This window comes from Podarcis liolepis, assembly GCF_965112155.1.
Source record: "Podarcis liolepis genome assembly, chromosome: 2".
Lineage (NCBI taxonomy): Eukaryota > Metazoa > Chordata > Lepidosauria > Squamata > Lacertidae > Podarcis > Podarcis liolepis.
The window spans coordinates 62,911,733-63,033,628 of record NC_139555.1 but is presented as its reverse complement, the minus strand read 5'-3'; the positions used below and the strand labels follow the sequence as shown (position 1 = coordinate 63,033,628).

The 121,896-nt window shown below is 44.7% G+C and overlaps 1 protein-coding gene and 1 long non-coding RNA gene across 4 annotated transcripts; both read right to left on the bottom strand.

Annotated features, from left to right (window-relative positions):
• Positions 1-5,162: 5,162 nt before the first annotated feature.
• Positions 5,163-96,889, bottom strand: NDST1 (N-deacetylase and N-sulfotransferase 1). 3 transcript variants are annotated; one of them, XM_083488350.1, is made up of 15 exons: positions 96,523-96,889; positions 33,481-34,328; positions 28,512-28,994; positions 26,787-26,874; positions 26,305-26,459; positions 23,822-24,007; positions 23,441-23,569; positions 20,955-21,137; positions 20,255-20,351; positions 18,442-18,565; positions 16,163-16,337; positions 14,932-15,102; positions 12,536-12,645; positions 11,369-11,471; positions 5,163-9,851 (listed from the first exon to the last, which is right to left on the bottom strand). In XM_083488350.1, exons 2-15 carry the CDS (start codon positions 33,985-33,987, stop codon positions 9,732-9,734), a joined length of 2,631 nt encoding a protein of 876 aa, XP_083344476.1. In that variant the 5' UTR covers positions 33,988-34,328; positions 96,523-96,889; the 3' UTR covers positions 5,163-9,731. The 3 variants fall into 3 exon arrangements, with proteins under 3 accessions (XP_083344476.1, XP_083344477.1, XP_083344478.1); XM_083488351.1 differs by lacking the exon at positions 96,523-96,889 and adding an exon at positions 46,945-47,060; XM_083488352.1 differs by lacking the exon at positions 96,523-96,889 and adding an exon at positions 37,030-37,287.
• Positions 96,890-105,227: 8,338 nt separating this feature from the next.
• LOC310700866 lies at positions 105,228-107,631 on the bottom strand. Its single transcript, XR_014522878.1, has 3 exons — positions 106,933-107,631; positions 106,165-106,293; positions 105,228-106,032 (listed from the first exon to the last, which is right to left on the bottom strand). It is a non-coding gene; the product is annotated as an uncharacterized lncRNA (long non-coding RNA).
• Between the last annotated feature and the right edge of the window lie 14,265 nt (positions 107,632-121,896).

The following is a 121,896-nucleotide window of genomic DNA, read 5'->3' as shown; positions in this document are numbered from 1 at the left end:
CACCCCGTGAACTAAGTACGCTGATATCTTCCAACTTGTATATAGGTGAAGCTCTTTAGCAAGACGGATCCCTAAGTTTGCTGCTAGTATACAGCAGCTTTTCCCAACCTGAAGCTCTCCAGAATTTTTGGAGTAAAACTCTCAATATCCCTGACTATTGCCTATGCTGGATGAAGCTGATGGAAGGTGGAATCCAGAATGGCACCTGTTTGTGTTGACTTTCCCCCTACTTCTATCACAGTGCTTAATTCCAAAAAAGAATTGCACCGAGCAAGAACTTTCATTTCATACCCCTAATTCCAAGGGCTGTGTAGAAAGCATGCACTCTTTCTTATTTTTATAGGGTTGAGCTGTGACAAGAGAAAAATACTGAAAGTATTATTTCAAGCCAACACCTTTTCAAGCAGAGTGAGGGGACAATAGCATTCTTGCCAGGATGAGGGTGAAGAGAAGACATCCAGAGGTACTTTGTCCAAGCAAGTAAAGTGTTGTACATGGGACTCAGCTGCAATTACAACACACTAATGCTAAGTCTGGCTTCCTGGTTGAGACGGGATAAATTGAAGAACCCTGCGGTTGACACACTGATGTCAGCCAAGAGGATCGCACACCCACCCCAGACCCCAAATGCTGCTATTTAGGCCACGTGCGTCATAGTCGGAGGAGCAGCCTGCAGCAGAATAGCTCGAGAGGCCCCATGCAGATGAGCCAAGTCGTGCACTGTGGAAATAGCATAGCCCCTTTTGTCTCTGCCGGGATACAACATTCCACTGTGCTCAGGGAATGAGACCTTTGCACTGTGGTGAACTGTGTGCTTCATTTCCCTGTCTGTCCTAGCCCTTACCCACCCACTCTGCTTCCCTCTCAAAGCACAGAGACCGGCAGGGAGAAAGGATTAAAAACCACCACCAGGTCTGGGCACAGTGTGCCCTTCCAGGGGCCCAGTAACTGTCTTTACAGTGGCAGTCACTACAATCAAATGCTGACAGTATGCAAAGCCCATTGATCCCAAGGGGGAAGTCAGAAAATGCTTAGCATCCTGTTTCTGTGTACAGTGGTACCTCGGGTTACAGACGCTTCAGGTTACAGACTCCGCTAACCCAGAAATAGTATTTTGGGTTAAGAACTTTGCTTCAGGGTGAGAACAGAAATCGTGCTCCGGTGGCACAGCAGCAGCAGGAGACCCCATTAGCTAAAGTGGTGCTTCAGGTTAAGAACAGTTTCAGGTTAAGAATGGACCTCCAGAACGAATTAAGTACTTAACCCGAGGTACCACTGTATGCCCGTTCCTTATTCACCAGAACAAGTAGAAACCAAAGCCAGGCTCCAGTCAGCATGGGGAATTCCTACCAGATGTTGGGGAGCACACTGGCAACATGATTACGTTATGCTATTTAGAAATTGCTCTCTACTGGTTTCTCCTGGTTCTACTGAAAGTGGAATAGATTTTTAATTTTGGATTGAATTTTGTAGTTTAGGATATCTCCAAGACTATGGAACTCAGCAGCTTGTGATCCATGTTAAAAAAAATAGCACAAAAATCATTTTTGACTGACTGACAGAACCAATCTCTTTATGCAGTGGAGAATGCATGAGTTACCCTTTATTGCTGGGCAGTTTGCAATAATTCTTCTGTTTTGCGTCAGGGTGAATTCACCAAAATTCACCTGGAGTTGTTTTATTTGAGCCAGAGCTCATGCTTTCAAAAGGCATGAACTGGGATGTATATTGCTTAGCACTATGCCTTATGTGGGGAGGGGAAACTCTCAACTCCTATTCTACAAGGATATATTAGACCATAAGAACCAGTTGGCCCCACCCAAGCTAACAAGCATAATTTTCTAGCTAGCTATGTGACCTTTCAAGACATCTCAGGGGCTTTGTGTGTGGATGTTGGACCAAGGATCTGTTTTGTAAGTCAGTGCTCTCCTTTCCCATTAGAGAAATTATTTCGCTGCAGCTTGCTAACTATGGGCAATAATCATGATGATAAAGCCCATGTACCTGGGACCCCAAGGATTCAGCCTCTATTGCATGTGGAAATCCTTTATTTATTCCATGGGGAAGTCTTCCCAGATGGAGCTCTAACAGCATGTCGAGATTGTCATCTGCTCACCTCTGCATTATCAGCCAGCCCCTGCTCTCTCTCCTAGCTCTAGATTTTTATTCAAACCGAGAATGATAATGATCTACCCAGCGAATAGCAGAGCATGGACACCCATCTCAGCCAGTAGTACATTTTAAATTGGGCAACACATGCTAAACACTGTTGCCCATTTCCCTGCCAGCAGTGGGTTAACTTACAAGCAAAAGTAAGCTGCAATACCTCTTGTTTTTAAAAAAGAATTTGTATACTGGAGTTGTGTACAAGATGCCTTCATTGTACACTCACTGCTTTGACACAACGTTCGTGCTGAGACGTCCTGAAGAAAGGATGATCTGGTCAGTTGAGTGATATACTGGTTGAATGGGAAGATGTATCTGTCTTTTCAATTCATCCCTGCCCAAGGCTCCCGTTAGCTATTCAGGAGCATAACATCCATTCTAAAGTTTTGAAAAGGAAACAATCTCCCACATATGCTATTCTTTCTTGAAGTATGGTGACTTGATGGTACCCTGGGGTCTAGCCCTTATAGCAGCAATAACTAGGAGACCATTCATCCTTTAAGTAGTAATCACCAGCCCCAAAAGCCCACAAAGCAAGGACTTCCTTCCTCCGGGCAGGAAAGCTTCAGCGCCTGTTGTGGAATTCTTTGCTTACCGCACTGTGTGACTCCATGGGGAAATGTTATCGGTTTTGGAGGCACTCATTGCTTCTGTAAACACGAGAGACTCCTTCCCCGCCCCACCTCAGTTTCATAGGAAACCCTTAATTCTCAAGAACTAGATGCTCAATGAGCAAACACAGAGGTATTGTCCCCTGGAGGAACAGCAGCCATCGTCCAGAGGCGGCAGAGAGTTCTGCGGAGGACAAAGAAAGTAAGTTCCACTGGATACAGTATGTAAGGCACAACACTGCAATAGCAATGGACCTCCAGACCACCCTTGGGGATGTCCCTCACTGACATTGCTCCACAAGCTTGAGTGTTTTTGCCTGGGTGGTATGTGTTTTTGAACTCTGATAATGCCACTGGCTTGTCTGAAGAAGAGAGGCTCTGTGTGTGTGTGTGTGTGTGTGTGTGTGTGTGAGAGAGAGAGAGAGAGAGAGAGAGAGAGAGTGAGTGAGTGTGTTTAGAAAGTAGCCTACTGGACAAAGGTTGAAATTCACATCCATTGCTCCGCCCACCTCTGCCTCTGCCCACCACCAGCAGCATGTGGCCCTTGGAAGGTTGTCCACAAGAGGACACAGCCCTTTGGCTTACAACTTCCCCACCCCTGGCAACAGGGTGCCCTCAATTCCTTTGCATCTGTAGATGCTTCTGTGCTGGATCAGGTAACACGGATCAGGTAGCAATATCCTTCTTACTTCCACCACCTCTTGTTAGCAGAACTATGGCATGGGGGCAGTTCTGCACAATGGGAATTGCATGGTGCTTGTGTGCGTTCATGAAGGTGTCCCCACAAGATGGCAGCATCAGCTCAGAACTAAATGCAGCCGAAATGTAAAACATACAGTACAGTGGTACCTTGGTTCTTAATCCATTCCAGAAGTCCGTTCCAAAACCAAGGCGCGCTTTCCCATAGAAAGTAATGCAAGATGGATTAATCCATTCCAGACTTTTAAAAACAACCCCTAAAACAGCAATTTAACACGAATTTTACTATCTAACAAGACCATTGATCCATAAAATGAAAGCAAATGAAAATAATCTACTGCAGTCACACAGTCAATCAATCAGTAGCTGAACTGGGTTCCACAGTGTCACAAAAACGCAAAATGAATAGTAAAAACAGACAGACCTCAGCGTAACACTCAAAACGGAGCACATTCGGCTTCCGAAAAAAGTTCGCAACCCAGAACACTTACTTCTGGGTTTGCAGTGTTTGGGTTCCAAGTTGTTTGAGTACCAAGGTACCACTGTACAAGGGAGTTGCACCTGCACAACCAGTCATATGAATTGCTGGTTGAAATGCAACTGTGTGGAATGTAATAGTGAGGGAGCATGTGTGCAGTGCTGTCTCTTGTTGGGGAAACTTCCACCAGACTAATATAATCACCAGCGCGTTACAAAGGTGCAGCTGACATTGCTGCAAGTATGTAGAGAACCACTTTGCACAAACTGATGGCAACACAGCTGCACCCTTGCAGTCATATTTCAGCCAGCACCTATCATAAATCCACGGCAAGCATAACTTGTCTACAGGCTTTATTTTACCTGCCACCTGGATCCCAGTTTCAAAGCTGAGACTGCCACCTTCTGGCAGAATGCATCCATTAACAGCTCACAAAACCTCAGCTATTCTAATGATTCATTTTTAAAAATCCCACAAAAAACCTTCATAATCTATTGGAAGGTAATCCAATGATCACATGCTGAAAACCTTGATCAGTGTTCAAATTCTCAGCTGAAAACTAAAGATTAAAGGGTTGGAATGAAACTTTTAAAAAAGTGATTTTAAACATCTGATAATGATATGTTAATCAGAATTCCCATGAAAGTATGTCAGAACTGGGAAAAGTGTGTGTGTGTGTGTGTGTGTGTGTGTGTGTGTGGTATTACGCTCAACAAACCAGGTCCAATGAATGAACTAGACTGTTCCTCTAGAGCAGCTTTTTCCAAGCTAGTGCCTTCCAGAAGTTTTGGATCACAACTCCCATTATTCACAGCCAGCATGGACAATTGTTAGGGATGATGGTTCATGTAGTCCAAAATATCTGGAAGGCACCAGGTTGGGGGAAGCTGCGGTACTGCGTTGTACTATCTCTCTGATTTGCAGTATGCTGTGTAGCCTGCACATCACTGAAAAGGATTTGATGCTATTTTAGAATGCCTCTGTGGTAATACTTTCTGCAGTTTTGCAGTGCCATTAGCCAGGACTTTGCTCAAGTTCCTGTTTGTGAACACAGAAAGTTACTTGCAGAACAGAAGCTGAGAGTCCTAGTCCTTGTAAAAACCAAAAACCAAAACCAAAACATTGATTTGCTGAGCCTTTAAAAAATACAGTTATGTTCCCCATTTCCATTTCACAAAAGCAGAGAGAGAAGACACACACAAATGATCTAAAAACAGACAACCCCATTTTATTAGCAGTTAGTTCAACAGGACCTTACATTAGTGACACAGTTTTCTGAACCCAAAATGAGTTCAAGTACAGATTAAAAATAAGGGAGAAAGACTCTTAAATGTATTCCCTCCCCTTTCCTCCCTTCCCACCAAGAAAATACCCCCTTCCCATGGGAAGCCATACAGAATCTCATGCAAAACATAAAAATCTTCAGAGCGCTCGTCCTTTTATAAAGAACAAACCAAACAAACCCAGTAACAAAACAATTGTCCTCCTTAAAAACCCAGATATTGACAAGATGCCTGACATATGCTCAGCCTTCTGAATGTTGCTGACCAGTGGAAAGGCAGATTTCTCCCCACACTGTACAGGCTAAACCACACCAGCTTTGGGGAGCAGGACAAATTAATACTTTTGAACAATGATCATGTATAAAGGTTTCGTCTTTTTTTGCATTTACCGCTTTGGCCATGTGATGCCTGAACCTGACACAACGGCTACCTTCAGGAGCTAAATTCAAAATGCATTTGTAAAAAAAAAAAAAAGAAAGAAAACTTCTGCATCATTTTGCTGCTTTTTGTGTGCACAGTGCTCACAAAATTCACAATGGGGACAAACTTTTGGGCTGCAGCTACCATTGCCTCTGCAGATTACCTGTTAAAGCAATTTCCTGAAGATCTAGCGAGGGCCACCATACGAATCCTTCATACAGATAAATGAGGCCATGCTTTTCATGTTACTTAGCATCTAAACCTGTGGCTTGACCTTTCTGGACATTAGAGAGATGGGCAGGGGTCAAGAACCGGACAGGAGATTTCACAGCCTCTTGGGTTTCAGCTGTAAAGAATATTCCCCCTATAAAGGGAAGGGTACTATTTTGCAGAAACTTTTACACTAAAACAGGTTTGTTTGTTTTTGCCTTTAACAGCATCAAAGATGCAGCAAGGTCAATACACTATGTGGAAACTATGAGAGAGAGAAAGGCCCAGGATGCTATCTTGTCATAAAGCAAATCTCCCAGAGGAGGGGTGAGCAAAAGGTAGATCAGGATGCAAGGGCAGATCTCTGGGCAACTTGCAGTGAGGGTTTCCGACTTCTAACAAAGTAATAGTAACAACTTTTATGTCTCTGTCTCTCTCTCTGTGTGTGTGTGTTTACTGAAAAGGCTGAGAGATCAGATATGGTAATGGAAAAACTCCTGGGCTGAGCATGCACTCACCCCTTTTAACCAATTCTAAAAGCCCCACTGATCCACTTTGCAAATATTCAGTGCATGTTGTGGAAAAACCAACCAAGTAGTCATACCTTGGTTTTAAACAGCTTAGTTCATGAGCAACTTGGAACTTGAATGCCGCAAACCCGGAAGTAGGTGTTCCGGTTTGTGAGCTTTGCCTTGGAAGCTGAACATCCGGCGTGGCTTCTGGTTGGCTGCAGGACACTCCTGGAACCAATCGGAAGCCGCACCTTGGTTTCCGAACGTTTTGCAAGTCGAAGGGACTCCCGGAACGCATTCTGTTTGAAAACCAAGGTACGACTGTAGACCCCAGCAACTGCCCACCCCTGTCCACTGCCACATTTTTGCAGCCAAGCCTTCCTTGCTTCTGCTGCTTTATAGATTTGTCCTTTTTCAATCTGAGTAGCAATTAAATTTGTACAGGATAGCAGTTTCTGGCCCTGTGCCTTAGGCTGCAAACACTGGGAAAGGCTACGACAGCATTCTGTGTGTCTTGTCACTTTCATTCACTCTGACATCTGCCCAAAATTAACTCACCAGGGCCTTGAATTGCAGCAGCAGCAGCAGGAGCAGTTGTCCCACATGCAGATTACTTTACTCGTTCGGTTGTTAAAAAGTACCGTTCCCGTGACCGACCTACTTCCCCAGTTCAACTGCACTCCTAAGCTTATTTATGGCTTCTTACCTGTAGTGCTCACAAAGCACACCACCACTAGATTTAATTGAGCAGGAAAGATGGCCCGGAGCTTCAGGTTTTAAGACTGCTACCAGTAGTGGGCAAAGGGGGGGGGGCGATGCTTATAAAGGTTACTTGTCCAAATACTAACTCCTGTTGCCAGATCTATTGCTAACATGAAGGCTCCCCTTTAAAAAGACAAAGTGCCCAATAGCTAGAAATCCACAGATTAAGGGGAGGGGGTTTTTTTTTGGTCAAATTCCAGGTTTCAAAACCCTTCACCATAGGACACATGCAGGTGACACAGGGCTAGACTAGACAGGACTATAGCATATGCTATTTGAATGCAGGTCTGCTCCTACCATGCAAGAAATAGTTGAGGAAGAGGGGCGTGTGCATTTTAAAAGAGCAGAGCGCCCTTTCCCAGCCACGGTTCACTACCTTTCAGTCCCTCTCACTGAAAGCACCTTTCTCCCAGGTAAGCACACTTTTGATATTGGGGCTCAGCCGAGGAGACAAAAACCTGCAGCAGGCGGGGTTCTGCACTCCTTGTTCATGTGTCCCTTTTGCAAGAACTCTCTTATCCTCTCCCTTTTCTCTATGTGATCAGTATTTAGAACGCAGAGGTGTCTTGCTTTGGCTCCATCGCTCGTGGCATAACCTGGCAGAGGTCGCAACCTTCACGTGGCACAGCCCATATTGCTACAAACAGAAAGTGCTCTCTTGCTTATATCCTAGCACATGGCTTCACGGAAGAAGGAGCTTCCTTGAACAGGGAGGTGGGGGAAAGAAACAGGCAGATCCAAGAGGGCCACTTCTGAAAGTATGAAGCCTTCGTACTGACTACTCTGCTCTTCCTATTTGAAAGGGGGGTAGGTGTTCCTGGGAAGGAAGGGTGTCTCTTCAATGTCAGTGTAGTTTGGGTCCATTGTCAAAAGTTCCGTAGTGTAGAAGGCCACATGAGAAACGATTTAATCAGGAAGAAGAAGAGGCATCATCTCAACATGAGTAACCCTCCACTGTCACCATCTCCAATTCCATTTTTTCTTCTCGAGCAGTTGCATATTCCTTACTGGTTACAGTTGTTTAAATAAAGACACTGAATAAAAAGGTAGAGCTGAAAGGCATCTGCTGTTTCTCGACTCATCCGCTAGATGGGGCTCAGGCACAGTGTCAGGGGGAAGAATAGGCCCTGTGTGACTGGGAGTCACTAGGTGGGCCGTGTGCAGGATGGAGAAGCACCTGGCTGGGGAAACCAGTGAAAGGGAAGCTGAGGGAAATGATGGCGCAGCAACCTTCCCTACCCCAGTACCCTCCAAACTCCTGTTGGGACTCCCATCTGAGCTGGGGCAGCAATAGAAAACATGGACATCAGACTGTTCAGCCAAAGCCATGGCCTTTCTCTGCAGCGACAAACGGGACAAAATAATAATAATAAAGAACCTGATCTGGAATGCAAACTCCGGCATCCATAGTTCTGGCTGGGAAAGGAAAGTTACTAAAATACTGTTTTATCTTAGTGCTCAAGTGGTTCAAAGTTCTTAAGTAACCTTTTTTGGCAGCTGCCAGTCCAAGGCTGTCGTGTACGCCCCAGGACTCCTTTTCATGATCTGGGGGGGGGGGCATGTGCGCGAAGAGCAGCTAGGATACTGAATGGCGTCAGTCTTTTAACCACAGGAACCACCACTCACACAAAAACTTTGTGGCTGCAGGCAGGGGTGCAGGATGGGGGCGTGTTAAGATAACCCTCTGGAGTGATTTCGCTTGGTCAGATGTGTGCGTCTTCCCCATCCTTATCCCCCTCCCATCCCCTGTGCACACCCTTCTCAAAAATCCCCATATAAGAAGACCAGAGAGAGGGGAGTGGGAAATCCATCTTGTATAACCTAAGTATTGCCAGCACCGTAGTCTTTTTCAAAGTCACCATGTATATATATAAAAAAACCACCTCTTTCAGCTAAGAACTCTACTGAGTATCACCATCCCAGTCCGGTCTGGGCTTTATCCCAAATTGCATAAAGTAGGTCCATGCTTGCAGCAGGGGCACTCCCCAATCCAGCTCCAAGGTAGTACTGCCCTCGCGGTCCCTTCTCCAAACTTCCATGGGGGCAGGAGCTGCTACTAAGCAAAGCCCCCTGCCTGCCTGCCTGCCTGCCAGCCAGTCCTTCCTTTCTTCCTTCTCCATCATCTGTTGAGAAGGAGCTGGCTTGCTGTAATACTATTTCAGGTGATGGGACTCAGATGCAGAGAAAGAGCAGGTGCTTGAGCAGATCCTCTTCGCCAGGAAGTGGCATTACAGACTACAGGGGGCAACCTCAACACTAGCGGTAAAGCACAGCACTCCTGGGGAAGATGGAAGAGGTCGCTGTGGAGCTGGCTTTGGCCAAGGTGTGTAGCGAAGTCATTCAACTCAGATGGTTGGTCTCAGGTTGGTCTTCTTCCAAGCTACAGCATTTAACTGAATGGGCCTGCTATTTCCCCCCGCTGCCCCATTTCCCCCAGATGATCTTGAATGAATATTGCTCAAAATGCTTCTTTCCTGGTTGTGTATATCATCCCACACCATTATCACATCCTTTTGGCTCGGCATACAGGTTCCGAGATCCTCCGCACGGACTCATTCTACTATTGCTCAATACAGGAGATAAGAAGTGGCTATCTTGTGTTCTGGAGTTCCTCCCTCAGCCACGTCGGCAGAGTCTGGCCCATTTTGTACAGTAGCTTGGATAGCTCTATGTTGTGGTCCCTGTAATAGTCCCTCAGGAACGCTCTCGACTGCAAGAGGAGGAAAGCAAAGAATAATGACTAAGGTGCCACTGTGTAAAAACTGTGTTAATATGCAACGGACGTGCTCCATCAGAGGGGACAGCTGAGAAGCAGCCTGCTCAAGTGGCTCCCATCAAATATATAAACCCCTTGAAAGAGGGGTGCAGTTTCCGGGCTTGACTGGGCCACACAACAGATGCTGCCTCTCTACTGCCAGCATATGGCAGTGCCTTCTTCACCCAAGGATTCAGGGAGGCTGAACTGAAACTCCAAGCAAAACGATGCCAATGGATTGGGGGTGCTAGGAACTGCAGTTCAACCCAGGAGGGAGGATTTGCCAGGAGGAAGACAGGATCAATGCACTGCAAGAATCTTCTGAGGCTTTCAAAGCAGTGGTGGGGAAGAAGGGAGAAACCACGGGTAAGTTCATCCCCATTCAAGGCAAATACCACTGATGGAGTTGCCACCTAAGGAAAGCTTCTGGGACCAGGCAGGGCTGGCAGATGGGGGATATTTAAGGTGGCAGCAAGGTGGGTGGTTCACTCAGGGAGAGCCATACTTTCCCACTCCTATTCTGTGGGGCTGTCTGCCTTTCTAAACACCCCCCACCCCGTCACTCATCCAGGCACAAATCACACAGAGACCAGCTTAAACAAAATGGTGGCCCCGTGTGTCTGCAGACCATGCCCTGGGACACAGGTGTACCACACAGAGGTCAGCCTAGGTTTAGCATCAAGTGTTCACAGAACAGGTGCCATTAATCTTTACAACTCCCTGTAAGATGGTTTATATGTTTACATTTTAACAGTTAGACCTTTAACAATAAGTTGTGTAAAGGGCACCCTGAAACAACAGTTAAAACCCATGGAGCAAACTGCACTGCTGACAGATAAGAGGACACAGAAGGGTGGCAGCAGCGTATTTCCAGACCTGAAAGTGTGACTGGGAAATCCATGGGCAAATCCGTCTCTCTTTATCCAGCGATGATCAGGTGAGAAGCACCAACGCAACTGGCCCTGCCCACATTTCCCATATTTAGATGCTCACTATGTCTCAAGACAAATTTTAAAAAATGTAGTAGAAACACCAACAATTGGGAAACACTTGCCTGCGAGTGCTCCAATTGGAGAACAGCCTTACCCAAAGGTGTCATGGGCTTTGAAGACACTCAAACTCAGAACGCAAGGGAGAAATGTGCTAAGAGGAAGGCACGCTTGGCACATCCACACTGTGATCAACTCCCACCCGGAAACCAATGTCCCCACTGTGGAAGGAGTGTGGATCCAGAATTGGCCTCCACAGTCACTTACGGAATCATTGTTAAAACCGTGTTTATGGAAGACAATCTTACTCGGCTACGAGTGATTGCCAAAGAAGAAGAAGAAGGATAGTGGCATATAAGTTTTCACACCGCTAGTGGCAAGTGTGGGTGGGGCCTGCATGCTGTGTAGAACTCTGAAGATCAGCAGTTGCACCATCAAGATGCCCACAGGTCCAGAAACCTTGAGAGGATTTCAAATACTTACATCTAAATCCATCTCCGGATATTTCCTTCCTTTGCTTTTCCCCAAGCACTTGGTTTTCCCTCCTTCCAGTAGTTGGCACCAGAATCCTTTTTTAGGATCAAACCTGCAAAGGCAAACCACAAAGACTGAACGACGTTACCCAAACTTCCCTCAGCTTCTTGCACTGCAGGCTGAATTTATATAGCCATTTTTACAAGTGCACCAAACTAGTTATCACTTATTTTAACATATGGAAACAATATCTTCCAAGTCCAATATAAGCCCCATTTTGCAAGGCAATGATTATGTGAAATTATCCCATTATCACTTTTGACATAGTAGTATTTCTGACTTGAGAAAACCTCCAAGGAGGCCTCAATAGCCAGGGGACAACACAGAGAGGTTTCTGTACTTTAATAGACAAAGCAAATATTAATGATACAGTATCAATGTTTTTTTTGGTTTTTTAAAAGCATTGGTGCAGGAGTTGTAGTTCTGCTTAAATTGTCTCTCTTCCTTAATTTAGATAATTTCTGAAAACTGAAAAACACACTAGCAGCAGTTGGTTATTTTTTAAAAGCATTTGCTGCCACTTGCGCTTACAAGTTTTGCTTATTTTTCTTTTCATATCAGCTATTATTTCAAATGACAATGCTATATATATATTGGGCAATGCAAAATACTGCTGAGCTAGGACCCTTCTCGAAATCCCTTCATCCAATGTGGTTTTCAAGCTACAACTACACACATTTGTGTATTAAGTGCTGGGTCTCAGATTAAGGAAAGAGAAATAAATTAGCACAAAGCTCTGCCACAGAGCGCCAGAAAAATCTGAGCAGCACAGGAAAATGCTGCATCTTCTGAATGTACTGCAATGAAGATTCAGGCAGAATACAAACCTTATTGTTACTGAAACAAGCGCAGAATTAATTTATTTCTCTCCTATCTGTAGCCACTGCAGGCCCCTGTATTCCTTAGAAAGGCAGGCTTGCAATGTTCCAGAGTCCTCTACCTCTGTAAAAGGGAATGTGGTCAACAACCCAGTTCTCCTAAAGTGGCCTCTCGAATCAATTCCTCAATAGCCAGGATCTATACAACAAAGTCTGTGCAAAGAAATCAATCCCAACAGGTAGAAAAGAATATTAAGGACCCAGACTGGCTCAAGGGGAAGAAATGCGAAGGACTCACGCTAGAGTTTTGTGGTAGTCTATGATGTTTGTCACTCCGAGAAATTTCTGGACTGTTTCCATCACTTTGGCTGGTTCTGTGCGTAGCAGCTTGCCATCCAGAACAAGAATCTGAAAGGAAAACGAGCCCTGTAAATTCAGCTCCTTGAGTTCAACTCTGTTTCAAAGCACAATCAAATCCACTCCAAAGTACAGAGCCTCAGAGCAACCAGAAGAGGTTTGTCCCCCAAGCACTGGTAAGGGAAGCAAAGCGGAAGACTGGAGTGACCTAGCTTCTCTCTTCGTTGGAGACTGATGGAAGCTGTGCATGGGTAACATGCAAATACATGTTGTTGATTACTATTTCTGTTCTACTCCTTTCCAAGGGCACAGGGCAGGTAACCCAGCCAGAAGGGTGGGGTATAAATAAAGTAGTAGTAGTAGTAGTAGTAGTAGTAGTAGTAGTAGTAGTAGTAATCATAAGTAGGCACACATATTTTGCACATCTGCACACAGAAATATTAAAGACTCGCACATTTTTGCTCAACCCTGGCTGCTGAATGCCAAAAGGGAAATAATTTAACAGGGAAATTATAAATGCAATATAAATATAATAGTAGTATAAAATATGCCAGTGTTCCTAGCAGTCCCAGGTTGATTTGAAGACCTAGGCCTCACATTCCATAGAGCGAGAGCCAGTTACTGCAATATACCAGGCAGCAACAATATGTCAATAGTGATGTGATTGGTGGTTTCCAGCACCAAACATCAGGGAGCTTGACAGGAGAAGTGTTAGGTGGTTAACACCCTAATGCACTCAAAACAGGAAGAGTAGATATCCTGCCTTTGGGCCTATGGCCCATTCCTAAATATATTTACACAAAAGCAAACCCATCTGGCCTAAACCCAACACTGATTTCAAAAGCCTTAAGCCTGCTTCTAAATCTGCATTGCCTTGGAGTTTGGCGAGGCTTACTTTCAGTGTAAATGAGCATAAGATTGCTATGAAGAGGGTGAGCACAGAATCACCACTTTTTCTCCCAGCACATGAAGTCTGCACAAGAACCTCTGCCTACGGAAAAGAGCTTTCAAATGCAGACCACAGCACAGGCTTTTCTGTGGCTCATTTGCATGGCTTTTTCTTTGACATGAAATCTTTAATGACTACAACATTGCCTGGAGGGGGCCTGGAGGACCTTCCTCACAGTCAAGAGCAGCATACTCATAACTATAAGCATATGCTTATGCGCACATATATAAGTTGCCAACAAGATGCAAACTTAAACTAGTCAGTATACAAAATCCCAAGTCTGCCGTTTCTTCTTCTTAAGTGCTTGGCATACCAAGCCAAAGAGGTCTTCTCATTTTATCATCTGCAGAAGGATTTTTGGACGAGCTCTCAACACATTCCTGTTAAATGGATTTCTTTTTATTGTCCAAGGAAATGCATGGAGGGGATTTGAGGGCAGGCAACTAGAATTTCCTACACACCCTCTGACATTTTTAATGGAGTAAGTATAATGGGCCAGATCAGCACAGGAAGTGCTTCTGCATAACTTCCATCTTTTGCTCTTTTACGATCAGCAGAGCAACCTGGGTGGGGGCCATGGGATAACTCTTTCCTTCCCCCATTATCAGCTGACCTCAGAGGGAGGAAGGACTGGTGCAGGATGGAGCCACATATCTGAGTTCAACTGGCTCCTCATTACAGTTTTTTAACCAGGACAGCATGGAAGTCAGCCTATGCTACAGAGCCTGCCGGTCAGACTTGGCTGAGTGTCTCCACAGACTTGGCTGAGTGTCAGGCCTAATGAGCACAGCAGCTACTTCCTGATGGTCTTGCTCCAGTCCCTGCCTCTCCACAACCATGGAGTTCCCTCTTCTCCAGGGCTTTTCCCAAGCATTCAGAGACTGTGTCTGCATGCAGCCTGTCACTGCTCCACCCGTTTCAGCCCTCTTTTGGTTCTGGGAGAGGGGAGCTTGTCATAGCAGAAGGGGGAGAGGGGAGACACCAGTCTGATTTATCTCTGCCTCTTGGCTTCCCTCCTCCCACTCGCCTGCTTCAGCTTCTGCCCAATTGACTTCTTCTCTTGACTTCTCTCTGCCACAGGCTGTCCTAGCTCACTGAACCCTGTTACCCCTACACCTCCTCTTCCCAGTCTTCTCCCCCTCTGCCCACTCATTGTTCTCCCACCACCTCTCCCTGGGCTCTGAGCTTTCTTCCCTTGGTGGTTCACCAGCTGGTTTCTCCCACCAGTCCCTTGCATCCAAACACTCCACGACAGTCTATGCAGAAGTGGTTTCTGAAACACTCCAGTTTCATACATTCTTGTCATGAAAGCCAAGGAGAATCCCTATGTGTTACAGCAACCACAGTCACTATATTTTGATAATATAGAGATTTAGAGTCTTTCCTACCTGGTTAGCATGGAAATTATTCAACCACCGTTCAATGTGGGTAGCATACCAGCCTGGTACTAGGCAACGATTCTGCAACGTCCGGAGCTTCTGAGAGGCCTCAAGCCCAGCTGTGATCACCTCGTGAAAGGTATACTTCAGGGCAACTGGGTCATCATGTGCTCGCTGATGCTTTTGTTTTGTTTTTTAAGCAGACAGCATTTTAGTTTTACCAAAAGAAAAAAAAAGAAGAAAAAGCCACAGAGGCTCTAGTCAGAACACCTCATTTCAAATAAGAAATCCTTTAACAGCCCTGTCACACTCCAGTGCCAATGCAAGCAGAGGAATAAGCAGCGTTAGGGTAAGAGAAGATATCATACTCTCCATAAGGGGGCTTCTTGCAAGGGGAATCTTTAAGACACAAGAGCGTATCTCTGACCCAATATTGCCTGTAGGGTGCAGTACATGAAGAAGACAAGGAAAACTGAGTACTGTAACTTCTTAATTTGTCTCTGAAATGAGATGCACTAATCTTCACGATGTTGATGGACACAATAAAGTTTTGGGGTTATTGGGAGGAGCACCTGTGAAGTCTAAAGTCCCTTCCAGGTGATCTGTTTATTGAACATTTATCTTGATTTGTTTGTGGGGAGATAAGACAATGTTGCACCAAGCAAGTGTTATCCAGTGCGTCTCCCAAACACTTTCCAAAAATGTCAAAGGGATGGGGAGCGGGATCGTTGTACTACAGCTAGAAATCAACTTTATTTGTTCAACCTGGATTTTCTGGTATGTGATGGAATCGAACCCCAAAATAGCAAAAGTCCAGCACTCTACCTAATATATGAGTTACTCCCAAAAAATAAATTTCAGTGAGGACTGAAAAAGTCTACAAACAGATATAAATTAAAATAACTCTAATAATTCACCTGAACTTCCCATACAAATCTGCCATTGGTAATTTTATGAAGTTGTTTTAAAATGCTGTTTTGGATGTGGCAACCAGATACACACACTTTTAAGAGTGCATCATATGCAGGACAACTTGTGTGCACAAGTTTCATTAAAAAAACAAACCCCTAATGTCAACAATCTAAATCAATGCAAAACACTGTTCTGTCCTGAACAGGATACGGCAGATATTTTTCCTGCCAGTTAGAAATTTATGTACAACTTAACTCCAGCCCAACTATTCAATACCGTAGCCAAACTCAAAAATATAGGACAGAGGGGATGGGAAAGAGCAGCTTACCTGGTACCAAGAGTAGGCCCGATCTGCTGGATTAATGAGGATGGTGATTATTTTAGCCTTCGAAAGCAGTGCAGCTGCCCGCCTGGGTGCTACCTCTGAGTCAAAGTAATTGGCACTCTTCTCAAAGTAGAAGTCAGAAGTGGTGTTGGAAGGGATGGGGAAAAACTCCATATACCTTTAAAAAAAATGTCAGTGGCAGAAAGGGAGTGATAGATGGCATTTGATAAAGGCAGGACAGAAATGGTTTCAGCCAACTGTTCTAAAGGTAAAAGATAAAGGACCCCTGAACGCTTAAGTCCAGTCAAACGCAACTATGGGGTTGTAGCACTCATCTCGCTTTTAGACTGAGGGGGCTGGTGTTTGTCCACAGACAGCTTTCTGGGTCATGTGGCCAGCATGACTAAACTGCTTCTGGCACAATGGGACACCATGACAAGTGTTGTTTACCTTCCTACTTCCATGGTACCTATTGATCTATTTGCATTTGTTTTCGAACTGCTAGGTTGGCAGGAGTTGGGACAGAGCAACAGGAGCTCACCCCGTCATAGGAATTTGAAGCGCCAACCTTCTGATTTGCAAGCCTGACATTGCTAACTGTTCTACAAGGTCCTTTAAAAAAAAATAGAGGAAGTACTAGGACATACCAAAAGTTTCCCTGTTTTCAGAGATATTCCAGACCAAGACCAAATCTATCAAGCCAAACTAATGCACATGTGGAATATCATCCATTTTAAAACATCTGGCTCATTACTGTTTATGTGAACAATTATTGTACAATTAGAGATGTGCTCTTCTAGATCAAAGGATTATCAGACTGAGATTTAATACATTTATAGAGAAGGCTAACACTCATTCAACTGCAGTTTTAACTACCACAGATTGCCAGGACAGGGTGGGGGTTCTCAATTGTTGACTACCGTGCCGGTCATGCAACAGACAGCAAAGAAGAGGGGTTGCGAGGTGTGTGCAAAACACATTAGACACAGTGTACTTTTCTTTTGTGGTTTCTCACAGCATAACCCAGCCGAATAAAACATGCTTACAGAGCAGAAATCACTGATGCTTGCTCTGAGTGTGGAGAGTGCATCAAACATGCACACCCAGTTCTGCATTTCATGCTTACTTGGATGATCTGCAAACAAAGCAGTGTAGCTTAGCGTATTCTTGCTGCCACAAAACAATAATAATTTAAAAAACTGCCTACTTCTTCCACACATGCTAGGCATCTGTCCTTTCAGAGCCCCCGTCAGCTGAGCAGACTGCCAACATGAGCCTAGGAAGCTTCCCTACACTGAGTAAGACCACTGGGACTTTGTTTTTGGGTGGGCAAACAGGTGGTCAGCACCCCAGCAATCCCGCTTAGGAAGCTGCCTTATACCTCGCCAGCCTACAGTAGAAAGTACTGTTTATGTATGCAGCGACAGCGGCAAGAATGTTATTTGCCCAGGGATGGAAAGAAGAAGGTGCCCCATCGAAAGAAGAATGGATAATGAAGATGATGGACTATGCGGAGATGGCAAGGCTGACCAGGAAGATCAGGCACCAAGAGGATAACAAATTTAATAGAGAACGGCATAACTTTATAGAATATATTAAAGAACACTGTAAAAATCTAAAAACGTTAGCAGGATCGACATAGCACTTGTAATTTAACATGACAAAGGGTAAAAATGAAGTATAATAATTTGGATAAATGCAATTAGATGCAGTTAAAAAAGGAAGATAACTTTTGGAAGTCATGGAAGGGATGGGGGGGAAGTCCAGGGGTTCAGTGAACCCCATAAAGGTACTGATATGGATTAGTGTGCGTGTATATATAAAAAATTATTTTTTTCTTTTTGAAAATTTGAAAATAAAAATTACACACACACACACACACCCTGTCATCCTATTGGCTCATTTAGCTCAGTATCGTCTACACCAGCCTTTCTCAACCTTGAGTTCCTTGATGTTGTTGGACTACAAGTCCCATCATTCCTAGCCAGCATGGCCAGTGATCATGGGCGTTGTAGTTCATGAATGTCAGGGGACCCAAGGTTGAGAAAGACTGGTCTACACAGACTGGTAGCAGCAGCTCGCCAGTTTGGAGCAGGACTCCTTCCCAGCCCTACCTGGATACTGAACCATGGATTGAACCTCAAATCGCCTGCATGAAAGGAGATGCTCCGCCATGGACTCTCCCCAAAAGGCTTCCGCTTCCATACTGCTGATGTTGCAAGCCACCCTTGTAAGCCCAAAATGCAGCTCGCCACCCTCCCAGCACTGGGGCCGAAACCTACCAGTCAATGCCTTTGTGGTAATTATGCCCATTGAAGAACTGGATCTCCTCAAAGGTCTCCGAGCTCGGATAATTACTGCTCAGGTCAGGATGCATCCCCAGAAACAGGTAGAGAGCTGTGGTACCTTTTCACAGAAGGGGAAAGAAAACAGAGCTGAAAACTTGTTTCCCCACCAAGCATCTGCCAGATGTTTGCTCTCCAGCTTGTGTGACCTTCTTGGATCTCCAAGCACCGGCAGGTTTAATATATTTATTCCCCAGGACGGGTGCTGCAAGTTCACCAGGTGCTCCTAAATCCTTTCCGTCTCCTATCTCTCAATACACAAATGTTGTTTCTCACACCAAAGAATAGCTAAAGACGAGACAATGGCAGGCTTGCATGCATCGCTAAGCCATGGTTAATGCAAAACAAGTTTTATTTTAAAGAAAACAAAATTCCACTGCTAATGGGTGCAATTTGTTTGTTGTTCATAAATCACGGTTAAGCCACTGGGGGTGGGTTCACGTGATCAAATGAACCATGACTTAATAAACCACAGCTTAGCGCTGCATTTGAACCAGTTCAATATGATGTTAGAAACATAGGAAGCCTCTCAGCTCCAGTGGCATAGCGTGGGGGTGTAGGGGGGGCTGGCCGCACCGGGCGCAACATCGGGGGGGGGCACTCGCACTCGCAACTCTCTGCCCCCTGCTAAAATCCATGGGTTAGGGGGCGCAAATTAGTTGCCTTGCCCCGGGTGCTGACAACCCACGCTACGCCACTGCTTAGCTCTATTGGAAGACACCGAGGATCAAACCTGGGATCGTCTGTATGTAAAATGGATGCTCTGCCACAAAGCTACAGCCATCCCCTGTCAAGGTATAGTCCTGAGCTAACTTCAGGGCATGCAATGCACTTTTACACCCAAGGAGCCCTTCAAAAATCCTGTGTTGGAAAATCCTACCTATTACTGCATACCGAGGGGTTTCACCTCAGCTATGAGTGGTTGAAAAGGCACTGGGGGAAAGTACTGGCGTGCAGGAAGGGGAATCTTACATTAGTCTCAGATCGCAGCAAAACAAAAATGCGGCATCTGCACAAAGTTTGTGAAGAAAAGCAAACAAATGATGAGAGCGTCGTATGATGGGCTGGCCTATATGCTGTGAAGTTAAAATAAGCTGGAGCTGCAACAAAATGCTGCCCTGTGGATTGCTCTCTACTCAGGAGTCCAGCCACTCCACTCCAATCCCCCTCTCCCACTTTTTTGCCTTACCAGAAACATGCCATGGCCTCCTTGCATGCTATATACAGTGTTTCTTAAACACTTACCATTGGTCCTACTAACTAGGGATGATGGAAACAACAGCTGAGAAACACTGCTGTAAGACTTCAGCAAACTTTGGGATTCCTCCAAGCCGTGTGTGTGTGTGTGCGCGCGCGCGCGCGCCATGTTAGTGGCAGGTGTGTTCAAATCACACAGTGTAGATCAACGTGCTACAGCAGCAGGAGGGACTTCTTCAATCCCCAAACTACGTTACGTCTTGGGGAACCTTCCACTGGCAGCTTACCAGTGGACAGTTAGGATGCTCACCTTTCTCCAGTGAGCAAGGTTCCTGACAGGCAAAAGTCAGGGGTTCTCCCCCCCACACAGACACACCCTTCAGTCCAACAGCCAGGCGAGCAAGAGGCATAATAATGACAGTTCAAGGACACACCAGGGGAAAGAGCTCAGGGAGGGTGTGGAGCAGAGCTGGCAAAAAAAGAACAGCCTGAGCGAGAGTACCAAGGGCAAAATAGAGAGGCTGAGGTTCACCGTCCCTGGGTTAGAGCTCACCTGTCTTCTGAGGACCAATTATTAGCAGCTTGGGGAACCGGTCACAGGTCTTCTCTTTGGACCAAATGTCCTTGTGGCGTTTGTCCTCACAGGGATCCTGAAACATGGGAACGTGTTGGGATCAAACAAGTGGGAAATTGAGGCCTACAATCCGTTCTTACTGGAGAAGGTCCCTCAAAAGCCAGCAATGAGTTGTGTCCATTGCAGCCAGCAGGGAAAGGATGCACTGTCTTCTCAGCAAGCATGCTAGGCCTGCTTCATACCTGGCACTCCAAGGTCACGTCTAAGTATTGTGGATTCGCATCTTACAAGCGGAAGAAAACTTTCACACAGCGCTCTGCTCACCTCTAAAGGCAGCATAATGATGGGTAAATCAAACCATGAGAAACAGATCATATCACACTTGTAGTTTTCAGATCTAGGACCAGATTGGTGTGATGTGCACTGTTTCGAGAGAGAGAGAGAGAAGAATGCAGCAACAAATAGGCACGTCGTACGAATATTGCTGCACATGCACAACTACTATCTATTCCAAAGATGTTTCGTGTTCATAATTGTTGGACCGGCTGTTGATTCAGATAGAGAGTCTCTACGGAGCTTTGGTTTCAAAAGAAACAAGCCAATCAAACAGAAAGAACACTGAGTGTGTTTACTTGAATGCCTTTAGCTAGGAAGGCCTGGAAAGGCAGCTGACCCATACCTGCCATAGAGGGTCTTTCTCCTCTGAGAATATCTGGAAATACTTCTGTGCCAGCTGCACAGGTGGCAGTGTCTGCAACTTCAAGTTAGTCCAGGAGTTGAGGAAGCGGACCAGGTGTCTAAAGGTGTATAAACCCAGGCGGTCGTTTCCATAATTGGAGAGGTGAGTCATGAAGATACTGATCTTTGGGGCGGGGGGAGGTGGGGGGGGGAGAAAGGATAGCACAGGAGACAAGGAAATTAATTGGCGTGGTTAGTCAAAACGATATTGTGCCACCTTGGCTTTCAACCCATGGTTTGTTTTGGAGAGAAACAATGTGGCTGGCATGAGCAGCCAGACCATGGTGTTCACCAGAAGCAGCAAAAGGGGGTGGGGAGAGAGATTGAACATAAGGATACAGGAAGAACCCTACTGGATCAGGCCAAAGGCCCTTCTAGTCCTTCATCCTGTTTTCACAGTGGCCAACCAGATGTCTATGGGAAGCCCAAAAGCAAGACCTGTGCTCTCCCCACCTGTGATTCTCAGCAATCAGAAGCCCTCGCCATTTCAGCAATGTGCACCAGCGCACTGGCACTGCTTGTTCACAATAAACCATAATGTTTTAGGGCTCATACACAACTTCCACTGCTGCTGCATTTAGAAAGCGCAGGTCCAAGCAGTTTTCTGCCTTACCCACACTTTCTAGGCACATATCCAAGCGGCTTTCCCCTTGCCCCGCTTCTTTCCAAGGGAAAGCCTGCTCTTTAGGGATAGATCGTAACAAATGGCAATCCTGGGGAAACCTGAATTGCTGTTGGCTCTGATTGAGTGCTAAAGAGCGGGTTTCCCCAGGAGGACAAGAGGAAGTGTGGAAAGTCCTTAGTGTGACATGCAAAGCAGGCCGTATTGTGCCACAAAGAAAGAGGAATAGTGAAAAATTGTGCACCATTTGCACATGCATAAATTTGAGGACTTGCTTAGCAGGACACTCTGAATTAATTGTTTGGCAACTTAAGTGTCTTCTTTCCTAGTCACTGGTCAATCAACCAGAAATAAACTTATATCCGACCCACAGATCAACAGAAACAAATTCATCCGCCAAATTTATTCATGGCCCAGAAAACTCAGCAAATGACCCAGCCTAACCCACAGACCTTCCCCAACAAACGTCCTATCTCATGACAAGACAGAAATTAACAACAAGATAACTAAGCAAACGCAAAGGGAGCAAGGGTCAGTGGGAACAGAAGCAGCCCTAGAAATCTGGAGAGAAAACCAGATTTGAGGCATTTCCCCTCTCTGAACAGATAGCCTGGAAGAGATAGCAGCTTTAGTAGACTTCCAGACTACTTCAAAATGTTGGATCACATGCATTTTCTAGGATCATAAGAGGCAAAAAGACATTCATTTCAAACTGCAGGCAAACTCCTAAAGCTATGCAATTTCCTCACTTCAAATCCGATGGCCCTGGATTCCTGCATCAAGACCTTCTCAAGCAATTTTATACAGCAGAGAAATTGTGTGTCTCACATAACTATAGAAATCTCCCATGCAATCTTCTAAAATCTGGGACACCATGCTTATGCACAAGCCTACTTAGCAAGTGAAGCAAGCAACGGATCTCAGCTTTTAAAGAGATGCTATGGGGCCCAGGATGTGGTTTCCATTTACCAAACAATGCTCCAAACAAATACAAATGCATTTCTCTGTCACTATGATTTTGGCTACATAGCTTAAAAATCCAAACTCTCTCAGAAGCTTCTTCTTCTTCTTTTAAATTTTATTTATCATTTTGAAATTTAAAAATTTGCACAATGACATTTTACCAAAATACAAACCATACATAATAATAATAATTTAATACTGCATCATCAACTTCCCTTCCCCCACTTCCATAGTTCGTTTATTAACCCTTTACCACTGCATATTCCAATGATTCCGTACTCTCTCTTTTTCAGTTTTATTTCAGTAAACTTCATACTGCTGAATTTATTCTAGCCCTGCTAATGCTTTTTTTGGGGGGGGGGAGTGTAATATTTTTTATTTGATTTTGCAAGTATAAAATTACAACAATACCAAATGCATATCCATATTTAGAGATTACTCCGAATCTCTAGACTTCCCACCTTCCCTTCCATGGGTCCTATTGTCAACCTTTTCAAAGCCTGCTAACATTGTAATCTGTTTACAGTGATTTTTCTAATATTCTGCAAATCTTTTCCTTAAAAGTTCTTTCATCCTGGTCAGCAGCTTCTTCTCAGGCTGCTTTACCACCACCCAAACTCACCCAGAAAGCACCAAGGTCTGTCACTCGGGGAGTTACCTTTTCCCCTTTTTCTCAGTGATCTTGTTGCCTTCCTTCTATTTGGTGCTTGTGGTTTTAAACTTTATTTCAAAATACCGAAGAAGAAGAAGAAGAAGAAGAAGAAGAAGAAGAAGAAGAAGAAGAAGAAGAGGTTCTACACACTGCAATTAGACCTTCTATTGTTCATCAAAGCAGCACTTACAGGGTTAAGTAGCACGGTCAGAAAAAGCTCGCCTCCGTTGATGATCTTATCCAGTTCATTGGACCCACCAGGGTATTCATTATAGAATATGGTATGTGTGAACAAGCCGCATGTTTGCCGTGGGAGAACCTGGAAAGAAGCAGAAAGAAAACATATAGCAAGTTTTTGAAAAGGAGAAAGAGAATCAGCCCGTTCCAGTGCTCCTTATAAATTCTGAGCAGATGGTGCAAGAGGTCCTCACTGTCCCTTTAGGAAACAAATACACAGGTTGCCTGCACTTAAGTTAGTGGAGCCCCTTAAACAATATGGAGAGTTTGAGCTTATTCACGTACTGGAGAGAGGGTGAAGCAAGAAAGATAAGCAAAGGCCCTTCCTACTTACCATGATTCCATTGTGGATGAAGCCTCGTCTGAAGCGGGCTGGTTTGAGGTGAGGGTACTCTTCCGTGCTGGTGACTCGGATCCCCCACACTTGTTTCCAGGCCTCATACAATTGCACATGGACTGGGTACACCCCTGAATGATGAGGTGCCACTGCATAGCCCATATCAGTGGGGATGCCGTGCTCCTAAGAGGAGAGAGAGAGAGAGAGAGAGGTCATAACTGTATTAGCAGGAGTAATCAGTGGACTTTCAATGAAAGGCTCCCACCGCAAGTGAATGGAATCCAGCCTTTAAGGGCTTTTTTAAAAGAAGATCTTATTACCTCCCCTCCCCACTGCAGTCTATATCATCCCAAAGTGGCAGAGATGTCAGCATCCTATTTCGGGGGACTGGGAAAGACGGTTCAAGGTGTAAATTCTGTGAGATACAGGAGAGAGTAGCGAATGGGTCCGACAACTGTTAACACCAAGTCCCCACTCAACTTATCACACAGATGATATGGCCAACATGCGTAGCCTTATAGCAAGTTTTGCCAGCAAGGCTTTTACATGCTCCAGTGACCCTAGCACAAGGCTGGGTCCTCTCCAGCAGATGCAAGAAGGATAACTGGAGAACAAAACCTGGAACATTACATTTCAGCCCTGTTTTACAGGCAACAGGCATTCCGTGTTAAGTCTGAGCAACTCTCCCATGGGGACACAGAGAAGCCTATAGTGGCACATTTTATGAAGTCACAGCTTACACAACACTAGAGAACACAGACTGCCACCCAAGAGTTATCCAGCACAGCTTCCGTGTTTCATTGTTTTAAGAAAGATCTTCTGCGAGATTTTATGGCTATGTTTAAGTTTCTCCCCTTTTCCCAGGTTCTTTTCATTTGTTCATGTAATCGCAAAGGAGCAACCTGCAAATTCTTTTTCTGTGTGTATGATGCGCCAAAGGGCATCTTTGGCAAAACTCCTTAAAAAAAAGGATTAATGATTTAATCTTTTAGTTCTCTTCTCCCTTGAGTGGGCTTGTTCAAGCCGACTCTCTGTTGTGCTGAAAGAGTAACAAAGAGAAGTGAGCTGTGCATCCCACAAATGGCACTATCAAGAACTGGTTGCTTGGCAGCACCCATCTTTTGAAAAGGTCAGATAAAGAACTGTACTGAAAGGTGTTGGACGCTATCTGACACCTGGAACCAAGAGGGTGAATGAATAAATAAAAACCTATTTGCAACAGGATGAAGAACCGGCTTGTAACAAAACTGTGGGGTTGGGTGTAATGAAGGAATTTTCAAGAATTCCTCAGATAAAAGAAGTTAGCACATCAACTGAAAAGTTGGGTAGAAAGGAAACAAACAAATTTTATGCCGTTCTTGAAAACTGGTAAAAGGTACCCCTGACTATTAGGTCCAGTCGTGGACGACTCTGGGGTTGTGGCGCTCATCTTGCTTTACTGGCCGAGGGAGCCGACGTACAGCTTCAGGGTCATGTGGCCAGCATGACTAAGCAGCTTCTGGCAAACTAGAGCAGCACACGAAAATGCCGTTTACCTTCCCGCCGGAGTGGTACCTATTTATCTACTTGCACTTTGACATGCTTTCAAACTGCTAGGTTGGCAGGAGCAGGGACCGAGCAACAGGAGCTCACCCCGTCACGGGGATTTGAACCGCCGACCTTCTGATCGGCAAGCCCTAGGCTCTGTGGTTTAACCCACAGCGCCACCCGCGTCCCTGGAGCAAAGCAGGATTACCAGGGTCACTATTTGTCCCTGTGCCAGAGAATGGTATGTGCTCAAGGTTAGAGAGGCTGAGATTCCACACTCAGCATAACCATCGGTTTGCTCTCCTGGACATTTCCGTTTTGAATAGCTATTTGATAACAAAATATGAAGGTGGATTTTAGCTTTAAGAAAAGAGGCTCATGGGCACTAGTTGTGAAAGACTAGCATCACAGAAGGAGTACATTTCTGTAGGAAGGGATCACAGGAACCAAGATCCCCCTTCCAGAAAGAGATAGGAAATGGTGGGATTACAGATCAGTGGTTGAACATAAGAAGACAACAAGAGAGGAGAGGAGGAAAGCAGGCCATGCTTTCTTCCTGGAGGTCCAATTCATTATCATGCTATGAAGGGTGCAATACCTCAGACCGACAATACAGTAGGAGAAGCTGGTTCTATAAGACCCCTGGGGAGACTTGAATGTTGGGATGTTTTTACACACACCACACTCCTTGCATAAATAGTAGACAGGAGCCCAAAAAATGGTTGTTCTGTTTTCTGCAGCAGCCGACGAGACATTTTAAGAATGCTGTGCTGATGGAACGCATTATGGCAATGTCCTAGCAGTGCTAGGTTTTCATTTTGCAATTGCAAACTCATCATTCTGAACAATAAACAAATGATCGACTGGTGCCTTCCTTCCGTCTTTTGAGGAACAACCCGCTTTTTGTTTTGCCCCAGCCTTCTGCTTCTGTCCCCAGAAAGCGTCTTACTTACAACTGCAAATTTCTTGTTCATGGTCATTTGGTCAGCCAGCACAGATTGGTTATGGAAGAGGTGAGGCTGCATGTGACTCCACATGTGGGGGAACCACCAAAACTCCTTCACGTACGAGAGCAGCAGGTCATCTCCTTCGTCTTCCGCGTCCGTACCTGACAGACCCAAACCACTAGTGTCACGACTAAAAACTGAAGACATGCAATGGAATGCCATTCCTCCCACAAGCTCAAACCAACCATGTGCTTTTTCCAGTAGAACACGAAAACATCATTAACCACCCTGCACACAACACACAGACTGATCAAGCCTTGGACCTCCAGGGGCAAAAATAAGAAAGAGAAGGGAAGGGAAGCTTTCCTGGTGAATCTGATCCACAAAGCTATCATCACCTACCAGGCAGATCCTCTAGCCTAGCCCTCAACACAAAAGACCTGAGAGCCCAGATAAGGTAATGCACACACTCCAAAAATCCTTCTTACCTGTGTGGAAGAATTTCCCTGAGTAACCCAGATTGAAGGTGAAGTTGGGGATATGGGTGCGCAGTTCATTCTGGGTGTCAAAGAGAGCCTACAGAGTGGGATGAAAAGCAACATTTAAAACCATAGCCTATTCGCTTTAGAAAGCTGGGGGAATAGAAGTTCCAGCTTCCGGAGACGCGAGGAAGAGAAAGAGAAGGAGCTGCAGCATGGTGTCTTCTCACATGGCATAGGCCTTTTTTTTTTTTTTTTTTTTACATTATCCCAGCAGTGGTGGGGGAGGGAGCACAGTGAATAAGCTTCCACCCCACCAGTATAAATGCAAGGAGGCATTAGTACCAGTTCAAAACATCGGTTTTCCTCACATGCCCTTATATATACACATTTCAGTCATTAACATGCAAGCTGCAATATCACTCTTACCAGGAAGGTGCAGCTTACATTTTCCGCAGCCTCCTAGACCTCAAAGGTCACCATCTGCTAATAACCCAGTTTTGGGACTCCCACAACACCTTTGCCACCATAAGCAAGCACTTGATAGTTCACGTGAGCAAATAGTATAGTGGCTAGATTAGCCTTTGTTAGAGAAATACTAGTTATTTAGAAGTGGAGGTGTCTGGAGTAGAAGTGGGGGCAAGTAAACGTTCAGATGTTCCTCATCAGGAACAAATAAATCCTGCTTAATTACTCTTCTGGGACTTTGTTTGGAGAGCTACACTCTCTATTTTTGTTAAGAAAGCAGAGAAAAGGCAAAGGTTTAACAATAATTCTATGGGAAACAAAGCTGAGACAGACATGTGCTTAAGAGACCTAGTGATAAATCTGTTACACATTGTGCTTTTTGCTTTTTTTTTTTAAAAAAGGAAAGTGTTCAAGCCTTAAACCATCATTTCCCTAAGCCAAACAAAATAAATCGTGGTTGTTAACATCAGTCTAACTTTCTTCTTGCTCTTCTCAAAGGAATCAGTTAATGATCCCTCTCCCTAAGATATAGAAATATTAGGAAGAGTGGTCATTAACTGATTCCTACACACACACACATACACACACACATTGTTCTCACCTATTTCTGGTAATATACCGTTATGTAGTAAAAAGTTCATTTTATCCCTAGACAACAAAAGTTTGTTCCAAGTTCTGAGCTTTCTTAGTTTGTTCTTGTTTCTTTGATCTTACTAAAAATAGTTTTTGTAGCACCTTAAAGACAAACTTTCACAGCCTACAATTCTCTTTATCAGATGTTGAAAAACAAGCAATGTTGGGCTAAGTTAAGATTTTTAATTTTAGTGCTTCCCAATTTAATCGCAAGGAAATCCATCTCTACATTTTTGCACTTGTGTAACTATTCATAGCAATCTTGATTTAAAGGGCTTTCAACTGAAGCAATAATATGTTGGCTGTGAACAACAGGTTTTTTTAAAAAGAAATGGTTTCTGAGTCTACATTAAAATTCCATGAGGCTGGGACACCTGATTACGCTTCTTGCATTTCAAATGTCACCATCCCAGTCTCACACATTCTGGGAATGACAGAAGCACAAACACCACACTAGATCCAGTGTTGTAGAGATAGCAGAACAGCGGAACAGCAGTAAGGATTCAGGGATCCAGGGCACAGCTCCTAGCACCATGTAGCTTTCAGCCCAAAGAAATGGATCCACCGGACAGCTAGCCCCACATCTCCCCCAAATCCCAACCTCAAGAGCAAAACCTGGCTGTGTGTCATTACCTTTACATCATCCACTTTCATCCGTGTGCCTTCTTTGCCAACAAAAATATCATCAATGTCCACCAAGACGTAGCGGTCCAGTGGGAGGGAAAGCCTCTTGCCAGTGAGGAAAGAAACAGCGTCGACAAAGACCAGTTTGTGCAGCCAAAAGTTGAGGTTGTTGCCAAAGAGGACTCTCTGGATGCCATCGTGGAGGCCCAGATCCTGAACCACAGTGGTATGGAGTGCTGCATCAATGCTCATGTGTGGGATGGATTCTGCCGACTTGGTTTTGGCCAGGAGGATGGGTTCGTAGGTGGAATGGTTTGACTGGAAGACTGTCCAGTCCTCGCCTGGAAGGAGTCCCTTCTCCACTTCACTGGGCCGTGTGATGTACAGGAGTGGTGATTTGGGGTTGATGCTGCAGTCCTTCAGCGCAAGGTTGGAGTGGAGAAAAAGGGGGAAGCCTTTCAGCTGAGCACTCAGCAAGCTGTTCTCATTGGCCTGTAGGGAGATCACATGAACTGAATTTATACCCCATTTGTGTTGCGTGTATAAGGATGACATCATTTGCGAGGCTTTATGATTTTCCATATAGGAGGAAGGAACAGAGAATTTGAGGGGTTACCTCTTTGGTGTGAAGTATTTATTTGCAAGTTGTGTCACATGAGAAAAATTTCTTGTAGCTGCCAACAATAAGGAAAAGAACAGAGGGGAAGCAGAGTATGAAAGCGGGTGAAGAACTAGAGCCCTATTTGTCTCAGATTTATTTATTAACAATGCTTAAGAGGCAATATAATGGCACAATGTGATTGGTGTACAGGTTAACTGAATTCCTGAAGGCACACATGGTACTGAGTGTGTCACTTCAGGCTTGCAAGAGCAGGGGAGCAGTCTATGGAATTGAAGCGTTTCCTTGCTACTATAAACTACTAAACATGGGTGTTCTGTTGGCTCCAAGAGCTGCTCTGGTGGTTAAGAACATAAGTTAAGGCAGGTGCACTATCCAGTTCAGCATCCCCATCCTCACAGTGGCCAATCAGAAGATGCTTTTGGGGAGCCTGCAAACAGGACCCAAGTGCAACAGCACTCTGTCCTCCTGTAGCTTCCAGCAACTGGTATTCAGAAACATACTGCCTCCAAGAGCGGAGGTAGAACATAGGCTACATGTGGCCACTAACCCTGATAGCTTATTCTTCATGAATTTGTCTAATCTTCATTTAAGGCCATTCATTTTTGAAATTTTTGAAATCTCCACTCATACCAAAAAAGATGTAAGAGGAGGAAAGTGAGGGGGACGGGCCTAAGCCAGAGAGGGTTGGAAGGTGGTATACACAACTGCTAGAAAACTTTGCTTAAATGTGATGGGCGTCCATGGTTCACAAGGGAAGCCCTACAGGATTACAGTGGAACCTCGGTTTTCGAGCATCTTGGAAGCCAAACATTTCAGAAACGCCGAAAACCCAGAAGTAATTGCTTCAGTTTTCGAACACGCCTCAGAAATCAAACAGCTTCTGAGGCACGTTTCTCAATTTTCTCAATGGGATTTGCCGACCGCCCATTGAGCCTCGGTTGTCGAAAGTTTCAGAAGTCGAACAGTCTTCCGGAAGGGATTATGTTCGACAACAGAGGTTCCACTGTATTAGATTGGAGGGAGGGAACTGACTAGGATGAAGAGGCTGCTGCTTGGGGAAGGGCACGGAGGTGAAGAGATCAGATACAGCCTATATACAAACCAAGCCAAGCTGAATTCTGTGGCTTAGAGAGCCTCTCTGGACCAGAGTGCCTCTCTGAAACAGCTGCAAAGAAATGGTTAGGTCAGCAGCCTTTGCAGTTGGGCTCTTATATTTTGGTTGTAGTCTTATATTTAGGCTATATGTTTTGGTACTGTGATGGGCTCTTCCCATCATATATTCTGGACCCTTCTGCTTCTCTCATTTATGTCAACAGAAAGGAAAGCCACTGTTTTATTATTGCAATGTGCATGTTGTGTGGTCTGTGTTCTTTCCACCAGTAAAGTTCACTGAAATACACACAGAATATACTTTGTGCGATGAACTAAGGATTTTTCAAGGACAGGCTTTATCCAACTGTATGTCTGGAAAGGAATCAACATGCAGTGTAGCCATACTACTTAGCACCCAATCAAATTATATTTCAAAGATATAACTATGTAAGTGGACAGAAAGCCAGAGGGTTAGGAAGCAAGGGAGGGAGGGAGACTGATTCTTCTTTGCCACTCTGAAAATTTAAACCAATTTAATATAGTGGGTTCAAGCCAAGGAAGCAAGAGAAATCAGAATAGAAGAGAAAACAGACTGCTGTGCAAAAAATGTCTGTCAAAAGCAGCAGGACAGCTCTTGGTCTCAGGATAAAGCCTCATTTACACGCTTCATTTCTGCCCTGGATTCTTAACCTTCTTGGCTTACCCATTCAAGCATGAGAAAATGCAATAGACCTGTGGCAAATGCCATACGGGTTGCATTAGCCTGCATCCCCTCCTACTTGACTTCTTGGAAACCAAATTCAAGAATCACTACGGGAAGCAGGGACACAGGGTAGGGTGGCCTTGTCAAGTCATAATGCTAGGCAGGGACGCCCGGATGGCCCCCAAATCCCTGTTACAATCTGTTCTCTTCACACATTAACCAGTTCCCAAGAGGACCATTACTGTTATCTTTTTTACTGTCACCAGCAGAACTAAAGGCGCTGCAGCCTCATCTCAAAAGGCGCAGATTTGTAAATCCGCTCTTGGCATCAGTTAAAATACACAGCCCTTTTACTTATCAGGCTCGACGCTGGCAAGACATCAAGCCATTCAATAGCGAGTAGTGTCTGTGAGAAGGTGTCCAAGAAAGGCTGACATTTTGCAAGCTGAAGCTCTTCCAGAGCACTACTGTTCACGCATGAGCCAGCATCTGGCAGATACGGATGCCTTCAGAAAGCACCTGTGCCATTGTAATATGGGTAATATTGCTTAAGGGTCTAGGCAATCTATCGCATCAGCGATAGCCAACAGTAATGAATTTCAGAGAAGCATGCTGTCAAGCCAAGCCCTCAAAGCTGCATTCACTCTCAGCACTGTTGTACCACTAACTGCAGAAGGAATGAGATGGAAGAATGTTCCCTCAGGAAGACCTGTGTACGTACCATACATTTTAAGAACTTTCCCCACCAAAGAATCTTGGGACCTATAGTTTGGTAAGGGTGCTGGGAAATGCAGCTCTGTGAGAAGTAAACTACAGTTCCCAATATTCTTGGGGGAGAGTACTTTAAATGTACAGTGTGTACACAGTATTGGGTCCAAGGAAAAACGGGGAGGAAACTGAAGTTTCTCTTCTTCTTTTTTTTAAAGAGTAAAGCAGACTTCTGTCCTGAGAAGTACACAACTAAGGATCTACTTTACAGCCCTCTCCACCAGCTAAGGACTGTCTCATTGTTAAAATTATTTTTATTTAGGACTGGTTCAGCAGCACACACAGGTCCTACTTACCAAACGCAATGTCTTCCCCGAAAATCATTCGTTTGGCAAGCATTCACATAACGAGTCCACGATTTACGTGGATTCCCAAGGGAACATTTCTAATCTGGGATTTTTCCAATCTTTCTCCCCACTTATGGTTTCCTATTGAAATGGCTGCCACCAACCAGCAAAGCACAAACAAGCAAGGAAGGAAGGAAGTGGGCAAACTCCAGCTGTTTGGGTATCTGAATCTGTGGTGTATATAGAAAGGTATGGGCATAATTACATACAAATATAATTATGCATTCCTCCCACCACATACATGGAAGAACCTAATACAGCAATCTGAAAACTAAGTGCGGGAGTGTTCGCAGTTACACGTGTTTGATTATAACATTATGATGCAAGCTTCTGGCCTTCCCCCTTAGGTCTTGGACCTGAGTCCAAGGTTTATGTCACTCTTTGAAGCTCTTCATCCATCCTCTTTAAAACAGACTGCAACAAAAGAAGGTGGCATTGGAGCAGCAAAATCTGAGGGCATAACTAGTGCAATATTTGGCGGGCGGGGAGAGATGCTAGGCCACCCTTGTGACTCTTGTGTTGATTTTCTATTTGTAGGGAGCTTAACAAAGACGATCCTAACCTTGCTGTAGGACTAGGCCATGTGTTCATGCAGAGAGATTGATCTGTGCTCCATAGTTGGACTAACCTTGTCCCCATGAAATGAGCTGGTCAGTGGTGTTGGTCTGGGGGAGAGGTTTTGATGCTTTTATTGCTGTAAACTGCTTTGAGTTTTTTTATGATATAGCAGCATACACATATTTTTTTAAAAAATAAGTAAGATTCCTATGAAAATTAGCATCAAAAAAATTCAGCTCATGTAATTGCAACTACAGTGCAACTACTCATTCTACATGTCTATTTTATACAGACAACCCACCATTTGCACACATCAGTGAAATTGTGTCAATATGAAACACCATTGAAAAAGCCTGCAAACACCCTATTCCATCCCACCCTGCCCCAGTCCACCCCTTTTCAAAACATTTTCAGGTCACTTCTGGGTTTGGCGCAGCGTGTGTGCACGTGATTGTACACATATTGAACACGTGTAAATGGAGGGGTTGCCTATAGTTCATTTTCATCTTTTAATTTTCATCTGTTGCTATAATTGTTCCCTGTTTTATATACATTATAAAACGAAACAATAATAAAACACTTTACCCCCCCCCCCCCCGCAAAAAACGTGTTTTTAAGCTTGCGTCGGAAAATGTGATTTAATTCAGTATGTTTATTTTACTTGTATTAAATAAACACAGCTACATTCTTTGAAACTGCCCAGGTCTGCCTAATACTCTACTTGCCATTGGCATCCATTCAAGGACCGTATATGAAACTGGTTTTTCCCCCACAGAAAAATAAAGCACTTGAAAAATTTCCTGCAAGAAATTCGCACCCCATCACCGGAGGTGGCCTGATTCTTCCCCACCTGCTCCCACAAAAGCTTGCCCAAACCAAAGCCAATACCTTGAAGAAGCCAATGATTCCTACACCGTACTCAACACAGTACTTGTCCAAGAGCTCGCGGTTCCAGGCGTCCAGGTTCACATACTTCAGGATGTTCTCGTAGATGATCAGTGCAAAGCGCCCTCGGTCCTTGTCCGTCAATGTGGGCATGTCCCCCTTCCCTGGAGCAATCTCCGTCAGGTATTTGAAGCGACTGGACTCCAAGATGGCCACTATCTCCTGGCCCAACTGGGAGTAGAGACTTTCCACAAACACAAGGACCAAAGGGTCTGTGCGAGAAGAATCCACCACTTTGATGGGCTTCAGCGGAAGCAGGCGAGAAGGGGCGACCTTCGGTTCATCACAGTCCGGGCTTGGGATGTCCCCCGAGGGCTCCAGTCCCCTCTTCCACCCATATAAATAATAGGCCGAGACAAAAACGCTGAGTAGGCAGAAGGCAAACAGCAAGAACAGCACCACCTGAGGAGACACCTGCCGGAAGCTCCTCCGAATCCTTACCAAAGTCATCCTTGCTTTGATAGAGTGTGTTCAGGTTCCTTCCCCACCCCACCCCACCCAGCCCCCCTCCCTCCCTCCAGATCTTGATGCAGGAAAGGACAATTTCCCTAAGAGGCAGCGTGTGTGTGTGCGCAATCGCCCCTGTGGAAGTCCGTTATCCCTCCTGGTCTTTTTTCATGTCACCATGGCAAATCCATTCAGAGTTCCTTTCTGAGGCAGAAAAACCAAGAGCTTCGCATCATCACTGACGCATCATCAGGACGGAAATTGGGCAGTCTTGGGGTTCCGGAACATCTCTCAACAGGTGGAGACGCATGGCGAATCCTTGGGCGTGTACCAGAAGCGTTGTTCTGCGTTTAAAAGAAAAAGGGCAAACAAGGTATTAGCAAATTCCCTCTGGGAAGAACATAGTCTCACAACCTGGAAGATCCCACAAACTCAAGCCGCCTCCCAAACACAGCATATTCCCACAGAGAAACCTTTCTTTATGGACCCCTCGGTGGTCCATGCCTTTGCTGAAAGAAGTTGCCACAGCTGAAGTTGGCCTGGACCGATAAAAGGGTAAGGAAATAAACTTTGCACGCGTTCAGGCGCTATGCCACTTATCCAAGGGAGTGCACTTGTTTTTATCTCCAGGCATGACAAGAGTTGGATTGTGTCAAATTGATTCTTGTGAGCAGCAGCGTTCTCCCTGCCTGCACCCCTATATGAATCCTACCTCCCTTTTAACTAAAACTATTTTTATGGGAGGGGGGTGTCTCTAGGCTTCTAGGGATTTTCTATCTCACAGAAGCTTTTTGGAAGAAAAAGCTAAGGAAATTCAAGATAGGTGTTTTGCATGTGTGGTGTTTAAATGCAAATGTAGCTTGCTGGGTCCTCCCGGGGCCTTTAGTCTGCATAAGGCAGATAGTGCATTACAGGCCAGCTTCAGCCCTCAAGCTCAGCTTTCATTATTAGGCTAAATATGTAGGTCTACAGCCCCTCCTCCCACAAGCTCATTCTTGGTGTACCAGTCAAAGGGCCAGCTGCCATACAATCCAGAGGCCTAAACACCCAGTGGGCACAGGGAGAGCCCGCAGTTTGCTTTCCCAGCGTAGTTGTTCACCCCCACATAGCTTTGAGGAAGCCGCCACGCACTCTGCACCTGCTTCAGCTTAGTGTCAATCACTTGCCAACACACCACAAGAAGCCTTTAATACTTAATAGTTCAACAGTGCAGAGAACCGTAAGAATACTGCTGTTTCTTTGTACACTTAAGAAAAGCCAGAGCGGGGGCCCGTTGCCCAGCTTTAACCCACAAAACCCCCCCAAAAAAGTGAAACAATTCTGATTTCGCTCACAGAGTTTGGAACAGCCATTCCAAGGCCAGCACCCAGGGAAAGACCACAGATTCAAGACACGTTTCACCTGCAACTCCTAAACACCTACAAGATGCCCTGCTGTTAAGAAACAGCCTCAACAATCCACACAGAGGCAAAACTTCCCATTTGATTCTTTTCCAGACTTACTTTTTCCCCTAAAAAGAGCAAACCTGGCCACCTGTTTCTATATAACCAATTTGCAGTACAAGGCAAGGAAGTTTTGTATCTTATAGGATATATGGTAATGGTTTGGGGTGGGGTGGGGTTTTTTTAAGGCCAGTGACATATTTAGCACTCAGGACACATCTGAAGCTGACACTTGCATTGGGAGAAGGAAATATCCCACATTGGCAGCAGTGGGGATTTCTTCCCAACACAATTGCCAGCATCGGAGGAGGGACTTTCCACAGCGAAAAAATGATTAAAATCTCCCTCCGCGCTTGTTTCAGTCTGGACAACCTCAGTTTAGAGTAGCTGTTACAATTTGCGTTGTTAAATTATCCTTGTGGTCCCTTCCAATTCTACGAAAACCTCCAGTTAAATGGAAAGGCACATTCAACGGGTCACATTTCATTTGGCCCCCAGGGTTCTACAACACGATTATGCTACTCCCCTTAAAAGTCATCTGTGCATAAGCACCTGAAACTTTCAAAGATGCACATCCACAGTCAATGTTCAGGTGCAAGTCAGAGCCAAGCATCTGGCAAAGCTTCCAATACCTGATCCAGGCATGTTTAGACTTGCGCCGACAATTCAATACCATTTTTCTTCAGCTTCCCTACTTACAAAAGGGTTAGTAGAAACAAACAAAACAAAACAAAAAAGTGACGAGGACTCCTTATTCTTTCAGCTAAAGTTCACAAGTGAGACGGCCGATAAGTCATGGGGATACACACTCCTCCAAATCCTAGGACCCTTTTTGTTGTGTTGTGCAACAGATCTCCCTACACACACACACACACACACACACACACACACACACACACACACACACACTCAGCCTCTACAGTATCATTATATGTTAACAACTCCTTTGCAGAACAGCAATACTCATGGTCCACCAATATGGTTGCCACCAACTACCAGAAACGTTCAGTTCCATCAACCAGAAGAAAAAAGTTCCTGCACACCCTCCTGAAGCAGAAACCTTCTTTTTAAAGTTTTCAGGAGCACAAGGAAGCAGAGTGGCTCTTTGGAAAATGGTGCCCAGCACATTGGGATGCACCCCATCAATGCCGCAGGTATGAGAGAAAGGGTTTTTACACATACCGCTCCTCATCACCACTGCCCCCTGAGCACAGCAGGTTCAAAAAGGGGTGCAACTGCCTGTCCCTGTACAGCAAAGACAGCTCTACCAGACACCATGGCTGGCTACCAAAACCCAAACATGTGGCCTCCTGAAGCCACCTTTCAAGGGCATCAAGTGTTCAAGTGCATCCCGGAAAAACAACTCTAACATGCAACACAAGCAGTGCTCAAGCCAACTGGCTGCGGGTGTTTGACACAACAGCAAAGAGGAAACTCTTGTCTAAACATCATGAGGGCAAGCCTTCCACTCCACCGAGGGAAAGAGCATGGTGAGCTGTAAACAGCCACGCAGCGCAGGAAGAGAGCAAGGGCCATCTGTCTGTTCCGAAGACAAAACAGCCTGAAACGCAGTGACCTTTGGATGAGTGATTCAGATACTGACCTTTGGTATTCCACTCAAGTTCTCCTATCGTTTGAAACCCAGCCTCCTAGTTTTCTATGCAACAGGCTTAACGGCGAGGCACATGTACAATAAGCAGTCCAGTAAGTATCCCACAAATGTTTAACATCTGCAAAATCTGGAAACACAGAGCCTGCACGTCCTGGTTTAGTTGCTGTGTTTAGTTACACTGATCTCTTGTTACTTGCCAGCCTCTCCTCCCAATTGTTCTTCTGCTCTCCTCCTTTTAAGCCCAGCTCTGCTGTGTTCGAAGAGTTGCCCAGGGACAGCTGGAAGGTCACCACCGGCAGCACCCTCTGGACTGAAGTGGAGTAGCAGCCAATGGCCTGCTGCCTTGGACTTTCGCACCTTAGCAGGTGGAGCAAAGCTATTAATAGACTCCAGCATGAATCAACCAGCAATCCAGGGGAGGCTTTTCTAAAGGCCACCACAGAGAACCTCCCAGCTCTCGGGTGCCCTACTGAATCGTAGCTTGGAGGCTTCTGGCCAGGGCTGTTTCCAATTTTGTCTGCCCCCTTTCAAAACTTTAACACATTTGTGCATCATGCAAGGGGACAGTTGCCGCCTTATTGCAGTGGAAGAAGCAAGCAGCCAACCCCTAAAGTGGATGTGGTGTGAGACGCTGCGAGCAGAAGGATGGAGATGACTTTAAAAGGGGGGGAAAGTATCAAGTAAAATCAACAACAGTGCGATTAAAAAGGAAGCTGGTTGAAAAGTAGTTTGGATTAATGCCAGGCTTAATCAAGTCATTTCCCCTCCTGCCTGAAGCGAGGAGATAATGGAACTGGGGACAGGTTTAATTCCAAGAGTAGGAAAGATTTGCCCACCAGGCCTCTGAAGTGTCACAAAAAAAGGCCTGAAGCCAGACCTCCTAGACTATCGATTTCTTACCTTCACTCCTTTTCTGTTCCTTAGAAATGCCTGATCTGTCTCAAGTGGGTGTAAAACATCAAACATCAAAGGTTTTTTATGTTTATGCAAGGCAAAGAGAGAGAAATAGAACCATCCCAATATTTGGAAAGATCACAATTATCACCGTAGAAACCACAGAAAAAAGCCAGGGCAAAGCAGCTATGCCAATATGACACAGGTAACCCCATACTGTATAGCTAGATCGCTAGCTCAGCCATGACTGAGATCCTGGACAGAATCCATCTGATATAGAAAAAATAGGGATGGTTGGCTTTTGCTGCCCAACTCCCCAAGGGACTGAGTCCCTGAAGTCCATGATCAGTCAGAGATGAATGGATGGAGGCAGGAGGCAGTGAAAGCAAGGCAGATCTTTATTTTTTCTGTTGCAACAGAGTTCCCTCCCTTCCTAGCAAGGAGGCAAGAGAGACCCAGGAACAAGAAGAAACATCTCTTTTAAGGGATTGCATTTTGGTGTGGGGAAGGAAGAAATCGCATCACACATAAGGTGGGGTTTCTGTGTCTCAGGCAGGCCAAGGTGTGATATTCCTGAGGATTTAGGAAGTTTTACATAGCTCCAGACACACAGTTTACACAAATTACAGCATTTGACACAGCTCTTTGCATTATGCTAACTATCCTGCCATAGAAAGTAAGCAGAATCATGCTCTTCTAGTAAAATGCCATGATATCACAGAATCAATGATTCATTAAATTTATTATTACATTTATATGCCACTTTTTCTACAAATAGCTCATTCAAAACCCACTGATGTAGTGCCATATGAAAGGATTTAATTTCAATAATGTTTGAATCCTCAGAATTCAGACTAACATTTCCAACAATCCTTCTAAGCACTGAGGGTGACATCAGAGCAGCTAAGCCCATCCATGGCAGTCAGAAAGGCCATGACTTCTCTGCCAACACTCTCTCTGTGGCATCACATCAAACCACTGGAATAAAGAGGCACTGGCAACGCCCTACTGCAAATGGTGGCAGTAGGAGTAACAGTGATGATGATGGTTGTTGTTGTTGTTGTTGTTGTTGTTATTTCCTAGCATGAAGCATAGCATTTGCCTATTGTCCAAAGGAATTTCCTGACTATAATACCATCCCGGAACCACCATAATTACTAGAATCTCTAACTATACGTCATCCATTTACAGTACTAGGATTTCTAGCTATATTTTATAATACTACCCATAATGCTGAACTAAAGCAGCACATATTCCTTACTGATCGTTCATAAATCAAACCACCTTGGTTTTTAATGTCTGCACAGCACTTAGTAAGCATAAGGTGCTTTACAAGCAATTATTAGCAATAATGTATTATCTGTATGATACTATCTGGGCAACTTTAAAAGGACCCTCAGCTACAGACCAAATCTGCCTGGCACAACTACATTAGTCAACTGGATGTAGACAAGACATCACAGATGAACATTTATATCACATAAACAGATACATCACACAATAAAGTAGGTTATTAAATGAGAAGTTTTCCCTTGATAAACTAGCACTTATAGGTGAGGGAGCTTTATTCAAAGTAGTCCCACTGAAATTAATGGCATGACCAACTTAGGTCTGTTAATTTCCGTGAGTCTGCTCTGAGTGAAAGTTGCCATAGCTGAATTCCAGACACCGTGTATGTATGTATGTATTGAATGCAAAGACTTTTTTTCTGAGCTCATGAAATGGCAAAAAGAGTAAGTGAGCCCACAACTTGAAACTTGGTTACGTTCTTACAGCCAAACAAAACCAATGTACTACTGCTTGAAATTCTGTGGGCAACAAGCTGGAAGAGACTGTGGAAACTGAACCAAATTTGTTTGTATTTGAAGGTTGCTTTTGGATGTTTATTTTCTTCCCCCACTCCGCCTGCCCTACAAATCAACGGATCTAGGGGCGAAACTACACATAATGTGTAGCGTGTAGATTCCTTTCCCTTTTATTTTTATTAATTGCATGCACACAGGAGGCAATCCTTAACTTGGAAATGCGGCATATGTTGTGTGGGTGTGGGAAGACTTCTCTCTTCCCTCCACAGCACAATCGGAACTAACATCTCTTGCCCTTCCCCACAGCTAGAACACTTAGGAAGTAACTTCTCACTGCCGCAACAGGAAAGATTCCCCCCCACACACATACACACACACACACCAAACATTATAGTAGCATGAGGGGTGGGTGCTCATGTTCAGTTTCAGTTCTGACAATGCTGGGGAGAAGAGATAAATTTCCCCTCTCTGCATGTGGCCTTCCCAGTAAGGATACCCTGTTTGTACCTGTAATTCATCAAAGTAAAAAAAGGAGAGATTGCTGCACATAATTTGTTCAGTGCAACGCGTCGTTTGGCCCTCAAAAGGGCAAAACTACCACGGAAATGAATGAAATTCCACAATATGTCACAGATTATGCTCCCCCGCCACACAACATTCCTACGATTTTTATTATTATTTAGTATTATGATGGTGATTATTAGGCCGCTTTTCTGGGGCAAAAGCGCCCATCAAAAAGGATAAAGGAAAAGTAATACGTATTTTAAAATAAATACTTAACACTACCACTCAACGCATCACGTACAGAAGGGTTTTTAAAAGCAGAACTGAAAAGCACACAATTCAGCCGGACCACCGCCCAGCTAAGAAACATCACACCCGGAAGGCCATTTGGGGAAAGAAGGGAAAACATTCTTCAGGGGCTTCCGCAAATGCCTCCAGTGTAGAAATGGCCCCAACTGCGTTGCTTTGGGGCCACCATAGGAAACGACAATAGAGAAGAGTATAGGCAGTCCAAAGAAAAGCATAGGCCCAAACCATTTGGGATTTTAAAGATCTAGAAATGCATGGTGTGAATGGATCATCCTAGGTTTTGTAATTAAGACACAATATAGCTAGGCAAGAAGGTGACTTTTTGCACAGTGAAGCAGTGTTGCGAATTCTCTGAAACTCACCCCCACTGCCCCACAAAGAAACCCAGTACTGCAAGCATGCTATTTAATGTACCGTATTTTTCGCACCATAGGGCGCACCGGACCATAGGGCGCACCCAGTTTTTAGGGGGGGGGAATCAAGGAAAAAAATATTACCCCCCCCAGCCCCAAAGAGCAGCGTACAGGCTGCACACAACCTCTCCCTGCCAGAGGGGTTGCGCGCAGCTATGGAAGAAGGCAAGGCAGCGAGCGGGATGGATCCCACTCACTGTTTTGGCTTCCCCTTTAGCCCCGTGTAGCCTCTCCTTGGCGGAGGGGTTGCGCGCAGCTATGGATCAAGCCAAGGCAGCGAGCGGGATGGATTCTGCTCGCTGTTTTGGCTTCCCCTTTAGCCCCGCGCAGCCTCTACCTCCTGGGAGAGGCTGCGTGAGGCTAAAGAATCCATAGCCCCGTGCAGTCTCTCCTTGCCCGAGGGGTTGCGCGCAGCTATGGAAGAAGGCAAGGCAGCGAGCGGGATGGATCCCGCTCGCTGTTTTGGCTTCCCCTTTAGCCTCGTGCAGCCTCTCCTTGCCGGGAGACGCTGCGCAGGGCTAAAGAAGCCATAGCCCCGTGCAGCCTCTCCCTCCCTGCATTCGCTCTATAGGACGCACACACATTTCCCCTCAATTTTTGGAGAGGAAAAACTGCGTCCAATAGAGCGGAAAATACGGTATATTTGGGGGACGGAGGCAGGGAGTATATGTTCAATTCAAATGAAAGTTCAAAAAAGAATATGATTGTTGTGTAAGAAATATAGAATGAAAAAACTGAACAATTATTTTGCAAAGGGTTAATTAAGCGTTGGTTTCAACTGCAGCCTGTCTCTGTAAGACACACCTTCGCAGGCAAGGCTCCAATCTCCAGAGGAGTGCGTTTTTTTGTATTAAAAATCAGCAAGAGAAATCATTTCAAAGTTTCCTAAGAAAGATGTTTTTCCGGCAGATTCTCCCCCAGAACAGCACTTTGTTCTCCTAAACCCAGCTCAGCACCTTCGTTTGTCAATCAGAAGTTTTCCCCAAAGGCAGTTGCTTTTGAGTGACAGGAGCACTGCCACGTTTCAACAAGTTCCTCTGCTGGAACTGCAAGAATAAATAGCCCTTTTAATCTCCCAAAGTGCTTACTAGACATTAACCATTAAGCTCCCTTTCCCCTCCCCACAAAGAGAGCACACCCCCAGCATTTCTTCCTCCGCAGGAAAAATTAGCATTTCTAATATAAAAGGCGGGTGTGAGGTGGGGGGGGGAGAGATAAAACTAATCAAGAATCCCACCTTGGAACCACCAGATGGTTTTTTTTTACTCTGTTTCTACCATTTACAATAATTAACATCCCGCCAACATGCCGCCTGCTGCCTTCACTAGTCATCTTTCCTGCATGGAAGGAAAGTCACAAGCTCTCGTTAGTGACATCAGAGTTCCCATGGCTACACACAGAGAACTGACAACCAACAGATTTAATGTCAATGCATGGAGAGGCAGGATAGGCAATAGTTACTGACAGGAAAAGATTAGGCATTCATCTTTAATCACCAACAAGAAAGGGGCTTGGGTGACGGTGCATACGCACACACAACCAGCAAATCAACTTTTGCTCTAATAAGGTGCTCTCATCATATTGTGCTGGTTTTGTTCATAGTAATAATAACAGTGAGCGATGCTGCTGTTCCTGCTACTTATGCAGCAAGGTTAATAGGGTCCACCCTAGTAAAAAAGTTCTGTGCAATTCAGAGCTGATGTTTGGGACCTCCATGTGCTGATTCCCCAATCCAAACCCAGTTCCAAACAGCTCCCAGTTGCCAATCCAGAGGGGAAAGGGATGCAAGGATGAAGTAGTAGCAACAGGACTTCGAAGAATATATGGAAATAATGCATTTCCTTCACTTCATATAATTTGTACTTACTTCCCCAGAGTCAGGGGAAGGGAAATAAAGAGGTTGCTAACAAGATCTAAACAATTATAAAGACAAGGAAATAAAGCTATTAGGACAGTGTTTCCTAAACTTTTCATAAGCAATGGGCATTTTTTAATCACTAAGTAGGGGAAGGCTTCATAGCTAGACCGTGAAAGAGCAAGAATTGCCTAGCATGAATTGCTGATCTAGGCATGGAAGCACAAACTAGGAAACATAACAAAACCTGTGTTCAATACCTGGCTCTATGGGTTTTACAGAATTTTCTACTCAGGCTGTGTTCGCATTTCATGGTAAATCACTTGCTGTGAACGTGTACTACTTCACTCCTTCCCTTGTAGAAGCAGGAACAGCAAACCACAATCCCACGCTTCGTTTTACGTCCCAACAAGAAATCATGGTTTGTTTTGCTCCACACAAGTGTGAAGCAAACGTTTGTCCTTGGCTTAGCAATTTTGGAGCAAAACAAACAAATACCCCCAGTTTAGACATGGCGCTGGGCCAGGGGTTGTGATTTGTTGCTTACATTCACACTACTAGAGTAGAACAAAGAGGGAACAATCTGCATCTTCATGGTAAATCATTAACTCTGGTTTTCTGTGAGGTGCAAACTGAGCCATGGAGTTTGGTTTGGTGCAGAATACATCCAACCATCACAAAAGCCCAATCACCTTCTAGTTTCCAAATCTTTAATAATTATTTTATGGAACCATGCATATAATCCCCTAAACAAGGCAGCAGAATTCTGCCCTATCAGCACAAGTATGCGTAAGTACCCTAATCACAGCAATGCAGAATTATAGTTGCTCCTCCAATCCCATGTTCACAGGCACTGGAACATTATGACTGCTTTATTCCCAAGTTCAGAGCAGTGATGAAATGAAGTATCAGACAGTGAAGCATTCAAATGGAACAGATGAATATTAAGGGGAAACTGCTAGAGGTGGCAGAGTTAGATCTGAGGTCCATTAACTTAGTAACAGCTACAGGAATTCCCCTTCCTCCTTTCACCACCACCACCCCCCCACCCCACCCGCTCTCAACAAACAGCAAAAGGAAGAAAGAAAAAGAAAACGTGGAGAAGAAATATTCCAGTGTACAGGATTGGCTCTGGCACAAAAAGAAAACGGGATGAGGGGGGAATCACTTACACCTTTAGATGCTTGCTGAAGTAGCAGCTCAAATTTACCTTTTGGCCGTCTCGTGTCACTGCCCAACACACACACTCTAGTTCAGCATACTGTACAGAATGGAATTTAGCTCAGCATGACAAACAGAAACCCGTGGTTTTCCTTCTGCCGAGGCACCACTATTGCTCGATGCCCCTTTTCCTTGAGACCAAGGCAATTCCATCCCATGGAGTCCTGTAGAACAAATTCTACTGCATGCAAACTGTACGAGAAGCAATGGACTAGAACACACACACACTCAGCGTGAGCGACCACAGCACCTTTCGTTATCTGCTTACACTCCACATTCCAAAGCATGGCTTGGGCACTGACAGCCATCTCGTAATCGTTTTCAAGGAGTCTGAAAGGTTGGAGGCAATGCACGGAAACTAAATGGCAGCAGGCCATGCCACAGGGGAAGAAGATATGACCAACCGCACCAGACAAGGTTGGCAAAATCCAGAGGACTTAAGTAGTGAACAAGATCACTAGTCAGACACCAGAACAATATGGCAGTTCTATTCCAAGGATGAAATAATTTTTTAAAAAAGAAATCAGACTATGTACAAAGAGACAGAAAGAGTGTGTTAATACACTACAAGTCCATCCCACCATTCCTTGGGACCGGGCCTTAACTCAGGGGCAGAAAGCCTCTTTAATACCATAACCATGTAGGGAGACTAATCTAGGATTGTATGCCTCTGGTAAACAGAAGCTTTCTGTCTCAAATCCAGCCATGTGTTAAATAGTCAATTTTATTGCCTTTATCTTCCATGCTCTGTCTTCCTTTACCTAACTTCCGCTTCCAATCTACCAGATTACACTCTCTGTTTATGTGGAGGATAATCCTGTCCCTTTCCAAAGATCTGCTTAACAACACACAGAAACAGGCCAAATTCTCTTTGGTTGTGCTCCTCCTAACTGTGAGATGCTTCAGCTGAACATTAGCAGATGGGAGTAGAGTCCTTCAGAATGCACATGGGAAGGGAGTGTATTTCGGAAATACAATGTTTTTCAGATTTTTAATTCTGCAAAGGTTTTTCTTTTAAAATGAACAAGCAGCCTTCTACACGCTTTCTAAGGTTGAACACTTTGGGGAAAGAACTGTACCGTGATTCCCAAGAGAAACATACCAAGCTAGAAACAGTACCTCTGAAGTGAAATCATCCCTTCAATGATTTTTGCTATTCCTTGCATCTGTTTCAGTTTTGGTTTCAAGCTTCTTGCAAAAAGAGCCCCAGACTATCAAAGAAAAGCAAGCCCACCACCTTCCCATAAGCCTCCTTCTCTGCTCTGTAGAACTGTTAAGCCACAGGACACCTATTCACCACTATAGCATTCTGGATCTGTCTACTGCATTCCTAAAAGGAATTAAGTTGCTTTGGGACACAGATATGGGTACAATTACACCAGAAAGTAAGTGGAAGAAACTATGGAACTCTTATGTCACACCAATCTGTATCTCCCTTTATATGGGAACTGTTCATCAAAAAATCTCCCACAGGTGGCATCGTAAACCAGTTCAGCTTTCACATATAACTTCACAGATGACATCATGTGGTTGGAGAGGCTGTAGGGTGCAAGGTACATTCTTCCATTTCTTGTGGGAGTGCCTGCCTGAACAAGAATTTTGGTTAGAGGTGTATCATGAACTTTCTGAAATATATAAGACTCCTATTCCACAGCTCCCCCTTTTAAATGTTTGGGAGGACCAAACTCTGCAATGGCATTCAAAAGGACTCATTACTTGGCTATTGGAACCACTCAGAGTATCTATTGCGCAAACTGGAAGACATTGGATTACAAATTTCCTTGTGGTGTTAGAGCATGTTTATTTACAATGAAAGTAGCGACACAATTCAGATTCTTTATCACTTACAATTTCACTCCTAAAGTCACAAAGAAAGAAAGGTAAAGGATCCCTGGACGGTGAAATCCAGCCCTAAGTGACTATGGATTGCAGCGCTCATCTTGCTTTCAGGCTAAGGGAGCCAGCATTTGTCCACAGATAGCTTTCCAGGTCATGTGGCCAGCAGGACTAAACCACTTCTGGGGCAACGGGACACCATGACGAGTGCCAGAGCACACGGAAATGCCATTTACCTTCCCGCCACTGCAGTACCTGTTTATCTACTTGCACTGGCATGCTTTTGAACTGCTAGGTTGGCAGAAGCTGGGACAGAGCAACAGGAGCTCACCCCATCGTGCGGATTCGAACTGCCAACCTTCTGATCGGCAAGCCCAAGATGCTCAGTGGTTTAGACCACAGCACCACCCGCTCCCTATAAAGTCATAAAGTCACAAACAAGGCTATAAACAAGGCTATCATAAGCAGCAATATCAGAAAGCATAATACTGGGCAACCCTAATTTAAAGCACTAATCTTAAAACAATGTATGTTTCCATTTCAAAATCCCTATGGAGCCATTCCTTTATTAAGTCAATAAAAACAAGAATCCAGGTTTGCATTCTGTACAAGAAGCGCCACCCAAAAGAAGCAAGGTTTCACAAACAACTGGCAGGCCAGCTTCAATCATAACACAGATTTGATGCATATTTGTGGCCTGCGACAGAAATACCCATTAAGGCTATTTGCCTTCCATCTCTAGCCTGCCTTTCATTATCCAACAGATGAGTCCAAATGTTCTTTTGATATCCACTCCCCCCCTTCTGCCCCCATCCCTTTATCCTCTGCCAAGCTCAAGCTTGGTGTGGAACCTGTCATAGGTTTACAAAATCCACCTACATTACAACATGAGAGTGCAGGAAATCTCTCATCTTTGTAGCTTCAAAGACAGCGGATATAACTCCTTCAAGCATTCAGTCAAGTGTGTTTTGCCTCCGAAACACTAAAGCAAAATGCTGGTGGGAAGAGGGGGAGACTTTATCCTCCTCCCCCCCCCCCCGTGCTTGGCATGCAGACGAAAGAGGCTCACCTTCTAACAATGTCCCAGCTCAGTCCCCTGAAGGCAGGCTCTCCTCTGTACTTAATTCAGCCTCTTCTAATCTGAGATCCCTGACAAACAGCATTACAATCAACCCAGCTTTCTAGGCAAACTCTCCACAACATCCACACCACACACACACACACACACACCCCAGTTCCAGCTTGCTAGGCATCATGAAGCATTTGTTCCAAACTCAGTTCCTCTCCCCTCCCCTCACAAATCTAGGCCACCAGCTTTTCAGAGGGGAACGAAAGCAGCACATCCTTGAAAGTTTTGGGGCAAAGGGAGGGACTAACGTGCCATATTAAGGTCAGGAAGACTGAGCACGGCCAATGGGCAGCCTTCCCTTTGCAACTGACACAGCAAAAAGGGTCCATCATCTTTTAAAGTTTAAGCCAAATGAATGCATGCATATGCCCTCAGCATTAATATACATGAGACTGCTTGTTCTTTCCAGCTCCTTAATTAAAAGAAATAAAAATAAAAGCGGTTTACATTTTCAAGAGTGATTATAAACACGGCTTGTTTTAAAATGAAACGTAAAGAACGTAACACAATGTCAACCAGTCTATTAAAACTTAATGCTGAGAGCATCTATCAAATAGACTGAACCAAAAGTCAGGCTTTTCATGTTAAAGAGAGGCAGCACCAGGAATATAATGCTTAACTTCAGAAGCCAGATAAGTGGTCCAATACATAATTTATTCTATTTAGTACTGTGGGTTTCTTACCAGACCCAGGAACCAGCAAGTCACCACAATTGCTAGAATTACGGCAATGATGTCCTTTATAAAGAATCATCCACAGAAGTCAAATGGAAGGCTAGGTACACCTGTTTTATGCTCTCCTGCTACCCCAGCAATGTGTTCAGTTCTCAAATTCCAAATATTTTGGATTCCAAATATTTATGATTCTTACCAAACAGACAGCATGGACATTTCCTGGGAGCGGAGGAGAGCATTTTTTTGTCAAATTGCTACCAGACTTTGCTTGTAGAAAATTGTTGACACTTGCAGCACATCACTAAGCATATCAATTAATCATATCAGCTCAGAAGCCTCATTTTGTTAAATAGGGCTTATTTCCAAATATATGGATAAGACTGTGGCCTTATAAACAACTGCCTCTGCATAGCATGCTTGCATATGAACAGAAAAATTCATTTCCTGACTAAACAGATATTTATCTCCAGTGCAAAAGGCTGCAGGACCAAAGGTTTTTGATTGCTCCTTTATTTATCTGCAAAGCATTGGGAAGTAATCAGCTGAAACTAACGGACCTATCTTAGTCATGGTCATTAATTTCAGTGGGTCTACTCTGAGTACAGCTTAACATAATACCACCCGATATGTCTAAATTGCTATAGCAAATATTTAAGTACACAGGAAACATATGAATTTCAACATGGGAAATTTCAGTCAAAGGATTTCAGTCAATCCATCCTAACAATTCTCTTAACTTGCTGCCCTCCCAAAGTTTTGGACTACAACTCCCATGAGTCCGAGCCAGGACAGCCACACTGCATCTGAAGGGAAATGTAGTCCAGAACAGTGAGAGGACACTGGGTTAGGGAAGGCTGCTCTACACTTCCTTTTGTGCACCAGTTTTAGTAACTGGAGATAACAGATATGCAATATCTCAAAATGACTACAAGTGGCTGAAAATAAGCAAGACTCCACCAAATAATTCAACCACATGGATTCGGAAATTCCTCTCCACAGCCACACTAATTTTTTTACACAAAGAAAAAACTGTAGGAAAAAACATGTTAATGAAGAGTATCTCATAGCACCCCTGAAGCCCCTCTTGAGGGGAAGTGGCTAATTGTACATATTCTGGAATTTCTCATACAAGCACACTCTTGTTTGTTCATTTCCCTGGTCAATTTGACACCCATTCTCCCAGCATTAGGCTACCTTTCAGTACAGGTTATATTTAGCTATCCTATCTAAAATCTATTGTACTTTCTGTCATCCAGAACCTCTGCCTTTTCAACCACTTATCGCAGGTTATTTGTTTACAATGATGTTAAACAGCACAGGCCTCAGTCCCAATTCTTATTTTAAAAAGTAAAGGTAAAGGGACCCCTGATCCAGTCGTGACCGACTCTGGGGTTGCGGCGCTCATCTCGCTTTATTGGCCGAGGGAGCTGGCGTACAGCCAGCATGACTAAGCTGCTTCTGGCGAACCAGAGCAGCGCACGGAAACGCCGTTAACCTTCCCGCCGGAGCGGTACCTATTTATCTACTTGCACTTTGACGTGCTTTCGAACTGCTAGGTGTGCGGGAGCAGGGACCGAGCAACGGGAGCTCACCCCATTGCGGGGATACGAACCGCCAACCTTCTGATCAGCAAGTTCTAGGCTCAGTGGTTTAACCCACAGTGCCACCCGTGTCCCTATTTTAAAAAGTATGCATGTTCTATTGAAAGACTTTCTCAGCCTCACATCTAGTTTGGCCTGCTGTCGGTAGCAACTCCAGGGTCTGAAGCCTGTGCCTTTTTTCTAAATAAAAAAAGAAAAAGGCGAATAGGTGTTATACTAGCTATTTTCCATCTGAGGTCTGGTGAGAGATGACATACCCCACTTTATGAAACTATACTGTTTGTTTGAGATGCCCCACAGACACCCTTCCCCACAACAAATAAAAATAAAAATCCCAGCAAGGTTACACAGGAGAACAAGCTACAAAATGGGGCCCATGTGAACATCAGGTGGTGCACATTGTGCCCTGTCTCTATGGTCACCCACAAATAGCTACTTGGCCCCAATGGCAGAATTGGATGCTGTGCTCAGAAAGATTCAGGCCAGCAGAACATGTGCTTTTTGCTTATTTAGCAGTGGTGCTTACCTGCTTGAAATCTTGCAAGGGAGGAGAAGATAGAACACGTTTTTCGGCTACCGCTAAATAACACTGTCAAATTCAGCCTTTGGCTTCCTCTATCAGCTTGTTTGCCTGCCAAGGTAGTTTCGCCCTGCAACGCCACAGTGCTACTTCATTCCCTCCCTCCCTCCCCGTCACACATTGTAAGATCCATCATTCCCCCACACACAATAAGAGAGAGGTTGCACTAAAAATAGCTTGATAACACCACTGTCTACAACAGCCAAATAACCCCCTTGCCCCAGTCCATTAGTCACCGTTTGTCAAGGGAAGCCACCAGAAGCAGCACCATTTTTACCTAGCGCAGTTTACTCCACTTCAGCTAAATCCCAAAGGCAGCCATCAAGCAGGTAGCCTGGACTTCTTCTGCACATTCAGGTAGCTTATCCAAACAGCTGTGCCAGAAGAGGATGCTCAACAGTTAATTGGGCACCTGGGATTGGTTTCTCACACATAACATGACTGAAGGGGGTCCACTGCAGAGATGAGAAAAGGTGACATATTGCTTGTTTCCCCAACGCAGAGCTTCCAATAAGACTACTGTTAAGCTAACTTCAGATTCTCAAAAGTATGCTGTCGTTTGAAAAAAGAGAACAAATAAAAAAAAGAGGTGCATAACCCTTCCCCTCCCCACCTTCCGTTTATGCTTCTCCTTTCCACAAATCCATTGCGTTTTATACCCGGGTTACTTCCCTGAAGAAGAATTTAACAAGCAAAGCAAAAGTTTTGAGGGGAAAGGTCAATGAATCTCACTTGGCAATTGCGGTAGCAACATCCAAAAAGCTTGCTGTTTATATATAGCAGTGCACAGAGAGCTTCAGCATTCTTTATTTGGTAGAAATTGCAATGTTAGGGCCTCTGTCTGGCGGCCTCTTGAAAAATGTGCACATGTTGCTCCCCCAGACCCTGACAAGCTAGGTGCACACTGCCACAGTGCGTAACAATTTGGCTTTCAGCAATGGCTGACGAAATTCAAAATCCACAGTAGGGCAATACCTTTATTACGATAAGGTAAAGCATCATGGCATTGAGCAAGCCACTAAGGTTTTTAAGAACTCTTTTAGGCTGGACATTAAGCAAGCAACAGAAAGTAGGGTGGGGAGATGTTGAAGCCCATAACATCTGCAGTTTATAACAGTTTTAGGAAGGAGTGAAAGAGGTATTAAGCTAGGCTAGAATAGATTCTTCTTTTTTTGAGTGGATGAACATAACTACCCACCATTTCTGGCAGATGAATCTTGCGCAGCAGAAGCATATGGCACCCAAATATTATTGCTAGCCATAGACTCAATTCTATTATACAAAATTTAATAAATAAATGATACTATGTCCTTTTAAATATGCTTGTGGGAGGGGGTTATTGGTTTGCTTTCATTATTGGTTTTATTATGACTTTTGCGTTCTCATTTTGTATTTTTATGTTGTGAACCACCCTGTGATCTTCAGACGAAGGGCAGTTTACAAATTTAATAAATAAAAATAAAATAAATATTAATTCCAGCAGGTGTACTTTTGAGTTTGACTTAATGTCTCTTCCCACAGAGTGATATCCAGCTATCAAAGAAACCAAGCGTGCTCCATGGAGCTCTGGGGGGAAGATGGCCGCCGAACTAGCTGCAGAGTTCTGGAGGTTATCTGAGGCAAGTTCTAAATCTGCTTTTTAAACAGGCTCGACACCGAGCCAACCTTTGAAACTCCCTTTATAATATATTTTAACTCCTCCAGAGTTTTTAAGTAGTTTAATAGTCCTTTTAGCTTGTTGCTTCTAAAGAAAGAGCTCCTTTGTTACCTCGTTACCTTGTTATCTTGATGCCCAGAGGGTTTTGCTCCCCGCGATGCCGCGCCCCTCAAGTCTGACCGACAATAAGGAAACGGGCGACAGCTGATTTATTGCCAACTCCGTGTTATGCTCTGAACTATAAGCTATCAAATTACAAATCACAAACAGCTATCCCAAATCTTGCCTCATTTTGGACCTTAGCCCATAGCTGGGTGGACAAAGATTCACAAATGGTACTTACTAGAAAGAAACGTAGGGACCTGGGGATAGTGACAAGTCCACTGTTCCAGGAGTGTTATGAGAAGCAGAGTAAAATCACGCAATACTTTTTACACACAAGGGACAACGAAAATGGAAATGGAAATGGAAATGAGCAAAAGATGGCTGAGATGGCTGAGTTGAAGCAGGATGAGGCTCTTCTTCCTCCCTCTGCTGCTCAAGATCACTCAACCTTCTCTAGAGGAATACAGGACACAGAGAATAACAACCAAAATAGAAATACAATGAGCCTGGCCCATGAAATAGTCTTGGCTGAGATATTATCTTCAGAGTTACAGGAAGAAACCCGAAACCCCCAGAAACCCCAGACTTCATCTATGGGCTCCCAGACGGAAAACAATGACTGCTATCCTCAAGACTGGCTGCTCTCTATAAATCCGGATCTGGCAGCTATGAAAAAATACTTAACAATAACAAATGGGCTGCTCCTGACATTAGTGGAAAATTATCCCCTCCAAGTTAAAGGCTCAGAACCTCATGGTGTTGATCCACAAACCACCCCTCAAGAGCCAGAATATACAAAGCAACCAGCAACCAGCAAGTGCACACAAGGATCAGCAGCGGAAAATCATTTACACCAAGGAAAGGACATAGGGCGGTATGTATCTGTCCCTAAAACTGAATTTCCTATTGAAGTAAATCAAAAGAAGCGAGGCATTAGTAAGAGATCCCATAAGAAGAAAGCTGAAACTATAAAGAAAAGTAAGAACATAAAAACTGCAAGGAAATCTGTTACAAACCGACGTGCATGCAAAGTATGCTGGAAAAGACTATATAAGCTGATTCCAACAAAATCAAAAACAAACTCTAACAAACCTGCTACACATGGCAGCAGAGAGAACAACAGTGTGGATCCAGGAAAAAAGATCCAGCTGAAGTCTTTGAAAGAAACATCATTGCTGCCTAATAAAACAAGTGAGGAAACGGAATCACTACCCGGGTGCTCTATGCTGAAACCCCAAGGATCCATAAATATTAAAGAAGACTCACCCCATACTATTGATTATGGCAGATTTCAAGATGAGCCAGTAGCAAGGAAAGACTTGCCCCAGGATAAAGGATGGAAACTGATGTTGGCAGATAGGAAGTTAGCTTTTCTTAACTACCCGAAGCCAAAGGGCTTCCTTACACAGGAAGAACGCTTGGTGCATTTTGTGAATATTTTAGATGATATGCTGCCAGGGAAAATAAAATTAAATGACATTACCTCAGTAGATTTCATATTCTACAATGGATATTCTCTGCGAGTGATTGCCTCCTTCAAAGATCAAAACTTGGCTAAATATATATATAGATCAAGACATCTGCTGTCAAAGAAAAGGATAACGGTAACAAGATTTTTCGAAAACAGCACATGTTTGAAATTGTTCCCGGATGAGTTTACGACAGCTGAGATAAGATTTACTTGTAAACCAAAGGAGGAGAGAGGACACTCAAAAGACAAACTGGAACATACTGAGCAAGGGCCCTTGAAACTAAGACAGGAGATGAGATTGCCTAATGAGGGGATGGATAACTTCTATCCAGAAGAAAAGGCATTAATAAACCAGTTTGGATTGTTGCCTTTCTTTGCCCAATCTGAGATCTTGAGAAGATTGGAGACCCTTAGAAATAAGTTAACAGAGATGAATGCCCAGGAAAAAGTAAGAGAGAAAGAACCGGCAACGGACCAATTGAAGAAAGAGAACCTCTCTGAAAAAGCCAAGACAGACCTCATGAAAGATTACTTTTATAATACCTCTACAATTGCGGAGATAAACCTGTTAACAACAGATCTAACACAGTGCGTAAGGGACAGCAACAATCTACCATCTAAGAAGGAAACCATCCCTATGGCAACCACGAAAGACTACCCTTATATTACCTCTGCAGCTGCAGAGATAAACCTGACAACAACAGATCTAACACAGTGCGTAAGGGACAGCAACAACCTACCACCTAAGAAGGAAACCATCCCTATGACAACCACAACGCGCTCTTGGACCAGCATGAGATACCTGGATGAGGATGAACTTGGTATCAGTCAAATAGAACACCTCAAGGTAGATTCGCCAAAAAAAGGAGTACTGATCACTAATGTTAGCACGCTGCACCCTTCAACTGATTCCATTGAGTACCTGGGCGATAATACATCTATGGACATTGCCAAAATGAATGAAATCCAACCAACAGATAAAAAGATAGGCCCAAAAAATCTTTCAAAGGCAAATTGACTAAGATCAATTTTTGGCAAGACAACGTGCAACCTTGCCTTGCTAACTTGGAATATTGCAGGTTGGCAAAAGAGGGTTTCTGACCAATCCTTCGCTAAATATATCCAGAGATATGACATTGCGTTCCTCCAGGAGACCTGGAGCACAAGTGAAGTGGAGTTAAATGGCTTTTCTGCGTTCTCCCTCCCAGGTCTTTTAAGTACTAGAGGGGGGCGAGTTAAAGGTGGGTTAGTTACTTTAATCTCAACAAGGCTAAGGGCCACATTTAAAAAACTAGACCCACTAGACCATCTGGCCACAGCTGTGCAAGTACAGTGGAGAACCCACAGCTGGCTGCTGATTAATGTATACCTACCTCCACAAAGAGAGAAAAGATTGATAAGAAATACTTGGGCTCAGTTAGAACAGTATCTTGACAAACTACTAAATCAATTTCCTGATGCCTCTGTAGTGATGGCAGGCGACCTAAATGCCAGAACTGGACAATCTGATGAGGCTTTGTGTGCCCATTTCCACGAAACAGTCCCCATTATAGAGGAAACCCACCCAATACCAGCTAGAATCTCAAAGGATAAAGGCTGCAATTATGCCGGCTTATGCCTACTACACTTGGTCAATAAGTTGGACCTGGTTATATTAAATGGCCGTACAGAGGGGGAGAAGGTCGGAGAATTCACATTTATATCTAACAATGGCGCCTCCACAATTGATTATATAATCGTGTCGTATGATCTTCAAAACAAAGTTCTGGAATGCAAAGTGGAGGAGCGCTTAGACAGTGATCATCTGCCATTAAGTGCACTCGTAGCTGCGGGAAAGGATTTATCCTGCGCTGAAAAAATCGAGCATTCGAGCCCTACAGCTTTGGAGCTCAGATATTCGCGCATTAGATGGACAGATGAACTGCATAAGGAAATTTCAAGTAGGCTATGCTCAAAGGAATTCCTCATTAAGAGAGAAAACCTTATAACTTCCTCAAGCCATGAATTAAAGATAAATTTATTTCAGGAGTTAATTTTACTCCTTCAAGATCCCCTGAAGGAAAAAAGGAACAGGCCAAGTAGGCAACCCTCAGTATATAAAAACTCCAAACCCTGGTTTGATCAAGAATGTCAGGATATGAAGCTAAATTTACTGAAAAAATACAAGAATTATAGATCTGCCAATTTACCCCAACTCCCCACGGGTTGGTTTGAAGATAAACGGAATTATAAAATTTTGATCAAAAACAAAAAACTCCTGGCACAGAAAAGAGAATGGAAATGCCTAATAGATGCATCCAGAGAGAGAGATTCGGCCACCTTCTGGAGACTGGTAGCAAATGGAGTGCGACCTACTTCCTCAGAAGTGGAGTATACTATACCTGCAGGGACTTGGGAGGCATTTTTCCAATCTTCATATTCAGCTCTGCCTTTGACACAGCCACTAATACAGTGTGCGGCAGGTGATGAGTGGCCTCCGGTGTCGGTCGCGGAGATTAGGAGGCTTATTCAGGCACTCAAACTCAGAAAAGCCCCGGGAGCAGATAACATCTCTCCTGAACTTCTCAAAGCCAATATTGACTGGTGGGCCCCAGTCCTTGCCACCCTTTTCACCAGCATAGATCAAACAGCAATAATACCAGAGGACTGGGGATTGGCAATCATCGTTCCCATATTCAAGAAAGGCTGTAAACTTGATCCAGCCAATTACAGACCAATCAGTCTCTTAAGCATCATCAGCAAACTTTATGCAACTCACTTACGTGAAAAGCTTGCGGACTGGCTGGAACAGGAGCACATCCTAAAGGAAGCCCAGGCTGGTTTTAGGGCACATAGATCAACTCTAGACCAAGGATTGGTATTGCAACATCTAGTGGAGAAATACACCTCAAAGAAAGGAGGCTCTCTCTATGTAGCCTTTATAGATTTCAAATCAGCCTTCGACTCGATACCCCGGCACAGACTTTGGGAAAAACTAAATGTCACAAACATCGATAGACGTCTTTTGCTTCTTATCCGTAGACTACATGAAAATACTCGGATCCGTGTTAGATGCGACCGTTATGGGAACCTATCAAAGGAAATCCAAAGTTCCCATGGTGTCAAGCAAGGCTGTGTTCTTGCCCCTATTCTTTTTAACTTCTATATAAACTCCCTAGTCGGAAAGATGGAGGAAGCAAGTACTCATTCCCCAAATCTAAATAATACACCAATCCCGGTCCTTTTGTACGCGGATGATGCGGCACTTATTTCCTTCTCTTGTGTGGGCCTAAGAAAACTTTTACGAGCTCTTACAGAGTATTGCAAAGCTGAACACCTAATAATAAATTACACTAAATCAAAAATTATGGTGTTCTCCAAGAGAAAATTCCGACATAAATGGAAAATTAATAACCAACCTATTGAGCAAGTAACATCTTTTAGATATCTTGGAATAATTTTTGATGAGAAGGGATCTTGGTGCCATCAGATTAAGAATTCCATTGTAAATGCGCAAAGATCTTCCAGAGCTACCATAAGATTCTTTTACAGAAAAGGAGGTCAATATGTTCCTGCTGCCTCCCAGGTCTTTGTTGCAAAAATACTTCCACAATTGACGTATGGCACCCAGATATTTAATTGTCAAAAACTCAAGTCCCTGGAATCTGTACAAACTAAATTTTATCGTTCCCTACTAGGGTTACCTACCTGTGTCTCTAACACTGCCATTAGGCTGGAGGTTGGCCAACTCCCTATTAATGCCAGGATATGGATCCTGAAGATTCACTTCTGGCTAAAACTCGTATTTTTCCCAGTGGGAGTGGCTCCATTGACTCTACTAGACCCGTTCCAGTCTAAATGGAGATTGTCGCTTTATGAAAAATTGAGGGGCCTGGGGCTTTCCTCACAAGAACTCATAGCCTCAGGCTTTGAGAAGGCTAAAATGATGGTGAGCCAGCGAATTGGAGATGTAGAGCTTCAGGACCATATGAGCAAGATAGATAAATATCCAGCTATCCAAGACTATGGAAAAGGGTTTAATCTAACCCCATATTTGCTGGACCTACAAATCGCAAAATATAGGCGGGCGTTTACCCTTACCAGATTTGATGTATTGCCATCTGCCTTACTAAAGGGCAGATACGAGGGCACACCCTATGCTGAACGAGTTTGCCCATGTGGTCTGAAGGAGGTGGAAACGGCTTCACATGTGCTGTTACACTGCGACCTTTACGGGGATATCAGGTTACTGTTTATCTCCCCTATCGTTCAGAAATTTCCAGGTCGATCTGAATCTCAGCGGCTGAAAATCCTACTAGGAGACAAAAACCCAGAAGTAACACTGAAAGTGGCCAAGTTTTCTGCGGCCGCGATCAAGCGGAGGGCATTAGCTGTAAAAAAGTAAAAGATCTGACCCCTGGATAAGCCCCCCCCCCTTTTTTTAAGCCCATACATATACTGTAGTGCATATATGAGTATGTATATGTGTGTGGGTGTGTGTGTATATGTGTACTGTTTTTATGTAAAATTTACAACTTTTAATCGACACCATCATTCCCTTGTAAATTATTGCTGCCTTTTATGTTTTTTTCTTCTCTTCTGGTCTATGACCGTAATAAATTTATTCATTCATTCATAATTCCAGCAGGTGTACTTTTGAGTTTGACTTAATGTCTCTTCCCACAGAGTGATATCCAGCTATCAAAGAAACCAAGCGTGCTGTGGTACCTTGAGACCATTTATTTTCATTTATTTTAAGTGAACCAGTTTTTTTTAAAATAACATAATGAATATAAATTTGGAAAAGAACATAGCATACAGAACCACCTTCCTAAAAACGGCAAAGCAGCTTCTCTGATACAAAAGGAAAAATCTGCTTGTGTAAAAGTCTGCAAAAATTTCACCAACAACCAAGGTTGTGTGTATTTTAGGTTTCTGCACAAATGTATTTTGGGGTTCCAACTACAGGATTCTGGAACTTGGCAGGCTCTATAATGTTCTCTGATTAATGTCAAGCAGGTCAGAGGAGTTGAACAAGAATTACATGCAACAGGTCTTCTCTCCTTTAGCTACTTTCTCACTCTGGCTACTTGCCTTGCCTCCCGCTTGGGCGTAACTTGCTAAACTAGGCCTGAGCGATGCCCTTAAAGACACAGTCACATTTATCCTTACAGCCTCGGCCTTGTTTTTAACACCAGAATTCTACAATGAATGCCAAATGCCTGGAAGCGTCAGAAGCTAGAAAGGGTGGCTTCAGCACCCTGCATACTTCCAAGCATTTTTCCAGAACAAGTACAATAAACATAGACAAAATAAGGAAACGTGCACCAGCTTCCCTAATTTAAACAGGGTGCAGAATTTATTGTTTTTCTCCTCCGCAGACATATCCCTGGCAAAAACATTCAAAAACATCTTTCGCAAGGCTGCCTCTTGTGCCAAATAGCCATTTAGTCAAGTATCCAGTTTCCTACAGTGGCCAGCCAGGTGTGCCAGGGAGGCAGTAAACCTTCTCCTGCTGTTATTCCTCCACAATTGGTATTCAGAGGCATATTATCCTGAACAGGAAGGTCCCATAAAGGTTCCATCATGACCAGTGAGCCATTCATACTCATCCTCCTGGACAATCTCCTTTTAAAGCCAGTGTGATCTGCCTTTTCTGAAACTACTGTTTTTGAGGGTGTGTCTTCTTTGTTGAATGAGAGGTATAGCAATGCCAAGAATAAATAAAATATATTATAAATTACTTAATGCATTTGCCATCTCTCCATCCTTTGGGTTGGCCGACTCTGTCTCTCTCTCAGCAGCTCCAAGGCAAGTGTGAACATGCCTCAACTCTTCCCAATCTAAAATTAGCAATCAACAACTGACAGGGAGAGCAGCAGCACACATGAACTTTCATGAAGCAGAAAAGGCTTTTGACATTGTGGCGGAGGAACCAACCTAATGCTACTCCTCTTGTTCGTCTCATAACCTTGGAGACCCAGGCGCCCTACATGGAGAAGAGGAGAGAAGCAATGGTTTGCTTTCAAAGTTCCTCCTTTTAATTTCCACTGTGCACAGATCTCCTAGTCCAGTGGTGGCCAAACTCGGCCCTCAGCTGTTTTGGGACTACATTTCTCATCATCCCTGATCACTAGTCCTGTTAGTTAGGGATGATGGGAGCTGTAGTCCCAAAACAGCTGAAGGGCTGAGATTGGCCACCACTGTCCTAGTCACACTGGCCCTTTCAACATGCACACTTACCTTGGAGGCAGGAGACTGTGATACAAGGGAACTGCATCCAAATTAAGCAAGCCTTCTGTGTTTTGAGTATGACTCACCCTGTGCTGCTCACTGGAAGGACAGATCGTGAAGCTGAGGCTCCAATACTTTAGCCACCTCATGGGAAGAGAAGACTCCCTGGAAAAGCCCCTGATGTTGGGAAAGATTGAGGGCACAAGAAGAAGGGGACAACAGAGGACGAGATGGTTGGACAGTGTTCTCGAAGCTACAAACATGAGTTTGACCAAACTGCGGGAGGCAGTGGAAGACAGGAGTGCCTGGCATGCTCTGGTCACAAAGAGTCGGACACAACTAAACGACTAAACAACAACACCGCCCTGTGCTTCCTGAGTGTTCTATTCACAGAGCTAAAGAACTGTCAAGCCAGTTGCTATGCATTCATATATATAAAAAATACACATTAAATTCTGATGACCCAAGAAGATGCTGGGCAAAGGTGCCACTGATGTACATGTGTCAATATATGTACTGAACCAATCACTGCATTCTGCAGAAGTCTAGTAGATACTATCTTATCAGGAAGACTGTTTCACACAATGATGGAATCAGCCTTTATGGTGACTGCACCTACCCTTTGGAACTCCCTCCTAGTGGTGCAACAATAAAACTCCTAGAACATTTGCAAAGTTAAGCAGGGTTGGGTATGGTTTAAAACTGCATGGGCCATCATGTGTGATTGAGTGTTGAGATTCCTGGATGGCAGTGGGTTGGATTAGATGTAGGGTTCCTTCCAACTCTACAATTCTATGATTCTTTTCTGGATTGTTTTATTTAATGTTTTAATTTGTTTTAAACTGCTTTGAGATTTTCCCCCCCTTAAAAATATAAAGCAGTATAGAATTGAAAGTGGGAGGGGGACAAGCCTTAAAGGTGGAGAGCTTTCTCCTACCAGCTACCTGCATTGGATTTGAACTTTAAAAATATATGTGCAATTTAAAAATGATGTTGATGCAATTTTTAATATATTTTATTGTATTGTGAAGTCACTTCACACTGCTTCACCAGGAAGCAATGTATAAATAATATACCTCTCCATCTTTTATTTCTCTTCTGATGCCACAATTACCAACCTGCAAGCACATATTTTCCTTACGAAAGCTTATTGTGGGGAGTATAGTGTTGAGCACTCCACTGAAACATACTTCAAAATGTCTGTATTCCCTTCCACACTGAATAATACCTCCTAACTCTGAAACTAACTTGCTGCATCATTTTAAAAATGGAACAGTGGGTGGGATAAGGAAAATCTGGGAGATGAAATAGCATACAATTCTTTAAACGGGGGGGGGGGGGCTATTCCATTGCCAAGGATTTCAAAGATTTTCCATGATGCTTCTCAGGCAAAAATAAAAGAGTACACTGATAAGGTATAGAAGAGAGAGGAAGTCAACAACTCAGAGCCTCAGGAGATAACACCATGTAGAAAAAGGATGCATGTTCCCCAACAAGCTACAGAGGATTGACAACATGATTGAAAAATGTAGCAAGCATCCTTAGGGCTGAAGAGGGGATCTATTCAATGATGCCATGGGCTCAAACCCAAGAAAGCATGAACTGAAACTATAGAAAGAAACAAAATGTGCAGAGTTTCTACTTAGTAAGGAGGAGACAGCAAATGGTGTGTGAAACTGGCCTAGGAAAAAAGGGAGTTAAATCAGCAACTTGGAAACACATTGTAAGAAATTGAAAAACACGAGCATTTTAAGAAGAAAAACCATTACAAAGTGCAGATGCTATACAGATGTGTGGAGGGAATATAGGATCCACTCCTGGCCCCAGATGTTCAAGACCTCTTTTTGCCCTCATAAAAAAAAATGTTGCTCCTTAAGTGTGGTGTGCATTTCTAATGTACTTTTGAAGTGTTGCACAAATGCTACAGGATTATTATCCAAGAATAATCCAGGAGCCTGAAGATATTATGCATATCAACTGGGTAAGGATAATATATTTCGAATCCCCGTGACGGGGTGAGCTCCCATTGCTCGGTCCCAGCTCCTGCCAACCTAGCAGTTCGAAAGCATGCCAAAAAGTGCAAACAGATAAATAGGTACTGCTCCGACGGAAAGGTAAACGGCGTTTCCGTGCACTGCTCTGGTTTCGGTGTTCCGTTGCACCAGAAGCGACTTAATCATGCTGGCCACATGACCCGGAAAAACTGTCTGCGGACAAACACCAGCTCCCTCAGCCTGTAAAGCGGCGCCACAACCCCAGAGTCATCTGCAGCTGGACTTAACTGTCAGGGGTCCTGTACCTTTACCTTTAAGGATAATACAATCAGAGCACTTCCATCTAAGAGGTAAAGGCAGATAGGGAGATCTAGTTACTAACACCCTTGATTGGTAGACCTCACAAAGATCAGATAAGGTGAGCAGAAGTAGAAAGCCCTTTAGGGTGAAAGCCAACTCCAATCAAAATGCATAAAAGGGCTCTGAGTCAGTATTTAACAAGTTTTGTCATTTCTAATTAAGCAGAAAGGTGTGTGATCAATGTCTCCCTTAACCCCAGTGCGTTATTGCTTGCATTCACACTGGATCAGTCAAGATGTCCGTCCACACACAGCAAGCCTGATGACGGTTGCTGGAATTCCATTCCTGAGCTCTTACCTGAAAGCAAGCTCCGCTGAAATCAGTATGACATGGAAAATAAATTTTAGGAGCAGAGCATCTGAGCCTCAGGAAGTCAGCTGCCCCCTTTGCTGAAAAACTAATTGCTACCCAGCTCCTAAATGTTCCCAAATGGAACAAAAGAGAAGCATTTGTTGTGCCACACGCTCAGCTTCTAACTGGCTGTTCTCCGCAGGATGGCAGGGTGTTTTCCTGCTTGTTGTTGACATCTGCATAGATCCCTTTAAACACACCATACTGGGGATTTACCTCTCGTTTTGAAAATGCAGAAGTTGAGAATTGCATTCCAGGCAGGCCACTGGGGAGTGAAAGCAAATCCAGGGCGGGGGTGGGGGGGTGGGATGGGAAGGAGTTTGAATAGCTGGTGTTACACCTCTGAGAACGAAGCCCCCTTGGCCCGAGAATGTTACAGTTTCTGCAAATTCTGAATGAGCACTTCACAATGCCCGGACTGACACTGATCCAGGCAAGACAATAACATCCTCCCAGACAGAATGAGAGATAGAGACCCCGCAACCCATCCCTGTTCTGCGCTCTCTCTGCTGATCGTTAACAGCTAGGCCACAAGCCTGTAAGTTGTTCTTAATAAATAATTCAGGTGTTCCTCCTCCTTCCCCGGCTGCTGGCTGCATTTCACATCCTGGGCTGCAGCTGAATCCAGCAGTCAGGCATCAATAGAAAGCGAAATTACACAGCCTCAAGACAACCAGGGAAGCCAATAAAGAAGAAAGTTTTTTGGGGTGTTTTTTTCCAGATCTGGATAACAAAAACCTGGGGATTTGGGGGCACTGTGAAGATAAAACTCCACGTGAGGCTTCAGAATTTATCCTTCCTCCTAAGCTAGGCCACATAGATCATTTGCCATCGTTATGTTAAATCAGCTTGGGTGCCTCAAACCCATCAGCCTCCAAGATTCTCCAGCTATTCCCCTTTCTCGCAGAGGCATAAAAGGGACAGGTGTGGTACTGGCAGATTTTCACAGGTAGTGCGATTTCCTTTTACAGAACAGAGCTGCAGGTGGCAGGAAAAGGCAGGGGAGATATCTTTTGGATATGCAAAAGATCAAGGTGCCTTCCTAGAATTAGGCCACTGAAGAGACATAACAAGAAGGCACACTAATAGGATCCCTATAGCCAAGGTGCGTTCAGCCTTTGTGGAGAGCGCAGTAGCTGCTGGATGAGACACAAGCAGCACCTCTCTCTCTTCAAGGCAAGGAAGGTTTGTTTGCCTTCATTAATAAAACACATTTCTTTGATCAATGTATACTGCCCAACAGAGGCATATCCTCTGTATGAACAGCGGGAGAGGAAAGAGATGGCGCTTTCTTCTTACAGAAATCACCTCTTTAGGTAGCTGCATATAGCTAATGTTCTGTTACTCTGCTCTCATATTTTCTATCGTTCAGTTGGGCTTTGAATGAGAGACTCGTGTTTCAGAGACATGAATTTAAGAGCTTATGGGCATTCTCGCCAGCCACTTTCAGGTAAACATTTAATCTTAGGAACTGATCTGCAAGGTCAAGGGAAAAAGCTATTCAATTAAAGCTCTGGCCCACCGACCACTAAAACTCACCATCGTCACATTTTGATACATAAAAGCAGTAGCCTATGGCAGGTAAAGTCAGCTGTTGCCGTAAAACATTCATTCATGCTGATGCTTGCAAATACTATATGAGGTGGCCAATATTTGCAAAGCCTTGTTAATTGCATGTGTAATCCTACCATTTCTAAATACAGCAGCTAGGGTCACCAGGCTTGTCATTTCTGAAAATACTTGGCAGGCAAACAGAACCATCTTTTCCAGCACCCTAACTCTTCCCACAGCAATAAGAAGGCTTCCGGCAGTCTGTCAGAGGAGTTTTATAAAAGGCAGATAAGGAACATCTTAGCAATAGATTACACAGCCCGCTTAAGTGCTTAGCAAACAGTAGTTACAGGGTTCAGGGGATAAAACAAACAACATCCAGCCAGGAAAGGGCAGGGGAGAAATGCTTGTGTTTTAACAAAGACATCCAAGTGACTTTCCGGTTCCCTGTCTCTGTCTCTCTCTCTCTCTTCTTTTCCCTCTACCCTCAATCTCATTGGTCTAATGAAGATGTAGGAAGGGCAAACAGCAACACTAAAATGGAACACACTGTACTGAAGCCAAAAATACAAGACAGTACTGTATGTTCATAAACAACAATGGAGTCAATTCGAACGCTGGCCTTGGTTTTCAAATATTTTAACTAGTAAACATGATTACTCCCATTCAGAAAGCACTAACTACACCAACTTAGTCTTGATAGATTCTTGCAAATCTTTCCGTACACAAGAAACATAGGTAGTTTCTGAATCTATCAGTTTAGAAAAACACGGGTTTTCCTAACTGCTTAATGGGAAGCCGAGGAATTCCTTACAAGACAGCCTATTTAAGGATTAACATTTGGAAAGCACATTTAGAAGATTGCAAGGCAGCCAGACAAGCACAGAGCAAGCGCTTAAATATTAAGGCAAATCTCGCTACAGGTTGGCAATTTACCCCACCCCACCCCATTTATATCCTGGGCAAATATGTAAATCCAGCAAAGGTTGCTAACCAGGATTCAGGCACAGAATAAGGACTTAAGTAAAGCCCTTCCAACTCAGACCAATGGCCCACCTAGGCCAGTAAACCAGTTTGAGTTTTTCTGCAATAAGGTGGTATATAAATTTTACTAAGTAAATAAACAATCCTGTTCTCACAGATGGCCATGGGAAGCATGCAATCAGGACCTGAGCGCAACAGCACTCCTGTTCCCCCAACAACTGGTATTTTAAGGCATACTGCCTCCAGCGGTGGCAACAATTCTGCAGAACTGTCTGCAATGCATCATCACTAAAGGAACTTGGGGAAAGAGCCTTTTAGAGGAGCTGAAAGTATGATCTGCTCATCCCACATATATACAGTTTAAATCTCTTCCAACTACAAACTCTTCAGGTGGTCTTATGCAAGGCACTCATCCTGAATTCAGCATCAATAAATAGAGGTAGCACTGGCCCCAGACAAGGTGCTTGTTATCTAAACCACTGAGCCTCTTGGGCTTGCTGATCAGAAGGTTGGCAGTTTGAATCCCTGCAACAGGGTGAGCTCCCATTGCTCCGTCCCAGCTCCTGCCAACCTAGCAGTTCGAAAGCACACCAGTGCAAGTAGATAAAAAGGTACCGCTGCGGCAGAAAGGTAAATGGTGTTTCTGTGAGCTCTGGTTTCCGTCATGGTGTTCTGTTGCGCCAGAAGCAGTTTAGTCATGCTGGCCACATGAACCGGAAAGCTGTCTGTGGACAAACGCCAGCTCCCTCGGCCTGAAGCAAGATGAGCACCGCAACCCCATAGTCGCCTTTGACTGGACTTAACTGTCCAGGGGGTCCTTTACCTTGTACCTTAATGTGTGTGAAATGCTTCAGACTAAAAACCCATACAGAAATGTTAAATACCATGACTTCTAATTCCAAGCCAATTGTAAGAAACATCTTTGCCAACAAGTTATCTACAGGCTATATACCACGCCCCTTTACATTTGTGAATTCCAGGCAAAAAAAACATGATGTGAATTTCTGCATAATCTTGTTGAGTGTGTATTCCAGATTTTTTAGTGTCACCAGTGGGTGATTTCAAGCTGGATACATCTTGAGTACTTTAAATCTGCAATTGACCTTTGCCTCTACACATTCTAATGCCAAATCTCATTTATTAAATATCGTACCCAGGAAGTATTTATTACTACTGTAATAAGATTACACATGTGACTTGATAGTGCTGTTGCATCAAATCTTATCAAAATGCCACAGTCTGCACAACTGTAGAAAAGCATTTTGCAGCAGATGGTCGTTTTGGCTTGCCTCGTGCTCTGCATTTTTAGCTTAATTATTTCCATAACAGATATAGCCCCCAACCTTCCAAACAACTTTGTTGTTTTAATGGAGGAGACAAAAAGAAAAATAATAATAAAATCTCCCTCAGAAAAGGGCATGGTCTCACACATTATCATTCCGCTCCTTTCAGTAAATAGTGATGAAAGATTATTCCAGCAATTTTGAAAATGTTCTCAAATAAAAAAAACCAAAGAGTAAATCTTTTGATTTTCACTCCTTAATTCACATGATGCATTTGACTAAAACTTATTCTTTAAAATATATCACAGTAATTCCCTTTTTTTACCTGTATCCTGAAATCACCAGGAATTTTAGTTATGCAATTCTAATATGTTATCCCACAATGAAGTACAACTATTAGAAATTTACCACATCCTTTCCAATGAATGACTTCCTACATTATTCCTCCCTCCCACAAATGCCCACTAAAATTATAATTTTTTTCTTTAAGGGGAAAAAAGCCAAATGCTTCAAATAAAATGAGCATGCAAAGCAGCACATTATGTGATACAAATCTGACCATTCTACTCTTGTTAGAGAATTTGAGATCTATAGCATTCACAGTCACTCCCAACCACAGCCAAAGCCAAAAAAAATAATGAGCAACTGTGGCATGGTACTTATTATTCGCTTTCCTGCTTCCTCCCTCATTTTCTGAAATCCACGTGAAAGAAGCAGAATGGAGGACAAGATGTCGTGCAGCAAAGTCAAGCTCAATTTTAGGTATGCAGAGAAGACCCTCTCCAAAGTTTTTAGAATAAAGGAGGACAACAATTACTTTAGAATAATTAACATTCTGATTCTTCAGACTCCTCTCAGCTGCTGCTGGGGAAAATCCCACCCTTCACCTGTCTGTGGCCCTGAGACAAATTCTTTGTGCTAGGTGTACATGTTAGACCTTGCCTCCTTCCTAGTCACCTGGCAATCCATATGACAACAACACAGGCCTGCAAAATAGAAAGCCCACACACACACACTCCCTCCCCATTTGAATGCAGCTGCAACACACACACATACAGTGAGTTCCAAAGAGCTGTTGTTGTAGCCCTTTGTAGGAACATCTATGGTTCACACAAGCTCATCCAAAAGGGGAGATGGAATGCCTTTGCAGCACTGCATCTCCATTGCTTCTTTTCTGGATTTAGAGGTGCATGGTGATAGTGGCCCAGTTTTTCTGGGTGGGGGGGGCATCTAGGCAAACTGCATAATCTGCCTGAGTCAAAGACTCCTCCACTGGTATGAATTGCTGGTAGAGTGAAAGCCTTGTGTGCTGCTGCTACTACACATGTAGGTGTAGAGATAAAGAAAGCAGAGCAAAAGGAAAAGTGATGAGATAAGAGATGAGGAAGAAAAAAGATGCCTGTAAAGGTACAAAATATAAATAATAATAATAATAATTAATAATAATAATTAATAATAATAATAATAATAATAATAATTATTTTATGATTTCTAGCCCGCCCAACTGGCTGGGTTTCCCCAGCCACTCTGGGCGGCTTCCAACAAAAGATTAAAAATGACAGTAAGAGCTGTTCGACAGTGGAATTTGCTGCCAAGGAGTGTGGTGGAGTCTCCTTTTTTGGAGGTCTTTAAGCAGAGGCTTGACAACCATATGTCAGGAGTGCTCTGATGGTGTTTCCTGCTTGGCAGGGGGTTGGACTCGATGGCCCTTGTGGTCTCTTCCAACTCTATGATTCTATGATTCTATGAAAAATATTAAATCATTAAAACACCAGTCATTAAAAACTTCCCTAAACAGGGCTGCCTTCAGATGTCTTCTAAATGTCATATAGCTGTTTATTTCTTTGACATCTAATAGGAGGGCATTCCACAGGGCGGGTGCCACTACCGAGAAGGCCCTCTGCCTGGTTCCCTGTAACTTCGCTTCTTGCAGTGAGGGAACCGCCAGAAGGCCCTCAGAGCTGGACCTCGGTGTCCGGGCAGAACAATGGGGGTGGAGATGCTCCTTCAGGTATACTGGGCCGAGGCCGTTTAGGGCTTTAAAATATAAAACTATGAAGGCCAACAGGCAGTATTCTGTATTCACCACACAAGAGAATCTGCTTCAGAGGGCTGGGGGACACCCCTGAACAGATTTTTGGAACATACAGGGGTCTACAAGGAGATAAGAAGCAGAAGTCTTGTGTGTTTGGAACTGTGCCTACACAATGTTGGTTGCCACTCAAATCGTCTGGAGTCAGAATAAGTCACAGATACAATCAGTTATAGTTCCTTGTATCAATTACTCAGTGAGCTTGGCAAATTACTGATAAATGTTTATCATTGTGGATAAAGGGGTCTTAGACATCATCTTCTTTAAAATGTAAGCAGGAATTGAAATCATTTCTGTATCTCATGCTAAATACAATTCAGGAAGCTTCACGCTTCACATTGCCCAGTAACTTGAACAGGAACTCTCTCCTTCCCAAAAAAGTTGTCCATTTGAAATGCATCCTGATTTTGTGTATGTCTCATTTTTACTATATATGTTTATTTATTCTCTCCATCAGAAGCATCAGTTGTGTCAGATTTTGTCTCTTTTCTTCTTCTTGAACAATTTCTCAGCCAAATCAGAGGCACACCTCTCTGCCTGTGAGTGATCTAAGCTTGTTGTGGATTTCATGCAAGCCCTTTAAATGGTCACTTCCCACCGCAATCTACATATAAAGAGCAATCAGGAAAGGCTAGGGAGCCCTAGCTTGCAAGGAAAATTACTCTTTGAACACATGCTTGTGTCAGTCACAACTAATTCAACACTCATATATTTGGTGTTAGGTCTCTATACTCAAGAAAAGTGAGACTCAATACATACCATTACTATAACATTTATCTATGAAGAATGACTGAAAGCTGTTAGACCATTAATTCAAATGCAATTACTATTTGGCTTCTTAATAAACTTGGATTTTAGTCTCATTTTATAACTGCTTGCCCACATTTTTGCAAAGTAGACACAGCTTGCATTTTTAAGACAGCTTGGACTTCCTTTATGAGTGGAAGCAGACATAATGGGGAAACAAATGCAGTCTCAGAAAGGGGAAAACCCATCAGTAATACACAGATAATAAAGCTGGGTCCCCTTGCTGCGGTGCTTCATTTATCAAAATTTTCCAAATCAGCTCAACAACCTTGAGTGGTGGAACATTATGAGCAATACAAGCAGCATTAAGGTTATTACAACAATGCAGAATACCGCTCACAGTACTTGACTTGCAGACACCATGACAAGAGGCACAGTGCACAGGGGATTCACTAACTGTTTTTCTGTACTTCATTTTCCCTGACAGTTTCTCATTAAAAGGGATTGTGTTGCGTGTCTGTATGTGTGCGTGCACAAGAGAGTCATATTGGAAGTCTCAGTTAATCATGTCAAAGAATAAACAGAGTATTCTCTCCTACATCATTCTGAACAATTTCATAGATTAGAATAATATCAGATCGACATTGGAGCAGGCTTAGCTTTAGCCAGCAATTTATCACTATCCATTAAGCAATGGGACATCATTAATTCTTTTGTAAGAGGATGTGGGGAGGCTAATTTGACCCAAAACTAAGTGCTTGCAAAACAAGCTTTTGAAAACTGGAAAGGAAAACCATTCAGAATATATATAAATGAATTACAATGCAAATTTTCACTTCCACATCATGTTAGTGTTTGAATCCCTGCAAGGGAAAAGAAAGTAGCTTTCCTCTGTCCCTACTAATGTGTCCCATTGGATCTGCTGCTATTATTACCAGGGTGTTTTAAAAAAAATGTTTTTTTCCATTTCTAAATAGCTATTTATTCAATTGAATTTTTTTTAAAGAAAACAATTATTTAATTGTAAATTTAATTGTAATTGTAAATTTTTAAGAAAAAAATTATTTAATTGTAAATATTAAGGTTTTTTCCCCTTAATAATAAGTTAAATATTAAGTAATGTAAATATAAGTATGCCAGCCCAACCTTGCATTTAAGAAGTAGCCTGGCAGATCACTGGCGACCAGGAATTCTGTGCAGGTGAGTGAGCAGGCCAGTGCCTGGTAGAGAAGGAAGAGAACGCTCCATTGTTCCTCTGCACCCAGCATAGAATTACAACTCTTAGTCCCTCCTTTGCCAAAACCCCAAACCTCTGGAATAGATTTTGTGTGCGCACACATGGGGAATGCATAGAAAACGATTGCACATTCTAAGTCTCTGAGCCCCCTACAAGGCAGCTGCTTGGTTTGCATGACGTGTGAAGCACAACTATGGCTCAGCGTGAACCAGCAAGCATGCTAGTTTGTGGGAGTGGTTTTTTAAAATAATTTTTGTTTCGTTTTACCTATTTTTTGATTTTATCCTGTATTTTTATTTTGTGAACCACCCTGAAATCTTTGGTTTAAGGGTGATATGCTGCTGCTGTGAAAATTGTGCCTGCTGCACTATTCCCTTGAACTTTTTGCTGCCGTGCTAAGCAGTGACTTGGCTTAGTGTTATATGTGAACCATGACTTGCTTCTCTCTGAACAAACCACAAGCTGTTCTTGGCCTACTATGCTTGATGTTTTTGGAGTGAAATAAACCATAACTTGGGTCCTGGTAGTATGGCAGCAGCAGAAACAGGAGGGGAGCCAAGTGGCCATGGTTTTCTAAATGAGCATCAGCACACTTGTTCACACTGAGCCCCTAGTTTGGCTAAGTTAATGTGCAAACGAAGCCACTGTATGGACTAGAACTGTGTCCAGGTAACATCACAAATCCTCCACCTTCATTACAGGAAGAGAAATTGGGGGATCATTTCTCCAACAGTTTCTCAGGGGTGGGGCTCACCATTAGAAGTAGCACAGTTTCTCTCTGTTTTCCTAAGGCTCCCCACCCACGGCCATCTCTCCAAGCGTTAACCATAAAAACCATCCTGACTCATAGTGTGTCAAAGGAAGGTATGGGCTGGCATCCTGAACTGGACCACTCCTATTCGGAAATAAGAATAACTGCAGCATTCTGTTGCAGGTCCAACTTGTCACCTGCATGCTAACCATTTACTTCCAAGTCTGTTACGCATGGCAGTTGTTGTCCCTTGTCCAGGGTCTTTTCTGAGCATGACTCACTGTTTCCCCATGGCAGGTTCGAGCCAACCTTTGCCTTTCTTTGGCTGCATGCACCATCACCAGCTTGACACAAACCAGTAACTGGATGTGAGCAGAGGGAAGAGATCGGTCAACTGGCACTGCTCTTTCACAGGCCCCCAAGCCTGTAGCCTGAGATGTGCTCTTCCCCTCTGTAACTACTTCCCCTCTATCCCTTTGGGGGGAAAGGCAACTAAGTGATCCCTATCTGAAGATAAGTCACAGGTTCCCTGTGAATACATATGACATTTCCCTTCCATCTCACAGTGATGCTCAGAAGATGAAGACCGATACAGAGAATATAAAAGAAGAAAGCTTCATCTGTAAAGCTTCTTAATGGCTAAAGATTGCTGCTTGGGGCTACCGCAAGCACAGAACGGATTTGGCAAGCAAAATGTACACATCTTCAGGCTAAAGTCCTATGCATGCATACTTGAGTATGCCCCTTTGAACTCTATGGGACTTGCTTCCAAGTAAATAGTCACACAATCAGGCTGTCATTCTCCCTTTTAAAGTTTAGAGCAGGGTAAAATACACACAATGGCTGACGTCCAATGGACCATGAAGAAGGCTTTTGCATATGCAATGAGGCTTCAGAGATCCTTTTCCAACTAAAGGCCCCTCTGCTGCCAGAGAAGCCATTTCCAAAACTCTGGGGATTCTCCAGAGCAGCCTTTAAACACAACGCAAAAAGCTGTAAGTGGAAAGGTGGAGGGGGGTGGGGGAGAATCAGAGACAACCTACTATATACACAGAAGTGCTTGCTTGCGTCCACCCACAACTCTCTGAGTCTGTGCCTGGTGTGCTGCATCTGGAAAAATAAATCTTGCATCCATATTTGACAAGAAATCCTATTTAAACCATGTTGAGTAAGTGGGGAAATTTGGCATAGGATATGGATAAATACATTTCCCCATTTTCCAACATAGCTTATCACAGCATCAGAAAACATTGATGGCAAGAACCCATACTTATTTCAGTAGTTTCAAAACTGTCATTACTACAAGGGGGTGGCAGTGCTAGGAGATCTGGAGCAGGGCCAGTGGGCACAGCTCATGTATTTGGGGCGATGCCCTAATAGAACTAATGACTCCTTTAAAAAAGTACCTGCTGTGACATGCGCCGTTAAAAAATAAGCTATTTTTCTTCTTTTTCAAAACTATTCTATTTCTTCATGTGCTTGTGTAGATAATTGATCAATTAACTTAAAATAATACTGAGATTTATTCAATTGGGCAGCAAACCTTACATGATTAGCCCTAAAACAAACTATAGTTTTATTATTACTTATTGGAAAACAGATTCTGTCCTTTCACACAAAGGAGAACTAATACACTGATTGCAGCAAGAGCCGAGATTTTTCATTATTGGACAAATAGAAAAGCAGCAGGTACGCAACGATTACCAAAACATATAGAGAAGGCTAACAAATTGTTTCAAGGATCATTTGAGGCATCATAAAGACAAGAACTCTTAGCAGCGTTATCATTTCCTCATTTGGGAAGTGCAGGGGTGACTGTCAGTGGCCCTTACTGAGCAGAACAGCACGACTTAAGCACAAGAGGAAGGTCTCAACAAGCATGGGGGAACCCTAAGGTTTGCAAACATGAAAGAAAGAAAGAAAGAAAGAAAGAAAGAAAGAAAGAAAGAAAGAAAGAAAGAAAGAAAGAACAGTCCAGTTAGGACTGAGCATGTTCAGCAGCCACAGAAGATTGAGTATCCTGGAAAGGAAAACCGGAGGACGGAAGGGAATCAGCTGAAATGACTGCTGAAGAGGAGGGTGCCTCTGGGACAGCAGGGAAGGCTTCAAAACACGACTGGCGGGTGGTCAGGGGAGGGTAGCTGTAAAAGAAGGCAAGGAGTGCAATGAGGAGAAGCACGGAAGAGGAGTTAATTCTTTTTCTCTTCAAGCATTTTTCTTCAGCTCCCTTTCTTCCCCCTCAAAGAGAGGTTATCAAGAGACAATGGAGGAAGACACGCAGAGATACACTGTCTGGACAGCTCACTGTCTTTAAGCGTTCCCGGAGACCAAAGTGACAGCTGACCAAAGAAAAAAATTGAGCAATCCAAGGTTTTAATATACTAAGAAGTAGCCACCAATTTGTGTGGCCCATTCCCCCTACCAAGCGGTAATAAAAATGGGGAAGTTCTAACAGCATTCTTATTTAGTGTGAACCTTTTAAAAAAAATGCCTCTGCTAAAACAAATTCTGAAGCAAATACAGTTCATTTTCCTCATATTGCAGCAGCTGTGGCTGGGAAAGTGATTTACAACTCTGCAGCATTGTATAGAGGAATTTGGCCCCTATTGCTGCTGTGGGGAGAGGAAGGAGAGACTGAGTAGCTTGCAACAACCCTGCAGTTATCTATTGCTTTTATGCAAACACAGCCTGGGCTGAGAAAGTAGTATACAGTGGTACCTCGGGTTAAGTACCTAATTCGTTCCGGAGGTCTGTTCTTAACCTGAAAGTGTTCTTAACCTGAAGCACCACTTTAGCTAATGGGGCCTCCCGCTGCTGCTGCGCCGCCGGAGCACAATTTCTGTTCTCATCCTGAAGCAAAGTTCTTAACCCTAGGTAATATTTATGGTTTAGCAGAGTCTGTAACCTGAAGCGTCTGTAACCTGAAGCGTATAAAACCCGAGGTACCACTGTACAGCAAACCTTCACTGCAGTTCGCTGTTGCAACCCTATTACAGGTTGAGGTGTGTGTTCTAAGTATCTTACAGCAGCCCTGCACAATACTTTGTTGCTTTTACTGTATTGCAGATCAGAGGTTGAGATGAGGCTCGTTTAGATCGCCAGTCAAAAATCCCCCATTATGTATCAGGCTGCAGCAAGGGGCAATCTATTTCAATTGCCCTCTCAGACCAAAAGCCAGCACTACGTTGCATACAGGCCCCAGTAACAGATGCATGCTAGAAATTCTTGCTGGGCCCCACTTATTTTTTTTCTATTACATAACAGAATATGTCTCGTGTAACATTATGCAATATGCTTTAGAAAACTGAACTGGTTGCCCTTTTTGTCTGTACGTTGGTGCTGGCTTTAATGTTAATTAGCCACAGGCTGCATTTATTCTGGGAAAGATGGAGTGGAGGGTTCAGTGCTACACCATGTAAATGTGGCACCTGAATGTTCATCAATTTATATGCCAGTTTACATTCTGTGGAATATTTCCCCAGATTTAAATGGAAAAAACCACTAACCATTAAAAACAATAAATACCACTTTGGTTGGCTCCCTCTGCTAATTACAAACCCCAAGGAAATTAAAAACAAAGTAATAATTAGAAAACTGTTTTAAGATAAATTTATACCCTCCATATGGAGCTTAAAATATAAAATCGTTCCACCTCCTTTCTTTATATATTTAAAAAAGCCAGGCAGTACAAATCTCAATATTCCTTATTAGCTTAATTTTCCTCTTTCATGGCTTTTCCAAGCAGGCTTTATCAGCAGGGAGGGAGCTAGAAAAATTGAATGGGTACAACTCCATATAAGGCTATGCTAATGCAGAGGGCATGATATATTTTTTTGGGGGGGAGAGATATCACAGTCCCCCACACACAAAATATATGCAACCACATTTATATTCTGACACAAATGAAATTCCTTTATTTGTTGTTGTTGTTCTTTTAAGAAAAGCAGACACTACAGAACTGCAATATGCTTCACACCAACAGACATAGCTGCCCACCCCACCCCCCTGCCGGAGAATTAAAATAATTTTTGACGAAAAGGCAGTGTCTGGCTGGCTGTGGCCCTTTTTTGCTTACTGATGAAAAAACTAGATAAGGGAGCATATTGGTCATCAAATATATAAATGCCTTTAAAAAGGAAATAACTGCCACCAACAGAAGCAAACCAGGTACAAATCAAAATTCACTGCTTCAAAATTATAAATCAGTGCAGAGTTCACATGATTTTAAAATTCAGAGTCTTACATTTGTTTGTCAGCAGAGAAAAGAGGGTGAAAAGGCTGAGGTTTATATTGTGTTACTGCTCTGCCCCAAGACCTGAGGTTTTAAAGAACAATTACCAACATGGAGGGAACTCCACACAGGATATAAACCTTGGAAAGGTTTGGGCGAGAGGCTGCATAAAGAAAACCGTGAGGAGGGTTCAATTAGAACATTCACTACAAGATTTGATCTGGTTTGATGGATATAGGGCATGTGAATATACACAATAAAGGCCAGAGGTTGCAGCACTGGGTTGTTAAAAGCAGGGCACCCAAAACACAGGGCAAGCCGGTCTGCAAAGCTCCAAGCAGCTGTAGCTGCCAGAGAGCACAGTGGAAAGAAATGATCATTCCACACACACCTGTGGTGGTAGGGGAATGAATTGGGTTATTAGGGTGCAGGAAATCTCTGGTGCCTTTCTTGGCTCACCTGCCTTCCCCAAAGGGAAAGGGAAGCCTCTGCCGCCCACAGCAAGTAACCCCCTCCGAATCCAGTCAACCAGCAGTCATGCGCTAGATGCATCACTGCTATTGATTCATCCCCTGCAGACCCCGCCATGACCGTCTGTGGCTTTTTACAGCAGAACAATAGGATACAGAAGAACTCCTATGTCCTTGTCTCACAAGTCCTCCCCGCATTGGTGTTGTGGACAACTCACAGACACTTTCCAGCTACTATGAACTACCATTCGGAAAACGTAATAGGAAACAGCCAAGAGAAGGCTGGAAAAGGGGGTCTGGGGTGGAGTGGGATGGGATGGGGGAAGCCTTATTGCCTCCAGAGCTTTCCAGCCCTTCCCCCCCCCCCTTTCCTTCACATGACTGCCTCTCATTGGCACAAGCCTCATTAACCTCTGAAGAACAGCCACTTAACTCCTTTGGGACCAGAGTTCACATGAAGAGATCTTGACAGGCAAGACACATTTCCCTCACAGCCTGCTCTCCATCTTGAGTTTGCAGATATGCAAAGAGAAGCGGGGGGGCCTTGGATCTTACGTCCCTCTTGTCTCAGAGTAAGAACCTCTTAAACAGCAATCTTTATTTCACAAACCAGCCTACAGAGATGGGAAAGTGCCATTATCTATTCATAGGGGTGCCATGTTGGGATAGTTTTGCTAACATTAAGATTTAAAGTGCAAAAAAGATGGCAGGTTTGAGCTAAGTGTCAATTATAGGAGCACTTCATGGTATCGATTAAAACTAGCTTACAGTTCAACTTACAGTAAACCTATTTCTGCCAAAAGGGAAAACAATAACTCCTCAGCTATGATCTATGTACAATGTTTTAGTGAAAGAATGTAGGCTTCTGGTCCTCACCACTGCAAGCTAGCTACATTTGAAATAAGAGAACTGCAAAATTACTACAGTGGTACCTTGGATTAAGTACTTAATTCGTTCTGGAGGTCTGTTCTTAACCTGAAACTTTTCTTAACCTGAAACACCACTTTAGCTAATGGGGCCTAATGCTGCCGCTGCACCACTGCTGCATGATTTTTGTTCTCATCCTGAAGCAAAGTTCTTAACCCGAAGTAATATTTCTGGGTTAGCGGAGTCTGTAACCTGAAGCGTATGTAACCTGAGGTACCACTGTACTTTTATATTAGCAACATTAGCAGTGTGGTAGCCCACCTTTGTACAGTTTATGCCAGCATTGTAAGAGAATGCATAATAGTTACTAACCTATGAGCCACAAAAGTGCATTTACTTGGGAGTAAGTTCTGTTTTCTCAGTGGAGCTGACCTTCCCTTCCCATTCTTGGCAATCTCCTCCAGTCCACAAAAACCTCCCTGTCCCACAGCTAAGCAGGCAGGTAACTGTTGATCAGGTCAATTTTAATTGTATGAAGTATGGATAGGGCAGCTATCCAGATGTTGTTGGGATTCCCAACGCTCATCCGCCCTAGCCGCTATAGCCAATGGTCAGGGATTATGGGAGCTGCAGTGAAGCAGCATCTGGAAAGCCAGATGTTCCCCCATTCTTGCTATGAAGAAACACGTGTACATCTTCTAATCTAGACAGATCGTAAGGATGCCCACAGGTGAGCATGTGCAATTTGAGAAGAGTGGGTCAGGTTAGGAGGTATGTTTAAGGCAGCATGCAGTCAGTTATATCCCTTGAACAATGAAAGCTGACAAAGTGGAACACAACCTTTCAAGAAAATATCTTAGCATTCCAGGAACATTGCTACGTACAGAATTTACAACCAAAAGTAAAACACCCCAAGAAGAAGAAGAATTTGGATTTGATATCCCGCTTTATCACTCCCCTTCAGAAGTCTCAAAGCGGCTAACAATCTCCTTTCCCTTCCTCCCCACAACAAACACTCTGTGAGGTGAGTGGGGCTGAGAGACTTCAAAGAAGTGTGACTGGCCCAAGGTCACCCAGCAGCTGCATGTGGAGGAGTGGAGACGCGAACCCAGTTCCCCAGATTGCGAGTCTATCACTCTTAACCACTACACCACACAGACTAGAACAAACTGGAGAGCTCCCTTCTCACTCTGCAACCGGCAGATCAAATGGAGATCCATGTGTGCATGAAAACTTACAGACTATGGTGCTCTGTCAACGTCAGAAGCGGGGTCTTACCTTTTCCTCCGCCTCTGTGTGTTTTGGAAAAGGCAAGCTTGCACCGAATGCTTTGTTGCCTGGCTGTTCGGTTGTAACAACCACAACAAAAGTGTGTGCAGGAAAATGTTGGTTTATCTCTCTCTTTAAAAAAAGAAAAAGAAACCTGGTCAACCTTGCAGAAAAAAGAAGCCTTGCTGGCAACAGAAACAGATTTATGCCACAAAAAGAGCATGAACAATAGATACAGCAGGCACTGACCCAGAAGGCAATGTTAGCGATCCTAAGTGACTAGTGCAAAGCAGATTCTATCTATATCATAGAAAACAGTGAAAAATTTTAGTGCCTTGATAATCAGAGTTCTTCTGCATCTATATATTACCCTAACTGCTTCCAGACTCCAGTTAGCGTGAGGTGAACAACTGTCAGCCACGTTACACATATTAGAGGATAGGGGCCCCAAAGTATAAGCTAATCTAATGGGATGTTCAGTATGTTTTGACCCACAGAAACCTATCTGTGGTGTTTAAGTCTGTATAAAGCCACATTTCCTAAAAGTTCAAGCATGTTGTAGAAGTCCAGTCTAGTCCTAAATTCTGATGGCAAGCCTCAACTACAAGTTATCAATATGTTATTGCTAAGAAAGAGGAGAATAGTCACTATTTTTTAGAAGGGTTAGGCACCAGCCTTCTGAAACACCCTCTCCTCTTTCAGAACAGGAGGCAACAACCTCGATGAACTTCAAACAATCAAAGACTCATCTGTTTCACAAAACTTTCCCTGACTCGTACAATGTTTTTGTAAAGTGTTGTTGCCTTTCAAGGATTTCATTGCATTACACAGTCTGGTTGCATGTAAGTCTCTAAGCAGTTTACAAAATAATAATATAAGCAAAGAATGGAACTATTTTGGCATTAAACAATATATATGAAATATATAAATAAATCATTTTTTAAAAGTCTCTTAACTATTGTCCTGATTAGGACAGTGCTCAAAAACGGATTTAAACTTTCTGGAAAGGCAACTATTCTGTTAATACGTAATCCATACAGTTTAATTAATATCATTCCTTTTGAAAAACGCCAACTAGTTCTTCTAACCCATCTTGAATTTTTTCATTGATTTTTTTAAAAACAGGTTCTTAAGCAGGCAAATGTGCAAACAATGCCAAAATTGCCATGAGAAGGGAGCTTCAAAACCAGACTAATGAGAAGCACGAAGTGCACACACCACATTTTGCACAGTGAAGACTGAGAGACAAATCAGATGTTTTCCTTTCTTCCAAGCATAAAGCTTTTTTTCTCAAAACTGAATTTCTCCACTGTTTCTTTTTAATGGACTATACATATATATTGGTTAGAAAAAATGAACTTCTCTGTACACAAGAGTGTATGTTTTCAATCATGCCTAATATCTGTAGAACACTATCTTGCCATTTTGTTGATTTTTGAAAATGTCCTACATATATTTAATTGGCACTCATTTGCTTTTCCTCTGTCTCTATCTGAACCCATTCCAGCGACATACTAAAACCAACAGAGTCAGAAAAAACTAATCTTAAGGATAATCCTACCTATTTATTTCAGCCATATTTTAAAAGACGGCACATGCTTAACTTTCACAAAACCTCTGAGTAAACCAGTCATGGTGATTTTTAACCTGTGGTGTGACATCGTCTAACCTTCACATTTGGGGTATGTCTGTCCTTGCAAGTAGGCTAAAGGAAATGCTTGTATTTGGCAACAGATTTCAAGAAGAGATTCAGCTTTGGTACATTTTCTGACATTATGGCATGGTGAGACTGTGAGCAGTGATACCAAGCTGAAATCTGGGGTGTCAAGAAGTACCTCATTGGCCTGGACTTGGCTCATACATACAGTGAATGCTATATAAAGCTGACAACCTACTCATGTTGCCCCCATAACTGCACCCAACTGGGAAGTTTATAGTTTGAAGGAAGCTGTTAGCTTTTTGATGTCTATCCAAGATAGATACTATTTCAGTGCCAGCCACATATTTGGGAGGGGGGAGGAAAAGACACCAAGTAAGTCGATCAGTAGGCCTGGGGAAACCTTGCTCTGTGCTGACATTCGTACCTGGTGCACATTACTGGTAAACAACACATAAGTGCTTCAATTGGGGGGGGGGGGAGATCAATGGCTGATATTGCAAGAAACACATTAAGAACCTAACTTGCATGAGCTATAAGAACATGAATTTCAACACTGAGCTATAGGATACAGCTTTGCAACTGCTCGTTATCCAAATCACAATTGTATCCAATTTTGGGTAGCGGTTTGAGCCAAGAAATCAGCGCGAGAAGTTGAAGGACAAATAAACAAGGTTGTAGGCAGGAAACTGAGCTGAGCCAGGAACAGGACATCAGAGATGTTTAAAAGGACAATCTAGACGGATTTGGAGGACTGTGCCAGCACAAATAGCTGCTCGGAGATATGGAAGGAAGCCCAGCAATTTGCTGCAAGGATGTGGAATAAGACAGTAGGCAATTGACTGTCACCTGGCAAGAACCAATCGGGAGTGGTGAAAATACTGAGATAAGCAGAGAAGAGCAAGGCAAATGTAAAAGATACAAACTAGAAATCAGTCCACAGCTTGTAGGTTACAGGCATGCCAACCAGGTACTCAATACATTCACTTAATCAATTCCTGTTACAATTTAATATAGCTTCTGCTGGAAATATAATGCAGTCAGCCAACTAGGTTGGAGGTAAAATGCAATGTTTCTCAAACTGTGGGCCAGGCACTATCAGTAGGCCTCAGCTCACTCTCAGGTGAGCCTCCTTGTTACAGCCCTCCTGAACCTCCTTTATAACCTTTTTGGTACCACACATAGTTGTGAGGGGAGAAATATAAACGAAGAAACAGATGTGACTGATGGAGTGACTGGCCAAGTGAAAGGAAAGGAAGAGAACGAAGAGGGAGAAGGGAGGTAAACAGGGCAGATGGACTAAGGAGATGCACTGCTGTGCCTTCTCTCTCTCTCTCTCTCTCTCACACACACACACACACCACACACAAACACCAGCCCTCCTTCTTTCCTACGCAATCTGCTGCCAAGTCAGGAAGCCTCCTCCCTCCTCTGAGGGGAAAAGGACCTGAGCGGATGTTGATGGAAATGAGAAAGGGAGACAAAACATTCTTATTGTAAATGACAATAAAACGAGAGAGAGTAACAGGACAAGGGAGGGAAGCTGTCAAAGAAGGAGAAGATGTATGCCTGTCTCCACCTGCTGCCATTGCAGTGCCACCGCTTGCAACTGGTCGGCCTCAGCCATTTTCAGGCCTTTCAAATGGTCTCTGGGAGTAGAAAGTTGAAAACACCTGACACAGCTCAACTGGTTACATGGACAGCTCCCTAGTATGTCAGTGCAGAGATACTGGATTAAAGACAAAACACATTTACATCATGGGCTGCCAACGCACTGCCCTTCCAGAGGTTATTGGGCTCCAACAGCCCTGGGTCTAACATTTTATCAATGGCCAGTAGGCAGAAGAGTCCAGAATGCACCCTCACTCTTTAGATCAGGGCTTCTCAAACCTGGGTCTCCAACAGTTGTGGACTACAACTCCCATCATCCCTAGCTAGCAGGACTAGTGGTCAGGGATGATGGGAATTGTAGTCCAAAAACAGCTGGAGACCTAAGTTTGGGAAACCCTGGTTTAGAGGCAGCATATCTCCAGTCACCAATTACTGGAGAGAACCTACAAGGAGCAGCTGTTAACATGATGTCCTGCTCGTTGGCTTCTTGAAGCATCTGGCTATGGGCAAAACAGCATACTGGACTAGCACCTTGGTCTGATCTAGTCAGATAATTATAAAGCTCATAAGAGTGTTTTCTCAGGATCACTTGTCACAGATTAGTTATGCCTTAACTAAGAACTAGTTATGCCCTAAGAACAAACTCTTGCTTAAAATTCTCAAAGCATGTCAGATATTCCAGTGTATACACACACATACAGATATACGCCACACAAAACCAATCAGCCCATTCCCATACTTAAGCATTCGTCTTCAAATGGTGAATTATGAACCTCAACTGGATTGCATATAAGCACAGTCAGCACCATTATCTTTCTTGTTTTGCTGAAATTTAAGAGATCAAGAGAAAGGTGGACATATACAGTAAAAAAAAAAAGTTACAAACAGTCCTAAACTGCAATATAGGATTAAATATGGATCCTGGGCTCGATAGCATTGACAACCATTGCACTAGAGCAGTGTTTCCCAACCGGTGTTCCGCGGCACACTAGTGTGCCGTGAGATGTTGCCTGGTGTGCCGCGAGATGTTGCCTGGAGGGAGGCGGGCGAGGGCGTTTGCTTCCCGGAGGACTTGTGGGAAGCCGCCCCTTCCCTGGGCGACGCGCCGCCTCGCGACTCCGGAGTCAGTCCCGAGGGCTCTCGGAGGGACTCGCGAGCGACGGCGCGGCGGCTCCGGGGCGCGCTCAGCTGGGCCGCCGCGCGCCCCCGCGCAGCCCCTGCTGCAGCTGCCCGGCGTGGAGCGCGACGCGGAGCCGGCCAGGCTTGGAGGCGCCCAGGTAGGGCCGAGCCGGGCGGGGGCGGGGAGGTCTCGGTCTGCTGCGGGCGCAGGAGGGCGAGCGGGAGAGGGGGAGCCGTCGGGTCTCCTGGAAGGAAGCGAGGCGGCGGCTGAGGGGGATGCAGCCCCGTCCCCAGCAACAGGCGCTCCTCGAAGTGAGGCCACAAGTCGGGGCTCGGACAGGGCCTGGAAGCAGCGGCTCCGGCTCTTGGGAGCGGAGAAGGGGACTTCGAAAGCGGCCTGGAGGAGAAAAGCCCCGATGCAGCGAGAGCGGGGAGCGTGCTGCCTTGTCCAGGCCTCCTCGCTTTGTGCCGTCCGCTGCTGGGAGCAGGACACGGGGGCTCCTCGTTCGCATGCTTTCCCGGGTGATCGGTTAGGGTTAGGGTTAGGGTCCCTCAGTCCCTCGCTTTGCTGCCTCCTCCCCCCCCACACCCCCAAAGCTTGGAGGTTCCCCGGCAAGGGGGAGGGAAAAAAATTGAAAGTTACACTTTCGTGCGTCCCTCCCGGCGTGACGCTGCGCGCTGACATCACAGGGCTGTAATGGTGGTGTGCCTCGAGATTTTTTTCATCAAACAAGTGTGCCTTTGCCCAAAAAAGGTTGGGAAACACTGCACTAGAGATTGGAAGTAAACAAACAGACTGGGGGAAAGCCTTCTTACCAAACAAGAAACAAAAGGAGGAGCTGCTTATATTTTTATATAAATTAGCATGTTGTAGAATTACCAGGCCAATAGATCTGGGAATTCATCACTGTTCTTTTTGCAATTCAAATGATGAAAAGGTTTGCATGGATTTAAGCTACCCTTGCTTCTGAAGTCAATAGTGCTGGATTGGCTTATATCCAAAAGCACCAGTTCAACTGGTTTTCAGTTAAGCAGCGCTTCAAATATTCCAATCTTTGCTTGCCTGGAACCAGGAGTGAATCTGCACTCCTCTTTGTGTCTCCATTCTTCTAAATTATGTAATCTTGACCAATGAAAGAAAAAGTACAGAACTAGGTGAACTAAGAGTCTGACCAACTCTGATAGCAGGTAGAGTTCCAACAAGCATCCCAGATTGCAATCACTTTTGTTTTTATTTATAAGTTGTTCTGAAAGAAAAGAAAATATTTAAAAAATGCCATTAGAAGGCCGGGTTTTGAATACTACAATTAATTGTCCCAGAGAAATTACAGAAAGCAAATATTTTATTGGACTAACTTCATTAAAACACTCATTACATGAATAACAATGCTGCAAATGCATTCTAGTATTGGGCAAAGAATATAAGGTGGTTACCAAAATGCCAGAGAATGCCAGCATCCCCATGTTTCTAGGGTAGTTCTAACAATTATGCAGTAATTCAGTACACTGAATTAGTTTCTTCTGTGGAATAAAAGGACACAAACTTCCTTCAGTTTAATTCCCCTCTTGTACAGCCTTTGCAATGTTCATTCAGAAGCCACAAGCTTATTGTAGCTGCTGAATACTCCCTCTTTTTTGGAAAAAAAAGAATTGAGTCATCTGGAAAACAATGGCTTGTTTTCCAAGCTGCTGAATACACAAGTATGGTATTGTTGATTTCCTTGTTTATTACACAGCCTCTGTAAAGTCAGTGCAGATCATGGAAAAAATTGTTTGAAGCCATTACATTCCAGATAGTCATGGACACTAGGCGTGTTTTGGGCACTCAAACATTTACTTTTTATGGTACATGAAAATTTACCAGTACTGTCTAAATTTTGAGAGGCAAGAAGAAAATAATTACTGTCAAGATGAAAATAATTACTGCCAAGTATTTCTGGCATAGAGGGTAACATCTACAGTGCTGATCCAAATTCATTACAGAAACACTGAATTCAGACACAATGTCAAATCATGGTTTGTCGTCTCAAATTCACATGCCCCCCACCTCCTTTGAGGAGAGGTTTTTTAAAGCTTTGGTAAAGGTTTAGAACTGCTGTTTCTCATTTCATCCAAATATAGGTATACGCCAAGTGTGGTTTGTTGAAACTATGGTTTAGGGTCCTTGATTTTATAGCCTGCCTATAAGCTATGGTTTGTACAAACCAGTTTCTTGTATTTGGGTGAAATTGGTTTCAAATTTGTTCATTAAGTCTGTTCCAAATCCAAGCAGAGGATGCAAATATTTGTCCCTTTGCATAGGGAGGTGGAACCATACATGGGTCACTGTAGTAGCACATCTCATAACAAGCTCTGGTTTCTCGTAAAACCTGAATCTGAGCCATGGAAAACACTATGATCCAAGGTACATAAACTGGTTCTTCTCTCAACCTGGCTTATTGGCATTTTTTTTTTTAAAAAAAAAAAGTCAACCTTGAGTACAGACCTCAGACTGAACACATTTTGTGAAAGGGGGAAGCATAACACAAAGATGTTCCCAGCACTCAGCTTTCCTAAATACCAGACCAGTTCCCTCAACACCAGCACTATCTTCTGTTCACATTTTTATAATCCGCTGCACTTTCAATCTATAACCCATAATATTTCTGCCACATAACCTAGATTCCTGAGAATCTCCAATGTTATGTTTGGTTTCGTTGGTGGGAGAGGGAGGAAAAAATAAAAAAAGAATATTTCTACTTTTGAAAGAAAGTTAAAAAAAAAAGTTGCAAGCAGTCTCTAGCAAAGGCTCCGAGCCATAGGTGTCTTTAATACATGGTTATTTCTCCCTCACGTCTTTTATCACCCGCCTTTCCTACCTACGATGTCCTTGAGCATTTGGCTGCCTGCCTTCTTACCTCGTTACTATCCCCACACCTGGATAAACTATGCAATGTTCCACAGAAATGCAAGTATTTCAGCTATAAAACTGCTCAAAGTATATAAATAACCGCTCTACTTCTTTACATCCAAGTCAGGTGAGAGACTGTCAAAGTACTGAACTGGTGTCTGGAATTAGTGACAGGCTGGATGAAATCAATAAACTGAAACTCAATCCTGACAAGACAAAGGTGTTGTGGGTAAATGGACTGTCTTCTCAGAGAACTGGTGCTCAGGCTGTTTTAGATTGAGTTGCATTTCTCTCCTAAAGGATCGTGTTTTGCAACCTCAAGGGGTTCCTAGAGGCAGCTCTGCCACTGGTTGTTCAAATTAAACAATCTATGGCCTTTTAAACTGTTGGGAGGGGTTGTTTTTGTTTGTTGCTATGCTATGTGTCTTTGTGTTTTTATATTATAAACTGCTCTGAGATCCTAGGATGGAGGACAGTATGGAAATTTAATAAATAATCATAATAAATAAACTGTGTGGTACATAGCACCTTTCATTAGCAGAGGCTATAGCACCAGCTGCAGCCGATCTTCGACAGAGACAGCCTGGCCATTATAAATCATGTTTAGGTAACATCTGTGACCAGCTACTGTAATGTGCTTTACATGGAGCTATCTTTGAAGACTACTGAAAACTGAAGTAAGTTCAAAATAAGAGCACTAGACTACTATCTGGCACCAGACATGGAAACCTTAACACACTGGTGCTTAAAAGAATTGCAGTGGATTCTGGTCCATTTCTGCACATGCTTTTGAAGCCCTACATAATTCTGAGACTGGGATATCTGGAGGAATGCTTGCTTCCGCATCAACCAGCCTGTGTGCCAAGCCATCAGAAAAGGCCCTCCCTTCAGATGCCCTCACTAATTGAGGTTAGGTGGGTAGCAACCGACCAGAGGGCCATTTTTGGAGTGGTTATAGAATTCCTGAGGAAGTTCACCAGGTGCCCATTCTGTTTGATGTGATGCAATTGCTTTTTTGTCCTCCTCTGTGCCTTAATCCAATTCAACTGCTTTGTCACTGCTATTTGTTTAGCTGTATTGTACGTATTTACCGTTGTCTGCATTTTCATTGTGAGCCGAAGGATAATGCACAAATAGAATAAAGTACAATAAAGTAACTGAGAAAAGAACTGGGCTGGACTAGCACAGTGTGTTACAAGCCCTTCCCACTGCTGCCCTTAAAAGCACAAAGCGACTCTCTCCTCACTTCTCCCTTCACATCTGCTCTCTCATTCTCACCAATGTTTCAACTGACTGTATGATGCAGACCCCTTTTTGCATTCATTTTCCAGCTGATCTATAGGCAGCCTTGACAAAATAGGCAAAAGCAGGCATTTTTCAGCCATCCCCCATCTCTGCCCAAGAGAGAATGTGTCTGATGTTTAATAGCCTCTGCACAAACTTACCCTCTATGATCCAACCAAAGGAACCCATGACCAAATCGCTGTATCATATTATTGCCTGAGGCATCCCTTCCCCACCCAACCCCATTGCATGCATCACAGCACCCGCCCAGCATTCGGCTCCCAGTGGAAATCAGATTCCAATGGCAAGAAGCCTTACCCTGCCTGGCAGCACTGATTCTAGCACTGCTGCATTCAAAGTATCACAGGATAAGGCAAATGATTGTTGTGCATTGCCGTTTGACACATTGGGTCTTTTTGGTTTCAGCTGGGTCACACTTCGAAGTTTCTCTTTACGGTTGTAATCCTAAATGCGCTCCTCCCTATAGAGCAATGACATTAATGAAAACAAAGGTTCCTCCATTACAAAACTTGTTTCTAAAGTGCTTTTAATTTCCCAATGCAAATTATTGCCTAGGAGGTATTCACAACAGCTGGGGGACTATTCCCCGCCCCCCCCGCCCCCAATTTACAGACCATGGAGGAAGTTAAGACCTTAAGATCTTCAAGACCACTGGACCACACTGCCACTCACTTTACACATTTCTAGAGAAAACTGTTGGAGAAAAGCAGACCAGCAGGCTTAAGGGAGAGCGCAAGGCAACTGCCTAGCAATGAAAATATAATAAAGCATATCATTTGTCTTTCTAAAGAATAATGATTCTAAACCGATTACTGGACCCTGCGAAGCTTAGCTTTCATTTTAAAAACAGTAACATTTTTCTACTCCTCAAGGCTGTGAAGTAAAGCTTGAAAATGTGCAGGCAGTGGCAGTGAATCAATCACAACCCAAAAGGGATCTTTATGGGTCTTCCAGTGTCCAGAGGCAATGTTCATGAATCTGCCATCCAAACTTCTCCTTTCCAACCTACACCCTCTAAGTTTCAAATCAGAACTCATCGTAAACACATGCAAATGTATGCATTCTTTTTCCTTTAGATGAACTGTGATGCTATGCTTTCCAATTTTAGACATTTAAAATATATTATTCACACCCAAGCAAGAAAGTCTGACTACACAATGGCCCCTGAAATATATTTGGGGAATTAGGCAAGGATGGCTTTTGTTGTTGTTGTTGTTTAGTCGTTTAGTCGTGTCCGACTCTTCGTGACCCCATGGACCAGAGCACGCCAGGCACTTCTGTCCTCCACTGCCTCCCGCAGTTTGATCAAGCTCATGCTAGTAGCTTCAAGAACACCATCCAACCATCTCATTCTCTGTCGTCCCCTTCTCCTTGTGCCCTCCATCTTTCCCAACATCAGGGTCTTTTCCAGGGAGTCTTCTCTTCTCATGAGGTGGCCAAAGTATTGGAGCCTCAGCTTCACGATCTGTCCTTCCAGTGAGCACTCAGGGCTGATTTCCTTCAGAATGGAGAGGTTTGATCTTCTTGCAGTCCATGGGACTCTCAAGAGTCTCCTCCAGCACCATAATTCAAAAGCATCAATTCTTCGGCGATCAGCCTTCTTTATGGTCCAGCTCTCACTTCTATACATCACTACTGGGAAAACCATGGCTTTTACTATACGGACCTTTGTTGGCAAGGTGATGTCTCTGCTTTTTAAGATGTTGTCTAGGTTTGCCATCGCCTTTCTCCCAAGGAGCAGGCGTCTTTTAATTTCGTGACTGCTGTCACCATCTGCACTGATCATGGAGCCCAAGAAAGTAAAATCTCTCACTGCCTCCATTTCTTCCCCATCTATTTGCCAGGAGGTGATGGGCCCAGTGGCCATGATCTTCGTTTTTTTGATGTTGAGCTTCAGACCATATTTTGCGCTCTCCTCTTTCACCCTCATTAAAAGGTTCTTTAATTCCTCTTCACTTTCTGCCATCAAGGTTGTGTCATCTGCATATCTGAGGTTGTTGATATTTCTTCCGGCAATCTTAATTCCGGCTTGGGATTCATCCAGCCCAGCCTTTCGCATGATGAATTCTGCATATAAGTTAAATAAGCAGGGAGACAATATACAGCCTTGCCGTACTCCTTTCCCAATTTGGAACCAGGATGGCTTTTAGTCTACCTCAATACCCACCCAATGAAGCAATACTTATCACTAGTTACTAAGACAGGAAAAATAACCACAGAATTCTCCTTTCTGAAAGAATAAAATTACCCCTCTCTACATACATTATATATATATATATATATATATATATATATATATATATATATATATATATAAAATCTATGTATGTGTGTGTGTGTGTGCGCGCGCGCGCGCGCACAACACCAAACACATACATTTGTTGTTGGCTAAAGACCACAGCTAATGTTGTAATTCAGAAGCTGGGACAGGCCTTCCAGCTGGGATTATAAAGCGCTTTGTTTAAGGCTCAAGCCACAGCAACACAAAGACTTGCAGCTTCAGAAGGTGTGGAATGTTAAGCCAACTCACTCATTCAATTTGATGCTTTTCTCTAATCTTTTATTTTTAATTAATGCTGTTTCTCTCTCCTAGGTAATGACATTTGAAGAGCATCTTATCCATAGCTCTTTTCATCCAGGTACTGCTGCCTGGAGCAGCATGCCTCTGGTTTCTTGAAAGGTAGCCTATTTGTTTTATGGCAGTTATCCGAAAGCTCTGATCAGCCATGGAGGGTAGGGACCTAGCTTTACTGATGCAGCAATCTCCAGTGTTAAATACGTTTCATATTTATGCCTGCATGTATTATATTAATGCTAGCGCTTTCCTTCCTATAAATCCTCAGAGAGCACCTTTTGAAGGAGGAAGAGTTGAAAGGCACAAGGGGATTAGGGCTTTATGAAGCCAGCAGATATCTCTAAGGAAGGAGAGATCTTTTCATCCTGCTAAACTGTGCAGGCAGGAAGGCCAGGGGAAGAGTGCAACTACAGGGCTTCAATCCATTTTGAGGCTTTGTGTCTCCTGGTACAAGCCAGACCACCATCAGCAGACTACAGGTCACACAATACAGCTTTCCTGCCACCCTTGCTCCCTACATTCTACAAACAACATCTCTTTCTAGCAGAAATGAACTTGTAGTTGCCATCAACCTCCATCTCCAGCCAAGAATCTCTGGGATACCCAGAGTAATTCAAGAGCAGCAGCAGGAGGTTACTTGGCACAGCTCTTGCTCCCAGGCTCAAATGCCAGCACAGAGAGAAGGCAACAGATGCCCTCTTTTGAAGAAACTCCTAGTTGTGCTTATGCTGTTTGAAAAGAGGGCTGGAACACAGAACAGCTGCTTCTAACTTCTGACCACCTCCAATCAACCAAAGCAAGTTGTTTCAAAAATTAGCAGAATGCAGATGGTAATCAACGGAAACACATTCTAAATGTTATACAGAACTGGTACAACATAATTAAAATCTTATGAGAGGTATTTTGTTAAAAAAGGAAACAGCCTCTACACGTCTAGTTCTCAGATTCTTCATAGTGTCCATCCCAACAGATTTTTGGCAGGACCCAACAGATTTTTGGCAGTGTTAGGTATTTTAATTCTGGCCATCTACTCATTTTTTAGTATCTTAGGGACTGTATCTCAGGTTTTTGAAAATGCATAGGAGCAACAGTATTTCTTTACCTGAAATTCCCATTATAGATATATTTCCTTAAATTCTGCTCACCAGTGTCACCCATGCCCCCAACCCCATGTGACCACTTCCACTTTGAATCAAGGGGGCTGCTACAACTATAACCTTACCAGGTTGGACATTTTGGACCAACATATCCACTTTGTTTTATTTATTTGTAACATTTATATCCTACTTTTCGTCCAAGCAGCTCATGGTAGCATCTGGTACTCAACCAGGCTAACATTTTGCACATCAGTCACAAAAATGCTTGGCCGTCTTAGTGACTCTCTAGCATTAGTATATCAGGAGCTCAAGTACTTGGAAAAACATTTTCCAGTAGCTGACATGTCACAGTGAACTCAGGTACAACTAGCATCCTGTTCAAAATCCCATAATAATAATAATAATAATAATTTATTATTTATACCCCGCCCATCTGGCTGGGCCTCCCCAGCCACTCTGGGCGGCTTCCATAAAAACCAAAAATACAATAAAATATCACACGTTAAAAACTTCCCTAAACAGGGCTGCCTTAAGATGTCTCCTGAATGTCAGGTAGTTGTTTATCGCCTTGACATCTGCTGGAAGGGTGTTCCACAGGGCAGGCGCCACTACCGAGAAGGCCCTCTGCCTGGTTCCCTGTAGCTTTGCTTCTCGCAATGAGGGAACCGCCAGAAGGCCCTCGGCGCTGGACCTCAGCGTCCGGGCAGAATGATGGGGGTGGAGACGCTCCTTCAGGTATACTGGACCGAGGCCGTTTAGGGCTTTAAAGGTCAGCACCAACACTTTGAATTGTGCTCGGAAACGTACTGGGAGCCAATGCAGGTCTTTCAAGACCGGTGTTATATGGTCTCGGCGGCCGCTCCCAGTCACCAGTCTAGCTGCCGCATTCTGGATTAGTTGTAGTTTCCGAGTCACCTTCAAAGGTAGCCCCACGTAGAGTGCATTGCAGTAGTCCAAGCGGGAGATAACCAGAGCATGCACCACTCTGGCGAGACAGTCCGCAGGCAGATAGGGTCTCAGCCTACGTACCAGATGGAGCTGGTAAACAGCTGCCCTGGACACAGATTTGACCTGTGCCTCCATGGACAGCTGTGAGTCCAAAATGACTCCCAGGCTGCGCACCTGGTCCTTCAGGGGCACAGTTACCCCATTCAGGACCAGGGAATCCTCCACACCTGCCCGCCTTCTGTCCCCCAAGAACAGTACTTCTGTCTTGTCAGGATTCAACCTCAATCTGTTAGCCGCCATCCATCCTCCAACCGCCTCCAGACACTCACACAGGACCTTCACCGCCTTCACTGGTTCTGATTTAAAAGAGAGGTAGAGCTGGGTATCATCCGCATACTGATGAACACCCAGCCCAAACCTCCTGATGATCTCTCCCAGCGGCCGCATGTAGATGTTGAAAAGCATGGGGGAGAGGACAGAACCCTGAGGCACCCCACAAGTGAGAGCCCAGGGGTCTGAACACTCATCCCCCACCACCACTTTCTGAACACGGCCCAGGAGGAAGGAGCGGAACCACTGTATAACAGTGCCCCCAGCTCCCAGCCCCTCAAGACGGTCCAGAAGGATGCTATGGTCGATGGTATCGAACGCCGCTGAGAGATCCAGCAGAACTAGGAAACAGCTCTCACCTTTGTCCCTAGCCCGCCGGAGATCATCAACCAGTGCGACCAAGGCAGTTTCAGTCCCATGATGAGGCCTGAATCCCGACTGGAAGGGATCCAAATGGTCCGCTTCTTCCAGGCGTGCCTGGAGTTGTTCGGCAACCGCTCGCTCAATCACCTTGCCCAGGAATGGAAGATTTGAGACTGGGCGATAGTTGGCCATCGTGGCCGCATCTAAAGATGGTTTTTTAAGAAGCGGTTTAATAACCGCCTCTTTCAGCGGGTGTGGGAAGGCTCCCTCACGGAGGGAAGCATTCACCACCCCACGAAGCCCATCGCCCAGCCCTTCCCGGCTTGCTTTTATTAGCCAGGATGGGCAAGGATCCAGGAGACAGGTGGTTGGTTTCACTCGTCCAAGCAGCCTGTCCACATCCTCGGAGGTAACAGATTGGAATTGATCCCACTCAACTTGACCAGACAGAACTCTTGCACTCTCCCGCCCCGGCCCTGCTCCCACGGTGGAGTCTACTTCTTCCCGAATCTGAGCGATTTTATCTGCAAAAAACTTTGCAAAATCATTGCAGGAGAACATGTGGCCCGTACTGGGCCCCGATGTTGCAGGTGGTTCCGCTAAATTGTGAACCACCTGAAAAAGTCTCCTGCTGCTGTTTTCTGCAGATGCAATAGAGGCGGTGAAGAAATTCTTCTTCGCCGTCGCTATCGCCACTTGGTAGGCTCGACGTTGAGCTCTAACCTGTGTCCGGTCAGATTCGGAATGAGTTCTCCGCCACCGGCGCTCTAGCCGTCTCAACGATTGTTTCATTGCCCTCAGATCCGTGGAAAACCACGGGGCTGTCCGGGCTCCATGCAATCGGAGAGGGCGCTTCGGAGCCAAACAGTCAATAGCCCTGGTTAACTCCACATTCCAGCGGGCCACCAGGGAATCAGCTGAAAGGCCATCAACATGGGATAAAGCATCCCCTACCACTCTCTGGAAACCATTTGGATCCATTAAGTGGCGGGGGCGGACCATCCGAATTGGTCCCACCTCCCTGCAGAGGGGATGGGTCGCAGAGAAGTCCAGTTGCACCAGGAAGTGATCTGACCATGGCACTTCTTTCGTTTCGCTTTTACTTAGTGTCAGATCACCAACATCCATAGAGGTAAACACCAGGTCCAAGGCATGTCCACGGCTATGGGTTGGGCCAGACTTATTCAGGGACAGCCCCATGGAGGCCATGCTTTCCACGAAGTCCCGAGCGGCCCCTTGTAAGGTCGTGTCGGCATGGATGTTAAAATCCCCTAGGACGACCAAGCTAGGTGTCTCCAGGAGAACATCCGCCACGACCTGAAGCAGCTCGGGCAGGGAATCCTTGGCGCAGCGGGGAGGTCGGTACACCAAAAGGAATCCTGTACTGCCCCTATTGCCCAACTTCCAGAACATGCACTCAGAAAACTGGGTCTTCCCAATAGGACGCCTGGTGCAAACTAATGACTTCCTAAAAATCACTGCAACCCCCCCTCCCCGCCCACATGACCTGGGTTGCTGTGCGTAAGAGAAACCTGGTGGACAAGCAGCGGCAAGAACAGGCCCATCTGCTTCATCCAACCAAGTCTCTGTTACACAAGCCAGGTCAAATCCTCCATCCATGATCAAGTCATGGATGGCAGTGGTCTTCTGAATCATTGACCTGGCATTGCACAGCAGCACCTTCAGGCCATGTGGGTATCCCTTGCTGATTCCAGTATCCGTCCGGACAGGACCAGACCTGGAGGCAGGGATAGTCCTCAGACAACGACTAAACCTGCCTCCTCTGTAATGACATGGTCTGGTCTTAGCGTAACTCCTCCTCCTACCCGTGATCACTGAGATCGGTTGTCCCAGTGCATCCCCCCCTGTGGAACATGCCCCAGCCATTTTGTGGGCTGGGGCCCACTCCCCGGCAGCCCTGACCCCTCCCCCTAAAAACAAAATAACACCTTAAACAAACAAACAAAACCAGTACAACAATACAAACAAAAAAATATAAAAATTACAAAAACATCAAAATAAAAAAATAATAATTCCCCAAACAAAACCAAACATCAGTCCCACCCCCCACATACAAAAAATCCAGAAAAAAAAAAATTTTTTTAAACATTTTAAAAACACTCTGTGCCTCTCCGGCAGTAACAACTGTCCTAGTGAGGCCTGTCAGGCCCCGCCCTGGGCCAGGTGGTAAGTGGCAGGGAGGAGCAGGGCCCTCAGGCACTCACTCAGGGAGTCTTCCTGGGCAGCAGGCCGCAAGCAGCACACAGTCCTTATGAGGCCAAAGGCCCCGCCCCAAGCCAGATGGTAAGTGGCGAGAGCAGGGCCCTCAAGCACTCACTCAGGGAGTCTTCCTGGGCAGCAGGCCGCAAGCAGCAGGCAGTCCTTATGAGGCCCCAGGCCCCGCCCCAAGCCAGATGGTAAGTGGCAAGAGCAGGGCCCTCAAGCACTCACTCAGGGAGTCTTCCTGGGCAGCAGGCCGCAAGCAGCAGGCAGTCCTTATGAGGCCCCAGGCCCCGCCCCAAGCCAGATGGTAAGTGGCAAGAGCAGGGCCCTCAAGCACTCACTCAGGGAGTCTTCCTGGGCAGCAGGCCGCAAGCAGCAGGCAGTCCTTATGAGGCCCCAGGCCCCGCCCCAAGCCAGATGGTAAGTGGCAAGAGCAGGGCCCTCAAGCACTCACTCAGGGAGTCTTCCTGGGCAGCAGGCCGCAAGCAGCACACAGTCCTTATGAGGCCCCAGGCCCCGCCCCAAGCCAGATGGTAAGTGGCGAGAGCAGGGCCCTCAAGCACTCACTCAGGGAGTCTTCCTGGGCAGCAGGCCGCAAGCAGCACACAGTCCTTATGAGGCCAAAGGCCCCGCCCCAAGCCAGATGGTAAGTGGCGAGAGCAGGGCCCTCAAGCACTCACTCAGGGAGTCTTCCTGGGCAGCAGGCCGCAAGCAGCAGGCAGTCCTTATGAGGCCCCAGGCCCCGCCCCAAGCCAGATGGTAAGTGGCAAGAGCAGGGCCCTCAAGCACTCACTCAGGGAGTCTTCCTGGGCAGCAGGCCGCAAGCAGCAGGCAGTCCTTATGAGGCCCCAGGCCCCGCCCCAAGCCAGATGGTAAGTGGCAAGAGCAGGGCCCTCAAGCACTCACTCAGGGAGTCTTCCTGGGCAGCAGGCCGCAAGCAGCAGGCAGTCCTTATGAGGCCCCAGGCCCCGCCCCAAGCCAGATGGTAAGTGGCGAGAGCAGGGCCCTCAAGCACTCACTCAGGGAGTCTTCCTGGGCAGCAGGCCGCAAGCAGCACACAGTCCTTATGAGGCCAAAGGCCCCGCCCCAAGCCAGATGGTAAGTGGCGAGAGCAGGGCCCTCAAGCACTCACTCAGGGAGTCTTCCTGGGCAGCAGGCCGCAAGCAGCAGGCAGTCCTTATGAGGCCCCAGGCCCCGCCCCAAGCCAGATGGTGAGTGGCAAGAGCAGGGCCCTCAAGCACTCACTCAGGGAGTCTTCCTGGGCAGCAGGCCGCAAGCAGCACACAGTCCTTATGAGGCCCCAGGCCCCGCCCCAAGCCAGATGGTAAGTGGCGAGAGCAGGGCCCTCAAGCACTCACTCAGGGAGTCTTCCTGGGCAGCAGGCCGCAAGCAGCACACAGTCCCAACTACTTAATGTGTTACTAATTATCAATGACAGCAACATATAAGTCAAACAGACAGCTCCAATTTTTGTCACAAACAGTAGCTTTAAAAAAAAAAAAGCAGGGCAGATTTACTGTATTGGTTATTAATCACTGTGCCCTCATAATAAGTGTTCTTCCTTTTGATACTCCGTATTAAAGCCATCCTTGATCTAAGAGGCATGAGATTCAATAGAAAATTCCTGGCCACCTTCCATCACCTGTATGGATGTCTACTTTGCCCTCTCTCCCCTAATCTTCAATACTGGGGTGCAGAATATCTTGGCATAAAGAAAGTGCAGCTTGAGGCATGAGCTTACCAGTGAAGAACAAAGCAACACTCATGAACGCAAGACAGCATTAGGAAGGCATACCCCTTTGATATTCTGTATAAATCATTCCAGGTTAAGCTGCCATCCAAGGGATGCTGAGAGGATCAGTTAATGAGTGTGAAAGCACTTTGAAGATGAAAAGCAATCCAAGCGCCAAGTATTATTTCAAATTGATATTTATGTATGCTGCGTTTTCGTATTTTAAGATGTGCCTTGGCAAGCTAAGGGCTCTCTTTATCAGGAACTGTCTCCAGAGCAATCGGAGGAGATAGATTAGGAAGGCACAAACAAAATTTATATATGGAATTTCCTGGAGGGAGAGGGAATTTCACTGGGAATAAAAGCAGCAGCGACTTCTGAAACAAGAGAGAGGGAAACCCAGGTCCAAAACAACACAGATACATATTTCTATTTTATTTTAAAAAATGATAAGGGAAAATAAAAGCAAGTTCTCCACCCACCAAGGGCCACCAGAGGCTGCACTGTTTTCCAGGACCAGTCCCGCCTGCTCCTCACACCCCCCCTTCACCACCACATGGGTCTCCACAACATACTGCAAAGGACAAAAGTTTTGTCAGTTCTCAGGAATATATATATTTTCCGGGGTGGGGGGAAGAGAAACTAGAGAAAAAGAAATCTCCAGCAACAGTAGACAGAAGACAGATGCAACTTCCAAGGCGCCCCTCCCGTTCTTTCACACATGGGACCAACACGCTTCCCTCCCCAGCCTAGAACTGCAGCTTTGGGGGGGAGGGGTCAAAGAGACCGACTGCCGGGGGGGGGCGGATGGAGAAAAGAGAGAATCATCCCAAACCACGGTTGAGGGAGGCGGAGAGGCGGCTTTCGCTTCTGCAGGCCTTTCTCCCTCCTTCCCCGCCAACTAACCCCGCTCCCTCCTTTGTCCACTGCACCCCCCCACTCCGCCCCGCCGCCTCCCTGCCGCTCTCCCTCGGCCCTTCCCCACGGCGAAGGAGGCTCGCCTTCCTCCACCCGCGAAGGCGGAGGAGCAGCAGCCCGCGTCGGACCCTCGCCTGGCGCCCGAGCTCCAGCCGGGCCTTGCACGCGCTCCCGGCGCCCCCGCAGCCCATTCATTAGCCTGCGAGAGAGCGGCGGCGGCCGCCCGCTCGCCCCTTCCTCCCTCCTCCTCGCCGCCTCGTACCTGTTGTCCGCAAGCCCCCGGGCAGCACCTGAGGAGCCAGGAGGAGGAGGCGGCGGCGGCTGGGAAGGCAGGCTCCCTCGCTCCCTCCGCGGGTTCCCGGGCGCCGCTTGCTAGGCAGCTCTCAGCCAAGGCTGCCGTCCTCCTTCGCAGCGTCTGCAGCAGCCCACAGTGGCGGCGGCGGCGGAGGGAGAGGGGGCTGGTGCGCGGTGCATTAGCAGCGTCTCCTCCTCAAAGGCCACAGCAGGCTCTGCGGGGAGCACCGAAGAAGAGGAGCTGTTGCTGCTGCTGAGGCTGCCGCGGTTAACCCTTCCCAGCCCGGCCCCGCTGCTGGCAGAAGGACCGAGCGACCTCCTGCCAGCTCTCCCATCAGATTTGGCCCGCCCCCTTCCTCCGTATCTCCACCCACCAAGAAGGTTCCTCCGGCGGCGGCGGCGTGTGTGCCGTGCCTCTGGTTTGTTTGCCGAGGCGTCGTCGGGGCTGCAAGTTGGGAATCCTGGCTTTCCTTGCAATCGCCCGCCGGCTCTGCTCCAGAGTAGAACCGGAGAGGATCGCGGCGGGTCTGGGTTGGAATGCAGCGGCGGCGCGCTCCGGAAATCAAGGCTGCCTTTCGTCGCCAATGCTGAACTTGTACCGCCGAAGTCGGGTTTACTTTTGAGACAGCGCGCCCCGTTGATCGTGGCCGTGTGCAACAGCATCTCGGAGCATGCTTAGCATCTCGGCCTTAATCATGCGCGGGAACCGGGTTCCCTCCCCCCCACACGCGCGCCTTAGCCCGAGATGCACGGGGATCAATTACTTTCCACTAGGATTCGCGCTGGCACCCCTTTCTGCTGTAGACTTCAATGGTGTTCACATGAGGCGCCTAGGCCCTAGGGAAGTGCATTGGGCTCCGCAACTCACGGGTGGAGCGGGATAGGTTTTGCTGATTCGTAGCCGGGAAAGTGCTCGTCCAGGGTGGAGGGAGGTACAGCAAAGAGGCACCTGCGTTTGTGTAGATCAGCAGGTCTTTGCCTAGTCCAAAAGAGACAAGCAGCGTTCCTAAGCAGTTTGCAGGCTTTGAGGCCCTCAGTATGGCAGCCCACCTTAATTAATTTTGCTTTGTTTGGTGGAACAGTAAGATTTTGAGGTGGGAGCGGAGTGTCATTTGTGCACCTGCAGTAACCCATTTCACATACGGGGAACACCGAGGCCAAAGACAACTGATGACTCCATCGCAGAAAATTCTAAACCCAAGCAGAGCAGAGAACTCAGTTCAGTAACATGACCCCAGCTGAGCTGCATGACTCTCTGAAAATCAGATATATGCACTGTGTGGTCAAAGAACTCGGCGTGTGGAAGACAACACAAACACTTTTTCTCTGTGTGTCACCCACACGTATATACAGAGAGATGAATATGTCACAGATCTAGGTTCATTTCAGCCTCGCTTTCTCTCATAGACACACACTTCTTCCAGAGCCTGGTCTGGATCCAAGCTACTCCTTTGTTAACACCTGCTGGTTGTGGCTGAGCAGCTGCTGTAACTTCCTTTCAGCCTGGTATCATTCAGACAAGAAGCAGATTAATAAGTAACTAAATGAGAGTTGGGGGAAGCAAAACAGGAAGGAAACAATCTCCCATGCCTCACTGGTGATGTGGACATCAAAAAGCTGCAAGGACCAGCCAAGAGTTGGTTGGTAATCCTGTTTCAAAGGCCATCAAAAAGAATAGGTTTGCACATAGCTGGCTCCTAAAATGGTTTGCAATAAATTTTCTTTAAAAAGGTTTGCAGCTGGGAATACTGTCCCTACCTTGAACATGTCTTACTGTGAAGTACGCCAGATAATTTAGATGCAACTTAATTTCAAGGTAAATGTACATAGGGATGTAACCCTGCAGCTTGATCTAAGCACAGTGATTCAAAATATCTGTCACACTTTTACCCTGCTGTTCTCAAGACAGAGGTGATCACGGTGGTTTATAGGGAACCCATATAGCTTACAAGACAAGAGGTGCTTAGGCTTCATAGACACCATACATTTAAAGCATACACCCAAAGAATCCTGGGAACTGTAGTTTCCCATCACAGAGCTACAATTCCCAGCAAGCATCCTAAACAAACTACAATTCCCAGGACTCTTTGACAGGGTGGGATTTAAATGTATGTTGCCTCAGCAGCTGAATTGCATTGTTTTGGACCTAGTGAGTTCAGTGCTTTTATCCACAATTCCAAGGTACTGCTGCACTTGGAATTTGGGGATTATTATTTTTTTAGATTACTGAACCTTAGAAAGGGTACTGTAGATCTGAAAAGGATGCAGGAAAAGGGGGCAACTCCCCTATGAAGAAAATGTATAATATTTGTGGATATTTGGTTTAGAATAGCTACGATGTAGAGAAAGTGACCAATGAGAGAGGTGTTTTTTTTCTTGTTCCATAATACTAGAACCAGAGCTCCACTCCAAATATTTCTGTGGTCCCCCCCCCCTGGCCTTTACATCACTTTGAGAGGCCAAAAGTAGGTAGAGACAGAATTCCAGACTTTCACATATCTAGGGAGGTCAGCAGTGTACCCACTGCCAGAGCCAACAGCAGATGGAGCCAACTTATTCTAGGTTTCCCCCGTCACCACTGTGATGAGGGCAGTGTTCTGTGAGTGCAAAACAGACGGGACAGTGCCCTGTTTGCCCTAAATCAGGCATGGCCAATCTTGGCCCTCCAGCTGTTTTGGGACTACAGTTTGCATCATCCCTGACCATTGGTCCTGTTAGCTAGGGATGATGGGAGTTGTAGTCCCAAAACAGCTGGAGGGCCGAGTTTAACCATGCCTACCCTAAATGGATCCATCTCCACTGGAGAAATAAGCAGTTGTTCACATATCACATAATTAAACTATGACATTCATTAATATCACTTGGTGATAAAAGTGTACCTTTCCACCAAAAATTGGGCACTGACGACAGCAAAAAGGTGGAAAATATTCAGTGGTGGCATGGTGGAAGAATCCCATTTGTAGTTTCTTCTTCTGCCGTCTATATTTTAATCCAGGCAGTTTAGGACTCTTTGTTGTGTGAGCCTGGTTAGAAAGTGGGAGATCAAATTGGATGTCAGTTAACTGAGTTTCAGAGCTGCCGTTTGTCACAATATTAGGGTTTTTTTTAAGTGTTTAATAAGGACGCCTCCCAAAGATTACTTTCTGGCGTGGTGATTTCTTCTGTGAATAGTTCAAAACTGTGAGTCACCACCTCCCAAACGAATCTGCATTTCAAAAGTTTCCAAGATGGGATGAGTGATTTGTCATTTCAAAATCTGCCAGTAAATCAGCTCCACAGTGTAAAAATGCACATGCGAACCAGACAGTGAGTGGTGATGTCAGACATCAGTTGAAAAAACATTTGTTTGTTGATAGGTCCTTTGTTACCAACTTGATGAAATGGCTCCTGGCCTCCTCAGAGCATTACACTGCATTTGGCACTTTAGAAAGTAACAGAACAGAGAGGTCCCTGCCTCAAATAGGTTACAATCTAAATTTCTATACAGCGAGACCGGGAGAGAGAATACCCAAGAAGACACAAATCTAATTACTGTATAATGGAGAGTCTTGTGGCAATCTGAATACTAACAAATGTACTCTGGCATAGGTTTTAATGGACTACAGTTCACTTCATCAGCTACATTAAGTTTTATCTTGAGATGTAAACATTGAGGTCAAAAGGAAATGAAATGCAGAAAAGTATAGACAGTTAAAATTATATTACTAACAGTGGTCATTCACACACACACACACACACAAAATCCAGAAGTGTAGATAACATAGACATTGTGGCATCGGTTAGCCAATTAACACATGTGATCGAAACTAGTTGTCATTCCACTAATTCACTCTGCAAGTGTCTGGCGACACAATCACACAACTTAATAAGTCATCCACAACTTCAGCCGTTCATTCCCCTGTTCTTTCAATGTGATTTATGGCATTATCTGCCAACAATGGCCCCTCTGCATTCTGCATAGGGCAAACAGATCTACACAAAAGAATGGACACAAATCTGATACCAGAAATGGCCATATCCAAAAATATGTACACTTCGTAAATGCATACATTTATTCATTACAGTTATTTTATCCTACCTTTCAGGATATAAATCCCATCAAGTCAGCTTACAAGTAACATGCAATTGCATATTACTTTTAGAGGGAGACCATAATGTGAAACTACTAAATTACTTCAAGAAGTTAAATACTATGGCTTGTGGTTTGAATCAGGATAAGGGATTTTTGTCACACTGCATGTGCCAATTGGCTTACCAATATCAGGTGGCCAGTGTTATCAACAGCTTTTCTGTGTGTGAATGGCCACCATTAACAATGTAATTATCACTATCTAGATTTCATTTCCTTCTTACCTTACCATTTACAGCTCTTTTCCATGTACAGATATACTGCAGCCCAGGAACTCTTATGCCACAACACATTGGTTAGTCTTTGCAATGCCACAAGACACTGCTGCTTTTGCTGCAGCAAGCTGACATGGCTCCTCCCTTGGCAAATGTGAACATACAGGGCATATGCAGGTTTATGTGGAAGTCAGCACTGCGTTCAGAAGAGTTTAGTTCCAGATAAATCTCTATAGGATTGCAGCCCTATTTTCACTTGGCGATGAAGGTGAAGCAAAAAGCTTAAGGGAAAATTCTGATGGGAGATTTGCTGTGCCACTTTAGAAGCACAGAGTGTATCTCCTTGTTGTATATGGTGCCATTACAATTCAAGACATTCCCCTCTTAGGAAGAGAATGTTTTATTGATTCGCAGTAGCATGGTGATGTTCTGGACTTCCTGGGGAAATCAGGACAATTGCCAAGCCTGCTCCCAGTTCTGCACAAGGAGACACAGCAGGATACTGTCCACATGCAACCCTACTGAGTGGCATAGAGTGAGGTGGAAAGAAAAGGAAAGCAGCAGTATCCACTGAGAGTCAGTGTTCCTTTCTGCCCCGCAGGGGAAATAAGTGTTTAAAAAAAGAGTGCTAAGGACAAAGAGCTCCTGAGTACATACAAAGTCCATTGTTCTTTCTAATTAATGGTGTTGAACTCGATGGAACAGTACAGAGTTCATGTATTTGCATTCGCAGAACAACATTTCCATAGCACACACTTGCACTGCACTACAAATGCAGCCACCTCACCACTTGATACCTTAATCACGTGTACTTTTTAAATAAAGGGTTGCTATATGAAAGCACCCACATACTAATTAATAGCAAAAACAGCCCCGATGGATCTTTGCCAGGCTTTGTGCTTTTCAGTTCTGGCCAACAGCCCAGAGGTTAAAATTCAGACTAGACTGACTGGATGTGTTTTCTTCGTGCTTCTTTCTTGTGTCCCTTGTGTTCAGAGATGTGCTCAGTAGCTGTCTGTGGGCAGTACTAAGAGAAGCTGGGCCATGCGGATTACCTGGGTATGGAAGAAAAAACCGAATATCTCTGGAAATACACCCTGACCTTTTCAGGGGAGATTTCTTCTATGCCAGCAATCCCACACACCGTCCCCACACTTCTGAAACCCAGGTTTTGTTTTGTTTTGACTCAATGTGGGTGACACTGGCCCTGGGTGGCTTATCCTAAGTTATGTGATAATCTCTCAGCGAAAGGATTCCCCGGCACTGTGATTAGCCGGGAGAAGAATGCGTTTGATGCTCTGTCCGGTGATCTATATTTCCATAAAGTCCTTTCTCCCCCTGCACCATTCCAGCAGCAAAACTTGGTGGAATGCCCCGAAGGGCCGGATGAGGCTGCCTGCTTTTGGGGTAATTGGTATGTCTAGCTGATGTCTTCTTCTAAGGCTGCTCCCTTTCTTTGGCAATTGGTGCGCTTCCTGTGTCCTCATGCATGTCAGATTCTTGAAGCCAATTAACTCTGAGGTTTCCCCCACCACCTAACCAGGGATTGAGAAGAAGCTGCTGGCTCATCAAATAATTTCCACTTTTCACGCTCCAGTTGAGAGATGAGGGGCAGATCAGCTCCAACGGCCAGCTGCATGTTGGACTTTGCCTAGCTACAATCCCTGCTCTAGCCTGCAAAGAATTCCATTCCCTTGGCCTGGAGGAGAGTTTGGAGGTGGGGAGAGAAAGAGAGAGGCCCAGATTTGTCCTAGTTCATCATTTTCTCCCTGCCCCTTTATTCCTGCCTAGAGGCTTCTGAGGATTGTTAAGTCATGTACAGGCAAACTCAGAACAATAGCAATGGTACCTGAAATCATTGTCAGCACACAGTAGCAGTCATGTGGATGCATAAATTCTAAACACCGAGGGCAGATGACACCTACGATGCAATCAGTGGCAAAGAATACATTGCTTCCACACACCCCCATGGAACAACCTCTGTTTCCAGCTCATGTTCAAACAGATTGGTTTCAAAACAAAACAAAACCACTGCAGTAACTGAAAGTTTTACTTTTTAGTTGGTTCCTATGAACAAACATAAACATTTTCTTCTGATCAGATTGCCCTGGGCATATGCTCAGACTTGCAGGTAGCCTATGGAGATTAAAGGCTCTTCCAGATGACCAGTTAATTGCACATTCATTGCATTTCCACACACAGGTACACAATTCTCATGGTGCTTCTAAAATGTCACTGTTCATTGACCTTTCCAATTGGTTTGCATTGAGGTTATATGATGTCACACAGTGTTGCCAATACTCCAAACTTTCCAGTGCGTCTCCCCTTGTCCATATTTGTGGTGAAATGTCTCCTGCAGTTTTCCATTTTGTTTTCCATCAACGAATTGTTTGATATTGTGGAACTGTACCAAAACAGTGCCCAGCAGCAAAGAACAAAAGAAACAGCAATCCAAGGGTGTGAAAACGAAGTACAATAGGCATTACTCTTAAGAGTCCGACATGAACATGTTGTGAGCAAGCAGGTTTTACAGTTCTTTCAGGAGAATGATAAAAACAGGATCTTCCAGTCATCCACAATAAAAAGAGTTATTTAATATATCGTTTTAAATAAACAGCTTTCACATCTCTAAACCTGTGTGTACTATTTTGTGAACACGTTGCTTAAATAAACTTCAGCTGCAATCCTATGCACACTTACTTGGAAGTAAGCCCTGCTAACATATTGGGACTCACTGAAGAGTAAACATTCATTAAATTGCACCCTAAAAGAATTATTATTATAATGCTAATAAATTTAAAAGCAGGTAAATTGAAAAGTTGACAAATAAGTGCCTATGAAGATAAATAGCAAAAGAAAATTTACTTTGGATATAAATCCAACAGGGAAAAGCAAAATAAAAACACACCATAAAAACAAATGGGAACAAAAGTAACAGAAAAACAAACTAGTATCCTGCGTCACAGGACAGGAAGCTGATCTGGGATGGGGATCCTGTGGCCAGCCCTCCAGATGTTACTGGACTACAACTCCCATCAAACCTGTCCACTGACCGTGCTCGCTGGGGCAGATGGGAGCAAGAGTCCAATGTAGAAGGTACATCTTCAAACTTATACCAGCCTTATATCCATTTCATTGTCCCCAAAGAATCCGAGGAACTCTGATCGGGTGACTGCTCTGAGGATATAGGAGATCCCTAAGCAGAGGTAGAATTCCTCAGGGAGGGAGGGAGAGAATGACTATCAAAACTTTATGAGCACACTTATGTGAAAAAAATCCCCTCTGGATTCATTCCAAGTAAAAATGTATATTTATGGCACAAATATGCCCAGGCACAGCCAGTCTGAGCCACGCAGCAAGAGTGTCTGGAGCAGCAAATTCTGTAAAGCAGGTGTGGGAAAACCTTTGGTCCTCCAGATGTTGATGAACTACAATTCCCATTACCCCTGATTATTGGCCACATTTTCCTCTCCCCCGTTAATGCACTTTTCTTTCCTGTTGTCTTCTGTCCCTTGAGTCTCTGCAGTTTCCCATCCCTTCTTTCCTGTGGTAGGTTCATCTGAGATCACATATTTCCTCTAAGCTATTTTCTGATAATGTTACTGTACAGTAAGTACATGTGGAAAAGCATAGCCCTCAAAAGGCAAAGGCAAAATGTGAAAACTTTCCACCAGAGGCTTAGGCATATTGCCTATTGTGCATGAGTTAAAGTCCATGCACTGATCAAGAATTCACTGTATGTCTAACATACAGTACAATGCTATGCATGTCTACCCAGAAGTAAGTCTCTTGGTGTTTAATGGTGTTTGCTCCCAGGTATGTGGGTACAGGATTGCAGCCTAGACTTTGGTTTAGGGTTGGTGGAAACAGGGTTCTTGTACCTTTACCACCTATGTGGCAGGCAGAAGTTCAACTGGTTAAACCTTTCATAATATAGAAATATAATTATTAGAAAAGCTTCATCTGTTCACATTCTGTCTGTCAGACATTTTATTATGTCATAGTAAGGGATTTATTTTTCCTGTGGCCTCTTCTACACTTGTGAAGGACGACACAAATATGCACATGACAAAAAGCCATTTGCAAATTGTATGTAAATATGTGTCCTCTTTTGCAAGTGTCCTCTTCTGCAATCTCCATGGGCCCAGAAAATCCTGTTGGCACCCCTGAGCGCTGACACCACGTTTGTGAGGATCCTGGACACCCTCTTTCAGTGCCCTGCCTGACTTACTGGGGCACCATGGATGGTGAGCTGCATTCATTACAGAGCTGAATGGTGGCTTCAGTGAGCAAGCCGCATTTCTCTGGCCCCCTGTGTAGCAACAAATGGGGAAAATAATAAAAAAGATTGGTTGACTCCATGCTGAGTGGCACTGGGCAGAGAGGTGCACAGGACAGCTGCACCAAGCAAGCAAGTGAACTATCTTTCTGTTCCCTTCCTGGAGCTCTCAATACTTCATTGTCAAGACAATCAAAATACGGCCCACCTCCTTGGTCCGTTCAGCCACCCAGCGATGACCAGGGATTTTAATGAGACTTGGAAATTCCACCGGCAGAGTTTTCCACATGTGGTTGTAAACACTGCACCTGTTTATTTTCCATGCTATGATATACAAGAAAGGGGCCACACAAGAAAGGTGTCAGTTCTACTTTTCAATTCAGCTTCGTAACGAAGGATGTTTATTGCTCACATTGTGCCTTCAGAGCTTCATGTTCTTTCTTGATCTTTGAGATGAAAAGGCCAGCCCTTCGTCATCTGTTTGTGTGCCACTGAAAGGCTTCCAGAGTCTGTGCTGGCAGAAGAATTCCCAGCGCTTTCGCATTCCCAATGGCACTCAGCGCAAGACACACACAAAAGGGCTCCAGGGACTGCGGGAAGCCCTTGTCATCCCATTTGAGAAACATCAGTCAGGATACACATTCTCCCTTTCCAGCGTTGTCCCAGCTCCACCCTCCGCCCCCCTAAGTCTGTGTTTCATTAGCTAACATTTTGTGGTTGTCTCACTACACACTCAAGTGGGAATATCCAACGCTGGAGAGAAAAAGCGTTGCTGTGATATTTGGTGTACCACATCTGATAGGGATGAAGCAGTAGACTGTCTGATCTCTGGAATGTGGCCTCTGGCACCGTTCTCTGGAATAATTCCCCATTAACAAATGGGAAAAGGAACCATTTAAATCAAAACATCCATCCCCCAACAAAAGAGAGAGGGAGAGATACCAGAGGAAAGTGAAAACACAAAACTGGTTACAAATTTATACTCACCAGGCAGAAATTCCTATTATTTGGAACTTAAGGCAGTTTTAGTACCCTTGCATGTTTTCTGAGAGTCCATATTGTTCCAAAATATATTCGCGTTCCTGTGTCCATTACACCCCCGGATACGTACATTGTCTACAAAAAACACGGCAATTTTGTCAAGAACAAAGGTCGTTTGCAAGGTCAGCTACAATAGTTCCAAGAAATATGCATTTTAGAATACTTGAACCCTTGTGAGAGATTTTTGGAGTGGGACTTGCACAGAAATTATCGTGCCAAGAAAGGGGGAGAAAATATGACTAATAACTAGTCTCAGAGCTAAAGTTCACAATGTCCAGTGGCGAAAATGTTCCCACTGATTAATTATTCTTGTGGGGAAAGGAATTTGCTAAGTATTCGGCCTGGCATTTGCAAACACCCATCCGCCCACACAGTAACAACATGACTGTTAAAGGGGTTCTGATTAAGCACATTTGTCCATTTGCATCTTTCACTTAAGGGCTTGCCGGCTTGGCCAGCATCTGCCAAGCTAGGTGAAGAGATAAACAGATCAATCTCAAAACAAATTATGCAACTTCATGAACTTATCTTGGTGGGAACTGGTAGACCACACAAGTAGAATGGATCAACAGTGAACCAAATAATTGCTTGATTATTTTTGTTTAAGGCATGCTAACAACTTAAAGCAGATTTATAGCCACATCACTGCAAAGAAGGACTAAAGAGAGCAGAAGTATTTTGGCCGAATATTCTAGAATTATCCAATGCAATTACCAAAGAATGCAGCAGCAATCCTATATGCAGTACGGATGAGCAGTACGTAATGGGAGGCTGTAGCCACAGAACAGTTGAAGGGAGATAGCTAAGGAGATAAAGTTGAAATATTCTCCACTGTCACTAGTTGAAAAGTAGATGTGGCTTTGGAGTTTATGGCTTACTTCCTGGCGAGAGATCCTGAGAAAATAAATTATCCTTCCTAACTAGCGCCAGGGCCTTTAATGCCAAGCATTAATGTTTCTGCCAATTGTTAATTGCCTTGACAAGTTCTCTGGAAGTGGTCTGAGAATGCCCCTCTCTGCTGTTGATAACATGGCAGTACTGCCGGTGCACGCATAGCCTCGCTTTTTTTCTGATCTGGGAGAAGAAGCGGAGAGACATTATTCTTCCTGTCAAGATACAAGGAGAAAACAGTATCTAAAAGATAATTCTGGATTCCTTCCTGTCGCACTGGGAGCTTCAGACTGATCAGCGGACTCAGCACTGGGGTGGCTTGACTGGGCTTCCAGAGGGGGCGCCGTTCACTGGTTGAAGCTTCTGAAACTGCTGTGGTGGGAGCTCTGAAGAGCAAGAGGAAGAGGGGGAGAAGCAGCCTTTGGCTGTCTCGCCATTCTCTGCCTGGCCTGCCCTGCAGTTTACCTGGCCAGCTAGGCCTGGCCCAATAGCAGCACACTCTAGCCATCCTTGAGCGCCCACATAACAGATTGCCCCCCCAAAAGAAAATGCATCACATACCCAAGCAGAGGGCAAAAGGAGGGCACAGATTTGTATACAAATTGCCTAAGCTCATTTATACGTAGAGAGGCAAATGTAGAAGTAATTACTATAATTTAAATAGAAACACAGTCCATCTCAGCACAGTGGGGAAGGGTGTGGCCAGGTGACCTGTTGTCCAGGTGCTGATGGGCAATTTCAAGGTCTCTCCTCAAATATTCTTCAAACAAAGGACAAGGCCTAAGGCGTCCTGATATTCCTCTATTCATAGCTAGCAGCTTCTGCCATGGAGGCATCATTGCTCTTTGGGCCCACAGGGTGCCTCAAGGTTTTGCTCTGGAAATATTGGGAGCCACCTTAAAGGGAGATGGGAAAGGTTTCTCTCAATATTTTATTCTGTTGCTCTCAAATATTATCTACACATAATAAATTCCTGCACTCTGCTAGGAGGGTCAAAACAGCCCAAAATTGCAGTTGCTTGCAAAAGCCTAAACCAGCTACTTGAAACTGCTGATGCTAGCTACAGGTCAGAAGGTCGCTTCCTGCCCAGCCAGAAACTGCTGTTAACCGAAAAACCACTAGCAAGATGTTTCCTGCCTTACTTCTGCTTTTAAGTAATGCAAGAATAAGAAGAGATACGAAGGGAAAGCTTAGCTAGCAAAAGAAGACACGTGTACAAGGAGGTGGGAGTGCTTGGCTTAGCAGAAAGACAAGAATGGTTAGCAAGCAATAAAATTGTGTTTAGCAAGCAATATTTGCTAGCCGATTGGGGAAGTCTGTGGGTATAAGAAAGTCTGCTGGAATGTCTTGCTTTACAGCCAGTATATTTTTAGGAACTATCCAGTTGGCTGTCTCTGAGTACAGACCTTGACTCTGTGCTCAGATCTCAATAAACTCTTTTTCTCCAAAGAAGATTTTGCTTTCCTGGTACTTTTGTTCCCTCCGAGGTCCAAAGGGATGGCGTGGCTAATGGATCCCTAGGTAAATAAGGCTTCATCTCTCTGGGGGCTCGTCCGGGATAAGCCCCCTTCCCAAATACGGACCAGAGGGCCAGGCTCAACCAAGGTGAACAGCTCCGATCGGCGTTCGCATTTCCAGTGCACACCCTGCCAGTTTGTAGGGGGAGATTGCCACACCGTCCTGGAGCAGAGACATCTGGTTGAGGGAGAACAAGAGGACAGAACGGCGCCGAGGGGACAGGTCCGCAGCGGAGAAAGGTAAGCCCGAAGGAAAGGGCTAGGGGCCCGAGGGAAAGGGCTAGGGGCCCAAGGGAAAGGGCCAGAGGCCTGATCAGCCTCACCTGGTAGTTGGCAGTAGCGTGCCCGTGCAGTAAGAATGCCACCAGGAAAGGAATTGGTAAAGGTTTGGGAAAGGGAATGGGGAAGAGGGAATTGAGTGTTTTGTTGGCATGTTGTGTGTCAGATACTCTAGTGGATGAATTGTTGAATGAGGGCCAAGGCTTAGTGTCCCCTTGGCCGAGCGACTGTAGGGTTGTGCATTTTCTGACAAAATGTAGCATGTGGAGTGTGAGAGAATTTTGAAACCCTGTTAGGAGCAGAGTATCTGAATGCTTTTTAAAAAACTGGAAAACAGCCACGAAGAGTGATGATTCAAATTGAAAAACAGAGACTCAAAACTTTATGTGAGGTGGACTTGCCAACCCAGGGAACTGCGTGGCTTTGATTTGCAATTAATCAACCCCCTGTGGCGAATCAACCCCCTGTGGCAAAATATATTAAATGTCCACCCAGACCAGATCCCCTATATCTCTACATGGAAGACCAATGTAAAAAAAAAAAAAAGAATCTACCATGGCTAAAGTCTTGCTGTGACAGCAACACACAGAACAGGATTTGTACAGTGAAGCCTCTGGTGTTAGAAGACCCAGAAGATGAGGAGGGGGAGTGATTAAGCCACCACCTTACACTCCACCAACAGCCCCTCCAACCCCCCCCCAGGCCAAAATCAAGAAGCACAGGGAGGTGCTGGTGTAGGGGGAGGAGGACCTGCGAAGGAGGATAGTGAGACGGAAGAAGAGGAAGAGTTTAGGAAGACACTAGATGATATGAATCAAGGAAAGAAAATGTGGACAGGAAGACAGAAAAAGAGACTAAAGGAGTTTGTAAAGCCATTTGAGGGAAAAAGTTGGATGTAAGCCCCTTGTTAGTTGAGGCAGCAGAATGCTGCACCCCTGAAAAGAGGAAGAGATGGCAACGTAAGTGGGGACAGGCGGCGAAGAGAGTTATGTCTCACAGACAGTATGAGAAAACCAGGAAGGATCAGGCAGCTGGAGAAATGCCCCTTCAGAGGGTTTATGATCCACCAGCCCCTGTCCCAGCTGGACAAGCGAAGGCACCACAGACAGCATATACCCTTTTCAAGTGCAGATGTTTGTAATTGGAGAAATCAGAACCCCTCTTTTGAGGAGAACCCAGCGAAGATTGTAAAATTGTTTGAAGGGATTTTTTTAAACCTATAATCCCACTTATGATGATGAACAATATCCCCTGGACTCACTATTAACTACAGAAGCATTGCTTGGCCCCTGCATGAGTCAACTAGGGGAATAGAGAAGGATCCTTTTATATGGGGCAGGGAACAGCAGCAGGCTTTTCAGGATCTCAAAGTGACATTACAACAAGCCCCAGTGCTTGGCATCCAAACCCCAAGAAGCCTTTTACCCTGTTCACAGATGAAGACCAGGGGGGTAGCCAAGGGAGCCTCATGCCAGAAACTGGAAAATTGGCAGCAACCCGTCGAATACTTGTCAGAGAAGCTAACCCCAACAGAACAGAGGTTGCCCCCCCCCCCGTATGAGAGTGATTGTGGCAGTGGCCACCCTACTCACAAAGGCAGATAAATTCACGTTTGGACAGGACACCAGCTGTGTAACTCCAAGAGGAAGTGCCAGATGCTGTTATTACATTCACGCCTGAAGTTTCAGGTTGCCACAGCCCTTAACCTAGCTACCTTATTACAGGTAGGAGAAGGTGAACAAGGGAGCTGCCCACTCAGTCTTACCTGTGCCTGTAACAAAACCCACAAACCAAGTGGTTAATATAATTGGAGCCACAGGTAAATCACAAAAGGCCCCGTTTTTAGGTGGCCAAGTAATCCAGCACAATTTTTTTGTATATACCAGAGTGTCCCATTCCTTATTGGGCCGAGACTTGTTAACAAAATTACAAGCCCAGATTTCCTTCCAACCAATGGGGGAAGTAAGGCTTCAACCTCTCACTCAAGACGGAATTGGTGGTCTGGTGGTGATGGAGGATATACTGCTGCTACAAACTCCTCCCTACTCCTATCACACAAGGACAAACAGAAAGCGGAGTGATGGCCACACGAGGTGATTAAGCAGCTGTACAATACCTAGGAAAGCAACTCCAGAAAGAGGAATGACTGGAGGATGAGCATGAGCCTCTAGTCTTCCATTCGCCAACACCCCGTTGTTTGTTTGCATTTATCTCACATTTTCCCTCCAAGGAGGTCAAAGCAGTATACCTCTGAGGTAGCTGAAGCTGAGGGAGAATTACTGGCCCAATGTCACTCAGTGAACTGCACCATGGGCAGGAGGAGATTTGAACCTGGGTCTCTCCAATATAACTCCAAGACACTAACCACTACACCACACTGGCCCCTTGGGTTTTGTGAACTCATCCATGGAAGCCAAAACACAGAGGGAGAGGGGTGGGTGGCGGTGCTCCTTCTCTTCCTTAACTCACCACGAATCCTTCCCTTTGGCGGGGAGAAAGGGGAAGAAAACAGGAGGCAGGGGTCTCCCAACAGTGCCTTACATGGGAGAGTTGTGCTTTCTAGGTGCTCATCTGGCAGCCTGGGCTATTTTGCTTTGATAAAGCGAAATAAAAATGTGCTGTTTCCTCGCCTCTCACATCTGTTTCCAAAAACGCTTTAGATTGGCCATATCCTCTCGGATGCTAATTTCGTTTATAGTCTGCCCGGCCCAGCCTTCCATGCACATATGGTTCCTTTTTTTCCTGTATCACTTCTGGGACGAAATTCTATCCCACTCCATTCACCTTTCCTGCACAGGCTGGCTGAGATGGGCCACCCACGTCGAGGATCCAGGAATATTCTCACACACATGAAGCAGCATCCAAACTCCCGCCAACCCCCTGGTGGCGCTTATCGCCAGCTGGAAGATTGTGAACGTGCTTGCAATTAATCAAGTTCATGTGGGAAGGAAATGTACTGGGTTTGGGGGCGGGGGGTTATCCCATCGCTCACAGGGGTGTTAAGGGGTTGAAGTGAGTAGGCTAACACCAAGCAGTTTGTGAATCCCTTCTGGGGCAAGATAAGGGATAACGAAGTCTGGCACATTCAGGTCTTGAGGGTTTTTTTGTATGGCCTTATTGGCCACCTCATGAGAAGAGAAGACTCCTTGGAAAAGACCCTGATGTTGGGAAAGATTGAGGGCACAAGGAGAAGGGGAAGACAGAGGACGAGATGGTTGGACAGTGTTTTCGAAGCTACCAACATGAGTCTGACCAAACTGCGGGGGGCAGTGGAAGACAGGAATGCCTGGTGTGCTCAAAGGGGTCACGAAGAGTGAGACACCAACAATTGGGAAATAGTTACAAACCTCCCTTTATCAACAGTGATGTGGGACGTTGGCATAAGGAGGCTGGGCCTACTTGACTTAGGTAAATGTTGAGCCTTATGCAGCGACCAGGTGTAAGTTGTTGCAGGCCCTGGAACCAGATATGGAAACTTGCCTCAGAAAAGGCATCGGCAAACTTGGCCCTCCAGATGTTTTGGGACTACAACTCCCATCATCCCTAGCTAACAGGACCAGTAGTCAGGGATTATGGGAATTGTAGTCTCAAAACATCTGGAGGACCGAGTTTGCCTATGCCTGCCCTAGAAAAAGAATAAGGTTCTTCTTTTTTACAAATTTACTAAGAAAATGTAGTTATGTGCCCATTAGATTCTAGCTAATGGGCCTGAGACCCTGGAGAGCTGCTGCCAGTCAGTGTATACAATACTGAACTATGGAGATCAGGCAGGCACCTTCACTTCTGGGGCCTGCTAAAAATATTCCTGTTTAGACAATTCTTCCCAGACGCTTAGAAAGCTGATGCTGAGTTTTAATTGGTTTTAGTCTATTGCTTTCACTTTCTGTATGCTTTAAAATATCATTGAAAACTCTTCTTGTGATAATCTGACTGTTCTGTTTTGTAGTGTTTTGAGGGTTTTTCCCCCTACAATCAAGCGGCGTAATGAATAAATGAAAAATAAAAACATAATGGGCCTGTGGTCTGACTTGGTATAAAACAGCTTCCTATGGTCTTCAAAAGGGGAGGGCTGGGGGGCTGAGGAATCCTGCAACGGACACAGAAACTAGATGGTCAGAGAAAAGCCTTGCACACAGAGGAGCAGAAACAGAAAGTGAATACGGTTCTCCCTTGCAAAATTAATTTCAGAGACGGCAGATAGTAAGAGCTACTGCCAGGAGAAGGGAACACTTGCTTGAATGGGAGAAGAGAAGTGCGGACAAATAGCAAAGCTGTGTCATTTTCTGAGCCTTGACTAGGTGTTTTCAGGCACCTTTTCTCCCGGCATCCATAATGATGAGGGGCCTATTCAGGGTCGTCTTAAGCATATCCCCTTTCCCCAGTTGTCCACCTTTTTAAAGGGAGGATGGCGCTGCCAGCGGGGCTGGAGGAGGCGGCTCCTCCGGCGGGGAAGAGGCTGAGGCTGGACGAGGCGCCTCCCGCCTCAGCTGGACGCTTCGTGCCGCAGTGGCCAGGTCAGACAGAGGCTCTGGGCGCGGCGCTGCTTCGGCGCGGCATGGCGGAGGCGGGTGAGGGCAGCGACCTGATGCCAGGAGGCGCTGCGTTCAGCCTCCGCCTCTTCCCTGGTGCCCTCCAGAACTTGGCGCCCCGGCGCCCCGTGCCACTAGCCTCTATGGGTAAGACGCCCCTGGGCCTATTTATTCTTTAAGGAAAAGCAGTGCTATTATTCTCTTTACATTCCAGCGCTGGAATGAGAGCCAGCGTGGTGTAGTGGTTGGTCAGAGTTTTGGACTAGGACCAGTCACGGCCTCTCGGCCTAACCTACCTCACAGGGTTGTTGTGGGGATTAAATGAGGAAGAGGAGAACCATGTTTGCCACCTTGAGATATACATGCAATAAATGAATAATAAGATTCCTTCGGAACAGGATCATAACCACTCAGATTTTTATAGCTGTAGCACGTTTGCACACTGAAGGATTGTCTACAAACCAGACACTGAAAGCACATTTTACACACCCACCCAAAGAATCCCGGGGACTGTAGTTTAGCCTCACAGAGCAATAATTCCCAGGATCTTTAACAAACTATAGTTCCCATGATTATTTGTGGAGAATGTGCTTTAAAAGTATGGTGTGTGTGTGTGTGTGTGTGTGTGTGTGTGTGTGTGTGTGTGTGTGGCCAAGGGCTCATAGCTGTTATTGAGTTGGTGCCTGTAATTATATACAGTACCTTCCCACTACTAGTACCACAAGGAAATGAAAGAGGACAGGAAAGGAACAGGAAAACCAACAGTGGATCCTCTAATAAATGCCCGGCTAATATACCGTAATTATTTAGGTTCCTTTGAAATGTGGAGGCACAGATAGAAATCTGTGGAGAGCTCCACACAGAATTGGCTCTGCCACACCAAAGGCCAGCTTGCTGATTAGCAGGACTAGCCACATATATTTTTCTGTCTGAAGTGAAGGGCACAATGGCCTCTCCCCACTCCATGAGCAAAAGCCTACAGCAATAGCGAGATAGGGACAAGTTGGCTACCGTATTGTGTCAGCCCTAAAATGTGTCAATATTTATTTTTAATCTCTCACTTCCATAGCACCTTTTGGTTAATTCATTGCTTTAGTGGTCCTTTATTATCCTTATCACAGCCATCAGACGTTCCGCTGTTATTCTCATGTTGCTAGTGGAGAAATGAAATTGAATGGGAGAAACTTGCCTAAGGCCTTCTCATTAGTTTGCAGAGTTGATCCGGGGTTTGAAACCAGTGTCCTAGGTCAAGCTCCAGTCTAACACCTTACCAGACCAGTCTCTAGAAAGGTTTTTTAACACAGGATGTGAAGCTCACTGTACAAGCCACATTCTTCCCTTTGCCCTACACACTTTCCTTTTTGTATCTGAGTCCTGTGCTGGCAGTGCGAGTGGCCGTGTGCTCCTCTCCAACTGGACTGAACAATACTGTAAAACCATTTTACTTTCATTTTATTCCAGGGATTTTTAAATAATCCTTGGGTAGACTGTTCACAGCTGAGCAACAGAGCACACTTTGGGGGGGGGGGAGCCCCATATTAAATTCCCAGCATTTCCAGTTAAAAAGTCTTAAACTTCCTCTGAGACTTTAAAATATCCCATGAGCTTATATGACAGAGCTTTTTTCTTTAATTCATCTCAATGGACATTTACCAGCAAGGCAAGAGGTACACTTAGGGATAAACCTAGCTCACACTAATGGCTATATTCTAATAGCTGGGATGTGAAACATGAACTACAGTTCAAAACAAACCCATTACAAGAATACTAAATGGAACACAATTACTGTATATAGCTGAGAGAACTACCCACATCCCTTACTGAATCCATGAGATATATAAGGTCACATTTGCTAACAAATTCCAGATCTGTAGCTTCTCATTGCAATTGCTCCCTTGTTGTTGTTTGCTTCATAGGAACTTTATCTCAAGCACCCTCTAGCGGGAGAAAAGAGAACAGCACCATCCACCTTTTAGTTTCAGGTATTTATTTAATCTCATAACCTGACAAAAGCCAATATGGTCACAGCCATCTTCATTGATGCCTTCGGGGGAACTGGAGTTCCTTATAAGAACAAAACAAATATGATTTTTTCCCCCTCCCAAACTCTTAAATTGTCAAGTAGCTCCATAAAGTTCTGAGCTCCCTCAGATCCCAGCAAAGTCAGCCTTTGTTAGGGCCTTCAAGTGTTGCCTTTCTGTCCACCTCCAAAACCATTGGATCAATTCAAATTCCAGAACTTTCTCAAACACTGAATCTGACTACGTCCACTCTTCCTTTAACCAAGGACATCTCAGGCCAGGAAATAGTCCTTAAGCTCTGAGGCTCACATTTAACAAATGGAAACTCTGTTGAGTAAGATGCAAAGAAATTTCCCTCAGGTCACCTGCTTAAGGAAGAAATAAAATGGCAGTCCCAGTTCTGTCATTCTCTCCGCAAAGTCTATGCCATTCACAGCAGTAGCCTTATGTCCCTACAGAGAGTGATGTGGATTAAAATTGCCACCAATTAGATCTTTTAAGAGAAAATGTTTCAGGGAATTATTACGTACATTAAAATCCTCACATACAGTTTCATTATTCTTTAAGACCCCTTTATACTCCACTGTAGATAAATTTTCACAAGAAGGCCATTGCTGTGTTATGGAGTCGTCTCGCAGGGACTTCATTTGATATTAATTGCATTACATTCCTATTCGGTCTTTAATAGAAATGTCTTCTAACACAAAGAGACATGCACCACTGGGAAAGGTTAGAAGCAAATACTATTGCTTAGACGACTTTTAAGTGTGAAAAGACCAGCATGTGGGTTGTTGGGTTTTTTTGTTTTTGTTTTGTTAGCACATTATTTAAATGTGCAGCTCTTTCAGCACCCAGCTGACATCAACCACTACGAAGCTGCCAGCTTTGAGGCATGCAGTGAAGCTCTCCCATGCCGGACAGGCCAGGCCCAATTCCACCTCCAGCATGTCAGTTTTGTCCTGTGGCTCCATTGTTGGTTGGCCCAATGCTCCAAGTGGTTGATCCAGTGCTGTTCCACTTATTTTGAAGCGCACCTAAAACTATCCCGCTTCTTTGAAACAGACTTTAAATCCATCTAGAGGATTCCACAAATATCGCAAAACGTCACCTGATCAAGAACCTGTATCAAACCAAGGGCCCTTCCAGCTGAGCATCCTGTTTCTCACAGTAGGAAGCCACATGCTGATACAAATCCCACATGCAAGGCATGGGCAAAATAGCCTTCTCCTGCCGCTGTTGTTCCCCTGCATGCTGCCTGTGATCCAGGAGGTAACACCTCTGACATGCTGAGCACTCTGATCTTCATGCGGTTCAACTATGTGTTTTGGTTCCCCACGCCCATTAACCAACACAGCTTCCTCTCCTTTTTGTGGACCCCCTAGGTTCTGTTTGTGTACCCCTAGGACACGGGTGGCACTGTGGGTTAAACCACAGAGCCTCGGGCTTGCAAATCAGAAGGTCGGCGGTTCAAATCCCCGCGACAGGGTGAGCTCCCGTTGCTCGGTCCCAGCTCCTGCCAACCTAGCAGTTTGAAAGCATGTCAAAGTGCAAGTAGATAAATAGGTATCGCTCCTGAGGGAAGGTAAACAGCGTTTCCGTGCGCTGCTCTGGTTCGCCAGAAGCGGCTTAGTCATGCTGGCCACATGACCCGGAAGCTGTACGCCAGCTCCCTCGGCCAATAAAGTGAGATGAGTGCCACAACCCCAGAGTCGGTCACGACTGGACCTAATAGTCAGGGGTCCCTTTACCTTTTTACCTAGGTTCTGTGAGCAGGCAACAGTGGCGTAGCGTGGGTTGTCAGCACCCAGGGCAAGGCAAGTGATTTGCGCCCCCTAACCCGTGGATTTGCACCCCCTAACCCGTGGATTTGCGCCCCCTAACCCTAACCCCCAGATGTTGCGCCCGGTGCGGCTGGCCCCCCCCCTGCACCCCCCACGCTACGCCACTGGCAGGCAACTAAGTATGCAAAACTACCAGGGAGCAAGTCTGAGTGAATACAGCTACAATTATTATAAAGCAAGAGTGGCTGACGTTTTTGGGCCTGATCTGTAATCAACCCTCTGGGGGTTGCATGCCAGAGAACATGTGCAGGACCCATTTCCTATATTAATCCCTGCAGATCAGCTAAGGAGGATTCTCACCCCCTCTCCACTCATACGACATTGATCTGATGACAGCCCCAACAGGGCACAGGGCTCCACCCATGCCAGAGCTTTGTGTATACTTTAATTTACTTTCCTTTTTTTTTTGCTGCTGCCACCCAAATCAGTAGAGTCTTCAGGAGCTAGAGCAAAATTAGGGTACTTTTTGGGTAGTGGTAGTGATATGAGCCACGCCTACTGTTGGATAAACATGAATAGGACAGGCTGCAAAGAGGCCAGTTACAACACTCCCAATATCAGAACCAGCCCTGAAACTCCCACCACAATCCCAAAGTGTGAAAGGTGAGGTATCTGCAGCAATCCTTTGCAACAGAAGAGCAGGATCTGGAATTAAGCTTACACAAAGAAGAAATTACTTAAATTAAATTATTTAAATAATGAATCCAATTCATCTAGGAACGAATGTGTGGCTACTTACTCTGACTTTACAAGAAGATTCAGCCCTTCATGTATGCTATGTGCTTTTGTTCCCATCAGTGTTTTTTGTTTGTTTTAATTCCCTGACTCTGGGTTTCTTCTCAGCCCCCCCCCCCCCCGATCCCCAAATGAAATGACAGTCAGGCTGCTGAAAGTAGAGCTACTTCATCATCATCAGAGAAGTAGGGAATGGACGAGTGCCCATTCATGATTACCAATCAATGATTTCTTACAGCAACATGGCCTCCCGCTCCCCTGTGTAAATCCTTCCAGGACCATCAAGCTGTGACAACCTTAATGTGAAGGAAACGTCAGGCTCCAGAGTGATATTTGAAAGGTCCCTTTGAAATATTTGGCAAATCTCTCTCTCTCTCAATCGATGCAAACGGATGGAGATTCGTTCCAGATGAATGAGAGGTGGCAGAGCCCATCCTGTTGCAAAAATCATCCGGCAAGCCTCCTAGAAAGATAAATGAGATGTAAAATGTTGCCTGAGTTCCTTTACAGGAAAAGGGTAATAAAGAGATTGGAACTCGTTGCAGATTTCTGCTGCAGCACATTTACTTCTTGGCCAGGAGTCCTGCTTGTTCTGCTTCTTCCACTTGAGGGATTTCAAAACACCTTCAGATTCCATGAGCTGCCTCATCTATGACGGATATGATTTTGAGGGGCGGTAGTGATGGATGGATTGCCTTGCTTGCCATCACGGTGCTACTGAAGTGCTTAATAAATCTTTCATTGACTTCAGTGGAATCATGATTCCAGGCCTATACTTTCAGCCGGGTATATTTAGGCTGCCGGCTGGGGATGTTTTATGCACATGAGTGGTGGCAGGCTGGGGGTGGGGCAAAGGCAACATAACTAAATGCGTGTTGTACAAAGCGCAAGGGTGGAGAGCCTGTGGCCATCCAGATTTTGTTGCACCACAACTTCCATCATCCCTGACCACTGACCATGCTTGCAGTCCAACAACATAAGGAGAGATTCACGTTCCCCATCCATGTTGAAGCCTGTACAATGGGGACAGAATTGTAATTCAATGTAATTGAAGCTTTTTAGAAGCCAGCTTCTTTGAGAATATTAGTTTAGTAAGATCAAAAGAAAGTACATGTGTGCAAGTGTGCACGCACGTAGAACAAAAAATGATCTGCATTTATGTACACACACACACAAACACCACTTTTGCAATCCTGTTGTATGTCCCAAGTGGGAGGTTTAGGGAGTGGTTGGCTCCCTCCTTGTCTGTGTTTAAGAAATTATTTAAAATATACTTATTTTATCATGTGTTTCTCTCTTGATGATGTTCCACTTGATTCTCTTCTTTTTTCCAATTTTAGGCTAATTGTTATATAACTGTGGGTTGTGTTTTTTTAACTGCAACTTTTGAAGATTCCTTTTAGCCGCCCCCAGCAAGTGGGACATTTTCTTTCTCCAATTTTGTTCCCTTTTGTTGAGCCTGCAGGCAGGACCTGTGTAATATTACGTATGCCCAGCGCCCAGACTAGCAGTCCTCAGTTCCCCACCCCACCACCAGCAGACCACTTGGATAATTGCTGGGGGTCTCAGAGGAAATCCCCCCACACACAGATCAAAGCACATACGTAACTCATATTTTAATAACCACAGCCTTGTGTTTCATTCAGGCACAGTCAGCACTTTCCGCCTGACAATGATGGAAACAAGCCACGTGAGCTCATAACCAGTAATGCTGTGAGCAGGCTTGCAAGCAGAGGAGGTGGGGTTAACCATAAACCTGTTTAAAATTCTGCTTAGTTATTAATTATTTTTCATCAGCAACTACAAATTAGCATTACCATCATGTATTTTGTACAGAAGCAAACACTGCTTCATTGACACAGCTAACTCTATCCTATGAATCCTATACAGTAGTTCCTCGGGTTACATACGCTTCAGGTTACATATGCTTCAGGTTAGACTCCGCTAACCCAGAAATAGTACCTCGGGTTAAGAACTTTGCTTCGGGATGAGAACAGAAATTGTGCTCCGGCAGCACGGCAGCAGCAGGAGGCCCCATTAGCTAAAGTGGTGCTTCAGGTTAAGAACAGTTTCAGGTTAAGAACAGACCTCCAGAACGAATTAAGTTCTTAACCCGAGGTACCACTGTACAAGCACACGGCTGACAAACTATGACCGATCCAAACAACACACACAAGTTAGCTGTATTGTATACAATGAAAGCCATGTACACAGGATAGCTGACAAAATGCATCAGAAATGAAAGCCATACATGTGTAAACAACAAAATGCAATCAATCAAAACTAGTGCAGTTTTGGGCAATACTATTTTTTAACCATGTTTTGCTTCTGCAATGAATACAAATAAAAGTTAAACATTTTTTCTGTTCGCCTGTTTTTCAGTGTCTGCACAACTGTCAAACCAGTGATATTATGAAAATCACAGGGTTGAATCCAACTCATTTCTACTCAGGGTAGACCTCTTAAAATTAAAATACCTAAATTAAGTCAATTTCAAAAGGTATGAGAAGCGCTTAGTTGGATACAGCCCACACGCTTTAGGTTAGGTCATTCTTTTAACTCAGCTATGGGGAACTTTGGTCCTCCAGATGTTGCTGAACTACAACTTTCATCAGCTCCAACAAGCATAGCCAGTGGTGTGTGCAGCAACATCTGGAGGGCTAGAGGTTCAGCTGTAACTGGCAATTTTCTGGAGGTAAATTAATAGACTGTGTCAGCACCATATTAGGAAAACCACAGGCCCTTCTTTGGGAGCAATCCTAACTCACCCAGCATGGTGGGGCTTTACAGAGCAGCAGGGTCACTGTCACTTTCATAGCTATGCTGAGCATCCCAGGTGAAGGGTGCAGGCAGAGACCGGGCCCAGCTCACTCAACACTGCCACATGATGGCAGCATGGTCAACTCACATTCCAAAAAATCCAGAGAATGTTCAGCCCCACCTCTGGAAAGCCCCATTTTCTGGTAGGCAGACAAGGGAGATCTGCACCAGAGACGCCGCCCCACCACCAGCAGCCCAACAAAAAAGGGATATGAATTGCTCTGTCAGTATGATAATCTACCACTAGCGTGCAAATGGCAGAGGTCAGCAAACTTTTTCAGCAGGGTGCCAGTCCACTGTCCCTCAGACCATGTGGTGGGGGGGATGAACAGATTCCTGTGCCCCACAAATAACCCAGAGATGCATTTTAAATAAAAGAACACATTCTAGTCATATAAAAACTCGCTAATTCACGGACCATCCGTGGGCCGGATTGAGAAGGCGTTTGGGCCAGATCCGACCCCCGGGCCTTCGTTTGCCTACCCCTGGCAAATGGTCTCCATCTCAGAAAAGGAAATTGGTTGTAGGGCCAGGTACAGATATTCTCAATGGTTCTACAGCTTTTTGGCACACAACCCAAAACAAGTTCAACAATTTCACTCACTTTTTGAAATATTTAATATGGCAACCCTACCCTCTAACCTCCATCATATAAGCACTTTTGCAAATAATAAATGATGATACCAGCTGTGGGGAAGAAAAGCTCTGATCTCTGAATAGGTTTCCCACCTTTTGGGAAAACTACACTTTGGTTATTGCAGAAATGGGACCCCCGGTTGTAGCCATTTCGATTGTAATTGCCGCAACCATTTTTCTAAGTAATGCTGTATATGCAATTAAACATTGCATTCGGAGCCTAAGCACCCCTCGGAAGAAGCACTTCATCCGATGGGCAGAGAAACTCAGGACCGGGTTTCGGCACAGACAAAACACTTGCTGAGCCAGCACCTTTCGGCACTGGGAAAACGGGGCCAGCCACATCCGAGCGTCAAAAGCAAGGCGCGCTCCCTTTGAACCAAGGGAGAGCAAGCGCGGTCCTCTCCTC

Bases quoted from the DNA above. Each gene is read 5' to 3' on its own strand.
- NDST1 (XM_083488350.1), bottom strand. From the start codon at position 33,987: ATGACTTTGGTAAGGATTCGGAGGAGCTTCCGGCAGGTGTCTCCTCAG. The intron at 28,995-33,480 runs GTATTGGCTTTG...ATCTCCCTACAG, and splicing joins GAATCATTGGCTTCTTCAAG to GCCAATGAGAACAGCTTGCT. The intron at 16,338-18,441 runs GTAGGTTTCGGC...TTTTTTTTAAAG, and splicing joins TACCACAAAGGCATTGACTG to GTATATGGAGTTTTTCCCCA.